The sequence below is a fragment of the Meriones unguiculatus genome, chromosome 1 (genome assembly GCF_030254825.1).
Source record: "Meriones unguiculatus strain TT.TT164.6M chromosome 1, Bangor_MerUng_6.1, whole genome shotgun sequence".
Lineage (NCBI taxonomy): Eukaryota > Metazoa > Chordata > Mammalia > Rodentia > Muridae > Meriones > Meriones unguiculatus.
The window spans coordinates 18,567,745-18,675,662 of record NC_083349.1 but is presented as its reverse complement, the minus strand read 5'-3'; the positions used below and the strand labels follow the sequence as shown (position 1 = coordinate 18,675,662).

The 107,918-nt window shown below is 50.1% G+C and overlaps 7 protein-coding genes and 1 non-coding gene across 18 annotated transcripts; 2 read left to right on the top strand and 6 right to left on the bottom strand.

Moving 5' to 3' along the window:
* The first annotated feature begins 14,801 nt into the window (after nucleotides 1–14,801).
* Nucleotides 14,802–58,740, top strand: Chid1 (chitinase domain containing 1). Of its 2 annotated transcripts, none has more exons than XM_021646197.2 (13): nucleotides 14,802–14,946; nucleotides 22,511–22,664; nucleotides 24,095–24,244; nucleotides 24,700–24,832; nucleotides 26,723–26,767; nucleotides 27,550–27,656; nucleotides 28,784–28,845; nucleotides 32,317–32,409; nucleotides 39,353–39,454; nucleotides 40,460–40,615; nucleotides 50,939–51,019; nucleotides 51,205–51,247; nucleotides 57,824–58,740. In XM_021646197.2, the coding sequence occupies exons 2-13, from the start codon at nucleotides 22,554–22,556 to the stop codon at nucleotides 57,905–57,907; spliced, it is 1,167 nt and encodes a 388-aa protein (XP_021501872.1). In that variant the 5' UTR covers nucleotides 14,802–14,946; nucleotides 22,511–22,553; the 3' UTR covers nucleotides 57,908–58,740. The 2 variants fall into 2 exon arrangements, with proteins under 2 accessions (XP_021501872.1, XP_021501874.1); XM_021646199.2 differs by lacking the exon at nucleotides 57,824–58,740 and adding an exon at nucleotides 51,468–51,643.
* Tspan4 (tetraspanin 4) lies at nucleotides 54,260–72,026 on the bottom strand. Of its 5 annotated transcripts, none has more exons than XM_021646203.2 (8): nucleotides 71,827–71,960; nucleotides 65,004–65,083; nucleotides 57,927–58,118; nucleotides 56,588–56,662; nucleotides 55,813–55,914; nucleotides 55,580–55,711; nucleotides 55,423–55,506; nucleotides 54,260–54,811 (listed from the first exon to the last, which is right to left on the bottom strand). In XM_021646203.2, exons 2-8 carry the CDS (start codon nucleotides 65,064–65,066, stop codon nucleotides 54,743–54,745), a joined length of 717 nt encoding a protein of 238 aa, XP_021501878.1. In that variant the 5' UTR covers nucleotides 65,067–65,083; nucleotides 71,827–71,960; the 3' UTR covers nucleotides 54,260–54,742. The 5 variants fall into 5 exon arrangements, with proteins under 5 accessions (XP_021501878.1, XP_021501876.1, XP_021501877.1 ...); XM_021646201.2 differs by having other exon boundaries at nucleotides 71,751–71,890; XM_021646202.2 differs by lacking the exon at nucleotides 71,827–71,960 and adding an exon at nucleotides 70,737–70,878.
* Nucleotides 72,027–72,086: 60 nt separating this feature from the next.
* On the top strand, nucleotides 72,087–74,139 carry Polr2l (RNA polymerase II, I and III subunit L). The gene is made up of 2 exons (XM_021646204.2): nucleotides 72,087–72,219; nucleotides 73,877–74,139. Exons 1-2 carry the CDS (start codon nucleotides 72,125–72,127, stop codon nucleotides 73,983–73,985), a joined length of 204 nt encoding a protein of 67 aa, XP_021501879.1. The 5' UTR covers nucleotides 72,087–72,124; the 3' UTR covers nucleotides 73,986–74,139.
* A 1,323-nt stretch (nucleotides 74,140–75,462) lies between these two features.
* Nucleotides 75,463–79,845, bottom strand: Cd151 (CD151 molecule (Raph blood group)). 2 transcript variants are annotated; one of them, XM_021646234.2, is made up of 9 exons: nucleotides 79,717–79,845; nucleotides 78,639–78,775; nucleotides 77,813–77,903; nucleotides 77,502–77,693; nucleotides 77,137–77,211; nucleotides 76,747–76,851; nucleotides 76,497–76,655; nucleotides 76,307–76,393; nucleotides 75,463–76,220 (listed from the first exon to the last, which is right to left on the bottom strand). In XM_021646234.2, exons 3-9 carry the CDS (start codon nucleotides 77,894–77,896, stop codon nucleotides 76,161–76,163), a joined length of 762 nt encoding a protein of 253 aa, XP_021501909.1. In that variant the 5' UTR covers nucleotides 77,897–77,903; nucleotides 78,639–78,775; nucleotides 79,717–79,845; the 3' UTR covers nucleotides 75,463–76,160. The 2 variants fall into 2 exon arrangements, with proteins under 2 accessions (XP_021501909.1, XP_021501911.1); XM_021646236.2 differs by having other exon boundaries at nucleotides 78,639–78,727; nucleotides 79,717–79,794.
* A 745-nt stretch (nucleotides 79,846–80,590) lies between these two features.
* Cracr2b (calcium release activated channel regulator 2B) lies at nucleotides 80,591–85,467 on the bottom strand. Of its 2 annotated transcripts, none has more exons than XM_060382718.1 (10): nucleotides 83,741–85,467; nucleotides 83,382–83,570; nucleotides 83,194–83,305; nucleotides 82,677–82,836; nucleotides 82,124–82,270; nucleotides 81,930–82,026; nucleotides 81,604–81,696; nucleotides 81,293–81,459; nucleotides 81,143–81,214; nucleotides 80,591–80,952 (listed from the first exon to the last, which is right to left on the bottom strand). In XM_060382718.1, exons 2-10 carry the CDS (start codon nucleotides 83,541–83,543, stop codon nucleotides 80,775–80,777), a joined length of 1,188 nt encoding a protein of 395 aa, XP_060238701.1. In that variant the 5' UTR covers nucleotides 83,544–83,570; nucleotides 83,741–85,467; the 3' UTR covers nucleotides 80,591–80,774. The 2 variants fall into 2 exon arrangements, with proteins under 2 accessions (XP_060238701.1, XP_021501824.1); XM_021646149.2 differs by having other exon boundaries at nucleotides 85,103–85,467.
* A 1,693-nt stretch (nucleotides 85,468–87,160) lies between these two features.
* Pnpla2 (patatin like phospholipase domain containing 2) lies at nucleotides 87,161–91,956 on the bottom strand. The gene is made up of 9 exons (XM_021646229.2): nucleotides 91,662–91,956; nucleotides 89,725–89,957; nucleotides 89,576–89,641; nucleotides 89,015–89,224; nucleotides 88,754–88,814; nucleotides 88,487–88,654; nucleotides 88,273–88,405; nucleotides 87,964–88,086; nucleotides 87,161–87,857 (listed from the first exon to the last, which is right to left on the bottom strand). Exons 1-9 carry the CDS (start codon nucleotides 91,846–91,848, stop codon nucleotides 87,578–87,580), a joined length of 1,461 nt encoding a protein of 486 aa, XP_021501904.1. The 5' UTR covers nucleotides 91,849–91,956; the 3' UTR covers nucleotides 87,161–87,577.
* Nucleotides 91,957–95,571: 3,615 nt separating this feature from the next.
* On the bottom strand, nucleotides 95,572–98,370 carry Rplp2 (ribosomal protein lateral stalk subunit P2). Of its 4 annotated transcripts, none has more exons than XM_060382701.1 (5): nucleotides 98,110–98,370; nucleotides 97,827–97,950; nucleotides 97,000–97,048; nucleotides 95,822–95,920; nucleotides 95,572–95,691 (listed from the first exon to the last, which is right to left on the bottom strand). In XM_060382701.1, the coding sequence occupies exons 2-5, from the start codon at nucleotides 97,947–97,949 to the stop codon at nucleotides 95,615–95,617; spliced, it is 348 nt and encodes a 115-aa protein (XP_060238684.1). In that variant the 5' UTR covers nucleotide 97,950; nucleotides 98,110–98,370; the 3' UTR covers nucleotides 95,572–95,614. The 4 variants fall into 4 exon arrangements, with proteins under 4 accessions (XP_060238684.1, XP_060238679.1, XP_021501888.1 ...); XM_060382696.1 differs by having other exon boundaries at nucleotides 98,105–98,369; XM_021646213.2 differs by having other exon boundaries at nucleotides 95,572–95,688; nucleotides 98,143–98,362.
* On the bottom strand, nucleotides 96,836–96,967 carry LOC132651514 (small nucleolar RNA SNORA52). Its single transcript, XR_009589141.1, has one exon. It is a non-coding gene; the product is annotated as a small nucleolar RNA SNORA52 (small nucleolar RNA).
* Nucleotides 98,371–107,918: the final 9,548 nt, after the last annotated feature.

Here is a 107,918-nt window from a genome sequence, read left to right as displayed (position 1 = left end):
CCACCCATGAGGCACAGACTGATAAGTGACATTCCTAACAAGTTGCAAGGTTGCCACCTATGAGTTTATCGAAGTACATTGGAACACAGGGACAATATGGGTGCAATCAAATGGCCTCAGAAAAACCAGGCCTTGCTGGATGGTGCTGCACATCTTTAATCCCAGCATTAAGAGGCAGGCAAAGCTCTGAGTTAGAGACCAGCCTGGTCCAAGGCTATACAGAGAAACCCTGTCTTGGAAAAAAAAAAGAAAGAAAGAAAGGAAAGAAAGAAAGAAAGAAAGAAAGAAAGAAAGAAAGAAAGAAAGAAAGAAAGGAAAGGCCAGGTCTTTTTTGTTTGGTTAGTTTTGTTTTTGTTTTTGTTTTTTTCAAAACAGCATTTCTCTGTGGAGGCCTGGCTGTCCTGGAACTTGTTCTGTAGACCAGGCTGGGCTTGAATTCACAGAGATCTACCCTTGCCTCTCTGCCTCTGCCCTCTGCTCTCTGCGCTCTGGCCCTTGGTCTCTGCCTGCCTGGCAAGCCAGGCCTTTTAAATGTATTGAATTCACCAGCCCAAAAAGGACACAATCCCTCACCTGGATCACTTAAGAGGAGAGATACTATAGCAGCAGTGGTACTAGAGATAGGACCAATAAACTGTCACCTGACCATTCCGTGCAGTTGCAGTATGTGCCTCAGGGGATGATAGGACACACACACACACACACACACACACACACACACACACGCACGCACACACTCCTTATTCTCCCCTGGGGCTTTGGCTCAGCATGACATCTGACTACCTATCACTGCCCACTCCAATTTCAGTCTGTCCATCAGTCCATCAGGAATCATCTTCCCTCTGGACCAGGTCCTGCCCTTCACCTCCGTGGCCCTGCTGCTGCACATCCTCAGCAGCTCTCCCTTTGGGTTAATGTCTTATCCAACTGCATGCATATAAGCTCCCTCTCTCCCTCCCTCTCTGTTTTTGTTGGCTTATTTGTTTTGCTTTTTAGAGACAGGGTTTCTCTGTGTAGCCCTGGCTGTCCTGGAGGCAGAGGCAGGCAGATCTCTGTGAATTTGAGGCCAGCCTGGTCTACAGAGCAAGTTCCAGGATGGCCAGGCCTGCATAGAGAAACCCTGTCTCAAAAAAAAAAGAAGAAGAAGAAGAAATTACTTTTACTTTGTAGGTATAAGTACTTACTTACATGTATGTATATGCACTATGTGGGTGCTTGGTGTGCACAGAACAGAAAAGGACATTGGATCCCCTGGAACTGGAGTTAAGATGTTTGTGGGCTACCACGTAGGGGCTGGAAATTGAGTGTGGGTTCCCTGCAAAAGCAGCAGCCAGTTCTTTTAACCAGAGTCATGTCTCCAACTCCCTTATTTCTTCTATGTTTGTTTGTTTTTGCTTGTGTTTTCAGATTGGGGATGGGGAGAGGGTGTTTGTTGTTGTTTTGGTTTTCTTTTGATTTTTTTTTGTTTGTTTGTTTTTTTTTTTTTTTTTTTTTTTTGAGACTGAGTCTCTTATAGTCCAGGCAGGTCTCAAACTTACTATGAAGCCAAGAACAGACTTCAACTCCTAATTTTCCTACCTTTACTTCCTGAACGCTCCCACACCCAGCTCCATTTAACCCTTTATTAGCCATTCCATAAGCTACATTCTGACATTGTGGAAAGACATATACATATGTGTTTGTGTATGTGTTGCTATGTGATATGTAATGTGTGATCTGAGTTAGTATTTAATACGGAAATGAACAAACAAACCACTGGAGGTAACACTCAGTTGGTAGAGTATTTGCCTACCATGTACAAAGCCTTGGGTTTGATACATAAACCTGGGCCTGATGATTCATGCCTGGAAGTCCAGCACTGAACAAATGGAAACAGGAGGACCAGTAAGTTCAAAATCATATTCTCCTTGGCAAGTTCAAGGACAGCCTGGGTTATGTGATGCCATCTCAAAAAAGACTGGTATAAAAGACAGTGTAGGGAGAAATGGTTCAGTAGTTAAGAGTACTTGTTGCTCTTGCAGAGCAGCTGGGTTCCGTTTTCAGCACCAAATGGTGGCTTACAACTATCCATCACTCCAGTTCTAGGGGAGCTGATCTCTCACTTCTTACTTCAAAGTGCATCAGGCACGCATGTGATATACATACATTCATGCAGTCAAAACACTCAAACAGACCAATAAACCCCTTTTTTTCAAGTGAAAAAGAACCTGTGGTTGCCAATTACTATCAAGAGAAATCGGGGCAACGTAGTTAATAACAGACAGCAAAACTGACATGAGTTGTGAATTTATTGTTTACTCAATAAAATCTAACATAATGGAAAGACATAAAAACGTCCAGCTTGGGCAGCCCATCATCCCACTCATTGCTGCTGTTATCAAATACCATTAAGATGCCAGAAATTCCTAGAATTAATGCAAAGGAAGGAATTCAGGGACTCCAATGCTTTAACCTGCCACTCCTTTGACTTTGGAACTGTGTAAATCACAGAAAGAATCATCTCAGGCTTTTGGAAACAATCTCCCGAAGCTGGTGGAAATGGTGGCAAAGGTGAGATCCCTGCTTTTAAAAGAGGTTGGCCAAGATGATCATGGCCTGAGGAAAGAACACTCTCCTGCATGAATCTATGACATCGTAAAATGGCCCTGGAGGGAGCCACCTGCACAGAGGACCCTTGAGCCAAGAGATTATCAACTCTCTAGTCCCTGTTCTGTCCAGAAAATTTCAGATATGGTGAATTGTGCATAGTATAAGCCATTAGCTCCTCCCTGATCCTGATCCAAAGACAGGTCAGGATCCACCCCAGAGCCCCCAGAGGAGAAGACAGTGCTTAGAAGAAGCAAAACCTGCATTAACACTCCAACTCTGCCCTCCCTTTCTGGTGGATTATCAGCAAAACTGGGGAAAGAGACACCTAAAGGTCTGAGTTAATAGACAAAGGATAGGACTCTGCAATACAAACTTCCCTTTGGCCTCCTGGCTGAGAGAGGCAGAAATGACCACTGGGTAGGACTAGGGTAGGACGGCTGGTGGAGACCCAAGAAGTGAACACCCATGGTGCTTGCTGATGCCCTGCCCACCTTCAGGAGTTCTGATGAAATGGCCTGGTGAACTAAATATGAGGCTGAGGTTAATCTTGAACTCTTGATCCCCCTGTCTCCATTTCCAAAGTACTAGCACTGTAGTTGTAGGAAGACATTTTTGTTTTTAGTAATTCTACGTGTGTGTGTGTGTGTGTGTGTGTGTGTGTGTGTGTATCTGTTTGTGTTATAGGGATTGAGCCTTGGACCTAACACCACATGCCAGGCCAAGTGCTCTACAGCTCAGCTATATTCCTAGCTCTATAGTGTTGGAAGTTTTTCAGATGTCCTCCATACCAGGCTCTCTGAGGGCAGAGTGTAGTCTGTAGCACAGACTTCTTTAAGTAGTCTGCCCAGCAGCTTAAAGGAGTGAGACTCAGGAAGTGTTATAGACTGTCAGATCTATAGCTGTAATGGTATCTCAGTTTTATTATTCATAGCACCTAAAAGAAAACTAGTTAGTTTGTAAGTACAGTGACCCTGGCTCAAAAAACAAAAATAAACAAAGAAAAACTAGTTCTATGTATGACAATACACACCTGAAATCCCAGCACTCCTGCTAAGGCAGGAGAAATGCCATGCGTTTGAGGCCAGCCTGAGCTACATAGCACATGCCAAACCATATAGGGCTACACAGCAAGACCGTGCCTCAAAATGGGAAAAGACATACATACACACACACACACACATATATATACATACATATATACACATACACAAAAAAAATATGCCCGTAATCTCAGCACTTGAGACATAGAAGCATGAGGATCAGAACCTCTGAGTCATCCTCAGCTAGACAGGAAGTTGGAGGCCAGCCTGAAATACGAAAAAACTCTGTTGGGATTCAGACCCAGGACAAGTGGCTGAGGTGCCTGCTTAACCAAAGTGGACTTGGCCTCCAGATTCTCCCAGCATCCTTCAGTCCCTACCTGTTTCAAGGCATGGCTGACATGCCCTGCCCTCTGTGTTGAACTTTCCAGCCAAGGGGCTGGGCTTCCTCTCCCCAGAGGCTCTTCACTATATAACCCAGACATCTTTGCACGCTCTCTATCTGCAGTTCTTCTCTTCTCTCTCTACATGTATACTCCCTCCCAACACACACTACACCCTAATTTCCTGTCTCCCTCTTCATGGTGACTTTCCTGATCTCCTCCTGTGAGATCAGTGAGCTCACCTAAGAGCTACTCCCAATAAATCAAGTCTGCATTTATATACTTTAATTTGGCTTGAATTGGCTTATTTCATTGATGGAAAATACCTATCATACTCTCAGGAACAAACAAACAAATAATGCTAGAATATAGCATAGGTGTAGAATATTTGGACTTGGTTGGTTGGTTGGTTGGTTTTTTGTTTTTCAAGACAGGGTTTCTCTGTGTAACCCTGGCTGTCCTGGAATTTGCTTTGTAGACCAGGCTGGCCTCAAACTCAGAGATCCACTTGCCTCTGGCTCAGAAGTGCTAGGATTAAAGGCATATGCCACTACACCCCCACTCACTACCCTACCCCTTATCCCAACCTATCCCCTACCCCTGGCTCAGATGTAGAGTTTTTTCCTGTCCTAATTAGCTTTGTCAACTTGACACAGTCTAGACTCATCTGAGAGGAGAGCCTCTCGATTAAGGAATTGTCTGGATCAGATTGGCCTATGGGCATGTCTGGTTGGTTGTGGGTTTGGTTTGGTTTGGTTTGGTTTTTGGTTTTTGGTTTTTTGAGACAGGGTTTCTCTCTGTAGCCTTGGCTGTCCTGGACTTGCTTTGTAGACCAGGCTGGCCTCGAACTCACAGAGATCAGTCTACCTCTGCCTCCCGAAGTGCCGAGATTGCAGGCCTGTGGGCATATCTGAATGAGGATTGTCTTGAATATGAATTGATGAAGGAGTGTTTAGTCCTCCTTCATGGAGGAGTGGGTGGCGCTATCCCTAGGCAGCTGATCCAGGGCTGAATAAGAAAGTTAAGCAGAAGGCTGTGAGCAATCCAGAGATGGAGCCAGTAAATAGCTCTCCTTCATGGTTCCTCCTGCAGGTTTGTGCCTTGAGTTCTCCATCCCTTCCCTCAGTTATGGGCTGTAACTTGGACATGTAAGCCAAATAAACCTTTAGCTCCTCACATAGCTTTTGGTCTGTGTTTTATCACAGCAACAGAATGAAAATAGAACACTGGGCCAAGGCATGGTGACACAGGCCTGTAATTCCAGCACTCTGGAGACGGAGGCAGGAAGATCAGGACTTTAAAGTGAGCCTCGTTAAGTAGAAAGTTCAAGGCCAGACTAAGTTACCTCAACCTCTGTCTCAGAATACAAACAAGGAGCTGGGGTAAAATGCTTCCTTGACATTTATTGTCATGTGAGCACCTGAGTTTCAATCTCTAGAACCCAGGTGAAGAAGCTAGGCATGCTGACATCCCGAATCCCAGTACTGAAGGGGTTGTCTCAGGGTTTCTATTGCTGTGATGAAACACCATGACCAAATGCAACTTGGGGAGGAAAGGGTTCACACTTCTACAGCAGAGTTTATCACAGAAGGAAGTCATGGCAGGCAGTTAAGCCAAAGATGAACCTGGAGGCAGGAGCAGCTGATGCAGAGGCCATGAAGGGGTGCTGCTTACTGGCTTGCTCCTCATGGTTTGCCTCAGCCTGCTTTCTTATAGAATCCAGGACCACCAGCCCAGGATGGCACCACTCACAATGAGCTGGGACTTTCTACATCAATCACTAATTAAGAAAATGCCCGGCCAGGCAAGGTGGCATACACCTTTGATCCCAGCACTCGTGGAGGCAGAGGCAGGTGGATCTCTGTGAATTTGAGGCCAGACTGGTCTTCAAAGAAAGTCCAGAACAGCCAAAGCTACACAGAGAAACCCTGTCTCAAAAAAAAATTTAAAAAGAAAGAAAGAAAGAAAGAAAGAAAGAAAGAAGAAAGAAAGAAAGAAAGAAAATGTCCTATAGGTTTTCATGTGTCAAGTTGACATAAAACTATTATCCAGGACAGAGGTGGAAATACGATGATCCCGTGGGGTCACTGGGGAACAAGTTTAGCCTAACTAGTAGCTGTGTGCTGAAGAGACTCTTCCTCAAAGGAGGTGGCTTGAGTTTCTGAGGGGGACTCTCAAGGTTGTCCTCTGATGTCTACACACACACACACACACACACACACACACACACAATGTACACAAAATAAAAATAGAGAGAGCAAAACTTGACAAAGAACATGAAATTGATTACATGTTGGTCACACCTGTACTAGAAAACAATAAAACCTTAATTTCTCTCCACCTTTCCTATAGTACTTTTACAGTTATTTAATATGTATGTGCGTGTGCCTGTTTATATGTCCATATTTCCTGTGTGTGTGTCTGTCTCTGTCTGTCTACATGCACATGAATGTAGAGGACAAAGGAAAACCTTGGGTATCATCCTCAGGAATGCCATCCACTGTCTCCCAAAGAGGGTCTGGCAATGGCCTGAAGTTCATTAATTAGGCTAGGCTGGCAGTCTAGTAAGCCCCAGCCATCCTCCTGTCTTCTACCTCCATAGTACTGAGTTTACAGGCACGCCAACATGGCAAGTGTTTTACATAGGCACCTGTGTCAGGTTCAGGTCTTCAAGGCAAGCACTTTACTGACTGAGCTATAATCTCTAGTCCCTCAGTCTTACAGTTTACAGAAAAGATGAGACAAACAGAAGCATGTAAATTCAGCCATGAGACAAATCAATGCCTTTTCCTGGGGAAGGGCAGCTCTTCCTGTGGTCATGTCCCAGGCTGCCCCACTATCATCAGGAATGTTAGATTTCACTGCTAAAATTCTCTCTGGATCAGCATTTGTTTCCTTGGTAGAAACTCCAAGGGAAACCTTTTCTTCCCGTCTTGCAACAAATCCCATCAGCTCAGGCCCACACCCATAGCGGCTGACCTGGCTAAAAGCCTGTTGTTTTTCTCAAAATGCATGAGGCCAGAAACCAAGCTGATTAACAAGGGAACTTCAAATATAGTAACTTAAATGCAAATTTTATTGTTCTCTTATGGAATGTCTACTGGTCCACACTGCAAGGCTAGCAGGGGTTCTGTGTTCCCCCACACGTATCACTTGTCTTGGCTTCTGAATCGGTTTCACCTGTCATTCTCAGACAGTGGAAAAGAAAAGGGTAGAGCTCAGTGGGGTGGGGGGTGTTCCATGTCATGCAAAAGGCTTGAGGTTGATCCTTAGCACTACAGACACAAAACAGTGCCCTGAGCATGGTGGTTAAGTCTGCAATCCCAGCAGTCAAGAGCTTATGGCAGGAGGACTGTCACAAGCTACCTTGAGATCCTCTCTAAGCAGAGCAAGAGGGCTGGAGAAATGGCTTGGCAGTTAAGAGTACTTGTTGCTCTTCCAAGGACCCAGGCTCGATTCTCAGCACTCATGACGTTACTTTTAATCATCTAGTTCCAGGGAATCCAGCGCCCTCTGCTGGCCTCTATGGACACCACCACAAGGATGGTGCACAGGTACTACAGAGAGGCAAAATACCTATACATGTAAAATAATTTTTAAAGAGAGAGAGAGAGAGAGAGAGAGAGAGAAGAGAGAGAAGAGAGAGGACAGAAGAAGGAGAGCTGAAGAGAGATGGCTCAGCAGTCTAGGGCACTTGCTGCTCCTCCAAGGAACCAACTAAGGTTTCCAGTATCCATATCAGTAAGCTCACAACATCTCTGGGTGATCTGACACCCTCTTCTGGCCTCTGAAAGTACCTGCATGCACGTACACAGACACAGGCACACAGATGCACATCGACTGCATACACACACGTACACACATTAAAATAAAAAATAAAAAAAAGTCTGCACAGAGTCAAAGAAGAACTACTTTTGAGGCCTCTCTGCAGAGCTCAGTTTCTGAGGTCTCTGGTTCATTGCATCATCCCACAGCCATTGCACAAAGAGGGCTTGCTGAGCAGGAAGTAGCCCCAGAGCCCTAGGGAGACTTGCATGCCAATGGTGGAGATTACAGCTGATTCCTCACACTAAATCTTCCTCCTTTTGCAATAAGTGAACTCCTGAGCCTCACCCTAAGTGCACTGCCACCACCCAGAAGAAAGACTACATTTCCCAGCCTTCTCTGCATCTAGGCATTGCCAGGTAATAACAGAACATGAAGAATGGTATTAAGTTTTTGCACCTTCCATAACTAGTGCTCTATCTGCATGTATGCATGCATGCATGCCAGAAGACGGCATCAGATTCCAGTAGAGATGGCTGTGAGCCACCATGTGGTTGCTGGGACTTGAACTCAGAACCTCTGGAAGAGCAGAGCATGCTCCTATCTGCTGAGCCATCTCTCCAACCACATGTTTGCTTGTTTCTAACATTTACTTAACTAATACATTCTTTTGTGTAGTGGGGCAAGTTTGTGGGGTGCCACAGCACGTTTGGAGATCAGTGGGCAACGGTCAGGAATCAGTTCTCTTCGTCTACCACCTGGTGTTGGGGATTAAACAAGGGTCCTTAGGTTTAGCAGCAAGTGACTTTACCTCTGGAGCCATCTAAGCAAACCACCTTGACTTCTAAAAAAATTTTTTAACTTTTATTTATGTATGTGGGTGTTTTGTTTGCATGTAAGTATGTGCACTAAATGCATGCCGTGGAGGTCAGAAGAGGGCAGCGGATCCTAGTCCTCTGGAAGAGCAGGCACCCAACCACTGAGCCACTTCTCCAGCTCCCAGCTTGGTTGTTCTTTGTTTTGTTTTTTTTTTTTTCTTGAGACAGGGTTTTTCTGTGTAGCTCTGGCTGTCCTGAAACTTGCCCTGTAGACTGGGCTAGCCTCAAACTCATAGATCTGCCTGCCTCTGCCTCTGTAGTGCTGGAATTAATGGAGTGTACCTCCCCCCCCCCCCAGCTCTTAGTTTTTTATTTTTGGTTTTGGTTTTAGTTTTGGGGTTTTTTTTGAAACAAGGTTTTATTTTGTATCTCAGGTTGCCCTAGAACTCCCTATGAATCTCAAGCTGGCCTCAATTGTACAGTAATCTCCTGTCCCAGGTAGACTGAACGTTGACTCCTGATTCTCCTGTCTCTACCTCCCCAAAGTGCTGGGTTTATATAAGTCAGCATGGCTAAAACATTTTCTTTCTTTAAGAACTACTTATTTATATATGTGAGTACTCTATTTGCATGTGTGCCTGCATGACAAATGAGGGCATCAGATTCCATTATAGATCTTAGTAGGCCATCCTTTTAGGCTTGGAAGACAACAGTGCTGAGAGCTATGTAAACTGCAGAAACTCAGCAGGAGAGGTTTCAGAGGAGAACGGTATTAGCAACTGGGCTAGAGACATTCTTGTGATATTTTGGCCAAAAAAAAATATGACTGCCTTTGCTATTGTCCTACTAATTTGCCTGAAGCCAAACTAAAAAGTAATGGACTAATTTCTCTGGAGGAGATTTCAAGAGAGCATAATATGGACTCTGGACTCTGTTACATGGTTGTTAGTAATCCCTCCTATGCAGGTCTACCGTGAAAAAGAGCAAGTAGGCTAAAAAGAAACGCAAAATATACTGAGAATTCTGGAATTTTGGTTTCTTTAAAAACATAGAAATAGTATAAGAATGTGGTTTCTAGGAGCTGGAGAGATGGCTCAGAAGATAAGAATGCTCTTCCAGAGGTCCAGAATTCAATTCCCAGCAACCACATGGTGGCTCTGTGAGATATCTGCCACAAGGAGTGGAACCAGCTGGAGAGAGAAGTCTCTTGAAGAGAGCAACGCTAGAAAAGTGGAGCCATCTAATAAGCCTTTTGATATTCAATATGAAAGTAGAGTAGTAGAGTTCCCCTTGCTAGGCTTTGGTCTTATTTTGGCCCAGTATTTTCTCAGTAGGCCTCAATTCCTCCCTTTTGGAACTGCAATGTGTATTCTGTGCCATTGTAAGTTGGGAGTACGTAATTTGCTTTTTGGTTTTACATAGGGTTACAATTAAAAGCATTCCTTCAGCCTCAGAAGAGACTTGGACTTCGAACATTAAAATAGTGTTGAGACTGTGAGGACTTTGGAGTTGGACTAACTGCATTTTGCCTTGTGATATATATGGCCATGAGCTTATAGGGACAGGGAGTAGAATGTGGTGGTTTGAATGAGAATGCTCCCCTTAAGCTTATGTATTTGAATACTTGGTCCCCAGTTGGTAGAACTGTGTAAAAAGGATTAAAAGGTTTTGTCTTTGCAGTAGACGTTTTGGTTTCTTTAAAAACTCAGTTATGTTATGTAAATATGTTTTCGTTTTAATCCCAAGTGTGGGACAAGTGATTGCATTAGTTTATCCACAAGTGATGACTGCCTCATGAGGGCTGTGGTCTTTACCAGCTGGAGATAATTTAATTTTGAGGACTCTGAGAGAGTATAAGTACAGGAATCCAGAGAAAGAAGGCAAGGGCTTTGAGGAGACAGACAGAGGAGGAAGAAGACTGCTCGTTCATCCTGCTGCCTTTGCCGTTTGCTGTTGCTGGACTGCTGAATATCCTGATGTCTGGTAATTTCCAAAAGAGCCCAATGACCCTAACCAGCCAGAACTAAGTCTCAAGAGGTCTACTTTCCTTTCTAACCTTCTTTCTCTCCTGCCTAGGGTTGGGGGGTTGGAAGGGAGGTAGAGGCATAAGGAACCCCAAATAAAGTAGAATTTAAAGAGTAGCGCCTACAGGTCTTGTTGGAGGAGGTATGTCACTGGAGCAAGGCTCTGAGGTTTCAAAAAAAATGTGTGAGTCCCAGTGCTTGTTCTCGCTCCGCCTTGTGGTTGTAGATCAAGATGTACTCTCTCAGCTCTTTCTTCACTCTGCCATTGTGGACTTTAACCCTCTGAAATCATAATCCAAATTAAACACTTTCTTTTATAATTAGTCTTGGTCATGGTGTTTTATCACAGCGATAGAAAAGTAACTAGGACCAGGTGCTTACAAACAACAGGAGTTTGTTTCTTCACAGTTCTGAGAGCCAGAAGTCAAAATTAAAGGCAGCATCCAAGTGAGGTTCTTCTGGAGGCTTTGAGGCAGCTGCAGGTTACTGCTGGGCATCCCTAGCCTCAGGGCTATGTTACTCCCTTCTGTCCTCACCCTCACACAGCTTTCCTACCTTCGTTGGTCTCAAATCTCCCTCTCATCCTCTTATAAGGACACCCTCTCCTCACATCATTGGATTTAGGGTCCAATCTAATCCTTAATCCAAGATTATTAATTTAATTATACGTTCATTGTTCTTATTGACAAATAAGGTCACACTGAAAAATGGTAGAAGTTAGGACTTGCACAGTGTTTTGAGGAAGGGGCACCATTCAACATAACCATCCAATAAGAAGAATTACCTTTTTGTCTATCATTGCCACGCAGCCAGCTACTTCCCTCTAGTTTTGGGTTTTAGGCTAGTTTCAGAATACTAAAAAGCATAAAAAAAAAAAATTCCCTGCAGCTGGGCCATGATGGTACACACCTGTAATCCCGGCACTCAGGAGGCAGAAGCAGGTGAATCTCTGAGTTTGAGGCCAGCCTACAAAGTGGTCTACAAAGTAAGTCCAGGACAGCCAAGGCTACACAGAGAAACCCTGTCTCAGAAAACAAGCAAACAAACAAAAATCCCCTGCAGTTACCCTTAGGTACCGACTCTTTACAAAGCCCAAATGCTCTAGGTATAGGACCACATGCCTTCCCAGATGCTGACCAGACACCTGTATCAAGCAATTGGCATGGCCAAGGTCAGCCAGGCCAGCCTTGTGGGACATAAACAATTTGCTGTGCTGGCCCTGGAGCTCTTTCCAGAAGCTTCCTCCTTCCTTCTTTCCTGGAATTGCTTATTCCAGCGCTGAGAGAGGATGTGTCTGTCCACAATGGGGGAGGGATATGCAGCAGGCACTGCTGGGATGCATCCATCCTTCTGACTTCTACACCTTGCACAGGGATGTCTCCGGATCCAGGAGTGGCATGAAACAGATACCCTCCTCCGGATAACACAGGTCAAGGCCTCTGATTAAAACACAGTAGAGACATGGGTCTTCACTGTCAGGCAGGGCCTTATTGGTACTGAGGACTGGCACAGAGCCACTGTCAAGACTAGGACTCTACCTTCACCCCACCTAGGGGCACTGTTGAGGACACCTCTAAGGTTGTCCCCACGAAGCAGGCTTGGGCTGAAGACCTTTAACTGGCCATGTGCATGAGGGTGGTGTGGTCCCAGAAGAAGAGCAGAGAAAGCCACTGGGTGGACAGCAACTGGCCCTGCTCTTGTCTGCTTTCCAGTGTGAACTATGGATAGATGTCAGTACAAGCCAAACAGCCTCAGAACATCAGCCTTGGGTCCTACAGCTCAGAGTCAGAGCTTGGACAGTGGCCAGGACATCCCACATCACTGTGGCAGCAAAGGCTGAGAAACTGACGGAGGTCTGGTTTAGTGCTCTGTCCAGGGGAGTCATACTCGGGTTTACATTAAAGTTAAGTAGTTAGGATTCAGTTTGTTTGTTTATTTATAGACAGGCTCTCATTTAGCCCAGGCTGGCTTTGAACTCATTAAATATCAGATTTCAGTTATGAGCTACCATGCCTGCCTTCTTACAGTCACTTTTTAAATACCTTTGCATAATATTTTATTCCACTTTAAACACAGTTAAATGAACATTTTCAAAATTTCAAAACAATGTGTGTGTGTTGCTATATAACCCAAGCTTGCCTTTGGCTATCTTCCTCCTGTCTCTCCCTTCCCAAGTGCTGATAATTATAGAGGCTGCCACCACCACATCTGGCCTGGCCTAAATTTACACTTTTTTTTTTTTTTTTAGTACTTTCTTTAAATGAGCATCAAGATCTCCAGTATTCAAGAATTTGAATTTAAGAAAAAAAAATTTAATTCCTTGGGCCAAGTAGCTGGTTCAGTGGGTAAAGGCCCTTGATTAGAAATCTGACAACTTGAAGCCAAATGGAGGAAGGAGAGAGGCAATTCCCAGACTTTGATACCCACATACCTCCTGCTTTTGCTTACTGCACACACGCACACACACACAGCAATAAATAAATAGACAGAGAGATAAATAAATGCAGTAAATCTAAAGTTACCTTAAATACCCCAGAAATACAAAAAGTGGAATGGATTCATTAATACAGAAGCACCAGTGCTTTGGTTCTGATTCCCTTAGACTTTTCTATCCATTTTTCTGTATTTTCTGTGGGACTAAAAGGTGGGTAGCTACTTGAAATCAGTTTTGGGCTGGGGATGAAGCTCAGCAGTTGAGTCCTTGCCAAATAGATGCTTGGTCCTAGGTTCAATCTCAGCACCATGGAGGGGGAAGAAGCCAGTGTTCACAAACACACACACCAGCGGTCTGGGGCACCTTGGTCCAGTATGCAGCTGGAAGTGGGGGCAGACATTTTGTGCTGGGCAACTCAACAGGTTCCTGAGCACCTGTCCAATGGAGCCCTGAAGAGGGGTTGGTCATGAACTCTTTGTTTTTCCTCTTCTTGGGCATTGAATCCTTAGTGGATTTTGCAAGTCTTCAGCTCAGAGACCTGTGACCTCAATTGGACCCAAATGCTTTGGATGGTTTAAAAGAAGACTGGTCTCTTTAGAATTGCTAGGATTGTAGGATTCCCCGGCCATCCACCTCTCCAGAGCTCTGCCCTACTTGGAGTCACTACTTTGCTCATAGTGGGGTGCTGAGCTGGATACCAGGAAAGCAGACGGCGATGCCCATGCCTCACCATACACACCCAGCCTCGCCCCTATAGAAAGACTTGGGGGACAGCTGGCAGAAAATATGGGGAAGAGAAAGGAGGAAATGTGATTAGGAAGGAAGAACACAAAGCTCAGCTCAGTGAGAAACCTCTGCAGCAGCAGGAATGGGGAAACAGCCTTACTGCAAATCCTGGAACACACCCTAGTGGAGTGGGGCAGAGGGTTTAACTGGGTGTGGACAAGCCAAATGTGGTTTTCTGCAGGAAACTGCTGGGAACAGCAAGGGATGGGGGTGGGGACTAGTCAGCTTGATGAAAAATAAAAATACTGGTCACGTGTGCTCTCAACCCACTCGAAAAGTGTCTGGGCTCCTCTCGCTAAGGCTGAGATGGGGGTGGGGAGAGTGTTGTCTGCCTCTCTGGTTTCTAGCTCCTACAATTTGCAAGACCAAAATGAGGACAGAGCCACCTCTGGGATTCGGACAGGTAGGATGTTCGCTGTGCAAGGCCATCCGGAGAAAGACGTTACATTGCCTGGACTACAGTGTCCCTGTTGGAGACCGTGTCGTGGGCACTGCAGACCTGTGGATGGTGACAGAAATGTGGAAGCGGGGATAATGTGGAGAGGTCGAAAGGCTTGGAGCACAGAGTGCATGAAGTAGAGTGTGTCCTGAGACACCATGGAACCGACCACGTGCGTAGTGACCCGCGCCACCCAGACTTGACAGGGTTGGTTGCACAGGTGGACGCGATGTAGACTTCAGCGCGGGCGCTAAGGCAACCAGCCAGCAAGCCTGGAGCAGGGGACACTCACACCACCACCAGGATCCCTGTGAGGATCTGGGGATCTGACTCCACGATTCTGCTGCACGCCAGGCCCTGGGCAATCAGGAGACTGGCTGCAGGACTGGAAACAGCACCCACGACCACGTAGTACCGTTACGCTGTTCCCACCCAAATGCGGGGACACTCACAGCCCTTCTCCGCCTTTTCCGCAGCTATGACACTCCGCCTCTAACCCCGCCCTCAACCGTCTTGGCTCCGCCCCATCCCAGCGTGCCCTGCGCAGGGCATCTAGGAAGCTGGCGTGGCGCAGCGGGAGCGTGTGGAGCTCTGTGGGCGGGACTTCCGGCTCCCAGAATCGTCTTCCGGCCGTGCTTGAAGGGTCTGGCCGGTCTCCTGACATGAAGGTGAGCCCGGCAGCGGCGGCGACGCCTGCTCCTTCTTGGACTGCTTCAGCTTCCGCATCGTGATGCGGAACGTCGAGCAGCGAGGCTCTCCCCGGACAGAGCGGGCAGAGTGTGAGCGGGAGGGAGAGCTCGCGGATGAGAACTAATGTGGGAGAAACGAATGTGAGGGTGAGGAAGAGTGTGTCAACATGAGAATGAGCTAGTGTGAGAATAGACAGATGTGGGACTGAGTGAGCTAGTGTAAGAATGAGTAGATATGAGTGTGAGCTGGTGTGAGAATAAACAGATGTGAGGGTGAGCATGAGCTTGTGTGAGAATGAGCGGCTGTGAGGGGTGAATGTGAGCAAGTGTGAAAACGGATCTGAGGGTGAGTATGAGCTAGTGTGAGAATGGGCAGATGTGAATGAGAAAGCAAGTGTGTCAGTGTGAGAGTATGTGAGAGAGCAAGTGGATATGAGGGTGTGAGGGAGCGTGAGGGCCAGAATGTGTGAGAGTTTGTGTGAGAACAAGCATGAAGATGGATTTATTAACGTGAGAAAGAGAGTGAGAATGAGTGTGATGGTAAGAGCAGCTGGGTTAGTGTGAGCCAGGGTGATAGAGTATTAGGATGAGAGCAAGTATGGAAGAGTATGTGGCATTGTAGGAGTGTGAGAACAAGTGTGAGGAAGCTTCAGAGCAAACAGTAATGTGAGAATATGAGAGGGCAGGAGTCACTGTATAAAATCAAGATGGCCTATGACTTTAATCCCAGCATTTGGGAGGCAAAGGCAGGCTGATGGATCTCTGTGAGTTCTAGGCCACCCTGGTCTATATAGTGAGTTTCAGAATAGCCAGGGATGCATAGCAAGACCTTGTCTCAAAAATAGAGGTGGGGAGCCGGGCACGCTGATGCACACCTTTAATCCTAGCACCCTGGGAGGCAGAGGGAGCAGGATCTCTGTGAGTTCGAAGTCAGTCTGGTCTACAATGTGAGTCCAGGCTACACAGAGAAACCCTGTCTCTAAAAACAAAAGAAAAAAAAAGGCAGGGAAAGAAGGGAACAAGGAAGCACCAGAAAGCATGTGTGAACCTTAGCACAATAATGAATGTGAGTGCAAAAGTGTATGTGCCATTGTGGCTGGGTATGGAGAAGGATGGATGAGTGATGTATAAAGGAGTATAGACAAGAGCCAGAATGTAAGATAATGAAGTAAGAGATTTCAAGATGTGTGAGGTAGTGTGCATAACTTGTGGAGTCATAAGTGGAAGATGATAAGAGTGTGCAAACAAGTTAGTGGAGCCAGAGTGGCTGTCGGGCATAGAGAATGAGCTCAGTGTGGCAGAATGTAGCCAGCAGGCTCAGCCTGAGGTAGGAGGGTATACAGCAAGTTGTGTGGGTTTCTTCAGGTTCACTGGGTATGAGAGGCTAGGCCTTACCCTCAGTGCAGCTTCAGACAGTCTGTGCTAGAAAATTCTAAAGGACTTTCCACAGGTCTCTAGACTGGAGCCTAGGGAGGCCAAGAGACCGTGTGCTGGTGACAGAACTGGAACTTGAGCCATCTTGTAGCAGTCCTGTTTGTATTGCACTGGGCAGTTGGGCATGGTATGGTAGCCACATGCCCAGAAGCTTGGTGGGCTGCCCCCTGGGTTGGTCTCCTCATCTGTGAATGGGAATGACATTGATGCCTGCCTGGGTCCTGGGCTGTGGGGAGAATTGTGGGTAATTCACCAGGTTTGGCATGGAACACGTGGTCAATAAATGTCACCTGGGGTTGTGAAATGTCACCTGGGGTTGTGATCATCCTGCTTCTTACGTCACCTTCATTTTCAACCATACACTCACCCATCTCATATGAACAACTCACTCCACAGTTAGTTCTCAAAAGTGAAAATGTAGGATGACCATCATACGTGCCATAAGAGAACAGTGACTCTATTAAGAACTCCAGAGCACTGAAAGTGTGGCCCAGGGTTTGCTTGGTATGTGGAGCCATGGGTTCACTTCCCGGTACTACACAGCTCATAATAGGCAGTGGTTGTAACAACTACTCAGGGCACATCAATCAGCATTCCTCAAATCCTGAAATACCCAAGCAGGAGATCAGTCTGAGGGTCAAAGGCCTCTTTGTTGTTGTTACTGTTTTGAGATAGGGTCTCAGGTAGCCCAGGCTGGCCTTGAACTCTTAATCTTTCTGCTTCTACCTTCTTAGTGCTGGGATCACAGATGTGACCCACTATGCCTAGACTAAAGCCAGTTCTTTTTTTAATTTTTTTTTTTATGTGTTGGTGTCTTGCTTGCATGTACATGTGTGAGAGGGTATCATCTCCTGAACTGGAGTTACAGTTGTGAGCTGCCATGTGGATGCTGAGACTTGAACTTGGATCCTCTGGAAGAGTAGCCAATGGTCTTAATCACTGAGCTATTTGTCCAGCTCCCCCCAGCCCCCAATCATTTAATGGTCTCAACTTAATTATGTGTGAATGGGTTTTGCCTGCATTTATGTGTCATGTGCATGCAGTGCTCACAGAGGCCAGAAGAGGGCAGTGAGCTGCCATGTAGGTGTTGGGAACTGAACCCAGATTCTCCAGGGAAGCAGCCAACGCTCTTAACCATCTCTAGTTCCCTAAAGCTAGTTGTTAAGAAAGAGAACTGAAATTGACAGTGCATCATAAAGTAGTGTTCACTCTGAGTAGCTTCTTTAACTCTGCACATGCACACGGTTTACATACATTAATGAATTTCTCTGTGAAAAGCACCTGACATTTCTTGCTTTTAGTCTGCTTGAGAAACATTTGAAAGCTTCTGTTATGACTCTCGATCAGCCTCTTTGAGACAGACCTTCCAGTGTGATGGGAGTCTCAGGAATCGTAGCATATTCTCCATTGTTAGCTTGGTACAAAGCAGGAGCCAAGACTCGCGTAGGCCACATTTATAGCATTTCATACTATGTGCAGACAAGGTGCTCTGCCTAAAGGATGGTCATTAATGCTTACGGACAAAACACATTTTGATGTGAGAATACTTTGAGACTCTAGGAGTCTGTTCTACAAAGAACATGATGGAGAATTTGCCCTGATGGTCGTCAGTGCAGTTGTCATTGGGAGCCATGGAAGGTGCAGTAGCTTCAGCACATGCCACACCCATGCACATCTTGACAGTCAGGAAAGTTGGAGAAAGTCCCACCTTTTATTTATTTATTTATTTTATTTATTTATTTTAAAGGCAGGGCTTCTTTGTGTAACCCTGGCTGTCCTGGAACTCACTTTGTAGACCAGGCTGGCCTCTAACTCACAGAGATCCTTTTGCCTCTGCCTCCCAAGTGCTGGGATTAAAGGTGTGCACTACCACAACCCAGTTTTGGAGATCCACATTTGTGAGCAGCTAGGTACAAGGTGGTAGCATTATGCTGACTTTGCTTCTGCCCTACTGCCAGATACAAACTAAGTGGCCTGTCTTCCTCCATGTGTCCAGATAGGGCCCCACCTTTTCAAAAAGTTTTATTTTTATTTTTTTGAAACACACATTTTTGTGTCCATAAGCATGTGAGTGCAGCTGTTAATAGAAATCAGAATGGGTTGTCATAAACTCTGAAACAGGGGTTGTAGGTGATTGTGGGTTCCTGACATGGCTGTTAGAAACCTATCTCAGGTCCTCTACAAGAGCAGTATGTGCTCTTAGTTGCTAAGCCATCTCTCCAGCACATCCCACCTCTCATTTTTGGCAAGTTGGTTGGACCCAGGGCCTCATACATTCTAGAAAAGTACTAAATTACTGAATTACATTCCCAGCCCCATTTACCCCACTCTCTTATTTTGAAAAGGGTCTTGATAAGTAGCCCAGGCTGGCTTAGAACTCCATAGTATGGACAGGCCTTAAACTTTAGATTCTTGTACTTCAAGTCCCAAGTAGTGAGATTATAGGCCTGGGCCACTGGGGCTTATTTGACCCTTTTTCTGTAGATTTAAAGTCATGGGTCAGAGGGCAAGGAGGTGGTCAGCAGAGGGGCTTTAGACTACACAAGCAATGACCAGCTATAAGTCTAGGCAACAGATATGAGTAGAGACTCAAGATCACCCGGCACATGGACAAACTCTCAGTCCTGGGCTACTTACCTTGGGTTTCTTATTTCTTTCCTTCTGTGACCCAGTTCTTTACCCGAGGGAGAGAAGCCTTGCTTATGTAGGTGCAGAGGCTAAAGACATCCCTGGGAGCTAGGGTAGTCACAGTCCCAAACTAGGCAGGCAAGCTGTATGTTTTTCTGGGCCACTGGTTACAACCTTGTACTATGGTCAGGATGTCCCATTCCCTGGGGCTATGGGCCACAGAGTCTAAGCTTCACAGTTGTAAGGACAAAATGGTGAGCTGGGGTAAAGTGAGATACAGGAAGTTATTTCCTCTTAATTCTCATTTTGCCATAGGGGAGAAGTTGGTGGGATGGGAGACTAGGGTGAGAGAGTTCTGGATCTTACCCCTCTAAACAGATAGCTTAAGGCCTCATAGCCTCAGATCTAGGCTTTCTTGTGGTTTGCCTGTCTTCTAGTGTAATCTTCCTGGTTTGCCGTCCTTGAAGACCATTTGTTAGTCATAGCTTCATGCAGGTGTGTTGGTATCCTGGGGTGCCAAAGCTTGGAGGCTTACTTCCACAATCCTAGCTTTCCTCGGGACACGCCAGGAGCAGTGTCAGGGAAATGACATCAAAAAGAAGCAGAAGGGAAACAAGCAACCAGCCCAGAAGGTCATAGGAAATGGGCAGGCAGGCATTGGGTGGGCCTGTCTCTGTGCTGTTGTCCACTGGCTCATACCCTGCCTGGCTGGGTTTTCTGGAGCCTCTCAGCCTAGGTTCTGACATCCTTGGGTGCTCTTGACCACAAGGGAAAGCTGTATGCTCACCTGTTGGGCAGTGGGCTGGGCCAGCCTCCACAGAACCCTCCTGGGCTTTTGCAGGGCCCCTCATGAGGCTTTCAGGGACATGAAACTAGATGGATACACTTCTGCACACCTTGTCTTGAAGTCCCACTGTGGGAATGACAGCCCAGCTGGGCCATGTCTGGCCAGAATTTCTAAGGACTAAAAGTGAATTGTACAACTAGTGGAAACTCGGTGCAAAACGTAGAAGTGAGCAGTAGTTTCCCGTCTGCTTCTGTTTTTGCTCCTTGCATACTTTTTTATGTGAGCATATGCAACATAAAACAAGACTGTTAGGCTGAGGTGATGGCATATGCCTGTAACTGTCACTTGGGAGGCTGATGCAGGAGGATTTTGAGTTGGAGGCCAGCTGGGATGGTTCTAGGAAGATCCTGTCTCAAATGAAAACAGACTGTGCTGCAGAAATGCAGTTCTGTAGTGTTTTTTGCATTGATCACAGTCATAAACACCACCATGCTTGTCTGTGTTTTGGTATTGGAAGTGCCAAATCCCTAAGCTTGGGGGTGGGAGGGGAGAGACGACACATCCTTTTTGTGGAACTTGTAAAAGGAAGGAAGTGTATGGTGGGCAGTATAATATTTATGGTCACATTGTCATTCAAAAAGGCCCTTCCCAGCTGGAATTCCTACTTGGCCCAAGAGTTGTTTGTTTTCCCAGGAAACATTCTTTGTAACTCTTCACATACTGACTGGAGACACCATCCTATGTCTCATCTGTGTTTGTTTCTTTCATTTCTAAGGCTCTAAGTGTCTCTATTTGAAACCTGTTCTTGTTTTTATAGTGGGATCATGTTTACTGGGATGTCTTTTTTGTTTCGGTGCCTATTTATTTTGGTTTTTCAAGATAGGGTTTCTCTATGTAGCCCTGGCTGTCCTGAAACTCACTCTGTAGACCAGGCTGGCCTACAGAGATCCACCTCCCAAGAGCTGAGATCAAAGGTGTGCACCACCACTGCCCAGGGCCTATTTTTATTTATTTTTGAAACAGATTTTATGTAGCAGGCTGGCTTCCACATCCCTACCTGGCCTTGGAACTCCTGATCATCCTGCTTCTCCCTCCCCAAGTTCTGGGTTGCAGACATGTTCCACCACATCTGGCTTTGTTGTTTTGTTTTGTTTTTTTGAGACAAGGTTTCTTGGCTTGGCGGTCCTGTACTCACTTTGTATATCAGGATGACCTTGAACTCACAGAGATTGCCTGCCTCTGCTTCCTTAAGTGCTGGGATTAAAGGCGTGTGCCATTATGCTTGGCAGCTTTTTTTTATTATTTGTACTATTTCTTTGAATATTATGGATAGTTATGGGTAGAAATTTGTCAAATATGTCCCAAATAAGTTTTTCTGACTAACTTTGTCTTTAAATTTGCTTTTTATTTCCTAAATAAAAATTTTACTTTAAATATTTTTAAAGTGGTCTTTTTTTATTTATTTTTATTTTATGTACATTGGTGTTTTGTGTTTTGACACCATGTATGTCTGTGAGGATGTCGGGTCCCCTGGAACAGGAGTTACAGACAGTTTTGAGTTGCAATGTGAGTGCTGGTAATTGAACTCTGGTCCTCTGGAAGAGCTATCAGTGCTTCTAACCACTGAGCCATCTCTCCAGCCCCTACTTTAAGTATTTTTAAGCTGGGCATGGTGGCACATGTCTTTAATCCCGACTTTTTTTAAGGCACACCACTGCCTGGCTATGTTTTTAAATTTTGAGACAGGGTCTTGCTATGTTGCCCAGGATAGCTATGAGCTCCTTGGGTTTAAAAAAGCTTTTTCTTTCAGCCTCCCCAGTAGCTGAGACTGTAGGCTTAACACAGTACAGTTAAACATTTTAAATTATTCCTTTATTTTTTATTTCATGTACATTGGTGTTTTGACTGCATGTATGTTTGTGTGAGGGTGTCATATCTACTGGAACGGGAATTATAGACAATTATGAGCTTCATGTGGATGCTGGAATTAAACCTGTCTCCTCTGGAAGAGAAGCCAGTGGCCAGTGCTCTTAGCCTCTGAGCCAACTCTCCAGCCCTGAAAGCTAAACATTTTTTTAATGTATTCTTTAAAAAAAAAAATTTATACATTTGTGGTTTTCCTGGATGTAAGTGCATGAGAGTATCAGATCCCCTGGAACTGGAGTTACAGACAGTTGTGAACTGCCATGTGGGTACTGGGAATTGAACCTAGGTCTTCTAGAAAAGCAGTCAGTGCTCTTAACAGCTGAGCCATCTCTCCTGCCCAAGTTAAACATTTTAACTATTAAACTTTGATACTTTCTTTCCTTATTGATATACTTGGGGAAGACCTCTACTCTGGGATTGCATAAGTAGTTATCTATAGTTTTTCAAGTACCTTCTGTGGCTTCATTATTTCACACTTTGGCCCCATTGTTGCTGAAGTTTCTTTTGATTTGAGGGGAATGTGGGAATCAGTTTTTTTAGATGGCTGGCTGTTAGTGGTCAGAAGGACACCTTTGGAAAGCTTGTTGTCCATGAGGACCTGGTGATCTGGGCAGGGAAGCCTGGAAGTTCTAGAGACTTAAGTAACCAGGGCTGGCCTAAGGGCCGGAAGGAGTCAGCCCTATTAGGATAAGGATACTTGTCTAGTTGATGCCACATTTCTGCGCTAGTCATCTGCCTTCATGCACTTCTTTTTGTTTTTTTCTGCAGCCCCCTAGAACCAGAGGTTGGTTCCTGCTGTGACGTGCCCACCATGTGGCCACTTTTTCATGTCCTCTGGCTTACTCTGGCCTGTGGCTCCGTTCACACCACCCTGTCAAAGTCAGATGCCAAAAAAGCTGCCTCAAAGATGCTGCTGGAAAAGGTAGGGAACTTGAAGTGACCACAGTGACTAAGAGCTAACCTGTTCTTCCTGGCTGGGATCTTTGTGAATCAGGACATAGGAGAGTCTTGGCTCCTTACACAGCTTTCTGACAAGGTAGTGGTGTGCCAGTGGGCAGGTTGTGTGGCTCTGGGGATGAATCTTGCTGAGGCTGTGTGTTTACAGCCTCTGGAACTGAAAGCAATAGACTCTTTAGTGTCATTATCTTCCATACTCAGACTCTGTATTCTGCAACAATTTCCATCTGTCTGCTTTCCCTATCACATGGTTGTTGAATTCTCTCATATTTACAGTCCCAAACTGTTTCCACCATGTCCGTTTTGCTGTTCTTTTGGGATATCCTAGGGGATGCAAATGCAAGAGTAGGCCTCTATCCAGCTCACTCCTTAGCCCCAACAGTCCCTATGCTGTTGGTCAGACTGCTGACACGGACCATGCCTATGACCCAGGCCTGGACTGATAGCTGCTTTGTACCTTGTGGCAGAGAACCCATATAGTAAGCATCTGTGTGCTGGATGGTTTATGTCAACTTGGCAAGCTAAAGTCATCTGAGAGGAGGGAACCTCGCTTAAGAAAACGCCTCCATAAGATCGGATTGTAAGCAAGTCTATAGGGTATATTCTTAGTTATTGATTGATGGGGCAGAGTCCAGCCCATTGTGGGTAGTGCCATCCTGGGCTGGTGGTCCTGGATTCTATAAGAAAACAGGCCGAGCAAGCCAATTATCAGTACCCTTCCATGGCTCATGCATCAGCTTCTGCCTCTAGGTTCCTGCACTGTTTAAATTCCTGTCCTGAATTCCTTCAGTGATTTCCTTCAATGATGAACAGTGATATGGAAGTATAAGCCAAATAAACCCTTTTCTCCCAAGTTGCTTTGGTGTTTCATCACAGCAATAGAAACCCTGTCTCTCACAGGATGCCTAGGGAATCAAATGGCATTAGGGAAGGCTGAGCTGGGCCTCCAAAGTGTGGACAGAACAGGCAAGTTGAGAACCTGATGGAGGACTTCCAGGGGCAGAGGTGGGGTATACTAGCATCCAGGTTGGGGGACTCAGCTAGGGATTGGCCAGTGGGATAACATGCTTGATACTTCTACAGTGTATGGACCTGGGATGTCTAGATGAGTACCCAGTAGTTTGAGTGCTAAATGTCAATCTTCATATGTAGAAGGAGCCACGATAGCCTCCTGCCTGATCTCCAGCCCAAACTAAGGGCTGAATAGCCCCTGGCAAATGCTACTGTGCTCACTGAGTGCTAGTGCCCTTCCAAAGTAAGTTACTTAGTATGGTCTTAATCCTCCACCCACAAGGCTGAATGGAACAGGCTTGCTGCTGCCACTGTTGCTTCAAATGCCACATTCCATGCTTCAAAGAGAGGTCAAGCAGCTTTTTCCTTTCCCTTTTGTTTCAGACTCAGTTTTCAGACAAACCTGTTCAAGAGCGGGGTCTGGTTGTGACAGACATCAAAGCTGAGGATGTGGTTCTTGAACATCGCAGCTACTGCTCAGCAAAGGCTCGGGAGAGAAACTTTGCTGGAGAGGTCCTAGGCTACGTCACTCCAGTAAGTCAGGGTTCGGTGGTGTAGATCAAGGCTGTCCTTCTGGCTGGTGTTGAGCTCTCCATGGCTGCTGCTACTGTGAGACTGTAGGAGAGATGCTAACATGAAGACATCAGAGGGAAGGGTACCAGGGCTTTCTTGGGGCTTGCTCCTTGTTGCTTCAGATGACCCACATCAGTGCTTCCTGTGTATAGAAAGGGTAGAGCTGTCTAGTTCACTCTGGGGGCTTGTAGAGACCTGGTAAAGGGACATCATCCCAGATCCCAGGCAGTAAGCTGCAGTCCCAGTAGTTTTGCAGAATGGAAGAGGGAAGCCCATGCAGGGGATAGCAGTTCAGAGTCCAGCACTGTTGATACCAATGGCTGCCTTGGGCATGTCCAAAGCATCAAGCGACAGCCACAGCAATGCAGGTATATATTCACTTGGTTTTTTTGTCGGTCCTCTTCTTCCTCTGCCAGTGGAACAGCCATGGCTATGATGTTGCCAAGGTCTTTGGGAGCAAGTTCACACAGATCTCACCAGTCTGGCTGCAGCTGAAGAGACGTGGTCGTGAGATGTTTGAAGTCACAGGCCTCCATGATGTGGACCAAGGTTTTTTCCACTTCCTTCTTCCTTATTAGTGCTTGGCCTGAGGGCTAAGAAGAGTATGATAGTGTGCACATGTGTCTGTGTGAGTATAAAAGTATAGGGTGTGTGTTTGTGTTTATATGTGTATATTTGTGTGTGTGTGTCTGTCTGTCTGTCTGAGAGTCTATGATTCTGGTTATTTACTTTTTTTTTTTTTGAGACAGGGTCTCACTATGTAGCTCTGGTTGCTCTGGAACTCCAGGCTGGCCTTGAAATCACAAGAAGTCCACCTGCCTCTGCCCCACAAGCACTGAGATTAAAGGTATGTGCCACCATACCTGGCTAGGTAATGTATTATGACTAATGAGTATCAGTGTGAATATACATAAATATCTCAATTGTGACTCTTATTATAGGCCTATAATCCCTGCTACTCAGGAGGCTGAAGCAGGAGAATTATAAGTTCAAGGCCTGTCTGTGTATGACTCTGGATGTGATTATAGGAGTGTGACCATGAGAGATGTCAGGTGTGACTGGGTATGTAACTGGGTGTGAGTGTAACAGATATGTAGTTTGCTTTCTTATGCCACATGGCTGGGCTCAGAGTGAAGCCTGGTATGTAGAATGTGAGGCATGATCTGCCAGGTAAAGAGGCGGTCACAACTGCGAAGTCCTCTGTGTTAAAGTTATTTTTGTTTACCTTTATTTTATATGCATTGGTATTTTGCCTGCATGTATGTGTAAGTGAGAATATCAAATTTTGGAGTTACAGACAGTTGTGAGCTGCCCTGTAGGTGCTGGGATTTGAACCTAGGTTCTCTGGGAGAACAGTGAGTGCCCTTAACCGCTGAGCCATTTTTTCATAGTTTCTCTCTTAGCCCGGCTATCACATAAGTAATTGAGACTCTTCTATGTTTGTTTAATAATAAGCTTCATAACATAATAACTGAGCAGATATTATTCTATTCTTCACCTTCTAAAGTAATCTAGTTTCCTTCCAGCCCACATTCCAGAGAGACTTGCACTTTGTAGCTTTTTCTTTTCCAGCTTTCTCTTTGATGCCTCCTAGACCTCTACCTGTGGCTCAATTCCCTACTTCCTCCTCTAAGTCCTCCTCCCCTGGCTGGCAGGAAGTCCAGCCCTATTCTTTCCCCAGCTCAGCGACTGGCTGTAAGCTCTTTATTGGCATACCTGGGGACAATTGGGGAACATTGTTTATACAACATTGAGGAAGGAGATTCTCATAACAAAGATTGCAACAGGATATGGGGGGGTACAGAAATCAGCATTTGAATTACACAATAACATTATGCCTACATTTGCAAGTCTGGTCAGCTATAGGAGGTGAGGTACAATCCTGGACAGATTGAAGGGCACTGGGAATGTGTGCCCTCTCCTTAACTTCTGACTCTAGTCCCAGGAGCTGTTCAAAGGAGCTCTTGAATGTCAGGGCTGCATGTGAGTATAAGGAAGGCAGGCTCTGAGTAACTGTTCAGCCTGGCAATGAAGTGGTTGGCTCCCTTTTCTTTTCTTTTTTGGCTCCCCTTTTCTGTCTCTTCCTTAGTGTTCTGTATTTGGTGTCCAAAGAGGAAACTAGGTTGGAACAGGACACTTCACTGATGACATGCACTGTTAGAAGGGGCCTAATTTATACCGCTGAACCACATTTGGCCTCTGACAAAATTAACAGGAGGTGTTTAGCTGGGTTTGGACTTCTGAGACCAAGAGTGGTTTTTTTTTTCCTGAGCTTTGAAGATCTGGAAAAGACGATGGGAGGAAGAGACTGGGGCATAGACTAGAGGAGAGGGAGGATAGTGCAACTGCTGGGTTGCACTAAGGATAGGAGGGGAGTGAGTAATGGTCTGGATCTCTGAACTTATGCCATAAATTGACTTTCCCTTTCATCTCTGACAGGGTGGATGCGAGCTGTCAAGAAGCATGCCAAAGGTGTTCATATAGGTGAGTCCAAGAGGCCTGGGCATGGCAGCCATACCATGTAGATGGACAGGGAATTAAGGTCCTTGCATGTTGCTTCCAAGCTAGGCTGTGCTACTTGAGGGTAAATCTCTTCCCTGAATGTTCTGAGCAGTTGGCCACCAACACCGACACCTCCCTCCTTGGCTGTTGGTTTTCCTGCATAGTTCTTTATCTTCCTTCTTTTTTCCTGTCTAGCAAGCATTACTGAGTTTCCTGGAACCAAACTTTAGGCTGGGCCTGAGAGTGACATTGTTCCTACCCTTCCTATACTTCTGAGGCTCACAGCTGGTAGGAGAAGAAATTTTTTTCCAAAGAACAGCAGGAACCTGAGGGCAGCAGAGGAAGGGTGTGGGGCTCAGGCTTAGGGAAATGCCTGGAGGCTTAGAAGCAATGCCAGGAGGGGACCTGTCATTCACTCCTGTGGTGCAGGAGTGGAAGCCATCAAACCAGATTGAGGTAGACAAGGTAGCAGCAGCAAGGATGCAGGTGAACTGGGGTCTGGCCCAGCCAGTTTCCTGAAAGGTCAGCTGTATAGGTATTCGGTATGTTAGCATTTCCTTGTTCCCATTTCCCTCCTGCCAGGCTGTGTGGATTTAGGATGTCTACTGGACAGATCTATGATTGCCTTGGATGGCCTCCCTGCTTATCACTGATCTAACTGGTCTGGGAGTCAAGGGAACACTTTTTTTGCAGATAGCAAGCAGCAGAGGGTAATTCAGTGTTTCTGGGCCATAATCTTTCTGTGTGTTCTCTCTTGCCACCAGTACCTCGGCTTCTGTTTGAAGACTGGACTTATGATGATTTCCGGAATGTCTTAGACAGTGAAGATGAGATAGAAGAGCTCAGCAAGACTGTGGTACAGGTGGCAAAGGTGAGACCTGTGTGTTCCTCAGGACTTCCAAGCTCAGACAAGGCTTCGAGCACAGGCCAGGAGGCCCTACTTCTCAGACAGGCTGTACCTCCCACTCCCAGCTTTCCTACTTGTCTCATTCTGCTCCTCATTCTGGCTCTTCCCTCTTTTTTTTTTCCCCCAAGATAGGGTTTCTCTGTTTCTGTTTAGCCTTGGCTGTCTCGGAACTTGTTCTGTAGACCAGGATGCAGCATGGCCTCAAACTTATAGAAATTACCTGCCTCTGCCTCCAGAGTGCTGGGATTAAAGGTATGTGCCTGGACTACCACTGCCTGGCTCCTCTTTTTTTTTCTTTAATGTAATTATTTGTGTGTGTGTGTGTGTGTGTTTAGGATAAGTGGCACAGCACATTTGTAGAGGGCAGAGGAAAACTTGGTGGAGTTATTCTTTCCTACCATGTGAATTCCATTGATTAAACTAGGGGTTTCAGGTTTGGCAGAAAGCTCCCTTACCTGCTAGGCTATCTCAGTGGCTTTTTTTTTTTTTTTTTTTAAATTTAAAATTTTTAGGACAGTATCTCACAAAGTCCAGACCTTTGAATTCACTGTGTAGCTGAGGCTGGATTTGAACTTCTGATCCATTAACCTCTGCCTCCCAAGTGCTAAGATTACAGGCAGTATGACCTGGCTCCTCTTGCCTGACTTGTTTCTTGGGTATCTTCTTATATAACCCATTCTTCCAGGGTGGATAGCATAAACCCCACTTAGGCTGTACCACCTCTTGCCCACAGCTTTGGGAGTCCCAAAGGCGGATAGTTTTTGTCTTTGGGGCCAAAAAACTTCCTTTGGCTAAAACCCCATAACTCTTCCTGGGGTGACCCCATTTCTGCTGGCCATCAGTATACCTGGGCTATTGCAGGGATGGAGAAGTGTGGGCAATTGAGCACCTCTGCCCTTCTGGCTGCTGTGGGATTCCACCTCCCCATGCTTCCTGCTTTGGAGGAACTAATGAATGTGTAGTGCAGACTTGGGTCTTGGCTCATGAGTGACTGGGCTACTTTGCCAGGTAGGCAGAGCCAGTGGCATCTTTTCTGTCTTCCCCCAACCCTCCTAGATTCCCATTTCTCCTCACCTGCCCATTTCTTTCAGAACCAGCATTTTGAAGGTTTTGTGGTGGAGGTCTGGAGCCAGTTGCTGAGCCAGAAACATGTGTGAGTGGGGATATGGGCAGCTGCTTAGTTCTCTTTCTGGCCCCTATGTTTGGAGGAGCCAGAGGAAGGACCAAGGAAGAGGGAATCTACCTGGAAGGGCCTTTCTTCCTCAGCCTCTGGGCTCCGGGTTGGGGATGGAACCCTACAAAAGATGGAGGCCTACCCAGAGAAGCCAGGAATAGCCATGGGGCAGGCAGCTTGTCCTGATAACATCACATCACTGTGCTAGTCAGGCGGCCCTTCCTGGCTGGTTAAAGGAAATGGGGGAATCCTCACCCAAGAGGACTCAATGAGAGAAGGGTGGCCGGGTCTATACTATAGATATTCAGCTTGGATCCAAGTGAAGACTTTCTCACTGCGGAAACTCCTCACAAAGCAGACTCCCTGGGACTGAAAAGATGCTGGTAGAGTGTGGCCGAGACCTGGGGTGTGATGGTCACAATGTTTACTAGGGAAAGAATGTCCAAGTGCATGGGAACAATATATTAGGACGAAGCTGCAAAAGGCCCTCATGGCTCCTTGCTGCTACAGCACCAGCCAGCAGCCAACACATCTTAAACTCACAGGGTCCTCCTTCCCTTTGCCAGGGAAACCAGGAAATGGCTGAACCATGGAAAGTGCCAGCAGCCCCAACGTAGCTTGAGGCTGACCACAGCACTAAGGAATGGCCCCTTTTTGATAGTTAGCTTGGGTTATTTGGCTCACCTGAAATAGCTAGCGTTTCTTGGCTCTGTCAAATTGGGAATTTTGCCCTTTAGAAGATGACACAAGAACATTTTGCCCTGCATGGGGCTGGGGCTGTCTAGTACATCTTCAGTAGAGGTTTGCAGCCCACAGCAAGTGTTTGGGCAGTAGAAGCTCTGGAATCAGCCCAATCTCTCTTCCTGTGTAAGGGAGTTCCATATATGCTTCCTAAGCCACAGCTCAGAGCTGGCTGAGCCCTTCTCCTTTCCTTTACTCTCCTGTCCTTTACCCTGTATTACTCTTTGAGGCTTTGCTATATACAGAAGGCTGTAGGTCTCCACTCTGTCCACTTGGAGGCAGTATCCCCACATGTCGCTCCTGTGGCCTGCAAGGGAGGTTCTGGTTGATATGCAAAAAGCATTAAAAAAGCACTGTAGGGGTGGGAATGAGGCAGTTATTTGATGTCCATTCTGAGAGGAAGGTGTGCCTAGAACCAGGTGTGCCTGGGCCTTGCCCTTGATAAGAGACCCCAACAAGGGGCCACCATAGGGGGAAAAGCGTGTCCCTGAGTTAGTGGGGAATCTTCTGCCTGCAGTGCCCCTGAAGAACCCCAGCTCTGGCCTGAGAGTTAGGTGCCATGTGACCTCCCCAGGCCCAGCTTTGTGTCCATGGTGGGCAGGGGCTCCACCAAAGCTGACTCTGCTGCCAGCATCCCTTCTTTTAATTCTGGAGACTATAAATCTGTTCATCAGAGATTTGCTATAATTCATTTGTTTCAACACATCAAGTAGCAATGCAGTAAAACACAGTTGCACTGTGTCTATGCTCCCAATGGATCATTAATATAAGATAGGGAGGTCTAGGGGTGGGAGTCCGAGTCTGCAGTAGGAGAGATGGAGGTAGGAGCAGCCTAGTTGAGCCTATATTCTCAGGGACAGTGGAGAGCTGTTTGCAGAGCAGTAATGGGGCTGAGGCATAGATAGTGACTAGGTTTTTGAGCCCCTAAAACCATCTGGTTTGTCATTCCTTTGGACACTGTCCCAGGATGAGCCTGGTGGTGATATTGAAGGGAATATTAGTGGGAGTATTTAAGGAGGCTACTGCCCTGGTTGCTACTTCCTCCCTCTCATTATGGGCATCCGTCTTGGATTTGAAGAGCTAAGTCAACATAGTTGGCACATATGTGCTTGCCCTTAGCTCAAGGTGATGGTAGAGCCCATAACCCCTAGTCTCAGGAGACAGGTAGTTGCCCAGCCTTCCCAGAGCATAGTGGATGTGTCAAGGAACTGTGCGACTCATCTCTGGGGACTTTTCTTCAGATTGCCCGATGTCACAGTTACTGTGTTTAGGGAGAAGCTGCTAGTCATGGCAGGAAAGGCTATGCAGGCAGCCTTCAGGGCCACCTAGTTTCAGGTCCCTATGAGCACAGGCCCTGCCAGGTTCCTGGTCTGCTTAGGTTCCCACCAAACTCTGTCTCGGGTACTCTTAGAGTCCCTATGTCCAGAGTGGCTGTAGTATGGGCCCTTGAGAGGGATGAGATAGGCTCACACTTGTCTTCTGAATGCCGCTGGAACAATCTTAGGCACCTCTTAGTCCTTAGGTCTCATGTTCTCTGGGAAAAGATCATCCTGCTGTTGTCCCACAGTCAGGCAAAGTTGTCCGTTGGTGCAGTTGCCTTTCTATGTTCCTGGGCCTCTGGCACTTCAACACATGGATAGCATTCTCCTGGTCCATCTGCATAAGTGGTATGCAGATAAGTGATAAGCCACAGGAGCGTGAGGATGGACTGCCCAAAAACTGTATCATACTTGTATTGCCATCTGCAGCCTACAAAGTGTATACCAGACCAGAGAAGGACAGACAACTGTGACTTAAGTGGCCTTAATCCCTCATGGCTAGAGTTGTCATACTGGAATCACTGATACTCAATTTGAAAAGTTATGGCTCAATTTGGGCCACATCAGAGAAACAGAAGCCATTGCTGTCCAGGACTTGGCCAATAAGTAGATTCTAGACTGTCTGCATACATGTATTACAGGCAGGTCTTGTGGCCAGGAGGGTACTCAGCTTTGGCTGTGTGAATGTAGGACTTGTCAACCTGTCTGCAGATGGAGCTGTTCCTGAGGCTCCCACTGTACAAAAGAGAGGGAAGACATCCTTTACACAGCAAGCAGTAATACTCCCCTGAGTGAGCACAGCTGGCATTGGGCCAGCTCCTTTAACATGGCCATTTTCAGGGAAGCTGCTAGTATTGAACATGTCACAGGTAGTCTACTAGAGGGATGAGAAATGGGCTCCCAGGCCATATGAGGAGAGAAGCTGACATTTGTCCTTGAGGTACACCACCAGCTGCCTCCCCTACCTTCTTGTCTGGTTCTATTTCTTCCCTCCTGCTCTCCTAGTATTTACTTTAGGTGTCCTCCCCCATTTTCCTTCCCAGAACCCATAACTGGTGTGCTGCTCAAAGTATTTTGTGGTGTTCCTTAGCCTTATGGTGAATAGGATGCCTCTGGATCAGTGTTCTGGGCCCTTTGGTGCCCTGAAAACACCACTTCTCTGGGGACACCCAAGTATGAGGAAAGACAGACTCAGCTGGGGTACAGAGTCTCCTTTTCCTCAGCTTTTCTCACGGGGTCACACTGAAGGGTGGTACAGGAAACCCTATGAAGGAATTTATAGTTCTGCGACAGGGCCTAAGGCTGGGATTTCGTTTGTTATATCCTCAAAGCAGTGGGTACCAGGGACCCCACAGTTTTCCGGGCTAATCTTCATTCTTGGTTCTTACAGAGGCCTCATCCACATGCTTACTCACTTGGCTGAGGCGCTGCACCAGGCCCGGCTGCTGGCCATTCTGGTCATCCCACCTGCTGTCACCCCTGGGTAAGTGCACTCTAAGGGTGGAAAACAGTCAAGGGCCCAGTCCCTCTCTCATCAACATGGGTTCCCCACTCCAAAACAAAACTAAACAAACTCCGGATGCTAATTACCTTCTGCTTAGGTGGTGGGGGTGAGGGAAGCTGACCTGCTGTTCTAACCTGTCTTGTTCCTCAATATAGACACACTACTGAGGAGCTCATCAACATGAGAGTCCACCAAGTTTAGGCTCATTATCTGTCTCTGGGGCACCAAGGCACGTAGTTCAGTGGTTAGGCTGTCAATACTTTCTTTGTCTATAGCATATTACACTATAGCTGGGCAAGCTGCTGCCAGCTGGGACCACTGAATGGACCTTGGCCTTTGTTTCAGACTCTGGCTATTTATCATTCCCAGTCATGTGGTACAGGTCTTTTGGAATCTTTGGACAAAATGTAGAGACCTAGATACTCAAACTGGAGCCAAGGCAATTGGATTCCCATGTCCACCATGCCTAGAGCATAGAAATCACTGGTGTTTTGGCTTAGAAATAATAATACTTGGACATAGGAGGCTCAGAATCATCTGAGGGTAGACCTGGGGTACAGCGGGCAGTAACGGGTATTGGGGGAGTGGGATGTAGAACTGTTGGGTGGGAGTCCTGGAAATTCTCCTGGTAGCCAAGCTTCCAAAGGCAGCCCTCTCTATTTGGCCTTTAAACCGTCAGATGGATGCTGAGCTCTCTGGCCTACACACTAGAAGAAAGTACCCTTCTCTCTGGTCATTTCTGAGTCTTCAGCTATCTGAAATAGCAGTAGCTGGATGTGGTTGGATATGCCTCCATGTCCTGGGGTATCAGTGGCAGGTTGATGATACTTATAACAGAAATGACTTGTGCCTTTGCATGTTGGTGCATGCTTTTATTCCACGCACTTGGGAGGCAGAAGTAGGCAGAACTCTGTGAGTTTAAGGCTTGCCTGGTCTGCATAGCAAGTTCCAGGATCTGCCAGGGCTACATGATGAGACCATTGTCTCATAAAGATGAAAGCCAAGTGTGGTGTATCTGTCTTTAATTCCAGCACTCAGGAGGCCGAGGCAGGTAGAGCTCTGTGAGTTCGAGGCTATCCTGGTCTATATGATGAGTTCCAGGCCAGTCAGGGCTACACAGTGAGATGTTATTTAAAAAAAAAAAAAAAAGTGACGGAAGCACCTATAAGGTACTTGGGCAGCTGACAGGAACTCTAGTTGCTGAAGACCTATCCTGTGTCACTTAGTGCCACCTGTCATTACAGGTGATACTACTCAGGCAGTTTTTAAGACCCACCAGCTCAAGGTAGTTTCTCCATCCCAACCTTGAGGGTACCAAGGCCCCTTTGTATACTGTGGATGTCTGCCAGCTGCCTGGGTTTTCTCTATACACTTCCCTCAGCTCTCAGCCCATTAGTGGGGACCATTGAACACAACAGCAGGTTCTCCACCTTGATTCGGGCCCATCCCAGGAGACCTACTGTGGAGTGCAGTGGGCTCTGGTGCCTCTAGGTAGGCACCTGAAAAGCGGAAAGCATGAGGGCTGTCTGTCACTTTGCCTAGGAGTGAGTTCTAGTAGTACTAGGTGACAGAGTTGGTCTCCAGCAACTAGTGTCCATGTCAGCTGCCCAAGCACGGTGCAGGTGCTGCATTAACTCAATCACTTTTTTTGGGGGGGACAACATCTCACTGTATAGTTCTGGAACTCCCCACATAGACCAGGCTATGTTTTAATGTGTGGAACATATGTGTGCAGCTGGGCTCTGTTCTACTTGTCTTTTGCTTGGTGTTGTGCAGGGATACTCTTCCTTTCTTCCCTGGGACTCAGCTCTGAGGAGCCCTCCCTACTAGAACCTCCCTTTACTGTGTCTGCTGATCTGACCACAAGGTGCTAGGTCAGGAGGTGTCCCTCTTTGTCTTGATGGATCCCAGGCTGGGTTTACACCTGTGTCTCAGTGATTCCGCCCTTGCCAATGAGAGGAACCCAAGTTAGGCATTTGTCCAGGGATTGGGGCCTGTGTTTTTACCCAAGCTGCATCTTCTTTGTGTGAAGCACTTAAACTATCTGATCCTTGAGTTTACCTAGGGCTGGTGTAGCAGAGAGGAAATTTTCAAATTGGCAGTCTTGCCAATCTGGGTAGAAGCTAGAGGCTTCTGAAGACAGCTAGGGGCTACTGCCTCCTAGAAAGGTCTCCAGAGCTGTTTCTCTGGAGAATCTACACTTGGTGTTACGTGAGAGCTTACAGCTGCACAAACCTTGGTCCTAAGACACTCCACGAAAACCTGGAGTTTGTGTAGGTTGTCTTCTCTCACAGACAGCAAGAGCAAGATAACTTTGGTAGTTGGAATCTTTCCCAGCCCCAATTAACCTTGTATAATGTTCGAATAAAGTAATGGAGTGAGCTAGCTGGGTGTCAGTCTTTCTTGAGAAGGCTGAACCCCTCTGCTCCTTCGGAGAATGAAGGCTTAGCATCTTGATGAGCTTCTCTCTGTTTCAGCACCTACAACTGACATCTAACAATAAAAATTCACTTATGTCCTTTGTCACCAAAGGTAGGTTAAGTCAGAGCAGCTAGGGAAAGGGCTGGCGTCCAGCTGGGCTACAACAGCACTGAGGCCCTTGGGGTCTTGTTATAGAACTGGGCAGCTATTCAGCCATGCTGACCTTGAACACTTCTTTCAAGGTCACCAGGGTGCTCTCAGCAATACTAAAACCAGGGTAGAGGGGCATATCTAGTTTAATTAGAAGATCTAGTTTAATTAGATCTCCAGACCTAGAGGGGCTAGGAACACACCATCTTGGGGACATAGGAGATATCAGGTCTGCTTCTAGCCAGCCTCTTAGATTTTGCAGGGGCCAGTAGCATACTGTCTAGAATGGTGGTGAGGGGTGTGGCAAATTAAATGTCAGGTCAACCTCCAACCTGCCTTTCACATTTCCTTGACTTCTTTAGTTCTTAGGGACCTCTTAGGTTGATGACAGAGGAACAGCAAGGCCAGCAAGATGGCCAATAGGGACTGTTGACTGTAAGGTAAACCTGCAATACCCGTTCTGTTGTCCTGGAAGAAGCTGGACACTTGGCTCACCACCCAGGAGCATGGAGAAACAGGAGTCAGAGGAGGCTGGGTCACAGGGCCGAGGGCAGGAGGTTTCAGAGGAAAGTTGAGGGCAGCTCCAGGAAGGGTTGTCTCTAAGTTGGTGTACTGTCTGGCTGTTAAGTCTAATATTCTGAAGCTGCCAGCTGTAGATGGTGTTAATGGTGGACTGGAGGAGGGAGGCAAACGCTCTGTGGGCTGAGGGACAGTGAACAAGTTTGTGTGTTGGCTATCCAGAGTAGGAAAGGGTGCTGCATTGCTGAGATGAGGTGGCCCTAAGGCATGGTTGAAACCCCTTCCCTGAGGTTGCAGATAGCGATGGAGTGAGGTTTCTGGGCCCATAGCTTCATACCTAGCACTCACAGTGGTCATGAGTAATTTCTGCAGGCTACAACTTCACTGCCACAGCAGCACAGTGTGCCCCAGTACTATCTGGGCATTTTCCCTTGCTGCAGGGTGTCTGGCCCACATGGCTGGAGGGTCCCAGCCCAGTGTCCTTACAATCCTGTTCTCTGGTGAGGAAAGGTAATCATCACTGGAAAGAAAGGGTAGCCTGGGGTTGAGTATAAGGATTCCCCATCTTAGCTCTTAGTGGCACTTAAAAGTGTCTCACTGCTGGGGCTGGATACCTTCCTTCTTTGCCATTACCTGCATGGGGCCTGTCCAAGACCCAGGACTGAATGATGTGTTTTGATATAGTGTGTTCTCCCCTCAGAATTAATTCAGAACGTGAGGTTTTCAGCATGAGCAGTGATTTCTGTTTATTGGAAGTCATGCTGTGTATGGTCTGTTGGCAAGCTGTTTTCATGTCTCTCAAGCATGTATGTCCTCATTTTTTTTCCTGGTGCTGTGGGACAAAGAGAAATGGCTCAGCTCCCCAGGGTTTTGGGACAGGAGTGGGATAGGTTGGGAAGGGATAGCTCTAGCAATAGCTTCTGTATAGCCTTTCATCCTCAAAAGCAGAAGGGGGATGACACGGTCCCAGAGAACTCCCAAGGACATAGCCAGGAGGATGGCAGCAGGGAGGGTGGTAATAAGAAGCCCAATGGCATCCCTTCTTTCCTGTTGACAGCAACTACCCTAGGAGGTTGCTCTATTTTAAGACAGTGTTGGCTGTGTTCCTGTTTGGCTTGTCTTATCATGACCACTTAAGAACATGGCCATTCTGACATATGGGCTGTTCTTAATGTCTGAGCCTGTGGAGTTGGGTTGCATTGTGAGAAGCTGCATGAGGGAATCTCTGGGAATAATGCATACTTGAGGAGAGTTTGTCCCCACTGGGTCCCATGATCTTCTCAACATTCCCACCACTCCTGTCCCTATACTCTATCTCTCCTCTCCTTTGGTGTCAGAACTTCTGACCCACCTCTGTTCTTCAGGTGCTCCGCATGTCCTTGCCCTCAGCCCTCATTTTCTCCCCATCCATACCTGCCCTGCTTAATGCCCCAATGACACAGTTAGGGCAAGTGCTGTGACAGCTCTGCTGGGCGGAACTAAATGTGACCATAAGGATCTGTGCCTATAGGCAGTGAACCCAAAGTTCAGATGATTACAAACAACACTGAGCACTGAAGCCAGCTGTGCCTAGGCAGAAGCATGTAGTTATCAGACCTTTGCAATCTACAGTGAATTAGCAGAGTGCCTTCTGGCCTGTCCCGCACCTCTGGGGTAAGCTCTGACTAATAGGTCAGCTGGTCCAAGAAGCACAACTAGTAGGGAGTAGCATTGGTGGCCTCAGGACCCAGACAATGGGCAGGGCTATTACCTGGCAGATGGCAGACACTGTCTACTTTGACAGGTCCTGTCTACAGTTCCCTCTGAGCTTCTAGCCTGGGGTCAGAGTGTGCTTGTAGCCTGAACAATGTGATTTAACAGAGGAAGAAGTTCTGGGAATCTTCAGACAGTATCTATGACCCTTCCCTGTGCAAGGTATAAATGTCTATTATGCAGATTTGTCCTGCCATTGGAAGAGGCCTGCTTTTCTTTGTGCTGAGTGTCTGGGGGTTGGGTGATATTGCTGTAAGACTTCAGGGTAAGTGTTCTTCCCCAGCATTCAGTGAAGTCAAAGGTCCCTGTGTGGGACTTTGCCAAGTATAGCTACTCTGCTTGGAGCTTTCTAGGCTCCAGCAGTCTCTTCTTGTCCAAAGGCTTCAGCCTCACCTTTCTGAGCCTTCCTCTTGCTGCACTGCTGAATCCCTGACACAAGGTAGGACTAAGAAAGGCTGTCAACCTCCAGCTGTAGCCCATGCCTTTCTTCATGAGCCATCAGGTCTAGAAACACCAGGGCCTGACATACTAGGAGCCTGTATAAACATGGGTGGATTCTTTTCCTTTTGTTTGTTTTTTGCTTGTTTGTTTGTTTTGGTTTTTCGAGACAGAGTTTCTGGGTTTTTTGTTTGTTTTTTTAAAGATTTATTTATTTTATGTATAGGAACACTGTTTTCATGCACAGCAGAAAAGAGAATGAGATTCCATTACAGATGGTTGAAAGCCACCATGTGGTTGCTGGGAATTGAACTCGGGTCCTCTGGAAGAACAGCCAGTACTCTTAACCGCTGAGCCATCTCTCCAGCCCGGGTTTCTCTGTTTTAGCCCTGCCTGTCCTAGAACTCACTGTGGCCTTGAACTCACAGAGATCTATCTGCCTCTGCCTCCAAAGTGCTAGGATTAAAGGTATATGCCAACACTTGCTGGCTCATTGGTGAATTATTGAATGAGGGTCCAATCTAGGAGCAGGCAAGCCTTTGCCACGTGGGAGCCTGTCTTAGTTACTGTTCTATTGCTGTGGCATGACCAAGGCAGCTCTTACAAAAGAAAGCCTTTAATTAGGGGCTTACAGTTTTAGGTTAGGCCATGATCATCATGGTGAGAAGCAGACAGTCATGGCCCTAGAATAGTAGCTAAGATCTTTACATCCTCATCTGCAGGCAGAGAGAGAGAGATTGAGAAAGGACTGGACCTGGCATGAGCTTTTGAAACCTCAAAGCCCACTCCCAGTGACACACCCCCTCTAACAATACCACACCTCCTAATCCTTCCCAAACAGTTCAACTAACTGGTGACTCAATATTCAAATAAATGAGTTTATGTATGGGGGAGCCCTTCTCATTTTAAGGAGATCACAGAATCCTTATGTTTTTAGATTGAATGTTTGAGCCCCATTGGATTAGGAGCAGGAATAGGAACAACTGTTACACTATGGGGCCAAGATAATGTGTTTATAGAAGCCCAGGCCGTGGGGCAAGGGGAAATTGCTCATCCATGTCTGGGCAACAGGGACATCTATGAGTCTGTCCTCTTCTGTATGTTCCTACTATGGAATGTTTCTAGAACAGGGCTGAGTCCCCACATGCTGTTTAGCTCTTGCCCAGACTCTTTTGCTCAGAGTCTTCCAGGGGCAAGGAAAGAGGGACATCTCTGTTTGACTTCATCCCTCATTTTAGCACCTAGAGGATGTATGACCCCAGCCAAATAGCACATTGCTCCCATCCCTGAGGAAAAGTAGTCCAGGGTTCTGTGGGTCATGACCCTCTGGGGAGAGGAAGAATTGAACAACGTTTTCATGGGTCACCTAATACCATGGGAAAATACAGGTATTTGCATTATGATTCTTAACAGTAGCAAAATTATAGTTATGAAGTAGCAACAAAAATAATGTTATGGTTGGGGGTCACCACAACATGAGGAGCTGTATTAAAGGGTCACAGCATTAGGAAGGCTGAGAACCACTGGCCTAGAGGGAAGAGAAAGGTTACAGGGTGGGATCCCAGACAGCATGAGTGCTCTGACTCTTGGGAAAACCAGCAGTCCATACCTGTTAACTCAAGGTAGGTTTGTCTTGTCACAGGACTGACCAGCTTGGCATGTTTACACACAAGGAGTTCGAGCAACTGGCCCCCATACTTGATGGCTTCAGCCTCATGACATATGACTACTCTACAGCACAGCAGTGAGTATGGACTGGTAGCATGCTGTAGGTACAGTGGGTCTTCAGGAAGATACAGGTTGCGCCTTGGTCTCTCAGGCAGACATCTGCCTATGGGCTTTGTGGTTCAGCATGGAGGGACAGCCATTTTTTTCTGCACCTGTGTGCTGTCATATGGAAGCTGATTGGTGTACCTGCCCCATTCTCAGGAGTTTAGATTCTTTGGGAAGTCCCTGCCAAAGGGTGGAATCTGGTGTCACCAGTAAAATAGGCATAATCTGGTCTGCCACTTGTTTTCCTTGGGCCTTGGCCCTAGCTGCATGTCTGCTGGCCCTTCCTTGCTCGGTGTTTTAGACCTGCTTTTACTGCAGGGATGGGGAAGGCTCATGTAAGCACTTTGCCCCATGCAAGACACCTGGCATCAAAAGGTGCCAGGGCCACTTTGCTATAAGACTTAAATGATGTATTTCTGATTCTGCCCTTTTAAAAGATTTTTCTGTGATTTGTTTGGTGTCTAATTTTTCTAAGACTTACCTGTTATTTTTAATTATATATGTGTGTGTCTCGTTTGGGGGTATAAGCATGTGTGCGGGTTCTCAAAAGGCCAGAGGTGTTGGATCCCCTAAGGCTGGAGTTATAGGCACTTGTGAACCTCTGGGTGTAGGTGCTGGGAACTGAACTCCGGTCCTCTGCAAGGGCAGTTTGAACCATTAACCATTGTGCTATCTCTCCAGCACTGATTGATTGATTGATTGATTTATGAGGCAGGGTTTCTCTATGAAGTCTTGGCTGTCCTGGAGCTCATTATGTAGACCAGATTGGCCTTGAACTCATAAAGATTGCCTGCTTCTGCCTCTTAAGAACTGGAGATGTGTGCCTTTACATCTGGCTTCCCAATTCTTGAGAGGTATTTGCCATAACACAGAAGGAAATAGGCCCAAGTAGATGACCTAGAGGACCAAACTAGAGTCAGACACAGGGCTTCCTGTCTTCTGCTAAAAGTGGTCCCATTCCCCATTGAACTTGCAGGCCTGGCCCTAATGCTCCATTATCGTGGATTCGAGCCTGTGTCCAGGTTCTGGACCCCAAATCACAGTGGCGAAGCAAGATACTCCTGGGACTAAACTTCTATGGCATGGATTATGCAGCCTCCAAGGATGCCCGTGAGCCCGTTATTGGGGCCAGGTAAGCCCAGAGTCCTCCTGGTCACATTCCAGGTGTGGCCAGTCATAGAGGTGTGGTTTCGATTCCTGGAAAAAGGGAGAAAAGTTGGGACTGAGAAGGTTACAGGTAGGTTCTTTTGGGCTTTGCAGACTGGAATCTGAGATATTGATTGGGTGAAAAGCCCCACTCCTCTGTTGGATTCACCTCAGGGTTAGCATCTTCCCCACAGAGTTAGTGCGATAGCCAAGGCCTGCATCCATGGTGTAGTTGTCCTGCTACTGGGGAGAAGGTTGTACATGGCTGGCTGGGTTTGACATGGCTTAGAGCATGGGTTCTCTGGGCAGTGCCTGTGTCATGTGGACTTGGCCAGGACTGGCTCTTCCTTTTTTGGTCCCATCATTTCTCCACTGAGGGTCTCCTCCAACGTCTCGGCTCCATGGTTTTAATAGTGTGAGCCCAAGCATCTCTGTTTTAAAGTATTGCTTCCACTTCTCCCTGCACTTTTCCTGTGTACATGCTTCTCTACTGCCACCACGCTTCAGTAACTAGCTGTTGGGTTTCGGCAGTTGGATCAGTCTGTGTTACCTGTGCTCAGTGCTCTGTGCACTTACACTTTGTACCAGGTTTGGGAAGCATTCGATAGTTTCCTCAGCTCTCTTCCTCTCTGCTCCCTCAGATGTGTGGTGTACGCTGCTCTGATAAGATTCCTACTTGGCTCCTGAGATGTGTTGGACTTCAGATGTTTTTCTTTGATTTTGGTCTCCGAGGAGGCTGGTTTATTTTGCCATTCCCTCTCTGCCACTAACCCCACCCAAGCTTTTATTTATTTACTTATTTATTTATACAGCGTTCTGCCTGCGTGTGTGCCTGCGCACCAGAAGGGGGTACCCGATCTCACTATAGATGGTTATGAGCCACCATGTGGTTGCTGGGAATTGAACTCAGGTCCTTTGGAAGAACAGCCAGTGTTCTTAACAACTCTGACCTATCTCTCCAGCATCCCAACCCAGGTTCTTTTTGTCTCATCTGTGAGTTTTCTAGCTCGTGTTTTACATATCTGTGGATTCAGTTGTGGCACTACTCAGTCTCCCTCTGGGTCAGTTCTAGCTGGCCTCCACAGGTGACTTCTCCCTCAATGAGGGTTGGGGACTGTTTTTGGGTAGCCCCCTTCTGAGGGTGTTAGATGTAGTTAATTTCACTCTTAAATGCTAGGTATTTTAGCTTCCTTACAAATCTGGGTTCTTTGTTCTGGGTGCCGTTAGTTGCTTAGATGTCTGATGGCGTATACCTTCTACTCTAGCACTTGCAAAGCTGAGGCAGGTGGATTTCTGTGAGTTTCAGTACAGCCTGATCTATGTATCAAGTTCCAGGCCAGCTAGGGATATATACTGACATCCTGTTTCAAACGAAAAGAACCCATTTAAACATCCCCTTTTGTAGTGGTTTTTCATGGAGAATGGTATCCAGAAGCTAAGATTTGGTTGTCATTGCCACTGGGTGCAGCTGTTGCTTTCCGACCCCTAGGCACATTTTATGAAGGGTGCTGTGCACGTGTCACCCAGGGCAAGTGAGCCAAAGCCAGGCTGCCTGCCTTGTACTGAGTGCTGATGCTCTATTCAGTCTCTGCTTCAAGGTTTCTCTTCACCTTGGCCCCAAGACAAACCCAGAGTTGCCTTGGTTGGCCCTTGCAGTGAGTGGAAAAGTTGGAACACTTCTCTGTGGCCCCTAGCTGTTTGTACTCTGTGGACACTCATCAAAGCTGTTATCCAACTCTTATCCAACCACTTTTCCATTGGTCTGTCCATGGTGGGGTGTTAGGGTGGGCTATGCTCCGAAGCCATGGATGGGAAATTCTGTCTTCCTTACACATCTGCACTCTTCTGTATCCTCACAACTGGTTGGTCCTAACATCTGTGTTCATCACAGACTTGAGTTAGAGGCTGTACTCCTAGCCCAAAGAAGCTGCTGGCTTGCTTTGTGTCCTGAGTCTAAGTCTAACAGCACACAGGTAGGGCAGGGTTTCTGACTAAGAAGGACCCCAAAAATGGGGCAGATAGGTGGGAAGCTGGTCAAAGCCTTGGGGGCTGACCACCTGCTATTTTCCAGTAGACTGTTGAGAAGTCAGCTTCTCACAGCTGTGTCCTGTGCCTAAAGATGTGTATGCCAGGAATTAGACATAGGGCATCCACACAGGTGAAGGCTACTCCTGCCTGCTCCACACAGGCTGTTCTTAGCCTCCCGGCCCTTCAGGATTTGCCCAGCTAGAAAAGTTAGGTAGTACCTCTCAATCTTCATCTCACTAATGGCTTCTGTGAGGCAAAATGAGAGCGTATGTGCGCCAACCTGGGCATGGGCCTACCCAAGGGAAAAAATTAGGTAGAGAAAGCAGTTTCCCTGGGGCTAGGCCTGGCGGATTGGTTGCTTTTGCCAGCTTGCCCATGCAGAAAGATGCTGCCTGCCCAGCCTCACCTCGCCAGGGCTGAGTATAGATGCCCACTCAGCAGGGCCACATCCCCCAAGGGTAGAATAAAATAGCCATCCAGACTTGCGTACGTGGCTATCCTCATGACTGTAGAGCCATCCAGAGCGCTGACCCTGCAGTTGACCCCTGCCTCAGGGGTACTTACCAAGGAGCATGTGCCCCTCCACTTGATTCTGGTCTGTGGGGCTGACCTGCAGGGAGAAAGACCTGGGAGAACAGCAGGAAGGTCCCACAGGCACTGCTTCTGCAGGGAGCTTTGATGCCTGGCAAGTGCTTTTCTTGGGAGATCTCTGGCTCAGGGCTGCTGAAGTTCCCTGAGTGGGAACAGCTCCTGCTCCTCAATTGTTGCCAGACCCACATCTGACTCCTCCCTGAAGACAAGCCTCTTATGCTTACTTCCTTTTTTTAAAGATTTATTTATTATATAGACAATGTTTTGTCTGCTTATACACCTGCATGCCAGAAGAGGGCACCAGATCTCACTATAGGTGATTTTGAGGCACCATAGTTCCTGGGAATTGAACTTAGGACCTCTGGAAGAGCTGCCAGTTGCTCTTAGCTTCTGAGCTATCTCTCCAGCCCCTATGTTTACTTCTTACCCTGTCTGTTAGGCCCCTTTTTCTTTATACCCCTATGGCTATGACTCAGCTGTGTGGTGTCTACTCTTGACTCAGAATTCTGCTTTCCAGGAGCATGGGGTGAGATAGGCCTCCAATTTGGGGGTGTCCTGTGGGGTCTTCTCCTTCCATGCCTGAATCTGGGGTTCATCATCCTTATTTCTAGAAGTGCTTATGCTTCCAGGTCAGGCCCTTTCCTCACCCTCTGCCTTCACCTTCTGCTTTTGGCACCAAGTTTCTGTTTCTTATGATGTCAACTGTAGTTGGACCTAGGCCTTGTATAAAGTTGCTGCCCCCAGCCCATCTACACACTTTGTATGCTGCCCGGTGACATTTTTCATAGATTCTCCTCCCAGGCCGCTGTGAAGAGTGAAGAGCTCTCATCCCTTCATCCTGTTTGTGCCCTCCCACTGGGATGTGTGATGTGTGCAAGACAGGATGAATCACTGCTGTGGTCTTCTTCGTCCCTGCTGCTAAAACTCTCAGGAACTACCTGTTTCCTTCCTTATCTCATTCTTGATGTTCCTGTTTTCTTTTGTTTTGGAGACAGTCATACTCTGTAGCCCATGCTGGCCTGGAACTTACTCTGTAGCCCAGGCTGGCCTCAGTCTTATGACAATCCTCTTGTCTCGGTGAGCTAGCTCTAGCTTCCAGATCTTAAGTCTTCCATTTAGTTTATTCTCCCCAAATCCCAGGCATCAGCTGACAACCAGTGGTATGGGTAAAGGATTCCTTTCCCCTCAAGGTCCCCAAGTTGTGACTTTGGGACCCTGGCTTTAAGTGACTTTCACTGACCAAGTGTAGACCTGAGTCATGAGCCCCTCTGCCAGGACAGTAGCAGATCAGGCTCATCAGTGGTTTTTGTTTCCATAAGATGCGACAGTATTCCATGGGGACACCATACCAGAGACATAAGAAACCCCCAGAGGAGGCTCTGCATCCACTGAGAAGCCAGCAGAAACCCACCTTGAGCTGTGAGAGACCTTTAAACCTATGAAGCCTTGAATGTCTGACCTAAGGTTTTGCTGCTCATAAGCAGGTTTGGGGTGGCTCTGCCATCACCATTTTCTCCCAGCAGATCTGGGCCTTAGGAAGGGGAGGGTCTCACTAGTGCCCTACCCCTGATAGGCCCCGGGCTGGCCTCAGCGCCCTGTAGGGACCCAGGGGGTTCCAAGGAAGAGTATCTTATACAATTTAAGCCCCAAAACTGGCTCTGGGTAGGGGTAGCAGATTTCCTGTGTACGAGGTGTCTTCATACCTGGATCCCAGTGAGTGCACGCAGCCCACAGGCCTGCACATGTCCCGTTTCTCAGTGATGGCTCTCATGAAGAACACCAGCTGTGCTACATTTTCACATGCTAGGGCCACCTTTGGTTAGGCTTTGGCCATAGGTGGACGCAGGTAGCAGGAGAACAGGTCAGGAAAGTTTATCATGTGCACCTGCTGGCTTTACTCAGTGTTAGTCCCCACACTTTGAAAGCTGTACCCCACTGATCATCTTGGATTCGCTTTTGAGGCTACCAACCCCGACCTTGCCTGGTGCCCTACCAGTGTCAGCAGCCGTCTGGCAATGTGTCAACCTCATTCTTTCTACTCTTCTTTCTACGGCTGAGCCCTGCCTGCTGCTCACCTACCAAGTTCACTTAGACTTGTGTAGGGGATCAAAGGACCGTCGTAGCCAAGGCCCCCACAGAGATTTCAGCTGACTTTTTTCCCACAAAGCAGAATTCCTTCCAGGTTGATGGCACAGGGAATCCCGGGGCCACAGGTCACAGTCTCTTCCACGTTGTAGTCCAATCCCTCTGGGAGGGTTGGATCCAGATAAGAGAGGTAGCTGTAGATAAGAAGACCCATCCCCTGCTGACAAGGCCCAACTGAAGACCCTAGGCCCCCAGGCAAGCATCTAGGGGAAGGTGTTAGGGTACTATTGCCTATGGTCTGGCTGCTCCCCCAAGAACACAGCTTAGCAGGATGCAGCCTCTTTATGCCAGTCACCACAGATTCCTCTCCTGATGGCCCCATCAGGGCAGATGACCTGCTATGAGATGCAAGGGAGCATCTTAAGCTCTTTAGGATTCTGCTGCCTTTTTGCCTTGTTTTATTTTTTAAGATTTATTTATTTAGACAGTCAGTCTGTCCTGGTGCGTACCTTTAATCCTAGCAGAGGCAGGTGGATCTCTGAGTTTGAGGTCAGCCTGGTCTACAGTGAGTTCCAGGACAGCCAAGGATACACAGAGAACCCCTGTCTTGAACAAACATTTATTTGTTTTTATATGCATTGATGTTTTGCCTGCATGTATGTTTGTGCGAGGGTACCAGATCCTCTAGAACTGGAGTTCCAGACAGTTGGGAGCTGTCATGTGGGTGTGGAGATTGAACCCAGGTCCTCTAGAAGAGCAGCCAGTGCTCTTAACCACTGAGCCATCTCTATAAGCCTTTCAGTTGCCCTTTTTGTGAGAATCCAAGCAGGGCCTCAGGATGATATGCCAGCCCATCTTAGCCTCCAGCACAGAGCCCTAGTCTTCTCCAGAGGAGACATGGTCTAGCCACCTAACCATCTGCTCAGCTGTAGATGAAGCCAAGGCCCTGTGATAGGGGGATTGGCCAGCTCACTCAAGCCAGCCACTGTGGTATGTTTGTTTCTACCAGCCAGGTAGACCATCTGTGCCTGCCCCATGGTGGGGCTTGCAGAGCAGTGCCCCTTACTGGTATAGTGTGGGCTCCTAGTGAAACTCTGGGATGGCCTGCTCATTGCTTGTCTTTAGAGGTGTTGCACCTCACAGTAACAAAACGAAGTGCAGCGTGCCTGTCCTGGTCCCCTCACTTGGCTGGCTTAGCATAATTAAGCTGATTAAGCATCACAGCTAAGCCACTGCACATACATGGCTCTCATGCACTTACCGAATAATCACCTCCTCCCTTCTACCCCATGAAAGCTGAACTCACTTGCTTCCTCTGCCTCCAGGCCACAGAATCATCCCAGGGATGAGCCATAGTTTACTTGGTGATGTGATTAATTGAGGCCAGCTGGCTAGGAAGTGTGTGGGATCCTCCCAGCATAGGCTGTTGATACTCCCAACATGGTGATGCTGTAATTATCCTGTGGTGCCTTTGGAAGCCATCATGTCCAGGCAGCCTGTCAAATAGAGATCCAGCCTTCGTGCTGTGCTGATGAGCATCTCTACCCATGTTCCTCTTTACCCTGTGAGGCCAAGGCAAGTTCCATTATCAGCATATCTGATAACAGTGTCCTGTGGTGAGGTGCTTCTAACTATGGCAAAGATAGAAACCAGATGAAGAAGAGGCCCAGCAGCATGGCCCTCATTCCTACCCACCCTGTGTACACATCTCACTCTAGATGACCCAAGAGATCGTGGAGCACTTTCCTGAGTCCCTTATGGTCAGCCCCAGCTAGCTCTGTACATGCCAACATAGCCAGAACATTCTGACCAAACCCACTTAGACAGCCCTGCTTTTTGTTTTGTTAAACTTTTATTAATTTATTTTGGGGTGGGAAAGCACAGCATGCCATGGCACTGTGTAGAGGTCAGGGAGCAACATGCAGCAGTTAGTTTTCTCTTTTTAGTGTATGGGTTCTGGGGACCAAACTCAGGTCATCAGGCTTGGGGGCAAGCATCTTACCCACTGAGACATCTCACTGGCCCTGTTTGTTTATTTTTCTTTTTTTGATATGTGTATTATGGGGTGTGTGTATCTGTGTATGAATGCAAGTGTCAGAGATATCAGATCCCCCCGGAGCTGTAGTTACAGCAGGTGGGTATGACTGACCCAGTGCAGGTGTTGGGAACCAAATCTGGGTCCTTTACAAGAGCATTACTCTTTGTACACTCTTAACTGCTGAGCTGCCTTTCCAGCCCCTGGTTTTTGTTTTATTTTGTTGTTTGTTTGAAACAAGGTTTCTGTGGGTTCTATGAGTTCCTGGCTACCCTGGAACTTACTCTGTAGACTAGGCTGACCTTGAACTCAGAGATCTGCCTGCCTCTGCCTCCTGAGTGCTGTAATTAAAGGTGTGTGCCACTACTCCTGGCTTCCAGGCCCTGTTTTTTTAAGTGACCTTAAATATTTTTTTCTTAAATGTATATATTGTGTATTGATCTTTTCCCCCTTCTTGTCCTCACTCTCCTTTTCCTCACACCTTCTGTCTGCTTTTAGTCTCTTGTGCCCTCTAGACAGTTTGACTTCCTCTGGTTTTTAGGAGACCTCAAGCAGATCCATAAAAAAAAGGCTTTCTGTCTCCTGATAGCTCTGCATGGTCAGTCTGTGACACTGGCCTCACTCAAGGCCTTTCTGGAGTTGGTCCTCAGCTCAGATGTCATGTGAGGGATACCCTAAGGAGATGATGGAACTCCCTCTGGACTGAGCTTGCAGGATTGGGCCCTGGGAAGGACAGGGTAGTAGAAGTAAATGCCAGACCTTCTATCCTGTAGGGATGACTACAACCTAGCCTTAAAAGACTTGCTCTTATATATTAATTTTTAAAATTACTTTATGTCTGTGAGTATTTTGCCTGCATATATGTCTGGGCACCACATGCACACCTGATGCTCACAGAAGCCAGAAAAGAGCACTGGATCTCCTAGAACTGGAGTTATAGATAACTGAGAACTGCCATGTGGATGCTGAGGATTGAACCCAGGTCCTCTGGAAGAGCAACCAGTGCTCATAATGGATTAGTCATCTCTCCAGCCCCCTATTTATTTATCCTTATGTGTATGAGTGTTCTGCCTGCATGTATGTATGTGCACATGTATATATCTGGTACCCACAGAGGTAAGAAGAGAGACCCAAAGCTCCTGGAACTAGAATTACAGACAGCTGTGAACTGCCTAATCTTGGGTCCTCTGCAAGAGCAGTAAGTGCTCTTAACTGCTGAGCTGTTTCTCTAGCCTGCCCCAACATAGCTTTTGTTGGTGCTGACCTGGCAGTGTGTCTAACTACAGTCAGTTCCTTGTAGAACATTGCATTTAGTGGGATGTCAGGGATCCCATATACAGCTGAGCTAGAAAGGGCCAGGGCCACAGTGTCAGCTGTGTGGAGCTGTAACCCTGTTCTGAGTTATCCCTCTAGGCCCCTTGGAGGCTAAGGGTTCCACTGAAGATTTGGTCTGAGAGTAGGAGTTTCTTCCCAATCTCTGAGCAGTTTTGTCCTCTGTCCCTGCCTGTAAATCACAGTGGACTCAGGCTGTGGTCCAGGAAGGACTGAGAACCTTCTTATCACTGGAAACATGTAGGCCGTCCTGTCTCTGGTGCTCTAAGGCCCTCTGTGAAGTGTCTAGGTAGGTTCACATGGTTCCATCAGCATTCCTGACCCTTTCATCAGAGGCCTTGTGTCATATACCTATACCATTACTCACCCTCACCCCCCATTTCAAAGTGTGTAAATAGTACATTCACAAACTTGAATGACCCTTTCCTATTCCAAAACATTTCATTACCCAACCCCAAAGAAGTCTTTTACCCCTTAATAGTCATGCCTCAATTTCCCCAGGTCCTATTAACCTCTACCCTGGGTCTTGTCCCTGAGGATCTGCTTGCTGTGAGTGTTACATGAAAACAGAATGGCTCACTATGTGGTTGAGGCTTTTCTTAGCTTTGGGAAATGCCTCGTCCTTAATTCTTCTTCCTTCAAGTGTGTGTTGTGTCTCTGAGCTGGCCCCAAACCCCCAGACTCAAGTGATCTTGCTGACTGCAGATATTCCAACTTCTTCTGTCCTGACGATTTACTGTACCTTCTTATAGACTTCAGGTGATGCCTATGACCAGTTCATGCCATCCTCTGGGCTTGTCTTCCTTTTCCCTATCTCTCCCTCCTCTCACATAGGCCCCTCATTCCATTGCTACATGTTTCCTGTCATCCTGCTTACTTACGTCTCATCTTAGAAAGGTGAGGTGGCCCTTGCTGTTGTGCCTGAGACCTGGCCTTCAGGTGGAGCTTGCCCTTCACATTTTTCCACAGGAGTCACACAAGCCCCAGAGGGCTCTAAGCCTAGGCAGTTCAGTTCCAGGGGTTCATGCTGAAGGGAGGTATAAGGTCCTTTTATTCTGGTCACAACTGCTCCCATGGGGTCAAGCATGCGCACACACACACACACACACACACACACACACACACACTAGCTGAGAAAGAAAGACCCAGTTCTCTAAAGAATATTGGCTGAGACTCTCAGTGTACCATGAGGCCAGGGCCATTCTACACTCTTTGGAGCACTCCTGGACAAGATGACAGCTGTTCAAGTCTCCAAGATACCTTGGGAGCTGTTGGGGCCTCTAACCTGCCCAGCGCTGTACCCTTAGACACCTGCAAGTCAGATCTAAAAGGCAGTTCTCTGCTACTCCATCCCGCCCCTCACCCTCACATAGTGGAGGTTCCCACGCCTCTGAGCCCACACCAGTAGCCCTGAAGACCAGCCCACTTCAGGCTACAGCTGCATGTACCCTGTGACCACCCTCCCACAACATGTGTTGATTGTACTGCCAGACCAGGGAGAAGACCTCTACCTGCAGGCTCCCAGCTACAGAGGACGATCTCCCAGACCATCTATTAACATGCTTGTGGTGATGGTTTCTATCTGGTAGGAACACTGCTCTGGTCTCAGATGTGCAGCACTGATGGCTGTGTGCCCCTGGTCCCCCTTGCATTGTTGAAACTCCAGTCCTGGCCCCGGCAGTTGAAAACAATCCTTTCTTCAAGAAGGGCAGCACTGCTGCAGCTCTGGCAAAGAGGCAGCAATGTCCACCTCGGGAAAGAAAGCCTGGGAGACTCAGCCTATCAAAGCCAATGCTGCTGCTCACTGTCCTTGCAAAAGCCCTGTCCTTTAATCCTTGACCCTCAGCCTGGTGTAGAGCTGAATTGACACTGAATTGCTTATTTTCTGGGCTCTAGGCAGAGCAAGGTCAGAGCAGAACATCAGGTGGCCAAACTGAGAGGAAGCTGTACTTAAGAGTACAGTGGGGTGCTGACTCCCAGTGTTCAAAGCATTGACTTCCCCAAGGAGACCCACAGAAAGGGTTGTTCCCAGTGCAGGACTTGTATACAGTAGGGCTTTGCGGTTTGGCCACCCAAGCTTTCTGGCTGAACATAACAGAGTGCTGCTGGCGCTCTGTGGACCTGTAGGGACAATGTATTCTTCACTCTTTCTGTGATTGCCAGCCACATAGAAGCTGTGGTCTAGGAGTGGGCTGGGGAATGTGAGTAGCTCTCACACTGGTAACTTGATCTCTCCAGGTACATACAGACATTGAAGGACCACAAGCCTCGAGTGGTGTGGGACAACCAGGCTGCAGAGCACTTCTTTGAATACAAGAAGTGAGTGACTTGTAGCCCACCAAGTTGTAAGCAGGAAGCCTTGTGGGGAGGACACTGATGAGGGAGCAACAGGGAATGGGGAACGGTGAGGGCCCAGCGCTGGTGGACCTTAACCCTGGTGGAAGGGGAGTGTAGGCCTTGGGCCTACCTAGAAGGCAGGGTTCATAGTCCCATTTCTTCTGCAGGAATCGCGGCGGGAGGCATGTTGTCTTCTACCCAACTCTGAAGGTATGTGCCACATGCTTTGCTTGTCAACCTTAATGCTGTGGTGGGGGTGACAGTTTTGGCCAGATATCAATGGTATCAGTACTTGCCATCTGCATTGGAGGTCTGTCCTGTGGTCTTGATTCCAGGCCACATACTGTCTCCATGTTTAGGATAATTCTGGGTACGCTGGGGTAGTAAGGAAGTGGCTGGAGCAGGTGCCTACACCCCTGTCTGCCCACAGTCTCTGCAGGTGCGGCTGGAGCTAGCCAGGGAGCTGGGCGTCGGGGTCTCCATCTGGGAGCTGGGCCAAGGCCTGGATTACTTCTATGACCTGCTGTAGGCTGGACAGCAACCCCCAAGTGACTGTGGACTTTTCTAAGCCATGGAGTGACTGGTGAAATATAGGTCTCTTCTGTATTTACTGTGAGACATCTGCTCTGGTCCTCAGCAGGACCCACATGCATGGGTTTCTTAGCCCAGGATAAGAACTGGGGCCCTTCCTGCTCACTACTCCCTGCTGCCTGCTGTGAGCCAGGTGAAAAGAAAACACAGCTCCCATCCCCTAGGACAGCTCAGCTCTAGGCTCAGGCCTCTTGAGTGCTTTGCAAGGTCTGTGTGGGATGTGGGTTTGGAAGATATGAACAATGACAGTCTTCTAGTCCTGGCAAAGATAGCCCTTCCTAGCACCACCCTAAAGCCTGACAAGGGCAGTACAGAGGGCCCTGCCTTCACACTATGATCACCTGCCTACCACAGACACAGGTGTGTGTTCAAGGTGCCTGATGCCTGCAGCAGGTGCTATACCTATCCCCACTGAGCTGGATGTGACCAGGTTGTGAGACCAGGTTGGAAACTGGCCCAGAGAAGCTGCACTTATTTCTGTGAAATGCCCTGGGCCATAGTCCAGACTGTGTCCACCAGAGGACAGGATAGGGCTTGCCTATGGAGCAGCACAAGAACCTGTGTGTGGGCTGGATGGGACTGGTCTCATGAGATCAGAGGGGCCTATCTTCCCTAATGAACAGGCTGAGCCAATGCTGGGGAAATGTCCAAGAATTCTGAGGTACCAACAGGTGAAGAATAGCTGACCCTTACTTCCTCACCCCTTCATGTGTCATCCCCTGCTGGGTGTTATCTCAAGGTAGTAATTCCTGGTCCTGCAGGCCCTTGGGTAGAGCTAGCCAAGGACCAAGCTATAGAGGCCAGAAACTAACCAGGACTCTGCCCTGTGAGTTTCTGAGATCTGTAACTCAGGATCCTGAGAGTTAGGGATGGGGAGGATGCTAAGACAACAGGGCCAGGCCCAACCCATGAAAGGCATGGCTAAATCCCTCCCACTCAAGAGTTGCTTCACAGTGGGCAATCTCACCTAGACATCAATTAGACCACTACTGAATACAACCTACTAGAGTAGAGACAGTCCCTGGCCACTCACTCAGGTCAGTGTGGCTGACAACCTGGGGTGCTGGGTCAGGGGATCCCCAAGGTGGATAGACTCTAACCAACTATCTGATACCTGTAAAGGCTTTGGAGAGCTACACTGACCCCGCTGGCTTTGGGAGAGAGAAGCAGTACTGCAGACACCAGATAAGGGGCACAGCCAGGCCAGGTCAAGAAAGCCAGTGTGAAGGGACAGAGAGGCATCTTGGCCTCCTGTTTTATAAGAAGTGGTCATCAGCATGTTCCTATGTTATAGGGGTAGAAGTTGGGACACTGGCTGGCACTGTGGAGTCATGAAAGAGTTTGGTTCCACACTGGTTGCCCAGTGATTCACTGAGCCTGGGTCCCTCCAGCCTTGACTCTGAGGGTTTAGTGGATGAGAGTACTTCTCTGAACATAAGGAATGAATGGCGTGGGGCTTACCTAGTTTCAGCAGAGCACTGGTGAAGTGGCAGAAATGGACTGGAGAACAGCCTGCTGTGAGCAGATGGAGTGACCAAGGTAGTATGGGGATAAAGCAGTATAGGTCCAAGAGTGTCACTGGCAAGGGTCCTGGTTGGGACAGATAGCCAAATGGTAGGAGTAGATGGGAACTCCTGAGCCACAGAAAAGTGGGAAGCCAGTTCACCTTGATTTTCCCTCCCTCCTTGGTGCTGGAGATTGATCCCAGAGCCATGCAGGAGCATCCCCACTGAACAATAACCTTTAGGTTCTAGATTTCCAAGTTGAGGTGTGCAGAGGGCTGTCAAGCTACCAGACTGACTCATGGATAGAAATGCAGTCAGTGGCTATAGTGAGCTGGTCACCATGAGCCATACATGAGAGCTGCTTAGCTTGGGGGTCAGAGGGAGGAGAGGGCATCTGGAACCCGAATGAAGCTTTGAACACAGTGAGTTAGCGATACTCTGAGTACAGCTTCCTTTCAGTTTGGCCATCTGTAAGTAACAGAGCTTTTTGATAATTAACAGCTTGTCTGGAGCAGCTGACTCTACAGTAATTCTCAGAGATTGTTATGGGTCCTATGGCTTCCACTAGAGGGAGGACGGTGGGACACAAGGACTCAGCCCAGAGCCAGGGAATGGGAAGGGTAGAAGAAGTCCTACAGATAATTGGATCAAATTCTCTCTGTTACATGTCACACTCAGGTGTGAGAGTCATGATGACCCCTAAGGAACTGTCATGGAACATGCCCCTCAAGACAGCAGAACATGGGGATTGGGAGTCAGATGCCTCCTGAGGGTGCTCCTGGGAGGTGCTCACCTTAACCTGAACCCCCAGAGTATCAGCCTCTAGTCAGAGGCCCTCACCTGTGGCTCTCCTTTCCCTCTAGTTAAGAACACACTGCCTTTGTCTTGATGGTGGCTTGATGCTCTAACTCTGGCCAGTGGCAAAGGCTCTGTCTTCCAGTGTTGCAATTTGCAGTCTACGCAGACTAAACCAGGAGCAGAGGCATTAGGAGAAAGATACAAGAGTACCTAAGCTATCCCAGCAGAAATGGGAGAGGGCAGGGGCCATCTCTTGCCCCAACAAAAACAGGTCAGTAGTGCTCCCCTGACCTCTGCTGACCCTTGGCTAATGAAAGAACTTCCTCGATTGAAGTCTGTGGCTGTACAACCTTTGTGTGTCCAGCTACACACAGGGACTGCCCACATACTTTATTAAGATGCATCTGGGACCACGATACTGTCATGGAATGTGGATCATTGGACCTGGCCCTGCCTGGAGCACCAGTACCATCGTGGACCTTGTGCAGCCTGGGCCTGCCCTCCAAGCCTGGCATCTGTCCGCACAAGGCTGGGGACCCCATCCTGTGTGAACACTGGAGTATACATGGATATAAAAGTGTCAAAGTTCCCTGGGCCTTTAGCCCTGGGTGCCACTTGGCACCAACCCTATAATCTGGTAACTCTGTAGCCACCCACGCAGAGGCCCTTCAGGTGCAGGGATGGATCCTGGGTGCTCTGGCCTCAAGCTCTTCCCCTTGCATGCAGCCGAGCACCAAGTCCTGCATGGGAAGCGGGTTTGGACATCTCCCCTTCGGCAGGTCCTTTGGCAGAGAAGCAGAGGTTGTGAGACCTATGCGCAGTAGGTGTCCGCCTTTACCACCTGGCAGTACATGGTCATAGCGAAGGTGAGGCCCAGAATCTGTGGAGACAAGAGGTCACAGGCCTTTGCCCATAGGCAGAGGGCCTGGTCTTCAGTGGTGCCCTGACTGTACTCAGATTGGGCTTCCTGGGACAGCCTAGTATCACCCTATTTGTGTAACTCATCCCCAGGCTAAGTTGTGCTCTATACATTAGGTCACACCCCTCTCCACACCTGGTCTAAGCCCTGCCACGTATCCTACTGTACCCAGTTGTCCAAGCTGTAGCCAACTGAGTATCTGCCAGGTGGATTATAGGTCTGTCCCACTTAGCCTGGAGCATCACACTGCCAATCCTCAACACTTCTCTAGATGGCTATGAACCTAGGAGAGGAGGACAGCAAGGTCTCAAGTACCACCCTCACTCTGCACTGGGAAGTTCTGTCACTACCAACCAATATGGCAGCCTGGCTGCCAGGGAGTCAGTACTCCCAGTGGGCAGCACTTGGTCCACAAGATACCAAAGGTCACCTCCCCTAGTGAACTTCTGAGATACCAGCTTCTTAAAAATCTGCATTGCTACCTACTACACAGGTCACAGACTTCTGAAAACAAGTCCTCTGCCATTGTGCTCTCTGGTCAGGAGCCCCAAGCCCTGCCCTGCTGAGCTCACCTGCACCAGTGCCGTGCACAGTCCAAAGATGCCCACAGCTAGCAGGTTCTCCTGGAGCCAGGCCTTCACTGTCTCATAACAGGGCTACAAGAGAGTCAGGATTACTTGGGGGACCACATCCCCGCAGCCACCCACCAGAGGAGGGAAAAGCTCTTACCGACTTCCACCAGGTCCCAGGTTCATGTAACCCACAGCTGTCACTGAACTCCAGACAGCAGGAGTCAGGCACACGAGTGGCATTGTATACCTCAAACCAATCAGTGTAATTGGAGACGCCACAGCAACGGAACTAGGAGCAGGAAGAAAGCAAAGGTGCAGGTGGAGAGGTAGCCACAACACCCACCCCTGCCAGCCTGTCCCACCATACCAAGAAGGCTGCCCAAGCCTCACATCGGTCTGTATGATGCTCCAGGCGTTGGTAAGGCCCACATTGCCCTGTGTGCCATACAGATGCAGGCCTTTCTTCAGGTCTTGCTGTGCATAACTGTCAATCTGTTAACAGGTCATCAGTGAATACCCTCCACTTCAGTCCAAGGCAGGACACCATTCCTCATCGATGCCCCATGCCCCCTTCCCCCTGAACTCTTGCCTGTTTCCCTACTATACACAGGGTACAAGCCCAGGCTTGTGTCCTCCCTGAAGCTCCAAGGATCCTGGTGCAGGCCTTTGCCCTATCATCTCTAGGTTTCCCGTGTTGGCTGGGGGAGGACTGCAGTCTACTTGCTAGGACAAGCAGGCATGTCTGCTCTACAGCTGAGGGTGTGGGCACCATTCCTAGATCTCCAGGAAAGGAACTAGGGCACTAAGGAGGGCAACTCCAGCCTGTACAGGGAGCCTCCTGTAGTCCAGAGGTGCTTTACAGAAAGGAGGTCCTATGGGAAAATCAAAGACACAGGATCTGGGAACATAGCACGAGCTGTAACCCAAGGCCCTAAAATATGTCAATACACACCTCCAACTGTGTGGCCAGACAGATGGGTATGGGAAACAACCCAGGACTCACAGTACGCAGCGGGGGGGTGACTGGGGCAGGGCACACTCGGCAACCTGCACTCACTAGGGGGCCCTGGCCAAGCACTCTTGTCCCACCCATACAACACAGGTCGCTGTGGCTTCGCACGGTCTCTCTGCACTCTCCATGTGCTGTCCATTCGCGGCAACATACCTTGTCACTGTAGGCGAAGAAGAGCACGGCAGTGGTGACTTCCAGCAGGAACACCAGCAGCAGCAGCACAAAGAACTGTAAAGAACATGTCCCTTAGTCACAGCCCTGCTGGGGAGCCTCAGAGCGTCCACCACCCCACGGAACTCAGGGCCAGGCCAGACTGTCCCCCTGCGCCTAAGGGGTCTGCGGGCCTGGGTTCTACCCCCATGTGGGTGTCTGTCTCTATTCCCCGGGCTCCTGGCCTGACATCTCTATCTGGGACTCTCCCCATCCCCCCATACCGGGATAAATGTTAGGCAAGTATTCTACAGCTGAGCTCCATTCCCAGCTACAATTTGGGAATTTAAAAGAGATTCCAAATACCACTTATCAAAGGCCTATAAACATTCTGCAGTACCCCACTAAAGGAGTGGGGGGAGGGGGGAACAGTTTGTCTCTACAAGGAATTGCCCTGAGCAAAATCCTACCCCAGGAAGGAGAAAGGAGCCATTCAAATCCTGTTAACATGGGGCTTCAGTCCACCTGCCATGCCCCTCGAGGCCTCTGCCAGGCACACTAATTTGTAAGAGCCTCCAGGAATCCTTTTCTAATTACCTGTGATTAACTTTATAAACTATGGAGGAAGAAATAGCTTCCTCCCCATAAATATATTCCCAAGGCCAAATGGTGCTGAGAGTGCCACAGAGGGTGGGGGCAGGGGCAGGTCCAGGACAAGAAGCCTGGATGGAGCCACCGCAAGGATGAGCCTCAGAACAGTATAGTAAAGGCCCTTGTGGCTATGCCTAAGTTCGTGGTCCTGTCAAGAGAAGTCCCTCCAAGCTCTGGTATGGTGTTTGTTTTGTATATGTGGTGTTGAAACTCAAACTCACAGCCTCATGCATATCGTACACACATTTTTCTAGGCTATATTCCCAATGCCTCCCCTTTAAACTTTATAGTTTATCTATATACATTGGTGTTTTGCCTGCATGTATGTCTGTGTGAGGATGTTGGATCCCCTGGAACAGGGGTTACAGTTGTGAGCTGCCATGTGGGTGCTGGGAATTGAACCCAGGTCCTCTGGAAGATCATCAGTGCTCTTAACCCCTGAACCATCTCTAGAGTCCCCTCCCACTTTTAACCTTATTTTGAGAGATGGGGTCTTACTCTGTGCCCCAGACCAGCCTGGACCTCATGCTCCTCTTGCCTCAGCCCACAGACCCAGCTGTATTGTGTTCTCTTGATCAACCCCTTTAGCCCCACCTGGCCTGGAAGAACCCACAGAGACCTGGTGCTGGACAGGCCCCAGAGGTGGAGCTGATGGCATGGAGAGCCACATAGAGGGACCCAACACACTCACGGTGAGCAGTAGGCACTTGTTCTCCTTGAGGGCCCCAATGCAGCCCACGAAGCCGATGGCCATGACGAAGGTACCGGTGACGATGAGTAGATTAGCAGCCGACAAGGATGGGAATGAAGATGATAGGGTGGCAAAGTTTCCCTGTGTGGCAGCCAACCAGATGCCAACACCAAGGACGCCACAGCCACCCAGCTAGGACCACAGCAATGGGGAGAGAGAGAGAGAGAGAGAGAGAGAGAGGTTGAGGTGACTGCAGGGCTCCTGACCCCTAGGGCAAGGCTCCCACCCACAAGCACTCAGGCCAACATTGTCAGCCTGGGAACTACCAAAGACAGCTTAATTCCTATGGCAGAGTACCACTCCTCAAGTCCTTTCCCTCCTCCCTTTTGACAGTGGCCAGTGAGACCATGCTTTTAGATGCCCTGCAGGAAGCATCCACCATCCCATGTGTGTGGTCAGAAGGGACCAAATCGCCTCTGGCCCTCTTACCGTGCACCTTCCTTCCCCATACCCTAGGGGGGCCATGGCAGTTGAGTGACCCAGACCTACCCATAATCCCGAGCAGGGAAAAGCCCTGTCTAGAAACACTTCTGCTCATAGTCAGGTTACAGTAGCTCCGTGGTACCAACCAGAAGATCTCAACAGAGCACCTCACTGAGTTTCATCACTTTTTATTTTTGTTTGAGACAGGGTTTCTCTGTGTAACCCTATTTGTACTGGAACTTGCTTTGTAGACCAAGCTGGCCTTGAACTCAGAGATCCAATTGCTTCTGCCTCCCAAGTGCTGGGATTAAAGGTGAATGCCACCACACCAGGCTCTCATCACTCATTTTTTAAAAATCAGAAAAATAGGAAGCAGGGAAGGAAGACATGTGGTTGTTGACGCTAGAGAGGACTCATCATGGCATGGTGACAAGGACATCTAGTCTTCCTCAGATTACAGGGCCGCCCTGGGTGAGGGAAACTATGGTCTCAAGCTCACAGGAAGCCTTGGGCTCTGTCAAATTGGGAGGAGGAAAGATGCATTCCAGGAGGCTGGGGATGGATCAACAGCTGATGGGAAAAAGCCTGGCAGCCCAACAGAAAACTGGACAGGACATGGCACAGGAGCCCACAGTGTAGGCTCTGACCTAAGGTTCTGAGTTCCAGGTCGCTCCTGGAGACATTACTGTGGAGTCATCGGGATGCAAGGGACCTAGAAAGGCTGCCCATATGGGAAGCTCTGGACCCTGGAGAAGGTTCAGGGAACCTGCCAGAGAAAGGTGTGCATATGCCCTGGGTGCCTTCTCCTGAGAGCTCCATCCTCACGGCTACATGGCAGCTCTGGTGAGCCAGTCTACAGAGAGGCCTCCTTTGAGGTGGGAGGGAGCCCTGCAGGGCTGCAGTGGCTGAGAGGTGGCGCTGTCTGTGGTGTTTACCAGGTAAGGCAGCTGGATGGGCTGGGTACCCCCATTCAGCCTGTGAGGGGAAGTCCCCCTAATGGAGATCTGGTCAGGTGAAAGTCAGAGAATCACCAACCACAAGGCTACTGGATGTAGGAAGCTTCTCCAGGGCCATGGCAAGCAGGGCAAGACTCATGGTCTCCAGCAGTTTCCAAGCATCATGAGGTCTTCCAGGACCCAGTAGGGTGACTTACAGGTTATGGAAGGACATCCATGGCACTCACTACTAGGCAGAAGTAATACCCTGCTTGCTACCTTGGGCTGGATCAGAATTACCAAGAGCAGGAGAGCAGGAGAGCAGGACTCCCCACCTTCACTCCACACGGTACCTGCCCTGGAAGAGGTGGAAGTCAAAAGTAGCAAGAGGCCTCAGAGACACCAACCCACAGGGATGACTTCAGGAATAACACTGCCCCAGAGGCGCCATGACCCCAAATGAGTCACATCTGGAAAGGTCACCTCCAAGCTGAGCACTCATGCTTATAATGGCAGGACCTTGAACAGGAGGGAGATGCTGGTACAACAGCAATAAATGTCACTAAGACCCAAACTGTCTGCACCATCCGCCTCTGCCTTCCAAGGACAGCAGACGGCTCACGTCAGCAGGAAAGTGAGCTATTGGAGCGCCCCTGGCCCCACGGGACCCAGAGGGCATGGGGAGGACACTGCTGTGCAAAGCAGCTGGAACCATTAGGGGTGGGGGGAGATGGCCCATTCCAGGAGACCAGGAAGGGACAGTTTCCAGGACAGGACTGGCAGGAAGGGACCCCACACCCAGAAGAGAAACAGTCTCCACTGACATGGCGAGACGTGCTTCCCTCCACCCAGAGACCGCTGGAAAGACATCCACTCACCGCCACATAGTCTGTCACCCTTACTGTGACAAACACCAGTCCAGGTGCTCCCCACTGCCACCCAGTGGTGTCACATGCATTGCCACACACAAGCAGCACATCCAGAGCCGCCACCATCCCAGGGGGCCAACCCTCTCAGCCTAAGCCAAGGCCACATGCATGGGTGCACTAATGAAATCGTGCATGTGGTAAGAGCACTGTACTTGTAATTTTGAAAATGTTTTGGTGCATGCAGCTTTTAAAACATTATGGCAAGAAAATTACAGCTTCAAAGCTCAAGAGAAAATGGGCCCATTAGACTCAGAAGATGAGAAAGGCAGGACTCAGGGCTGAGCCCTGGAGGCCTAGAGCAAGGTCTGTCCTCAATCAAAACTGGAGATGGGGCTAAGACCCCTCCCACCTCAAATCTACAATGTTCCCCCAGCATCCTGAGCCCCATCTCCTGAAATAGACCACCTCCCACTGCTGGCTCACGCCTCTGCAGCTGTGACCCCAGGCTACACAGAAGCCCTGGTGGGGAACAGAGCCTGCTCCCCACAGCAGTCTTTAGAGAACCTGGACGCCTGAAAGACAGTAGCTGGCAACATCATTCAGGAGTAGGACCTCCTGCCACTGTGATCCTCCATCTTAGCCTTCTGGCTGATCTTCATGCAGCATTCCTGGTCCCAAGCACAGCCCATCTCAGCCAACTGCTAGGCACTCTGCTGAAATGCCCAACAGTCCCTGAGAGATGTAATGAGCTGTCACCCAGGCACCACCCAAATCTGTGAGCAGCAGGTGCCTTAGCCTCTAGCCCCATGGATCAGCCTCAGGTTGAGTGCCATATGGTACTGGGTGCCCAACAAATATGCTTATTTGTCCAGGTCCACAGAGGGTAGGTGCCAACAAGCCTCTACCCACCACCCCTCCAGCCATATAGCTTAATGTAGCAGATGGCCGGGCAACCAGCCATATCTTTGGTGGAGGTGTAGGTGGAGGGGCTGGGCACCCCTGAATAAGCCAAGACCATGTCCAGAAACCCCTCTCCTGCCAGCCTGGCAGGAACCTTCCCCATCTTGGCTGGGATGTTGGTTATCCCAGTAGGGTGACTTTGTGCACTTAAAATTGAATGGACGCCTGGGGATGTAGATGAGTTAGTAGAGTGTTTGCCAAGCATGCACTGCTGTAGATAGCCAGCCCCACATAAACCATGTGTGGTGGTGCACTCCGGTATTCCTGGAACTTGAAAGGTGGAAGCAGCAGGGTTAGGAGTTCATTGCCATCCTAAGTAAGGAAAGATTAGGATAAGTGAGACTGTCTCAGAATACTTTAAAAATGTAATTTGTTTTCTCCCAACTCAGAACATTGCCAGAGCCAACACCTCAAAGAACAAACAAGACCATGGCTTCCTGCATTGGGCAAGTCCCTGCCACCCCTATCACAAATATAAGCTGTTAGAGGAAGCAAAGAGGTCTCTCTGTCCCTGAGTGTCCTGTTCTTCCAAGGAGCTGGACACAAAGCCTTTTGCCATTTCCTGGTCCCCTCATCCACCAGACTGAAAAGTGCCAGAGACCAACAACAGGATCACTGTCCATCAGAAACCATCTCAACTCAGCAAGGGCAACAGACAACCAAGAGCCCAGCAAGGCATGTGCCCTGCGTCTTCCTGCCAGTGTGGAGGCAGATCCCTGCGCCCGGCAGGCCCTTCCTTTGGGACAGCATAAGGCAAGGTCCTGAGGTTGCAATGGTGACAGCCCAGGCAGAGCAGGGCCTGGGTGGGGACCCAGTCCCCTCCATGAAGGACAGACAGGTGGAGCTTGACTCCCGAACCTCCTCCAGCTCAGGGCCTCTGCCCAGCTGCTCATCCATCTAAGGTCACCACAGGCCACCTGGGGGAGGGGGAGCTGAGGGACCCCAATCCATATACTTTTGGATCACCTTGCATGACCCAGTGTGGTCAAGATGGAGAGTCTGAGACCCCAAGAATATAGGATTTTCTCAGGTCACACAGTATCTAGGTGGCAGGCATGACTCCAACCTCCATCTTGTTCACCCAAACAGACACTGACCATTCCATGCAGGGAACAGCCATACCTTTTGCTACACTGAGGAATGGGGAGGGACACCTGCCTGAAAGCCCTAGAGGAAGGGCCTCATACTGGTGGTACGTGTGTGGGAGGAGCCAAGCACATGGTTCGGGCCTGGCTAGCATCTCTAGCACCAGGACACAGAAGAACCACAGAAAGGTCCTTCCCTTACTGAGGAGTTCAGTCCCAATCACACTAGCCCTTCTACCACAGTAGCTGCCCAGGAAGACAGATGCTCTGTGAGCCCAGGGTAGGGGAGGGCAAAGGAGAGAGGAGGCAGGAAGAACCAGGCTCCTCTGGCTCCCCTTGATCCCAGGGGACCTCAACTTCCATTATAGGAAGAGCTTTGCTGGCAGAAGCCCAGCTGACAGTGCAGGCTCAGAGGCTTGAGACAGGGGTGCCAGGGGCTGTTCAGCCCCACCCCCTTACTGCCAGTGACCAGCACCCAATACCACCTACCCACTCAACTGTGTTCAAGGGCCACTTCCCTGAGGCACTCCCAGCCCCAACCAGCTAGTCCTTATCCTGTGCACATCTCAACAGCAGGTTGGGCAACCACCCTAAGAACTGAGCATCACTGCCCAGTGGGAACCTGTTTGCTGAAGGAAGGCAAGGGCTCCTTTGGTTGCCACACAGATCTAGGGGGTCAGTGCAGCTCTCACTCCAGTTGCCTGGTTAAGTCTAATAGGGAGACTGAGGCAGGACATGTGGCAGAGGCTGGGGTCCTGTCTGCTGATCTTACATTATAAGTGCCAAGTGGGGATCAAAGTCTGGCAGAGGAGTCAGGGTCTCCAGTAGGGGTGCCCTGGCCCTCCCACCATAGCCTGTCACCAGCAGGAGGGGAGTTTAGTTCACAGATGCCAAGGACAAGGTAGACTGGCATCATACTAAGCAGGCCAGATGGATGGACTGTCACACTTGCTAGCCCAGATGGACTCTGCCAAGCCCAGCACTTCTAGGCAAAGCCACGCTGTTCACAGCACCCTTCACGTGGCTGCCTCTACCCCTTCACTGGGAATCAAGCTGGAGGAAAAAGCCACAATGATAATGAGGCATGCGCCCCTGTATGCAAGGCTGGAGGTACATGTGGATAACAGAAGGGAACTAAACCTAGTTCAGCCCAGAAGAGTCCCACGGGGATACTCATTGTTTCTTTCTCCGGTAGAGGATGTCATCCAGTGGTCAGTGGCATGCGCCTGCTCTGTAGCAGGTGGGACCTTCCCCCTGTGGCCAGGTGTCCAGATCAGGAAGAGGGCAATGAATGCAGCCGCCTCAGCCTCCCCAGAGGCTGCCCAGCCCCCACACTCCTGCCTGCTAACCCCCTTCTGCCACCTACACTAGCTGCTACCATCATAGGGACCTACAGCTGTCAGGTCTGGTCATAAGGTTACACTCATCCACCTGTCACACTGTCATTTGCAGTGGGCTTTTCCCACCTGTCATACTGTTGCCTGTAGTCATTCCCCTCCTCACCCCACTGTCACAATGTCAGGGACATCCCATCCCTGCCAACCACAGTCGCCACTGACCACACACACTGGTGCCCACTGAAGTCCTTCAAACGGAAGCATTCACCTTACATGAGCTGCTTACACCTTCAGCCCACAGCTATCCCTGATGCCCACCTGGTTTGAGTACACCCAGATCTGGGACCATCCCTCCCAAGAGCCTCTGGCAGAGAGCTCTTGATGGGGGTTGAGGGAGATGGGATCGGTAGGGCAGCAGCCTCCCTGGGCAGGGTCCCAGCAAATCCCAGCTCCTGCCCTGGGCCAGGAGTATAAGAAAAGGGAGGTGAGGTAAGCGGACCCAGGTTTCTGCACATTTGACCTGAACAGGACTGCATGCAAAGGGGGAGCAAGTGGGGATCCCAGTGATGCCCCTCATCCTCTCACTTTCAAGCTGCATGTACTCCCTCACTCCCAACCACACCCCTCATCCTCGGTGGCGCACACCCACTCCCAGAAAGTTGGCTCAGGAACTGAAGTAGAGTATGGAATGACCTTGGGCACCATTCACCAAGGGTTCCAGCTAGTAAGTGAAGGTCCAGGCCACGTTCAGGTAACAAAGGGTCACCTCTAATCCAAACCAGTATCCTCCACTCAGGCTCCAGGCTCAGCCAAACCCCAACACCAGGTGGCAATCAGATATGATACTTGCCCGGCTCCAGGGGGGTGAGGGTGTGCAAACTGTCTTCCACACACACTGGAGGGGGCCATCTTCTGCTCTATCATCATGCAACCCCAACTGAGTGTTACCCATTGTCTGAGCAACCACGGCATACCCCAGCAAAAGTTAAGAGTCTCTGCTGAGGTGGCAGGAAGCCAGGTGCCACCCATGTGAGAGTCCCTGACCAGCATCTGGGATACCTCCGTAGGCCGTAATCAGACAGTGCACATACCCTTAATCTTCTGAATCCTGGGAACCAGCTGGGGACCAGAATCTGATAGGTCAATCTCCCAGAGGGGCAGAGTGTTAAAGGGGCGAGGCAAGGACATAGGCTGAAGAGGGAGGATGGGAAGGAGGCTGAGGAAGGCACCCATGGCTCGGCGCAGAGACTTTGATCAGTTCTAGCCTGGAGCCCAGGGGAGGGAAAGCTTGGCAGTGCCCGGTCCTGTGAGCACGTGCGCACACACCCTGTTTCCACAGCAGAGGAGAAGCGAGGAGAGGGCTCTTGGGAGAGCAGCGAACCCGGGTCCTTCAGGTCCCCACACTCACCCAGAAGAGCAGGTTGAAGGCGAACATGAGGTACTTGACGCCCTGGAGGCAGCCGCGCGCCATGCTGCAGCGCTTCAGCTCTAGAAGGAAGATGAAGGAGAGGTCTAGGTAGAAGACCACATACTTGTTGCCCTTGGGCGTCGTGTAGCGTGCCTGGGCCGCCTTGGGGCCGGGGTTCGTGTGCAGGCCGAAGAAGCCGCCGCCCGCATCCCCGGCGTCCCCGGCGCCCGCGTGCCCGTACAAGCTGCTGCAGCGCCGAAAGGGGCCGCCGCGCGCAAAGCCCGGCTCCTTGCTCTCCGGGGAAGGGCTGCGCCGGTATGTAGACTCGTCCGTGCTGGAGCGGCGCATCGCTTTGGGGAGGCTGGGCCCCCGCCGCCAGAATCACTGGCTGCGGCTGTTGTCAGCGCTCCGCGCCCGCTGCCCCTGGACGCCCCATCCGCACCACACCACACCGGCGGGCTCCCGCCCCTCCCCGGCCCCGCCGTAGCAGCGGGCGCGCGGCTTGGCTCCCACCCCGCGGCCAGACACCTGCGGGGCGGCCCGCTGCGCCCCGCGCGCGCCCGACCAATCCAGCGCGGCCCCGCCCCTCGAGGACCCCGCGCCACCGGCCAATCGCAGCGACCCCGGGCCCCCGCCTCCCCGTTACCCTCCCGGGGTCTTCGTGGAAGATGCAGCTGAAGGACAGGGGGGGCGTTGGAAGGGACTGTGTCGGGAATGAGACCACAGCAGCTCTCGGTTCCAAACCTACACCCCAGGCCACATCCAACAGGCCCGCTGCCCACCCACACCAACGATGTGCAAAGCCCTGAGCAAAGAGGTGACCCAATTGCTGTTGGTGGCAACTTGGCTTTCCAGCGCCTTAGGGAGCCCGTGGTGCCTCAGAGGGTGAGGTGTCCATGAGGTTTGTCTAACTTAAAAAGAGAATTCGAGGACCGAAGTAGCAGAGGAGAGACGCCAAAGAAACCCAGGTGGCCCCCTGTTGGCCCACTGGCTCGCTCACTGAATCAGCTCAGCCTCCGGTCCAGTCCATTCTCCTAGAGGTGGTGGGAGCAAGGCCAAATTCTATCGTAGGCACGGGCCATTTTGAGAGTCCCACTGGCGCCATTCCGCAACTCTCTCTAACAGAACCAGGGAGTTGGAATTTCACTCTGACCGGCTCAGGAAGAATCAGCCTGTGACGAACAAACACCACCTCATCCCAAGCAGGCAAGCACACGGCAAGTGGCACTTTGCAGATGTGCCCAGATACACACTAACCCATCAATCAAGGATGGGGAGATGATAGCCCCTTGCTGGGCGCCATTTTCCAATCTCTGAGCACCAACCCTACCAAAGGATTCAGATCATGAGAGCCCCGAAGTGTGGGCCAGGGACTAACACAGGGCCGAGGATCCCCACCTGATCTGTAGCTCAGACAACAGGACGGAAGGCAGAACAAGGAAAAGCTTTTGCTAAAGGTCCCTGAGTGAGGCGGCAGAGGAGGTAGAGGGAGGAATGAGGAAAACGAAGCCTATCCGTGGGCAGAGCTGAGCACTCTTAAAGGGGCTGCATCTTAGTGGAAACCCCAGATGCCAGGTTTGCAGCTCCCAGCCCAGCACCTAGGTTCACTGCACAAGCCTACTGCTGCCCCCCGGAGGGCACCGTGGGGAACTGCAACTCCAGCCCGCAAGGCTGCAAGCTCAGGGCCTCAGTCTTTGAGTTGTGGGTGCATGGGACCTCCGCAGAGTACAGGAAGCATGCCTGGAAGGGCCTGCTCAGCCTGAAGTCTACCTCAACCCTCTATCTTGCCATTCCCCCTAAGTTTTCTTTGATATGTCCGGACCCCAAGAAAGAGACAGCGCTGGGGCGCGGGGGGGGGGGGGGCGGGGGTAAGAACCACACTCGCAACCCAGCAGAGGCTTAACTACAGCCTGCAGGCTCTATCTAGAGAGCAACTGGCAGCTGATCTCCTTAAAAAAAAAAAAAAAAAAAAGCTCGCGACCCTTGGCCCCTGGCCTTACGCATGTAAGAGGCCATGAACACACACGAGTGTCTAGGCACCAAGAAGAGAGAGGGGCCACAGGGCTCAGGAAAGATCTAGAACCTACCAGAACATCTTGGACCAAACATCCATACTGATATCACCCCAATGGGGTTAGCTACCAGACCACTCCTCTGCAGCTGAGCCTGCCGCCCTGGGGCAGAGACATACAGCTGAGCTCCCAGCAGTACAGAAATAAGCCTGCTGTCTACTACATCACCTTTATCCCAGGCCACGGGGCTGGGGTTGCAGTTCCCCATCATGTACCCCAGGGGCATCAGCCGGGGCACTGAGGAGACCAGGTCAGAGTTGCCAGGTTGAGGGCTATATGCAAGAGAACCCAGGGACAGCCATCCTGAAGCCCAGTTCTCTTCCCTCGGGTAGCTGTGCTGGTTAATCTTTGTCAGCTTGACACAGCTGAAGTTACCTGGGAAGAGGGGCCCTCAACTGAGAAAATGCCTCCATCACATTGGCCTTTAAGCTGGGTATGGTGGCTCGCTCCTTTAATCCAACACTCAGGAAGCAGAGGCAGGGGGATCTCTGTGAGTTCAAAACCAGCCTGGTCTACACAGTGAATTCCAGGACAGCCAAGGCTACACACAGAAACTCTGCCTTGAAAAAAAAAAAGGGGGGGGGGGGAGGGCGGTGCTGGAGATGGCTCAACAGATAAAAGCACCGGCTGCTTTTCAAGAGGACCTAGGTTTGATTCCCAGGACCCTCATGGCAGCTTACAGTCGTCTGTAACTCCAGTTCTAGTTCTGGCCCCCTGCGGGCACCAGGCATGCACACGGTATGCAGATACACATGCAGGCGTGCCACCTATATACATGAAAGTTAAAACGCTTTAAAAGCAGCAGTAGACACGCTTGCAGGACATTTTCTTGATTAATGGCGGATGTGAAAGAATACTTGTGGGAGGTGGCGACCCGAGCAGGTGCTCCTGGGGGGTATGAGACAGCAAGCTGAGAGAGCCGTGAAGAGCCAGCCAATAAGCAGCGCTCCCCGCTGGCCTCCGCTTCAGTCCGGGCCTCAAGTTCCTGTTCTGACTTCCCTTCCTAATGGATTGTAAGGTGAAATCTCCCACTGAAGCGACAGTCAGGGCGCCTGTATGGGTCTGAGCAAGGCCCTCTACATATGTTATGGTTGTGTAGCTTGGTGTTCTTACGGGATTCCTATAGGGGGAGTTGGGGGGGTTGTCTCTGACTCTTTTGCCTGCTCTTGGAATCCTTTTCCTCCTACTGAGTTTCCTCATCCAGCCTTGATATAAGGATTTGTGCCTGGTCTAGGGAGAGGGGAGGTGGGAGAAGCTGGGAGGAGTAGAGAGGATGTTATATATGAAAGAAGAATAAAATTTTTTAAATGCATTCTATAACTTAAAAAAATATATATCTCCAAATTGCTCTGGTCATGTTCTTCATCACAGCAACAGAAAGTAACTAACAGGGCCTAAACAGGAAGGGGTAGGAAGGGCTCCCCAAGAGGTGAGGAAATTTCTCAGGGCAAAGGAGAGCCAGTCTGGTTTCTGCACTGAGCCCAGCATTTCGGATGCTTTCCTCTGAGCCATGCGCCCCTCTCCTGCCCAGAAGCCCTACCTATAAAACCACCAGGAACAGTGATCGATCGAACAGACCTCAGGACAGCCACGTGAGGACCAGGGCCATTTCTGTTGCCAAGTACAGAATCCACAGGCTGATCAATAACAGTGGACAGCCAAGGCAAGGCCACCCCATCTGAGCCAGGAGAGCTGATTTCCTCACCACCCTGGCCCGGTGGTTTAGACACAGGAACCATCTGCCAGCAGGGCTCCAAGACCTCCTCAGTTGAGAGTACATACACATGGGAAGCCCTCCCTAGGGGATGGCTCACAAGAAAACTGTGGACACCCACCTGACCAGACAAGGTTCCCACTCAAAAAGTGACCTGCCCAAACTCTAGATAAAGTTTGACCACGGCTGCCTGGGGCGAGTGGTTGCCAGCAAGCAAAGCATTTGGAGCCCTCAGTGGGGATGGCAGCATGACTTTGCCCAGAAGCTTGTTTGGACCCCTGAGTAACCACTCCTAGCCCAGCTAGCTCACGAGGGAGAGCAGAACAGCACCACCCACCCTGTCCCGAGGCAGAGAGGCTCGGCGGCTTCTTTGAGGAGGCAAGGAGACTCGTGCCAATACAAACAGGCTGTGGTGTCTGCCTTCCTGCTGTGGCTTCAGCCCCTGCCGGGGCCCCAGTGCCTGGCCTAGACCCCACCCTGGGCAGGAGCACTACAGATTCCTGGTCCAATGGGCTGATACCTCCTACCAAGAGGCAGCCCTGAGGGCTGCACAGGGAGCCTGACCGGAGACTGAAGACACAACTCTAGCCTTCATGGACAGAGCCAAGGGAGGGGTTGCAGGCCTCTCCCTTGTGTGTGTGAAGCCAGCAAAAGGGCTCTGGCCACCCCAAACAGCATCTTCCGTCCACTTCCTGCCTTGTACCCACAGGTATTTCTCTGTTAGAGCTCCGGTGGCGGTGGAAACAGAAGGGACCTAACTAAGACCCAGGGGATGCTTACTGTGTGAACAAAGCACTCCTACCCGGCCATGCTGGGAACTCCCCCAGGCACTGGGTCCCAAGTGTCCCAGCCTCAACAGCCCAAAGGGCTCATGGGTTAGTCACATCAGTTTCAGCCAGAGCTATCTGGACAGCAATGTACCAGACACATTTATTGTGTCTGCCGTAGCTGCAGCCTGGGAGTGAGGTAGGAGTGTGTATGTTCACATCCATAGCCATAGGGTGATAAACTGTCCTGTCCTGCATGAGCAAGCTAGCGGGCACAAGGCTGAAGTTCCTGAGAAGTCACTTCCCCCAGCGCATGGCCAGCCTCAGGTGGGTGCTTCTGGTCCCACCAGAGCTTTACCAACGGAGAAACTAAGGCTCTCATCTAAGTCCCGGGGGTAAAGCCAGCTGAACCCGAGGCCAGTGCTCTAGACCGCAGCACAGCACCCTCTTGGCTGGCTGTTTTCAGGGCAACACCCAGGGTGGGAGGGACTGGGCAGCTAAAACTTCAATCACGGGTTTCCTCCTTGTCCCCTGCCCTGAAGTGACCCCTCCTCTGGCAGGAACTGTGGCAAATAAGTTAGAAACTGCGTATGAGCCCTCCACCCACTACGGGAGGCCAAGCACCCATTCTCACTGTGCTATTGCCAGTTTGTATTGGGGGAACAAGAGTGAAGCTGGCAGGCACAAGTGAGCCACATCTCTCTCACCACAGTCCCAGATGGGAGCCCCACAACAGTTAAGGAAAAGTAGGGGCAGACGCCGACCCTGGGATCCTGGCCAGGGCTCTGGAGAGAACAGACACAGCATCCACCACTACTGTCCCATACACCCCTCAGGGATAAGCGGAGGCAAGCAGCAGCCAGGAGTTCTCTAGCCTGGGGCATTTCTGGGAATCCGAGGAGCTGGAGCAGGAACCAGGGGAGGAGAGGACGACACCACCCACAAAAGGCACTGGAAGTTAGTGGGCTTTACACACACACACACACACACACACACACACGCAGGAATTCCAGGAATGTCAACTTGGCACAGGCTTCTCTCCCCAATTCTAAGTAAACAAGGCTTCCAGGGGCAGGACGGAACTGGGTCCCACCTCCAAGAAGCCTTCGGGAGCCTTCCACCCCATCCTTCGGGCCCACCCTACAGACCATCTCCTAACCCACTGCCATGCCACCCTCACCTCCGGCCACCAGCTGCCTTCAGTCCTGATCCTGAGTCTGAGCCCAGGCCACAGTGACTCACAGGCCCCCACTGCCCCTCTGGCCAGGGCAGGATGTTGGGGGAGGGGACAGGACCGGGAAGTCGCCTAGCTCGTGGCTCTGCACGTGGCTCCGTGGGGGATGGCAAGAGCTGCTAGGGAGCCTGTCCTGGGTGACAGCGCGGGCACAACCACCAAGTTGGGCAGTGGCTCTGACCATCCACACTCAAGACCCAGGAGACCCTTCTCGAACTCCCCTACAACGACGGAAAGTACAGTTTTTGCTTCCCCGAGGCACCTAGCAAATGTCTAGGACCCCCGAGGCTTCACTCCCCCCAGCCCCCAAACTTCTTAGAGAGGCTCCAAGCTCTCGGGAGCCTCTCTAACTTCTCACTAGAAGCTGCCTGCTCCTCCCAAGAGTAGCCCCCGGCACAGCAAGAAGGCGCTGTGGCCAGGGTGACACACTTCCCCAGAAACCAGCACCTCGTCCCCTCCCTTAAGTCCTTAGGTCACCTCCAGGTGAGGCAGACCTGTGGCCCCTAGCGGTCCCTCAGGCAATCTCCACGTCCGAGCCAAACTGCCCAGGAGAAAGGCCTGCTCATAGGGTGCCTCCTCCACGACGCATTCCCGGACCATCGCCCTCCTCCTCTCCGCGGGAAAAGCCTCTTCTAGCCCCTTCTCGGGGAAGGAGAGGACTGCTGAGCGCGGGAAGCCGCCGTCGGAGCCTGGGACACCGCGCCGCCGACGGTTGCGCGGCGGAAGGGAAGGACACCCGAACTCCACGGCCCGGACTCCGGCGGGGCACCTCGGGTAAAGGACTCCAAACCGAGACCCCTTGGAGTCCCGGCCAGGAGGCGGGAAGACCACCTCGGCCGTGCGCAAAAGGCAGCCCGCCCGCCCCCGCCCCGGCCGCGCCACCACCACTTGTTGCCACCTCTCAGCTCGAGTCTGCACGCGATCGGGCCAGCGGGACCCCCGCCCGAAGACCCGCCGTACCTGCGAGCGCCACCACTGCGCGAAGCGGCTGTCAGTCAAACCGACACGAGAAACGCGAACCGCCGGCGGCGCGTACCTTTCGGCCTGGCTCGGACGCCGTAGCGACGGGTTGTACCAGCACGGAGAGGGGGGCTCCCGGGATGCTGCCACGGGCAGGCAGACTCTAGGAGCTCCGGGTGGGTGCGAGCAGGAGCACCGCCACTTCTGGGTGACGGCGGGAGTGGGGGCCGGGCCGCGGCGGGGTTCGGGGAGATGCGGGGCGGGGCTCAGGATCATAAGGGGCGGAGCTCGGGCGGAAGGAGCCCCGCGCTGTGGGCGCGCCTGGGCCGGGCCTTGAAAAGTTGCTGCCGGTAGCTCGCACGCCAGACGCCGCCATGATCATCCCAGTGCGCTGCTTCACCTGCGGGAAGATCGTCGGCAACAAATGGGAAGCCTATCTGGGTCTGCTGCAGGCCGAGTACACCGAAGGGTGAGGCGGCGGGCCTGTGGGGGACGGGGCGGGAAGGTCGGCCTGAGGTCGTGAAGCTGAAGGGCCGAGATGAGAGCTGTGCAGCAGACCCGGGGGTGAGACTCAGGTATCCTGGGCCAGGGGTAGATGATGAAGACTTTGGAGGGAGAGTTGGCATGGCAGAGATTGTGGGGTCGGTTAAGGAAAAGAGTCTGCGTCAGGGAGTGGGAAGTGTACGTTAGGAATTTTAATCTCTGGGTGTCCTCCAGCCCAACCCTGTGATGTATTCCCAGGAGAATGATAAAATGATTCTCTCTCTCGTTCTCTTTTGTTTTTCGAGACAAGAGTTTCTCTATGTAATATCTCTGGCTGTCCTGGAGTTCTGTAAAACAGGCTGGTCTTGAACTCCCGGAAATCCTGCCTGTCTCCCGAATGTTGGGATTAAAGTCATGCAGTATTAGCTGGGTGTGGGAGCATGCCCGTGATCCCAGCGCTCCGGGGGGCAGAAGCAGGCCGATCTCTGTGAGTTCAAGGCTACACAAAGAAACCCTGTCTGGGTTTCAGTGTCATCCCCAGGCTCTCTGAAGTTTGGAAAGCGGTTTTCAAGCTGTTGGCCTTTTGGAAAATTCTGAGCATCTTCCCTTGGGTGACTGCACCGCTTCATCCGCAGCAGAGCACTCAAGTCTATTTCCTGTTGACCTGTGTCTGCTTTCGAACCTTGTGGAACCGTTAAAGTGCAGGACAGACTGAGATTTAGGCTCTGTGGGCATCTTCTTGTGCTGTCCCTTCTTTCTGCAGTTACTAGTCATGGTCCCATAGTCAGACCTCTGGTCTCCGTATCAATACCAAGGGGTTCCAGTTCTCCCACAAGCCATAGGTCAGTGGGGCTTAGTGGGCAGCTACAATCACCAGCTTGGGGGAGTAGCTGCTAGCTTTCTGGGACCCTCTTTACCTGGACAAGAACCTCTCAAGCTGACTAGGTGCCAGAGAAATTAAACCTCTTTGGTTTGGGTAGCCTCTCTCCTGGATGAGGGGAGTACAGAGCCAAGGAGGGAGACAACAGCCTGTTGGTGGCATTTGCTCAGAGTCCATTTGTGGGACCTGGAATTCAGCTCCTTGATAAAGCCATACTGTTCTCCTAAGCTTTCCCAAGTAATTCTGGAAGCCCATAAAGCTACCCCAACCCTGTGTACAAGAACCAAAAGCACAGATGGGGCTAGAGAGGTGGTACAGTTGTTAAGAGCACTGGTTCTTTTAGAGGACCCAGGTTCAAGTCCTAAAACCCACTTGGTAGCTCACAAAGCCATAATTCCTTTCGGCTTCTGCGGGCACCAGGCATACATATACAAAATACATGTACACAGAAAATTAAATTTTAAAACCCAAGTATTGGCAGAAGTCAGATAAGGGTTTAGGACATTAAGGCTAGAGATTGGCACATGGGCATATACATGGGATAGGTGTAACCTGGGGACTCCTATACTTAGCTCCACCCTAACCATATTTAAGAAATCTCCATGCCATTTCCCTATGGTCCACTGTCAGGTTTCAGTCTCCACTTATGTAGATATGCCCTGCTAACCCCTGTCTACAGCAGTAAACAGAGGCAAGCTGGAGGCGGTCACCTATGCAGACTGTCGAGACCACAGCCGGCCTCATGCCTCTCTACTCCTTACAGGGATGCCCTGGACGCCCTGGGCCTGAAGCGCTACTGCTGCCGCCGCATGCTGCTAGCACACGTGGACCTGATTGAGAAGCTGCTGAACTATGCACCCCTAGAGAAGTGACAGCTGGAGCTTACTCTCCTCCTCTGCTGGCCATGGGCACTCTTGTGCTGAATTCAAACTGAGGTGTTGGGGAGGTGGAGGCAGTGCTTGGCCGTGGCCCTTAGCCCTCGCCCTGGAGAGAAATGCTCAGTAAAGACTTGCAGAACCACCAAAAGGTTTAATTTGTAAGACTCCACACCGTATCTGTGCTGTCTCTGAGGCTGCCTGGCCTGGTTCCAGTCTTTCCCCTCACCTGACTTAGGAGTCCAGTTGGGGGGGGGGGGGCTTGCTTCTTTTTTTCTGGCCTTGACCAGTTTGGTCCACTAAGTAGTCCTGCACCTCACTGCTCTAGGGTCTTTGCTCTTCCTGCCAATGTTCGGGGTGGGCAGAGCAGAAGCTACCACACCACCCACAAGGCAGGGCCCAAGCCTGGGGAGTATAATCTGGAATGATGAGTGTGTGGAGGGCCACCCAAATGCCCCATTCCCATGCTCTGGGTATTCTTTTATGTTTAGGGGTTTTGTCTGCTTTTTGTGTCTTCGTACCACTTGTGTACCCAGAGGCCAGATCTCCTGGAGTGAAGTTACAGACTGTATAGGCTGCTGTGTAGGTGCTGGGAATCAAACCCAGATTTTTTTTCCCCCTTTCACTTTCAAGACAAGGGTTTCACTGTGTCAATCAGGTTGGCCTTGAACTCTGTCTCCTTCATGCTAGGATTAAAGGCGTGTACCGCCACCACCCAACAAAACCCAGGTATTGTAGGAGTACTCTTAACTTCTGAGCCATTTCCAACTCCTCTGAGTATCCCCAAGGCCTTATGCCTGTGAGCCCATCTGCTCCGCCCATGCCTGAGGATCTTGTCTCCAGAATCTTCCCAGGCTCAGCAGCTGGGCATCCCTGTCCCTTGACCCAATCCCCACAGGAGTGGAACAGCACCCAGATTTACAAAATGTAGTCTAGGCCAAAGGATATCCACTTATGGCCCTGACTCCTAAGTTTCTGCATTAAGTGCCCCAGGGCACTTCTTTCTAACACACTGATCCCTCTGAGATTGTTTTGAGGCAGGGTCTCACCTGGTCTTCACAGCAGTCAGCCTGCCTCTGCCTCTCTTGTGCTGGGATTAAAGGTGTGTGGCACAGCATGTCCCACCCAACCCCTGGCTTTTTACAGAGAAAGAGAGAGGCTTTGCCTTGGGCTGGAATCCAGCAGGGCCATAGTGCCCCACCTCTCCAGCCGGCACTAAAGACTGGGGTTGGGGAACAACATAGGATCAGTTTAGGCTACCTTCTCAGGACCAGTTGTCAGCTGCTCACATGGGCAGCCCCAACAGGTCTACAGACTCTTAAGTGTGGGCAATCCTTTGCCTAGCTAAGTCCAGGCCACAGTGAGCTGGAGACCCTCCAGCTACCAGAGATCAGCCCAACTGTGCCATTGGGCTTCCCCACCCTTGACTCTTGTGAGTACTCCAGCTACTCTGGACATGTCAGGAAGCTGACTCGACTGTTTACACATTTATTGAGCACCTGTTACATAGGAGCATTTGTGGGTGTGTGGGATACAGCAGTGGATGAAAACAACCATGCCCCATTCAGAGATGTTCCAGGAGACAGTGTGCAGAAGGTGGAGCATCTGCATGGTATCAGTAGTGTTATCAGTAGTGAAAAGCCAGAGCTGAGGCTGTTAGGAGCAAGAGAGGCCAGTGTGGAGGGGACAGGGCATACACTGTGGAGCTGGAGTTCCTCCCAGCTTCCCCCATTTGTTTAGGGCAAGCAGATCTGAGGGTTCCCAGCAGCAGGCGTGAAAGGTGCCTACCCTACCTTCCCACCTGCTCACACCCACTGTGTAGGTGGCATACCCAGGTTCTCCCCAAACTTACTGCAGGGAAGCAGCCTGTGGGCAGGAGGCACTTGCTTTTGTCAAATACTCTAAACCCTACCTATTCTACCAGCCAGGCCTAGCCCAACACTGGCATACCTGCCGCGTCTTCTTAGGCTGGGGCAAGTACACTGCCTCCAGCCTTGGGACTTTGGTATGCAGTGAAAGGCACTTGAAGCTGCCCCTGAGGTGGAGTCGCCAGGGGTCACGGTGACGGCATGAGGACAGCTACCTCTGGCGGTCCACAGTCTAACTCAGTAGTACTTAGTAGTGGAGGGGTAGGACACAGTGCAAGGCTGGCAGCCCGGCCCAGCACCAGGGTCAGTAGTGCTCCAACTTGAGGCTTCTGTACAAGCAGCAGGTGAAGATCATGCCGAAGACCTGCACGGGGCCGGGCAGGTGTGAACAGGGCTGTGGGCCACCAGCCACCCCAGGGTTCCCACCTAGTCACCTCCGAGTTTCCGCACCTGCACACAGGCGATGCCAATGCCCACGGCCCCGATGACGCGCAGGTGCTCCTGAATGAAGGTCTCCAGCTTGGTGATACAGCCACCCTAGTAGGCAGATAATGGCGGTGGACCTTGCCTGCTCCCCATGGGCAGCCCTGTCAGACCAGGCCACCCAGACAGCCCAGCCCCTTGCTGAGCGTCCACCTACCTCCACCTTATAGATGTTGGAGGCATGGTCCCGCCTGCCACAGCCAGGTACCACAGTCTTACAGCAGCTGTCGGGAACCACACGACTGTCCGCCTCACCGGAGCGGATCCACTCACTGTCTCGCCAGTCTTGAGAGTTGTTGCTGCCACAGCAGTGGAACTACAAGAAGCAGGAGGCTGAGCCTTTCAGCCTGCCAGCACACAGCACCATGCTGGGAAAGTGGGAGGGGGGGGCTACAGGGGACACCCACCTCCTGCTGCAGCTTGTCTACGGCACTAGTCACACCCTCATGGCCTGCCTGGTGATATCTCTTGATCATGGTGTCCTTCAGGTTTTCCTTGAGCTCTGTGTTCAGCTGTGGGTAGGTTCAAAGTCTAAAGCCTCTGATTGCAATGCTGGAGTCAAGTCTCCCCCCAAAACACCTCCCCTCCCACCCCTTGTGGGACTGACCAGGCTAGAAGAGTAACCAGATGGGCAATCACAAGGCCAGCCTGGAATGAGTGATGCTCTCAACCCTAGTCCGTGTGTTTCCAGATACCATGAATACCTGCCTCCCCATAAGCCCCAATTCAGCCCCGGGATCACCTTCCTGTGTGCACACATGTTCTGGACATACCCCTCGGCCTGTTTAGGACCTTACCTGCTGGTAATAGACATAGGCCAGGATGCCAGCAATGATCTCCAGTAGGAAGATGAAGAGGAGCAGGATGAAGTACTAGGGAGCAGGGACCCAGTGAGTTGGTTCTAGTATCAGCACGACAAAACCAACACCCCAACCCACGAGGCCCAGCAGAAGGAATCCAGACAGCCACTACAGGCTGGGACTGCCTAGCTTCTTGATGCTTCTCTGGAAGCTGAGGTACGTCCCAGTGAATTCAACAGGGGCAGCCTATAGTACCACATTCAACCAGGCAAGCCCCAGAAGGTACCAGAGGCCCCTGAGAAATCCACGCCAGGGATCCCCAGCCCCACCACTCCCACCATGTGCCACGGGGCCCTGCTGACCAAGCGTAAGAGGTTCCGTCGCTCCTTGAAAGTGGCACAGCAGCCCAAGACTCCGGTCACCATGACAACAACCCCAGCCACCACTAAGATGTAGGCTGTGGCTAGGTAGGTGCTTGAAGCCAGCAGACTAATGTAGTCACTCTTGAGGGCCAGCGTCCAAATGCCTACTGCCATGACAGCCAGGCCGGCCAGCTGCAGGAAGTGTATACTGGTCACCACATCTGGCCTGGGTCTGGAGGCAAGGGCTGAGCCCCTAGGCCAGGCCGCCAAGATGAGGAAGAACAGGGATGTAAGGAGGTAGCGCTTCTCACCCAGAAGCAGCAGTTGTAGGTAAACAGCAGATACTTGAGGCAGACGGTGCCACACGTGGCCTTCTTCTCATTGAACTCACCCATCCTGGACCTGGAGGAATGGGGAAGCTGTCGGATGGCCTGAAGCAGCAGGCCTCCAACTAAGAAGAAAGCTAGAAACCAATGGAGACAGGAGATGCTGCAGTCCCCAGATACTTCAGAGTTGGGCGCTCAGCCAGCTGTCTGCCTTAAGAGGAGCCTTCCCAGGAACCATACATGAATCACTTCCTGAACAACAGATGAGGTCTGACACCCCTCACAGCCAGGCACATACTGGGTTATCATGGAGGACCCCTGGCCATCTGCTGACTCACTCCTGCTGGCAACTGGGGGGAAAGAAGCCCCAGCAGGGCTTAAGGGCACATTCCTGTGGAGTGCCACCCCCACGGCATTCCCTGAGCCCCATATCACAGGCTGGTTGGTATCTACCACTCATACCCATCCCCAGATGTGACAGTGAAGCGGAGAGCTCAGACCACCCTCAGGTACATTCTGAGGGCTCTCTACTCCCAGCCAGGGCAGGGACAATAATACGCCAGTAGGTGGAGCCTTCGCGATCAGGCTCCCCTCAAGACTGTAGGGGGAGGTCCCCAGTTCCATAGATGTGGATGTGCCATTCCCCTAGGAGCCCCCCAGGCACATCCTGCCCTAGACACACTAGTGTCTGCACTGAGGACAGGGTACAGACCTCAGCTGAGTGCCCCAGGCCAGGTCCCTAGACAGGCACCGAGGCAGGACTTCTCAGCTGCCACCTGCAGGCTCTGCCCAAACACCAGCCAGCACTCACCTCTGTAAGTCAGAAGGACCAGCAGGTACAGGTCAAAAATCACTGGGGGGTCTGCCCTTCACCTGGCAGGTGGGATCTTGCAACTCCTCCTATGATGGCCGAAGCAGTGATCAGAATGGTTCTCTGAGCCACCGGATCTGGAAACAAGCATAACTGCCAGGCCCTACTATTTTCTTCTGGACCAGGGTGGGGCAGAGGACACTGCTGGCCAGCCCGATCTAGGGAGGGACCAAATGCCTTCTCCAGGTGCCCCACCCTCCAGACCCATTCATGGCTGTCCCTCCCCCACCAATGAGCAGAGAATGCAAACTTGGGGGTGTGGGTAGCATGCATCAAGGGATCTGCCTGTCCACCCCTGGGAATGGAAGAGATTACAGAACTCCATTTGGAGATGGGACCCACTCCAAATACATGCTCACTGGAGGCGGGCAAAGATATAAACATAGGCCTGACCACAATGCAAGCCCAGGGGGTACGCTCTAAAAGCCCAGAACCTATGGGGAGCTGGTTCATCCAGCAACCTAAGCCAAGCGCAATCAACGGACTGAATGTGAATTTCCTGAAAAAGTGCCGGCGTGGGAGTTGCGACCAGCCAGAAATAGCTCCTTCGGCCAGGACACAACCGCCCCACACTCCTCCTGGACCTCCCCTGGGCCCTCGATGGCTCTCAGCACCCGCCCCACCGAGGAGGTGAGGCACTGAAGCCGGCAGGAGGAGGAATCCCCGCGTCACCAAGATGAAGTCACCACCGGCCCTGCCCGCCCCGCGCCCTACGGTCCCAGGGGGGGAACCGGTGTCCAGGGACAAAGAATAGGGTGATCAGACTTTGACTTTTCGGGTTTCCGCACGGAAGAGACCGCCAGGCCTGTCCAAGGACCTCCCCTCCCCCTCCCCGCCCGGCACTTCAAGCCTCCCCGCCCGAGCGTCGATCTCCCGGAAAGGAGCCTGCAGCCCTGTCGTATGGGCTCTGTCTCCTGGACGTCCCCGAGGCCAGCGTTGAAGCCTGGTCACATCAGTGAGAGAGGAACTCAGCACAATGCTCCCCACACCCTCCAGCCTGGCTCCACGGAGCACTCACCCACCACGCTTTGAAGTACCAAGCCCCGGCGGCCACAGCAGGAGCGACCGCTCGGAAGGTAAAGAATGCTCGGCCCGGGGCCCTGCGAGGACACGCCCCGCGTGCGACCCCGCCCCGGGCGCAGCCCCGCCCACGGCCGGCCTGGGCAGGGCACGTCCTAACTGGTTTGGTGCTAGGGAGCGCGGGAGAGACCAAGGGATCTGCCTGTCTGTGAGTCTGAAAGTTAGTTTGAGGGTGCCAGTTGTCAGCAAAACCCTGGACTCATCCAGAGACAGCGGAGCTAGGCCGGAGGCAGAACCCAGGTGGGGAGTAAAGAGGAGGAGAGGGTGGCATCTAGCCCACCAGAGGCCCAGAACTGAGGCCAAGGGCAATTTCTCCTCCGGTCCAAACCGGGGGAGGGAGGGGGGAGGGACAGGCTGAGGGAGAGGCACTCTGAGGCTACAGGTTCTAGCGGCTGAGGAAATACCATAAGAGAAGTTCCAGGTGCAGTGTGGGGGTTGCTGGAAGACCCCAAAGAGGCATGAGGGCCCTGTGACAGGTACCCAGTGTGGAGGGCATGTTGTCTGTCTAGGGACAATGCCAGAGGATGAGGGAGAAACGACCTGGACCAGAAAGCTGGCTGGCCACGGAAGAGAGGGGCAGCAGGACCTTCCACTTGAGGACTAGCATGAGGGTGGACGCCCGTTGTAACCCGAGGCCTTGGAGCTTCTGCGGTGAGGGATGGTGAGGGCCTGGTGACTGTCCAGAATCACATTCACAGGCACACAGAACACACAGCTGTAGGAATGGCACCTGTGAATCTCTCCAGGTCACCTCGTGCCACGGACACCAAGAAATGCTTTGTGGCTCCCACATACGCAAAAGGCAAGAAGTATGCACAGTGGTCAGCGGCATTTATTAGTCTGATAAACAAAGATGAAGACCTTGACCACTCTTGAGGTTAGTTCCTTCGAGCAGGTGATGCTTTCTGGGTAGCACCACATACTTAGCAAGCAACCAAGAGCAGTCCCCTTCCAGTCCTCTAGATAAGGAAGACCCAGTGAGTCATTCGGGGCTGGTCATCGGGCACTAGGAAGCTGACCAGAGCCTCGTCTTGGGGGCCGAGTCCAGCCACAGCAGCAGCAGCAGTAGGTGGGCCCAGGCTTGTGGGTAATAGCTAGAGTCTGCCTGTGGCTACTGCCCAGCAGCTTAGTCTCACAGGCATCCCTCTCATCTCGAAGCCGCAGATTCAGCTCCCTAGAGAAGAGGAGTGAGAGACTGAGGAGGCTTAGGTCTAGAGGAAATGGGGGTGGGGGCTCCCCTGAGTCCAGAGGACTACAGACTGCAGCATGAAGACTATACAGAACTCCAGCAAGATGGATAGGAGCCAAGAATATCTGGGACCTTGAAACCATTTCTCCACACAGCCCAGGTAGGCCTGACCCACCTCAGTAGCTCCAGCTGCCTTAGGAGGCTGAGTTTCTCCTTCTGCATGTTTCTGGAGACAGCAACCACATCTCTGTGGGGAGAAAGTGATGACCCAGAAGCAAAGTGGTGGAAGGGACCCTCCAACCTGACCACAGGCACCTCACCACACCTCTGGGTTTGCTCCTGACGACCCTGTGCTTCGCCCTCTAGGCGGCTGAGCTGCTCTTGCGCCTGGTCCAGCTGTGCCCGGATGGCCTCATAGGCCCTCTGTAGCTGGCTGTGCTGGGCCTGCGCCTCTAGCTGTTCCGCAGCCCGGGCCTGCAGCTGCTGTTCCAGCTGGGGAATGGTGGAATGCCATCTGCTGAACCACGCCCCTCCAGTGCCAAGCTGACCCCTCATCCCTGCAGTTCCAAGGCACAGGGAACTCCCGAAGTTGTTGAGTCCATGCGAGCACGCCAGCGTGAACTCACCACGGCTTACCTCCCGCTGTCGCAGGCCTGCTCGCTCTAACTCCTGCTCGCGGGTCTGCAGCTCCAGCTCCAGGTGGCCCCTCTGTTCCTCCCGGGGTAGGTTCTGGGATGTACAGTCGCACTAGAGCCTCCGCTCCCGGCTCAGAGGAGGCCGAGAGGCAAGGGTGGGGAGCGAAGGGGTGGAGAGCGCGGGAAGGGGCACTTGCTGAAGCAGAGCAGAGTTCCCCGGACCTGGGGTAGTTTGGACTCCCGGAGGTGAGTCCTCCAGGGAGGGACCAATTCAGGGAAGGCGGAGCCAGAGAAGCAGCCGGGCTGGGCGTGGCGTGTGCGGCCCACCTGGCACTGCCCGCGGCGTCGGTGTCGCTGCTCCCCCAGCTGCTGCTCCAGCTCCTCGTACAGTCCGCGCACCTCCCTCTCGTGTTCACTCTCCCGCCTTCGAGGAACCGGGACACCACAGGCATGATCATTTGCAAGGAACCCGGATACCACAGGCATGATGAGTCCCCAAACCTCGCCAGGCCAACCCTCACCGCCGCAGCGCCTGCTCAAGACCATCGCGCTCCCTGGCCGCCGCCTCCAAGCAGGCCGACGCGCGCATCAAAACTTCCTCCAGAGAGCCCAATAGCTCCGGTCGCTCGCGCTGCAGCCGGACCCAGAGTGTCCTCACGGCCCGTTGCCTGAAGGATGCAAATAGAGACTGGAGCTGGAGGGTGCGGGTGTGTGGCCCCTTTGCGGACCATGAACCTCATGGAGAACCCAGCGGCTCAGAACTGGCACATCGGCCGCGCACAGCTCATCCATCCCTTGCTTGATGCTTTTGTGCTTGCTTGGTTTCTGAGTGCAAGGTGGCCTGTGTACCAGGAGCTGTGCCAATGAGTGCCTAGGTGTCTAGTGGTGCCCCCGCCCCTCAGAGCTATAGCTTCCTGAAATGCAAATCCTGAGGAAAATCACGCCGGGCCGCTCTCCCAGACAGCCACAACTGACAAAAGAATGGACTGGCAGGCTAGGGATTCTGTAGCAGTAGACAGGCGGGCAAGGTGGACAGGCCGTGAAGAGGAAAGAGTGCACCCAGCATCAACTCACTCGCCCAGGACCCGAGCCACTCCCAGCTTCTCCAAGGAAGTGCAGAATATCTCAACATCGTCCTCCTCCTCCAGAGAGCCCCCTGTGCCTGACTCAAAGGTTTCCTCAGGAGTCCTCAAGGGGGACCCACCTTGGGCCGACTCCACCCCCACAAACTTCCCTGCAGACATGAAAGGAAAGATTACCAGGACTGTGGGTTAACACATCTTCCAAACTGCCCAGGCCACACACAGCATATCCTGCCCTCTCTCAGGGCCCAGTTTCCTGTTTTTCTTCCTTGTTCTGGTTCTATTGGCTTGAGAATGGGAAATGACAGCCAGTTCCCCCGCCCCACCTGGGTTGGCAGAGAAGGGACTGGGGGAGGGTAAACCATCCCCTGCAGAGTAGGGGGCGGTGCAGCTCATAAGGCACCCATTTGCAGACCGCAGAAAGCCTAGGAAGTTGCAAAAGGCACAGGCTTTCTCAGGGTCTCACGGGAGCCTGAGGAGGGTCTCCCAGCTGGCTGGGACCTTCTTACCCAGGCCTAGGCAGAACTCCCGGGCTGTGAGGAATCCAGTGTGGGCCTGGTCCAGACTTTCAAACACAGCCTCCAGCTGCTCAGGTGTAAGGGGAAGATCACTCTGCAGGCCCTGTCCAGGCGAAGAGGGCTGAGGTGAGCCACTAGGCTGGCCTCAGGCCTAGCAGACTCTTGGAACTGGGGCTCACCTGCAAATCCTGCCGAGTGATGAAGCCCTTGGCATCCTTGTCACACAGTAGAAAGAGCTCCTGAGCCTGTTGTAGCACCTCTGCTCGATGCCCTGCTGAGACTCCCTTTGCCTCCTCATCCTCCTGGCCCTCCCCAGCCCCAGGCTGTTTAGGGCTGGCCATAGGAGCAAGGATTGGCTCTGGTAGGTGCTGTGAAGCCAAGGAAAGATCAGATGAAATGAGAGGAGGGGTGAAAGTGTGGCAGAGGGTGCAGACAGGTTTTGGATCTCCTTGTATCGGGTAGGAAAGTGAACAGATGGGAAAAGAATTGGACAGGGATGTTCTAGGATCACTGGGATGGGATGAAGCAGAGTCGGTACCAGAGCTGCTGTCCAAGACCAGGCATCTCAGGAAGTAGACATCCTGAGGAAAGGCTGGATCTCAGGAAGGAGCCAGTGTAAGAACATGGGGGCAGGCTGGATATGGAGGCATACATTTTTAATCCCAGCACTCAGGAGGCAGAGTTAGGTAGATATCTGTGAGTTCAAGGCCAGACTGGTCTACAGAGCAAGTTCCAAGACATCCAGAGATACATAGAGAGATCCTACCTCAAAACAAAACAACAAAAAAGAAAGTGAGACCAGGCATAGTGGCACTCGCCTTTATCCCAGCACTCAGGAGCTAAAGGCAGGTGGATCTCTGTGAGTTTTGAGGCCAGCCTGGTCTAGAGTGGGTTCCAGGGCAGTCAGGACTACATAGTGTGAGACCCTGTCTCAAAAGAGGAAAGTGAGCATGACTTTCCCACAGAAGACTTGTAAAAGCAGATGGCTAGCTCTTGGCAGACAGGAGAAAGATTTCGTAGGCAAAGAGGGCCAGAGGGTAAAGAGTCTGCCGCATCCTGGATTTGGGAGATCCCAAGCTGAGATGGCCTAAGGTAAAGGCTGAACGACTTCTGCCCAAGTCCTTAGCCTCAGGCCTGAGCCTTCTGACAGCTGGCAAGCAAGCGGAGAGTAAACCAGCCTCAGCCCCTCCCACTTGCCAGTCAGGCCTTAAGTGTACAGGTGCAAGGCCCCAGCTGTGCGGACTGCGCGGCTTTTGAGTAAGGAACTCCCCCCACATCTCAGTTTAACACAGCCTCTGGTGCTTTCCCTTCCCCTGGGGCCTCCCTCTCACCTCCTGGAACGGACATCCCATCCCTAATCAGAGCCACCTGTCGGTCCCACAGTGTATTAACCCCGGATTTCCCAAAGCTACGGCCCAGTGACACCGACCCAGGCTGGCTATCTCACTCGGTCCTCGGGGGTCATCGTCCTTCTCCCCATATTCTGGGAGGAGAGGAATAATTCAACAAGCAAACATGAAGCAGCATGAGACGTCAACCTGGAGTGTTTACCCCCTGACGGCTACCCTCGCCTCAACCAGGCATGGTCACTACCCCACCAACCGCTCCTGGGCTCCGCGGGACCAGAGATCCATCCTAGCCGGAGCTGCGCTGCATACTCCAGGGAATCCAGAGGAAGGACAGCGGGTGGGCCCACACGCAAACCTCCTCCACCCACGTCTGGGCTGGCTGCTGTGCACCCCAGGAACACTGCCGTCCCAGACAGAGACACGTGTGGTGGCCGCTCCACACAGCGGTCCGAAGGTGCGACCACCAGAGCCAGGAGCTCAGGGCGGGGATGGGGAAGCCCGGAGGGCGCAGCGCTGGGACCCCGATGCGGGACCTGCGAGCAAATGCCTACCTGCTAGCCTCGCTGCCGCACCTGCCGCAGGCCGGCCGCTCCTCCCGGAAACGCTCGGCGGGCGCGCCCCGCCCCTGCCTGGACCCCGACAACTCGCCAGGGGCGCGGACCCTGAGCGACCTTGCGGCCTTACAGGCTGAGAGACCCCGGATAGCACGTCCGGGTGGATCCACCAGACTGCTGCTGTCGCTTTGTCCCGCCTCCTCTCCAGTCCTTGTGGCCCGACCCAGGGTGGCTAACTCTCCCGGGAGAGCCACAGGGGGCAGCAGAGTTGAAGTCGTGTCCTTCATTCCCACTGCCCCCTTCCCACCCAAGACCCTGTGAGAAGAGGATCAAGACTGCGGAGGAGGTGCAGATATCAGCCCCCACCCCGCCCGGAGTATCCAGACTTAGGGTGCCAAAAAGAGTGTAGGAAAATGCAGAACAGGAAATACACCAAATACTTTCAGTAGCTGTCTCCAAGTTTTATTACTAGAGAATGACAGCTAAGTTAGCGGCACTCCTGTGTGAGTGGAGTGAGTGTGGGGCAAAGTGAGAGCACCTCAGCAGTCTGCCCCTAGACTCCTTTTGGGGTAGTCTTAATAAGGGTTCCTCTGGGCCTAGAATAACTGTGGAAGATTCGAAAGTCCTACTTAAGAGGAAACCCATCCACTTCCAAGGATATGCCCCCACCAAGCCCCTAAACTGACCTGAAAAGCTGGCTGTCCACAGGCTGCAGAGGCACTGGCGTGCCCTGTGCTTCTCAAGTAGAACCACAACAGGCTGGCCCTATAGTACAGGACCTGGAGACAAGAGGAGGGGCGGCCCCTGGCACCTAGGCCAAGGGACCTGCCTGGCCGGCTCGCCCAGTCCTGCTGTCCCAGGTCCCATAACCAGACCAACCGTTATTGTTGGCTAGGGGCTCCAACCACAGGCATTGTGCACCTTCTGGGAGGGGCCTGCGGATGCTGGGCGCACAACACTAAGCTAAGGCCTACAAATAGCTTAGCCCACTCCTTTGGGAGGGGCAGGTGGGTACTGAGCATGTAGGACTAGGTCCCACAAATGGACAGCTAAGTGTGAGCCTCACTCATAGTTACCCTTCCTCCAAGACTGTACAACACACACACACACACACACACACACACACACACACGATACTTTGAGGAAACCATGATGAACTGCTCCCTTGATTTAGGACTTCACTGCCTTGCCCCAGTACTCCAGACCTCTCCCAAGGCTCTGTCAGGAAACAGGTATGTTTACAGTACAGGAAAAGGCACAGGTGCCCTGCAGATGAAGAGTGTGACAACCAAGAAAGAAGAGGCAAGCACAAAGATCTGGGCAAGACGCCCAGTGTGGGTCAGGGACTGATCTTTCCTGGTCCCCAGGCCTCAGTTCCAGAAGCTTCACCCTTCAAAGGGATCCAGCCCTGAAGTCAGCTCCACACCCTCACTGTGTCACCATGTGGAGATGTATAGGTGACACCTTTTGTAAACACCCCTCCCCCCTAGTGCTCGAGACGCATGGCATCTGGGCCTGGTGCAAGCTGGGCAGGTGCTCAACCACTGAGCTACCTCAACCCAACACCTTAGTTTTTATTACATTAAGGGTCTCAAAGTCCCAAACCTCCCACTGGACCTTGAAACACTGCCCAAGAGATAGTTAGCAAGCCTCAGAGAAAACAGAGCAGCATACATGTGTCCTTGGCAAAGGACTGACCTTACGAGGGTCCCCAGCTTCCCTGTCTCAAAGCAATCCTGTGAGGCCCAACTTTTTTGTTTACTTTTGTGGAATTTTTTGTTTGTTAGTTTGGTTGGTTGGTTGGTTGGTTTTTGGTTTTTCAAGACAGGGTTTCTCTGTGTAGTCTTGGTTGTCCTGGAACTCACTCTGTAGAAACAGAGATCCGCCTGCCTCTGCCTCCCAAGTGCTGGGATTAAAGGTATGTGTCACCACTGCCCAGCAAGGCCCAACTGTTAGACACTGAGACACTGGTCAACTGAGAGAAGGCTCTGTCATCTGGCCTCAGTCAGAGGCAAGAGCAACATGCAGAAGTGACTTGAGCAGTGGAGGCAGGAGTTGAGCTGTGGCTTTTATTGTGTCTGCTTTGGCAAAAATAAATAATTCACACACTCTGCAAGGAAACTTGAAAAACAGGGAGAAGCAGCAGATGTGGAGTTCTTAAGACTGACCCTGCACTGGAAAGGTGGTGGGCAGGAGGAGAGTAAGGCACAGGTGAAGGGGAGGGGCTCTGTTGGGCTCCAGGGGAGGGTCACTCCCCTTCCCTCCCCGCCAGGAGTAGCATAGTGAGTGGCTGGTGAAAGCTTTCACATCCAAAACCCCCTTGCAGCGGTGCAGGGTCCCATGTCCTCATTCCACAGCATGTAAGGGGGTGGGGGGAGCCAGGGCACATGGACTTGTTCTGGCCAGGGCTCTTAGTGGAGTAGGGCAACTTGGAGCTTGGCTGGTGGCCCGGCAAGGTGGGAATGACTGTTTTCAGCAAGGGGGGAGGCCAGGTGGATGCTGCTGCATGGCAGGATCTGCGGAGGTGGGGCTGGCAGGCGTGCGCATGCGCAAGGCATCCGGAGGGAAGGCCACGTTGGTGCAGAAGAGACCCAGCAGCAGCTGACGCTGGCATTCCTCCCACTTGGCCAGTGCGTCCCCCAATGAGAGGTTGTTTCGAACCCATTTGGGCAGTGCCTCACTGTAGGTGGCGCAGGACAGTGGCACAGAGGGCAGGGACTGGGCTCGACGCAGCTCCACCTGCTCAGACAGCCTGCGGGTGGGGAGGCATGGAGGAAAGGGAGGCTTAGTGAGACCTGAGACTCCAGGCCCCAGGCGCCAAGTCCCAGGAGCATGCATGGGCAGCCAGGGCAGCTCACCTGGAGGGCAGATGGTCACCCAATTTCCTCTTGGCCCTCATCACCAGATACTGGCAGATGCTACCCGTCTGCTCCTTCATCCACCGGATATCCTCGGGAACATCAGGCAGCCACTCCAACAAGCTGGAAAGGGAGCACCGGGCATGATCTCAGAAACGACACGCTGGGCTCTGATGTTCACCTGCCTCATCCGGAAGACCCAGCCTTCTCAAATCTGCCAAGTGGCTCACTGCTCACGGATGATCCTAGACGTCCATCCCCGATGTAGATGCTGATGTGCCCTCCCCACGCTCCCCTTCCCACCCTCACCGGATGGTGAAGGACACTGCGCTCTCCAGCGGCAAAGTATAGGGCACCATCATGGCAGTCGCCAGGCGCACGGGCAGCATGTTGGAAAGGGTGGTCATCAGGTCCTTAGGTTCCACACAGGCCTCCAGAAGGGCTGCAGATAGGAAGCAGGGGTCAGCTAGGGAAGTGGAAGCCTCCCAGGGCTCCTGGCCAAGCGTCCCTCCCTATGGCACACCCTCATTGAGTCTGGCAGGCAGGTGCTCTAGAATTCGATCTTCTCCATGGGGCTGCAGTTGGTCCTCCTGTCCAGTCCTCTCCTCGGCCACAGCAGCTTCCTCTGCATCCTCTTCTTGGGGAACAACTGGGGGCAGTGCCAGCAAGGGGTTGGGCTGGTTCAGTAGGCCTGGGTTGGGGGTGGGGTGACAGAGAGCTGCCATCAGAGTTTATGGCCAGCAGGGGGCACCGCACAGCCAGCTTCCCTCACCCAGGGCTGGCCACACACCGTTCCTCCTAAGGAATCGAAGTCCATCTCGGTAGCCCTGTTTGCACATCTCTCGGAGAACCTGTAACAGGGGTATACATCAGTGCAACTGGTGCTGTTCAAGTCCTGCTGTGGAGTCCCTGCAGCTGATCTTCCCACCAACAACCTGCCCTGGCCTGAGGTGCTGTAAACTTTGGAAGGTATCCAGAGGCCCCAGCGTCCTGCCAGTGCAGGGGCTGTCTCTCCCCCAGTGCTTAGTCAGGACTAGCTGTGCTGGCTCACCATGGGCTCTGGCGGGAAGAGAGCCTTTGAGAGGCGGTAGAGATTGCGCAGGTTGAACTGGATGCTGGTGTTGGTGACGCGAAGCTCGTGGATGTTGGTGGAGCTGTCCTGTGGGCAGATGTCACTCTCGCCCGAGAATGGGGACACCGTGATGGTATTCTTCAGCTCATAAAGTGGCAAGTTGTCTGAAATGCCGCCATCCACATAGCGCTTTGCAAGAACACACATTCACAGTCACCGAGGGGCCTCCGGGGTGTTCTGGCAGCCCTTACTCAGGGACTGCGCCATCTGAGCCTTTTGCCCACTAGGCATTGGCCGCTGGGGACTCAGCAACCAGACAGACAGATGGAGTTGGGATGGGCACCAGCCACAGGAATTGTGCATCCCCCCCAAGGCTGCCCTGGACCTTGAGTCATCATGGGAAGTGAGGCAACAGGCAATGAGGGGACTGGAGAGGGAGAGAGGTGCCCCGATAGCCTTTCTCCTCCACTCCTTTATCCGACAGCCCAGACAGGAGATGATGCTTGTCATTCTAGGGCAGGGCCAAACAGAGATACTTACCACCCCTTGGAGGGTAGGAGGGATGAGGCCACAGTATACCGGGATAAAAGTGCTGCAGACATTGGCCTAAAGACCAAGATACAGGGTAGTAGGCAAGGCTCTGACTTTAGTAAATCCCAGATCCCCTACACAGTTTCTCCAGGGCCTACCTGGATGAGTTCATCCTTGGAGCTAAAGTGGGATATGATGACATTCTCTCCATCTGAAACACGAGTCAAGGAGATGCCCAGGCGTCCACTGGCACGCTCATGGCAATCAGCAGGCAGGGTCTTCAGTAGACAGCCACGGATGGTCTTCACCAGGTTGAAGGAGGGGTGCAGAGGACCCAGGAACCGCTTCCGGGCCTCCTTGGACACCTCAATAATGTTGGCACCTGCTTCACCTGGGAGAGCAGGGCCAGGATCAGGGACAACACTGCCAGCCTAGTAACCATCCTTCCCCCAGGACTCCACACCCAGGATACACTCAGATGTGTTACATTCCATGGATCCTGAAGATGCCCATGCCCACACTGGGGACTGGCTCACACTTGGGACTTTGCCACCTAAGTGGAAGGAGGAAGGCCACCACCCTGGGGATGGCATACAGCAAGAGCTGGCCAGCTGTGATTGGAACCTGCCCTATGTCTGGTATTTCCCAACTGCCCATTCCCATGAGTCACTGTGCCTAACATGGCATGGCACGTGACCCAGAGAGTGGGGAAGACAGAGGGTCAACTCTGACCTGCTTCAGCCTTCACCTACTTGGCCAGATGTGGGTGGGCGGGCAGACCCACAAAGGCCAGTTCAGCCCAGGGGGCACAGCCCTGAGAACATGAAAGTGGTGGAAAGATGTGATTGTTTCACTTCGGCCAAAGCAAGCTCTCCAACATTCTTAGGAGCCCATGAGTGCTGGCCCAGACAATAGTAGAGCAGCCAGGGAGAGGAGAGTCTAGGGATTTTTCTCTGAAGACCTATGTTCTCCTCCAAGATTCACTCGTCAGGCATGGGACATAAAGACTGAGGGCTAACAGCTGACACTTGCCACACTGTCATGATTCTAGCTGCCCAAGATCACCTGTGCAAAGGATCCGTAGTAAACAGTTCTGTGAGACTGGTATCCCGAATTCACTGTCAGCTCAGCACAGTCTTGATGTATGTCCTGAGACCAACGGGCCACTATACCCACTCCATAAGAGCCAGTGGGCAAGATCACGGGGTGAACCCCAGGTACCAAGAACTAAAGCTGTGTTCCTTCTCTCTTCCCTCCGCAGGGCAAAGGTAATGGGAAAGAGACCGCAAAAAACCCTAGACAGACTCCTGCTCAGCAAGATGCCCTTGTCACCTTGGCTGACCTATAGGATGGGGGATGGGCAGCAGTTCCCAGGACTCCTAAGGAGGAAGAACGTTGTGTGCTGTAAACAACAACCCACGTGGTAGCCGGAAGTATGAGACCCAGCCCCCCTTCCCATCTCTGTATTCCTGAAGTATGCCTACCCCGTGAAGGGGGTCAGCTGGCCACAGCTGAGGAATCAGGTTGTCAATGCACCATAGACAGAAAAAGCACTTATGCCCAGCCTTGACTCCAGCTTCAGAACCATGCCACAGTGTCCAGGTGCCCATTTGAGGTATCTTTGTACTAGGCCCCAGAGCCACAACAGTTTGCAGGGACAGAGCCTCAGGACACAGTGACCGCTGGCAACCCAATCGGAGCGACATATGCCCCGCCTCTCTCACTCAAGGCCCCGCCCACGATTTACTTTCTCTTTCCAATAACACAGTCTAGCAGCACCTGCTAGTTCCCAACCTTTGTGCCCCTAGATACGGGCTACACAGGCACCAGAGAGAATGCCAGCAGCCAGGCTCCACCCCAGTCCCTGGACACACTTAGAACAAAACAAACCAGAATCCGCCCCGGACCAGGACTCAGAACTGGACTTTTGGCCATAGTTCCGGAATCCAGGCAGAGACGGCCCCCTCCACAGCGCCTACTGCACAAGCGGCTGGCTCAGCTGCCCTACGCCGGCTGTGTGTGGGACCCTAGAGCATCCACCCGGCCCGAGCAGTCACCACCACACCCTCCCCAACTTCCGCGAAGCCCGGCTCACCAAGGCAGGCCCCAGTGACAAGCGCTGTGGCAGTAAGCGCCCCCGCGGAGGCGCCGTAGATGTGCGTGGCGTTGGCCACCAGGAAGGGCGCGTGCTCACGGAGGCAGGAGGCCACACCAATGTGGTAGACGCCGAGAAAGCCGCAGCCGGCGAACGAGATGTTCCACTTGGTCTCTCTCGGGAACATCGTGGCTCAGTGTCCCGCGGGCAGTGGGTCCCGCAGTCGTGGTAGCCTGGGGTCCCCGCCGACAGAGGCGGAGACGCTGTACCGGCAGGCAGAGGAGGTGGTGTTTTAGTGTGGGGGAGGAGGGCGGGGCCTGGTCTATAGGGGGCAGGACCTGGGCGCGCGACCCAACTGGATGGCTCAGGGAACTGCCGCGCCCCTGAGGCCCCGCCCCTCCGCGACACCTGCTGGGCAAAGCCATCTGAAAGGAGGGGTTTCCAGCCTTTTCAGCCTTCCTCCTTCGACCCTACAGCTTCTTCAACCCCCCAGTTTGGGCAGCCTCTAGGCTCAGGACGGCCTGAGCGCCTGGAGCGGTGTGAGTTTTGTACAGATCTGGGTACCGGGAGTTTGTGAGCAGGCACCTCCTCCTCCTCCAGGGACGTCCACCCCGACACCAGAAAAACTGGAATCTGAGCAAAATCGCAGTGATAGTAACCCCATGGACCTGAGTCTGAGCCACTCAGACTTCAGTCCCCAAGACCAACAGGCCAGACTGACAATGACACAGTAAACACTGTCACAGACCCAACTCCTGCTCCAGCACCCTAGGGGTCCCTCAGTATCCTGGCTGCTTAACTGGATTACAGCTGCCTGACCCTGGCTTCTCGGACTCTGGTGTCTTACCTGGTCTCAGACAAACACCTCACCCCAAGTAATTGTTCCAGGAAGCCATGCACTCCTAGGTAATGTCACCCTCCCACCCCTTTCCGGCATTGTTCCCCTCAGCTGTGGGACCGGCTTAAGCCTACAAACAGCTCTCATCTTGTCCCACCCCAAACAAGGCGCCTGCCTAGGTTAGGGTGATAGGGTGATGACTTTTTGTCCAGAGCTTCTCACTTGCATAAGCTCAGCTCTAGACCTGTCACAATAGAAATATAACTGGGCTTAAGCCTACAAACAGCTCTCATCTTGTCCCACCCCAAACAAGAAGCCTGCCTAGGTTAGGGTGATTGATGACTTTTTGTCCAGAGCTTCTCACTTCCATAAGCTCAGCTCTAGATCTGTCACAATAGAAATATAACTATGTTGCCAACCATTCAGCCTTAAGATCTGAGCCAAGAACTTTTTCTGGTGACACAGGTCCTTGACAAAATTTTAAGACTAGTAATAATAAAGTTCAGTAAACACACAAATAGGCACTTAGAGAGGCAATTGCAGGCCTCAGAAATGTGCCTAAGCGCTTCACTAGTAGTTATATATGTGACTTGGGTATGCCTTGAAGCCAATTAATTTACACATAAACTAATTTTAGATATGAGGTAAAGGATGTGCTGAAGTCTATAGACTTCAGTCCTAAATTCAGAACCTACCTCCACCTTCCAAGTGCTGGGATTAGAGGTCCCTAATTTAAGAGCCTTTTAAAGGTACACGATGCATGCTCACAGCAGAAGGGTAAAAAATAAAACACTCAAGGGGGTCCATCATGACGAGACTGGAACTGAGGCACAGCTTGGTTTATTTGTGAAGTTTTCTCAGAAAAGGGAGTACAGTTCTTTGGCAGGTGGTCTGCTCTGTTATGTTGAAAACCCTTGGACCTCAGCCATCAAGAAAAGGAAGTGTGCACCAGCAGAGAGCTGGGTGAATAGGTGCCAGGGCTGGTTTTAAAAATCCCTCTAGCGGTCCCAAGGGCAAGGACTAAGTTGGGAATGAAGAAAGAAAACATGGTGGGACTGGTAAACGGTGGGAAAGCAAAGGCCATAAGGACCCCAGCACTTGGAATGGAGAGCTGTGTGGATCCAAAGGCACAGAATCAAGTGGTACTGGAGACATTCTGAAGCCAAGACAACCCATTCTGTGATGAGCCATTTCACACTCAGCAAGTGTAGGCATGGGTAGAGGAATAAGTGGTCAACAGGGGGCCCAACTGATTAAGAGTGAAAAGGCAGGGTGCCTCTGGGGCTACTGAGCTGGCTATGAGCCCAAGGAAGGATGGGCATGGGAGATGTGACACAATTTTTTGTTTGAGAGTGTTTCTCTATGTAGCCTTTGCTGTCCTGGACTCTTGTAGGACTGGTCTCGAACTCAGAGACCAGCCTGCCCCCACTTCCTGGAGTGCTGGGATTACAAGCATGCCCCACTGTACAGGGCTGTGACACAATCATTTTCATTTCTGACTTTTAGGTCTCTGCAGCCTTGGCTGTCCTGAAATTCAAGACTTGACTGCTTCTATCTCCAAAGTGGGCCACAATACACAGCTTAGTGTGTAGGTACACAGAAATCGAAGGGTACATAAGATCCCTTAAATTTGGAGCTGGAGGTTATTTGTGAGCCACCTTACAGATGCTGGGATCTTCAGTCCACTGATGGAGTACTCACAATCCCCACTTTTTAGCAGTGGTGGATTAATGGGGCTTTGAACCCAGGGTGTCCTGAGTGTTGGGCACATACTCTACCACAGCACTACCTTCGGGTCCAGAGATTCACCTGCCTCCACCTCCAGATGCTGGGATTAAAGAGAGCCACCACTGGCCAGTTTAGAACTTGACCTTTAAAGGTCGTTCATGCTAGCCAAACTGTTCCATGATGGCTTGAGGGACAGTGAATTTGAGGCCAAATGTTCTCAAGTTGCAGGTATATGATTAATATGACCAGGAATTTAGGGGCATCGTACAGTAGGAACAATCCTCAAAGCCAGTCAAAGGTCTATCATGGTGGCCACAAAAAGCCAAGAATTTAAGGTCCTCCCCACAATTTTATTCCAGTAATAGGCCCAAGGGACAGCACTACCCCAGCTCAGTAGGACCTCTGCTCTTATTTCCACAGAGCCAGGCTTGTTTGGGTACATAGCCTTTAGGCCCCTGGGAGACACTGGTGCCAGGAACAGGGCTGGCCTTTCTCAGAACTCTGAGGCTGACTAACCCCTACGAACAACCTCATTAAAACCTTAAGTAGCACAGGCCCCTTCCTTCAGGGTCCAGGCTAGAATTAAGTTGTGCCCAGAATCCTGGACCTTTCTGAGACCTTCCTGGCCTTGGCCCCATTTTACTTGCTCCCTGTAGCTTATCCCACAAGGTAAGCTGTAGCTTCTGGTCTTGTATATCCACCACCCTTTCTGGCTTTATGTTGGCCTTATTTTATTCCCTGCCACAGTTAAGAGCAATTTCTTTAGGTCCCTCTGTTTAATACTCATCTGTCTTCCTAAAAGATAGTAAACCACTGCATTGTTACCAGTTCCAGAGTACTCTGGCTCAGTGAATTAAGTCCTGGGTTTCACATTCCGGAGCAGCCAGTGTGAGAAAAACAGGCCCACCCCTAAAAGTATTAACTTTATAGCCGGCACATGGCCAGTTACGTCCAATAGAGAACTGGCCATTAGATAGCTAGGACACTCTAAAAAAGCTTAAGCTTTCAATACCTTGACCCCACAATCCTCAAAGGAAAACTTAGGGACACCCTCAACTGAGTTTAAATGGAGCCTTCATCTATGAATCAAGAAATTCTAGGAACCACTCCCCTTACAGCAGAGCCTGTGAAACTACAAACAGCATTTCAACTCAGGCCTACACTCCCCATACCCGTTTCCCCAGAATGTTCCAGGAAAAGCTGAAAGGATCTATCTCACAGGACCTGACAGTTCTCTGAAGCCAAGGCCCTTGGAAGTCCTGTTCCACACCCATTCACCCAACATACTTTGGCCCTCTGTGTGGAGCACAGGCTGAAGACACAGTATGTCACGTGCTGAGACCATTCAAGATATGTAGAAAGGTTTTATTTGCAGGGGAGCAGGAATTTAATCAAACAAGCCAAATCCCATGTCATCATCTGACTCCTCAGACTCCTCCTTCTTCTCGTCTTTCTTCTCCTCTGCTGTGGAAGAACACCATAGTAAGCACTGCCCCAAGGAACTTGTCCAGGTTCCCCTCAGAGTCCCAGCCAACAGTAAAACTTGAGTACCAGCCCCCTTTGACCACTATCCCCTTATCAGACCTCTACTTACCTGCTGCAGGGGCAGAACCAGCAGCAGGAGCTGCAGAGCCAGGGGCAGCAGAAACAGCCACAGCCCCACCAGCAGGCACACTGGCAAGCTTGCCAACTCCTACATAAAACAGAAAAGAACATGAGACCAGAACAGGGACCAGCCAAGAAAGCTGCTCAATGAGAGCAGTGACCACCCAGGAAGTTATTACACCAGGAACTCAACATACTCAATACTGCTAGCTGCTTTCACTCTAAAATACTAGACAACCTTGAACACACCCTGAAACACTAAAACGCTATTTAGGACTTCTTTTCCCCTATCCAGGTTACCCAGAGAAGCCCTGGCCCAAATTAAAAAAAAAAAAAAAGTTTAGGCCAGGAGTGGGAGTGTACACCTTTGATCCCAGCACTCAGGAGGCAGGAGAATCTAAGTTCAAGGCCAGCCTGGTCTACAAAGCAGGTCCCAGGACAGCCAAGGGCTGTAAACAGAGAAACCGTCTCAAAGATCATTGAGTTCGAGGACCACCTGGTCTACAAAGCCAAAAACAGACAAGGGCACACAGAGACCTTATCTCAAAAAAAGAAAAAAATGGAGCCGGGAACGGTAGTGCACAGCTTTAATCGCAGTACTCAGGGAGGCAGAGGCAAGTGGACCTACGAATTTGAAGCCAGGCTGTTTACAAAAGGAGTCCACACTGCCAGGGAAATATACAGAGAAATCATGTCTCAACAAGAAAAACAAAAACAATAAAAAAAGCTGAACAAGCATGTTCACCATGAGCGTGCCCCAAATCCAGGATCTTTTGACACAGGGGTGAGCTTACAAACCAGACCCATTTTCTAAGCTGTTTTTGTCTCCCATGTGCACAGAATAAGTACAATACTGTTAATAGCTTTGACTGCAAATGTCCTAGTCTGGTGGCACCAGAAATCTAAATGCTTACAAAAAAGGTGAGAGCCTGTACCAATTTTCAGCACCTGCAGTCTCTGCTCACAGAAAAGGCTTTTACATCATGGTAAGCGCAGCTCCTGAGTGTGTTCAGAAGTGCCACTGGCAAAAGCCTAAAAGGGCCTTGCTCAACTCTGGCAGGCCTTCCAGGATGCTCTGGTCCACAAGCGAAGCCTGGCAGATCATTGACTGGTCAGCAGGTATTAGAATGGACCACAGACGTGTGAAGTTCCTCTAGATGAACTCACCCTGAGCAATCACATCCTCAATGTTTTTTCCATTCAGCTCACTGATGACCTGGAGGAGAAAACCATAGCCAGAGGTCAGTATCACCACCCTAGCTACATTCACAGTAACTAGCCACATATCACTCTGTCTACTGAACAAAAATATTGGTAATGGGATGTTTTAGATGTTATAATTCTAAGGCTCATGACAAAAGAAAAAAAAAAAAAAAAAAAAAACAACCTTTCCAGGAGAATTTTAGGATGGAAGAGATAGCTCCACTGTTAAAGGCCTGGGCTATTCTTTTCAGACAGGATCTCACACACTGTACCTCAGGCTGCTACACTTGCCAAGTCCTGGAGTATGATTCCCTGAACTTAGATGTGTCAACTCCAGGTCCAGACCTGGAGAACTAGTTGGCCCTGACCTCTGCTAGCATCATGTACATCTATCCCCTCCTGCACACATTAAATAAAATAGCACTGAAAAAAAAAAAAAAAATCTACTCTGCATAGTGAGTGCCAGGTTGGCCAAAACTACAGGGAGACCTTGTCTCAAAAAGTAATCCCAGGACTCAAGGAGGCAGGGACAGGTGAGCTCCAGCCTGGTCTACAAAGTCCAAGACACCCAGAGATGTTATAGAGATACTCGTCTTAAAAAGTCCTCAATACGATTTTAAAAACAAACAAATAAAAAAAGAAACCCACTAGGACTGACGCAGACCTCTTCCTTCCATCTTTTCCAAGAGGTCATCTACATTTTCTGTAAAGTTAAGATTCGGATATAACAGGATAAGGGCCGCCACTGGTCAACATTTGGACCCACAGGGTCCGGATAAGCAGCAAACTACCTTGTTGAGCCGGTCATCGTCCGCCTCGATGCCCACGCTGTCTAGGATCTTCTTGATGTCTTTGGCGCTAGGAGAGGAGTTGCCCCCGAGGGCGGCCAGCAAGTAGGAGGCGACGTAACGCATGCTGAATGGGACGGACGGGAGGCAGAGAGAGCGTTACCCAGGGGCCTTCGGCTTCCGCCTCTTTAGCCAACAAATGAGACCCCGTGAGGCCCGAGGCCTCCGACTATGGGAGACCGTGCACCCCTCGACTCCCGGCCGCCACCCAACCCTCAGACCTGACCCTGTCCGCGGCCCAGGCAGCCAGCCAACTCACTCGGCAGCGGCGGACAGGCCTCACGCGTGCGACCTCGGTGGCGTCGGGCGGCGAAAGGAAGACGCTGACGCAGTGGGCGGGGGTAAACCGCTACCCAGAAGCCCCCGGGACGCGCACGACGGCGCACACCGGGGAGCCTCCCATTGACGAAAAGGGCGTACCGGAAGGAAGACATTGTCCCCATTCAGCCCATTCAGGTGTTCCCCACAACAAAGGGAGGGGGCTGCTCAGGTGCCAGGCATTCATGTAACGTGAGCGAAAGTATCCCGAAATCCAAGAGGACAAGAGGGAAGAGCCTCGAGGGGTTTAACGACTCGCGATCCCAGCATGCAACGCGGCGTCACAGCTCCCAACATGCAGTGCGGAAGTCTCCGCCCTTCCGCATAACTGTCCAAGCGAACTGCAAATCCCATGAGGCATCACTGCCGTAGTGAGCCATGACACCGGAAGTGAGGCATCTTCTACCTTTTCTTGTTGCACGTGGGCTAGTTGTTCACGTGGGCCGGAGGTTCAAACTGGTTGTGTGGGGATCATTTCCTAGCCATGGACACCAGGAGCCGAAGTGGGGCTGTATCCCACGTGGGAAAGGTGGTCGAGCTTTCTGAGCGCTAGTGACTGCGGCTATATCTGGAAACATACTTTTTTTTTTGAGAGAGAGAGAGAGAGGTTTCTCTATATAGCCTTGGCTGTCCTGGACCTCTCCATGTAGACCAGGCTGGCCATGAACTCACAGAGGACCTTCTGCCCCTGCAAGTGCTGGGATTTAAAAAGTGTGCCTCATCCTATGATGGTGGCACACACTCGAGAGTCAGAGGCAGGTGGATCTCTGTAAGTTTGAGGCCAGCCTGAACTTTACATAGCAAGTTCCAGGGCTACAAGAAAAACCCTGTCTCAAAACAAAACACAAAAATATTATGCTTCTACACTAGGCTCTGGAGTCGTCCTTTCTTCTGCCCCACTGTATTTTGTTGTTTGAGGCAAAGGCAGATTCACCTGAGTGCTGGGATTTAAGGTATGCATTACCACTGCTCAACCAGCTTAGAAACCTTTCTTCGACGTTAGGCCTAAAGAGCCTGAGCCTATACAACACTTCTGGAGAAGTAACCCATGCCCTTGGGTATTAATGAAGACTGCCTTGCCAGCCCCATTTTATCCCTATATCCCCAGGACAAAGCAGAAGACAGCATAGCGCGTAAAGGCAAATATGACTATGCATCACAGCCTGGATTCCATCCCAAAATCTGCATAATGGAAAGAAAGTTACTGCCCACAAGTTGTCCTCTGACCCTGGGACATGCACGAATATATAAATACTATGAAAAAAAAAAAAAAAGAAGGGAAAAGGAAAAAAGGAATGAGAAATCTGAGCATTAGGTCAGGAAGCTTTTATCTTCCAAGACCAGTCTTCCTGACCAAATCTCTCAAGTAGGTAACTGAGCTGAAAGATGAGAAGCCTGCTCTGCCACGCCAAGGCTAAAAGTTGGCTGGAGTTGGGTCATTCTGGCAGAACCCAACTGTTGGGCTAACCTCACATGCTAGAATGAGCCCACAAGTCTGAGTCCCTAGGCGTTGCTCTTCTTACCCACACTTGGTGCACAGAAGGACTTTCTTACAGAGCTGAGATTACCCTTTCTTACCCACTCTGGTAAGATAGGGCTTCTGTCTGAATCACAGAACACAAACAAAAAATTACACAGGTTAAGCCATGAAGAGTTTAAGTTAGCCTGGGTGACTCCATTTTGAAATGAGGAGCCATCTTGACCGGGAACTGAACTCAGGTACCAGGAAATATCACAGAATGTGCACCTGGCAGAAAACAAAAGTTAGCTCTCCTAGCAACGGCCTCCAGGAAATATCACAGAATAAATGTTTAGTAAAAAAATAGAGACAATCTCCCTAGCAATTGTGATTATGGCTATTACCCAATCCTGTAATGTCAAGGCATGAACCCCCCTGCTTGCTGTCATGGAAACCGCCTGTTTGTTGTTTTTCCCTTTAAAAACCCTGCTTACTTTGGGCTCAGGGTCCCACTTCTCTACTGCTGTGTCAGTGAGACTTGGTTCCCGAGTTCGAGCGCTCTTGTAATAAAGCTCTCTTGTTCTTGCATCAAGTCCTCTCCTGGTGGTCTTTGAGGGTCCCGTGATCCTGGTATTACAACTAGAAAGTGTATGTTGTAATTTTTCTCATTTTTTATCTCCATTTTTTTATTGTTATTTATTTGTTTTTTTCAAGACAGGGTTTCTCTGTATAGCCTTGGCTGTCCTGGACTCACTTTGTAGACCAGGCTGGCCTCAAACTCACCTTTTTAAAACAAAGATTTATTTAGTTTATGTGAATGTTTTACTTGTGTGTATTGGTGACATTGGTGCCTCCAGAGATCAGAAGAGGATATCAGATTCCCTAGAACAGGAATTAGGGATGATTGTGAATTGCCCTGTGAGAACCAAACCAAGGTCCTCTTTCAGAGCAGTCTGTAGCCTTAACAGCTGAGCCATTTCACTAGACCCTTCCTTGATTTCCCCACCCCCTCACACAAGGTTTCTCTGTGTAACAGCCCTGACTATCCTGGCACTGGCCTTGTAGACCAGGCTGGCCTCCCCCGCTGGAACTCACAGAGATACATCTGCCTCTGCATCCTGAGTGCAGGGATTAAAGGTCTGGGCCACCACACCCATTAATTTTATTTTAAATGTGAATATGTGTTTGCCTGCTTGTTTGTATATGCACTTCATGTTTGCAGTGCCTTCAGAACCCAGAAGAAGGTGTCATTTCCCCTGGAACTGGAGGTGGAGGCAGTTGTAAGCTGCCTGAGATTGATGCTGGTCTTTGAACCAAGGTATTCAGTAGGTGCTCTTCACTGCCAAGCCATTTCTCCAGACTTCTGTTTTCTTAATTTTGAGACAGCGTCTCATCATGTAACCCTGGCTGGCCTCACAGAGCTCCACTCTCCTTTATTTCCCAAGTGCTGAGATTGAAGACCTGCACCGTAGTGAGAATTCTGGAGTTTGGGTTTCTCTAAAAAAAAAAAACACACAGTTAGGACTGGAGAGATGGCTTAGAGCACTTGCTGTTCTTCCAAAGGTCTTGAGTTCAATTCCTAGAAACTACATAGTGACTCCTAACCATCTATCATGAGATCTGTGCCCTCTTCTGGCATGCAGACAGAATACTGTATATATATAAATAAATCTTTTAAAAAAATACAGACTATTAAGAATAAGTTTTTGTTTTAATTCTGGGTGTGGGGATATGGGACTGCTTTGGACTGTTCACAGCAGCTGACTATGATTTGCCTTGGGCTGTAGCAGAGGCATGGTTTTGCCAGCTTCAGACAGTGTCTGCAATTGTATGATGTTTGGAATTCTGAAATTTCTCAGAGGGTATATGAATGCCAGAGCCCCAATAGGTGAGGTTGGTGATTCAAGGAGGTTTTTGCAGTTTGTTAGTAGTTCTGCTCAAAGAAGAAACAAGAAGAAATAAAATTAGATTCATATCTCTCTTTTTTTCTCTCTCTTTCTCTTCACTTTCTAGTGAGAGGGGGTGAAATGGGGGTGGAGGGGAAAGGAAGGGAACAAGAAGAACCCACAAGTAGCAAAGACCAGCTACAATGCATACCATACCTGGCATGATTCTTTTTTGCACACACACACATACGCACAAACCCGTATGTGTGTGTATTCTTGGGTTTCCTTTGTTGTTGTTGTTTTTTAAGATTATTGTTTATATAGTATTCTGCCTGTATGTACATCTGCACACCAGAAGAGGGCACCAGATGTCATTATAGATGGTTATGAGCCACCATGTGTTTGCTGGGTATTGAACTCAGGACCTTTGGAAGAAACCAGTGCTCTTAACCTTTGAGCCATTTCTCCAGCCCGGTGTTGTGATTTTGTTGTTGTTGTTTTTTGTTTTTGTTTGGTTTTATTTTGGCTTTTCAAGACAGTGTTTCTCTGTGTAGCCTTGGGTGTCCTGGAATTCATTCTGTAGACCAACCTGGCCTTCAATTCATAGAGCTCTGCCTTCCTCTACCTCTGGAGTGCTGGAATTAAAGGCGTGAGCCACCACCGCCTGAAGTGATTTTTTTGTTTCAACTGTAAAATAATACACAACAGGATTGGAGAGGTGGCTCAATAGTGAAGAACATTTCGAGGATTAAAAGCATGTACCACCATGCCGAGCTCACTACTACAAAGTTGAGTAATATTCCTAGGATTATTGCTTTTGAGACAGGGTCTTGCTGTGTAGCCCAGGATGCTAATCCTCCATCTCTGCTAGGTACTGGACTTGCAGGTGAGCACAATTATAGTAAGTTCCTAGGAATGTTTTTTTTTTCTTTTTTTTTTTTGGGGGGGGGGATCATAAAGATCCCTCTGGCAGCTTTATGGAAACAGTGAGAAAGAGGCAGGTACTAGAAAGAATGGGAGCAGGGAGGCCTGGCAGGAAGCTTGCCCATCACTTAGACTGCCCACCAGCTCTGTGGAGGATACTGGGTGTTGGCTTTGATATTCCCCAACTAAAGGACTTAGGTAAGATTTGTATCCCAAATCTACCTTTTCTTTCTTTCTTTCTTTCTTTCTTTCTTTCTTTCTTTCTTTCTTCCTTCCTTCTTCTTTTTTTTTTTTTCCTTGTGAGACCCACAGGATTCAGGGAGGCAAAGCCAGGAAGCTCACTGCCTGGGCAGTTGGCCCAGAGTGATGTTCAATGAAGAAACATCTGAGCTCCAACAAATAGGAGTTCACTGCAGAGCCTGAGAAGGAGGTTCTTGTTGCAGGACATTTGATCAAACTGTAAACCCCTAGATAGTGTTATTTACTGAAAAAAACTGATTTTAGTTGTGATTTAGCTTTGGTCCAAGAGCTTTCTGCTTAAATATTATGAACATGATTAAATAAAGTGAACCACTGGTCAAGATATGGAGCAAGCAACCAGTTGACAGGAAATGAATATAGGATCATTAAGAAAAACCATAGAAAGTAAGAGGAAGTCAGGAGGATGGATAGACACACATAGGAAGTAGAACGGGCAGGGACATTCAGTTTGAGGGGTTTGATAGTCCTGGGAGAAGAAGAGATTCTTCCTGGGAGTCAGGGAGAGGAGGAAGATCAGCTGGGCGCTTTCTCTGCCTCTGAGCTAGCAGGCTTTCACCCCAGCATCTAGCTCCTGAATCTTCTTTGGTAAAATTCAACACTTGAGATTTGGACAAGAAAAATCACACCAGCTGTGGACAAATGGAGAAGCCATTGGATTTGGTAAAACACCTGGGGAGTCCTCAAGAAGAGAGATAAGTAATATTGAAAGGAAAAATCTTTCCCTTGGGGGGAAATATCAGGGGCTGGAGAGATGGCTCAGAAGTTAAGAGCACTGTCTGTTCTTCCAGAGTTCCTGAATTCAGTTCTCAGCAAACACATGGTGGGTCAGGGCATCTATAATGAGATCTCGTGCCCTCTTCTGGCACACAGGTGTACATGCAGACAGAACATTGTATACATAATAAATAAATCTTAAAAAAAGGGGGGGAATAATAATAATACAAGGCATTAGGACACTGGATAGTACTCCTTTTTTAGATGGCTTGAAAATAGAAGCAGAAAATGAAAAGATAAATGACTTAACTGAGACTGACATAATATTGATTACAATTACTATCAATCTGATAATTCATATTGTGTCCTTAATAGCCATAGCGGGTTTTTTAATAATATGGGCTATTTAATTTTTATTTTATGTGCATTAGTGTGAAGGTGTCAGATCCTTTGGAATCAGCATTGCAGACAGTTGTGAGCTGCCGTGTGGGTGCTGGGAATTGAACTCAGGGCTTCTGGAAGAGCAGACAGTGCTCTTAACCACTGAGCCATCTCTCCAGCCCTTTTTTTTTTTAATATTTTATTTATTTATTATGTATACAATGCTCTATCTGCATATACACCTGTACACCAGAAGAAGATACTAGATCTTATTATAGATGGCTGTGAGCCATCATGTGGTTGCTGGGAATTGGACTCAGGACCTCTGGAAGAGCAGGCAGTGCTCTTAACCTCTGAGCCATCTCTCCACCCCCCCCGTCATAGTGGTCTTTTAATGTCAAATATGTAAAGTGGATTGATAAGATACATGCCTTAAAAAGACATATAAATGAAAAATAAGGAAAATACACAGAGGAATGTAGACAAGAAGCTACTTTGCCACGATATAATAAAACTAAAGAGGGTCAGCCCAAGGTTGTTAGAAAACCAACATTAGTTCATCCAGTTACTATACAAGAACCACCAGCAGATGATAAGCACCCCCAGAGTTATGAAGAACTTAAATGGAATCCTATAGAAATATTAGATTTGAGGGGATTTGAGGCCGCAATCATGCCATGGGGTATGCAGTCACCCTATGTGAAGCAGACATTAAATTCATGGGCAACTCAGAATAGAATTATCCCCCAAGACTGGAAAGATTTGGTGACAGCAATATTGGAAGCCGGACCTTAGTTACAATGGAAAACTGACTGCTCTTCCTGGGGCTCTGAGTTCAATTTGCAGCAACCACATGGTGGCTCGTAACCATCTATAATGAGATCTGGTGCTCTCTTTTGACATATAGGCAGAACACTACATACATAATAGATTTTAAAAAAATCTTAAAAAAAAAAGTCTTGGGAGAATCAGGAAAGAGGTCATTCATTACATTTATTATAGTCCCAGCACTCTGGGAGGCAGAGGCAGTCAGATCTCTGTTAGTTTGAGGCCAGGAACCTGGTCTACAGAGCAAGCCCAGGACAGCCAAGGCTACATAGAGAAATCTTGTTTCGAAAAAAAAAAAAAATTGGCTTCACAGTGCCTACTTATAATAATGCTCAACCTGTTAAAAGGTATCACTGGGGGGCTGAGGAGATAGCTCAGAGGTTAAGAGCCCTGGTTGTTCTTCCAAAGGTCCTGAGTTCAGTTCCCAGCAACCACATGGTGGCTCACACCATCTATAGTGAGATCTGGTGCCCTCTTCTGGCATGCAGGCAAACATGCAGGCAGAATGCTGTATAAAGATTTTTTTTTTTAAAGTACCCGGAAAGTTCTTCCACAAGAAATGTTAAATAGTCTAAAACTGTGTCAATATTTTGTACAACAGCCTTTAGAAATAATTCATAAACAGTTTCCTCAATCTAAACATTATTATTATATGGATGATATCTGACTGTCTGATTCAGATGCAGATACCTTAGAAAAAAATGTTTGATGAAGTAAAGAGAATTTGCCTTGTTAGGGATTACAAATTGTTCTTGAAAGACATACAAAGACGAGAATCTATCAATTATCTAGGATATAAAAAAGGTTTACAGAAAATTCGACCAGAGAAAGTACAAATCAGGAGACATCAATTACAATTTTTTTTTTTTTTTTGAGACAGGGTTTTGGGGTTTTTCTGTGTGGCCTTAGCTATCCTGGACTTGTCTGTAGACCAGGCTGGCCTCAAACTCACAGAGGTCTGTCTGCCTCTGCCTTTCCAAGTTCTGGTACACCACCATGCCTGGCTGCTGAAAATATTATTTTTTGTTTTTATTTTTTTATGCCTGATCAAATGAAAGGCATTTGTTAGTCTTTAGAAGTTAGTCTGGACTGAATGACCAGCTGTCTGATGAACTATTGCCTCTCCTTATTCAGAAGGTGTCTCCTGTTCCAATCTGTTCTTTATTAATCTTGATAGCATCCACAGCTTTTCTTCTGTGGAAACAAAGATAAAACCTTCTTCCTCGTCGTAACACACAATCCCGATTTCCAATTCTGAGGTCAACACATCTTTTAAATATACAGGCTGGTTTAATTCAGCAGGTTTTTTTCTACTATCCAATGTCTCTCTGAAGCTGTTGTTCCTTTCTCATTAGCATTTACAAATTTTAAAGATAATAAAGCACCCTGTAATCTATCTCTAAGGGTCTTTATCACCCTTTTTGTTTATTAAGCATATCTTTTAAAGTATGATTAGAAAGCTGGGTCAGATAGTACAAGCCTGTATCCCCAGCATTCTGAGAAGCAGAGGCAGGCTGATCTCTGTGAATTCAAGGCCAGCCTGGTCTACAAAGCAAGTCTAGGACAGTCAAGGCTACACAGAGAAACCCTGTCTCAAAACAAACAAACAAACAAAACAACAACAAAAAACCCCAACCCTCTCCAAGGTTACTAGGAAGGCAACTAAATTCCTTTCGTGAACAAAGAGCAGCTCTTTCAGCTGCTGGAAGCTCATCTCTCTGCATGCCGCCCTGATCAATATAGAACCAGATGATACCCTAATTATGGATAGCATACTCATTGTTGAATTGGCAACTCTTCATGAAACAAAAAGGAGTCCACCAGCATTTGCCTGTTGGCTTGTATTGTGAAAGCTTTCCATATACAGAGAATAAATATTCTCTCTTTGAGAAACAAATCTGGATGTCTTGTGAGGCATGGAGAACCTATATTCTATCATTCATTGCCAACCACCCTGCAGTCATAAGAGCGCCCCTTACAATGATGGGTTGGATCTGGTTGAAGATAGAGTCCTTCGAGGTTTTAGCTATGGAAGGAAAGGTAATACAGTGGAACTGCTGCCCCTCTGAATTCTTCCGTGACCAGGATGTTGCAGCAAAAGGGCCTGTGCCTTTCCACCCTGAGGAAATAGCTCAGTTGCCTAAACGGCTCCTTCCTCCCCCCAAAAGGGCACCTATTGAACTGTGGGGTCACAACGTTTAGCTAATGCATGGATTCCTAAGGGTTCATCAGCCGCTGATGGAACCAAAACTAATGGAAAGCGGCAGCCTATAGACCAGGGGATGGAATGTCCAATCCTGAGGAAGAAAACACAAAATCAGCACAGCACGATTGGCTATAAGACAAACAAGTAAGAAAGCAAAAGGAAAATCTCTATCTTCTCCAATTCATGGTGCATGTGCAGTGGTATAGCTATATGGTCATCAAAATGGGAAACCACTAACTGGCAGAGAAATGGCAAAGACACCTGATCATGGGAGGCATGAATGGAAACAGCAACACTTAGCAAAGACATCAAATTTTATCTAGCTTACACAGACAAGAAAGAAAAAAAAACCTGAAAATAATGAAATAGTGAGCAATTTGGCATTGTGTTTAATAAGGCTAAAATATTAAAAATTTCCAGGCAACAAATTCAGAATAAATCAGTAAGAATGGTAGATTACACATTTGAAAAACTAAAAAGTTTACCCTTAACACTGAAAAATAAGGGGAAATGGAGAGCCTAATTAACAACTCTATGAGAATAACTATTGCAAGGAATCCACAGCCACCTTTAATCGTCACACTTGGGAGGCAGAGGCAGGCTCATAAGAATTACAGTGATTAAATATAAAAGCCGCCTGCAAAAGGCAGGCTGAAATTCAAAGAGAATGTCCTTTGTAGTCTAAAAATAAACACACTTCAACCTTGAATTTATATATAAATAAAAAGAGGAATACAGGTGTATTTATCCACACATACTAGGGTAAATTTAGTTTCAAAATTTCAAAAGAATTTTTTAAAAAGTTTCAATTGAAAGACAACACTTTTTCTGTTGCTAAAAAACATTTGCCCTGGGAAAGATATAATCTGCTAAAAGAAAATAAAAGAATCCCCAAAGTTAGGGTTGGGGAAGGGTTTTGCTTTTATCTTTCCAGGAAAATAAAAGCATCCAACTAAGGAATCCAGAGACCACTGGACAAGTGAAACATCTGAAGAAAAAGGATGGATCATCAAGAGAAAATGTCCCAAGAAAAAGAGTAAACTGGCCAAATGGTATAG

Excerpts from the sequence above, each read along its gene's own strand:
- Pnpla2 (XM_021646229.2), bottom strand. The coding sequence starts at position 91,848 with ATGTTCCCGAGAGAGACCAAGTGGAACATCTCGTTCGCCGGCTGCGGC. Across the intron at positions 89,958-91,661 it reads TGTCACTGGGGCCTGCCTTG|GTGAAGCAGGTGCCAACATT; the intron begins GTGAGCCGGGCT and ends CTGCTCTCCCAG. Across the intron at positions 89,225-89,575 it reads CTCCTACCCTCCAAGGGGTG|CGCTATGTGGATGGCGGCAT; the intron begins GTAAGTATCTCT and ends GTTCTTGCAAAG.
- Chid1 (XM_021646199.2), top strand. The coding sequence starts at position 22,554 with ATGTGGCCACTTTTTCATGTCCTCTGGCTTACTCTGGCCTGTGGCTCC. Across the intron at positions 32,410-39,352 it reads CCACCTGCTGTCACCCCTGG|GACTGACCAGCTTGGCATGT; the intron begins GTAAGTGCACTC and ends GTCTTGTCACAG. Across the intron at positions 39,455-40,459 it reads GACTACTCTACAGCACAGCA|GCCTGGCCCTAATGCTCCAT; the intron begins GTGAGTATGGAC and ends TTGAACTTGCAG.
- Tspan4 (XM_021646200.2), bottom strand. The coding sequence starts at position 65,351 with ATGCGCCGCTCCAGCACGGACGAGTCTACATACCGGCGCAGCCCTTCC. Across the intron at positions 55,915-56,587 it reads TCTTCGCCTACAGTGACAAG|ATTGACAGTTATGCACAGCA; the intron begins GTATGTTGCCGC and ends ACCTGTTAACAG. Across the intron at positions 54,812-55,422 it reads TGTGCACGGCACTGGTGCAG|ATTCTGGGCCTCACCTTCGC; the intron begins GTGAGCTCAGCA and ends TTGTCTCCACAG.
- Rplp2 (XM_060382701.1), bottom strand. The coding sequence starts at position 97,949 with ATGCGTTACGTCGCCTCCTACTTGCTGGCCGCCCTCGGGGGCAACTCC. Across the intron at positions 97,049-97,826 it reads ACGATGACCGGCTCAACAAG|GTCATCAGTGAGCTGAATGG; the intron begins GTAGTTTGCTGC and ends TTTCTCCTCCAG. Across the intron at positions 95,921-96,999 it reads TGAGGATGTGATTGCTCAGG|GAGTTGGCAAGCTTGCCAGT; the intron begins GTGAGTTCATCT and ends TGTTTTATGTAG.
- Polr2l (XM_021646204.2), top strand. The coding sequence starts at position 72,125 with ATGATCATCCCAGTGCGCTGCTTCACCTGCGGGAAGATCGTCGGCAAC. Across the intron at positions 72,220-73,876 it reads CAGGCCGAGTACACCGAAGG|GGATGCCCTGGACGCCCTGG; the intron begins GTGAGGCGGCGG and ends TACTCCTTACAG.
- Cd151 (XM_021646234.2), bottom strand. The coding sequence starts at position 77,896 with ATGGGTGAGTTCAATGAGAAGAAGGCCACGTGTGGCACCGTCTGCCTC. Across the intron at positions 77,694-77,812 it reads CCTACAACTGCTGCTTCTGG|CTGGCCGGCCTGGCTGTCAT; the intron begins GTGAGAAGCGCT and ends CACTTCCTGCAG. Across the intron at positions 76,221-76,306 it reads TTGGCATCGCCTGTGTGCAG|GTCTTCGGCATGATCTTCAC; the intron begins GTGCGGAAACTC and ends GGCCCCGTGCAG.
- Cracr2b (XM_060382718.1), bottom strand. The coding sequence starts at position 83,543 with ATGGCCAGCCCTAAACAGCCTGGGGCTGGGGAGGGCCAGGAGGATGAG. Across the intron at positions 82,271-82,676 it reads GTGGCTCGGGTCCTGGGCGA|GCAACGGGCCGTGAGGACAC; the intron begins GTGAGTTGATGC and ends TGCATCCTTCAG. Across the intron at positions 81,215-81,292 it reads CGTCAGGAGCAAACCCAGAG|AGATGTGGTTGCTGTCTCCA; the intron begins GTGTGGTGAGGT and ends TTCTCCCCACAG.